Raw genomic sequence first — 144,179 nt, forward strand, 5'->3', positions numbered from 1 at the left:
AAGCCGGTCAGGTTACATCTATGCTCTTACCATCGTGGACCACTACTCAAGATTCCTGGTAGTTGTGCCTGTCAAAGCTCAAATGGCCCGGACAGCAGCCAGAGCATTCCAACAGCACTTCTGTAGACCACATGGGTATCCTGAAAGAGTGCTTACAGATCAAGGTCCAGCTTTCGAGGCAGAAGTGTTCCAAGAATTCTGTAACCTGTATGGTTGTAAGACGATCCGGACAACCCCGTACCACCCACAGACCAATGGCATGTGCGAGAACATGAACCAGGTAGTGATTGACCTTCTGAAGGCTTTGCCCTTGGAGGAGAGAAATCTGTGGCCAGAGAAGTTGCCAGATCTGGTAGACCTTTACAATCATATTCCAGTGAACTCCACCAACTGTACCCCGGCATACCTGATGAGAGCGAGGCCTGGCAAATTGCCTATAGATTTGAACATGGGAGTCCTTACACCTGAGGTGCCATCCCCAGATGCTGACTAGGATACAGAAAGACAACAGCAGTACAGAAGAGAACAAGAACGTGTGGAAAAGAGTTTGGCCCAGGCAAGACAAAAGCAGGAGAAGCTTTACAATCAGAATGCACCTGCAGTTCCCTTGTCCCCGGGAGAGCAAGTTCTCAAGAGAAAACGAAGACTGCATAAGCTGGATGATCAATGGGAAGCTGAACCTTATACCATTCTGCCCTCAAATTTTGATAATACCAAGGTATGCCTTATTAGCAAAGATGGAGGAGAAACCTCAGCAGAAATATCAAGAGATCATCTGAAGCTGTGTCCTGACTTGTTAAGGGAAAGAGTGGAAGAACCAGATAACATCCAACCCATAGAGGAAGAAGAGATGGTCAGCACAATACTTGGAGAATTCCCTGCGAATTGGACTAAAGTAAACGATGCGAAAGTGGTGCCAGTGTTGACATTTTCCCAATTGGTAGCACAGGAGACGTAACTACAGAAAACCCTGAGGATCAGGAAAATCAGGCAGCAAATGCCACACCAGCAGTGGAGCCAGAGAACCCTTGCCCTGCCAGTGGTGAACATGTTATACCCGTGGTGAGTCTAAGAGTCCATAGGAGAATGCTACCTAGTTTACCCAGTTTATCCACATCAGAGTTACGCAGGTCTACCCGCACCACACAAGGTATACCACCCATCAGCTATCGTATACAGCAAAGTGAATGTAAATGTTGAAATTGTATGTATATATATAACTATTCTCAAGATTTTTGTGCCTACAGATAACCTGTAAGACTTTCCTTTAAAAATTTTCCCGTTTTGTTTTATGGACATTGTACCACAGGACTTGTGTGGTCAAAAACTTTACTTGTATATAATTCACCATTTGCCAGGAATGGACCATGGACTATCACGCTTACCCTTATCTGCAGGAGTGTAGCGTGACCGGTCAGCGGTCCCGGTGTTGGGGAAGGAACTCAGACCACGGGGCTGTCAGAGGGAGCAGTGCAGGAGCACAGCTTGGGAGGTCGCAGGACCTGTGGAAGGGGCGGAGTGCTTGCAGAAGCACTCAGAGGCTGCAGGACCTAGCACCACGTGACATGTGATGTCAGAGGGGGCGGAGCTTATCGCAGGGACACTGAAGTGACAGGCAGAGGGCTCAGAGAGCCAGGGGTTTATACAGTAGCGATAGTCGGGCAATCCAGAAGTCATACACAGGAGAATCAATGCGGTACAGAGTCAGGCAGAGCAAGAATGGTCAGGGAAGCAGGAGGTCAGGCACGGGTCGGCTGCACGGTACAAAATCAGAAAGTCAGAGAGTAGTCTAGGGGAGCCAAAGGTCAGAACACGGGTCGAGCAGGATGGTACCAAATCAGGAAGCCTAGAGACAAAAACCAAAATCCAGACCACCAGGTCATACACACCACAAACACGGAAACAGGCGAGAGGCACTTAGCAAAGGCAGGGTCGGACACACTCAAGTATGACGTATAAACGACAGGGAAGGTTGCTCGCCTGTGGCCATAAATACCCTCCCTGAGACCAAAGAGAGGCTCCAACCATTAACCCTTCGCTTGTCAGACCAAAATTCCAGATACCATGTTAAGCCTTCGCTTGTCAGACCAAAATTCCAGATACCATGACATGGACAATGATGCTTGAACTTATCATCATAGGACCATTTTTGAAGCACTTGGCCTTTGCAACTTTTTCATTTTTAAAATCTTGTACAATTATTATTGTTTAACTGTTTGTATGTTTTCATGTTTTGTTCAGCCAAGGAGTGCAGACTTGCACTAGGGGGGAATATGGCACCCCCAGGAGTATGGCCACCACACTGGCTTTGCCTTCCTCCAAGGGAGGGTAATGCCAGGCTTGGAGGCAATGATGGGTCTCTCTCGCAGTCAATCTATGCATGCAACACAGTTCCACTCCAGGCCAGCAGGGGGGACTCTGAACCGGAATTAAGGGGAGGAGTGCTCTCTGAGGGCCAAGAGGAAGGAGGAGTCAGTTAGTCTGTGGAGGGTGAAGTGTGCAGACGTGTGGAAGGAGCACTGAGATAGAGCTGAGAGGAAGAGCTCATCTCGAGTGAGAACGCATGAACTGGAGCCTGGTCTCCACGGTTGTATGGATACTAACGGTCCTACAACAGACACCAGAGGAGTAGGGGGCTGTAAATGCCCTATTCCCATCTAAGACTTGAGGGCACAACAGCAGCTTGGATAGTGAGCCGGGACTCACGAGAAAGGAGTTCCCGAGATAGGCTACAGCTGTCTGCCGTGGAAGTAAGGTTCTTGAGAACATCTGACAGGAGGAACTTCAGTGTAACTCAGTACTGGAGATCCCTTAAGTAAGCGCTAGGAAAGGAGACTGCACAGCCCTTCTGCTGAGAGAGAAACCCTGAGTTGCTTTCAGGCTAGCCTTCTCCGTTACCATCTGTAATCAGGACCCTGGACTGCAGTTATCAAGTAAAGGTACAGAAATTGCACCCCGCTGTGTCTTGTCTGCTTCCTACCTTTCTCGCACTGCTACATCCCCGTGCCAACCACATCTACACTGCCCTGGGACTACAGCTTCACCTGTGGGGAGCTTTTACATCTTTACTGCACCATACCATCAGTCCCAGCGGATCTGCATGCAGCGTCGGCTCAACACCCCCTTGCCGAGCACCACAGGTGGCGTCATGAACTATTCATCTAACTACATTCCACTATTCAATCTCCCCTGTTACATGGGCGCCCAGGGCCAAGGACCGGGTCACCGCTGCTGTGACACATCCCGCTGACACCGGCCCGGTACAGAGTACACCACAGCCCTGGGAGGGCAACCCAGTTGCTCTTCAGGGCTCTGGCCCTGAGAGGATGTGGAAGTCATTGAAGTCGATGCGTTAGCTGCCATCCATCCGACAATGGCTTCAATTTGTTCGTCCCGGAGCAGTGGGGTACGGCGAGGTCCTACAAAGCTGCGCATAAAGGACTGTTGCCAGGTAAAACTGGGGGATGCTGAGTCACTGGTGCCCGCAGCAGGCACAGAATCCCCACGTCCTCTCCCTGCTGAATCTCCACGCCCACGACCACGTGCCATACTCCCTGCCTTCTTCATCTTGGTAGACTGATAAAGATAGGCAGAAAAGTACAAAGGGGGGGCTTAGTGTGCTTATCTCTGAACAGCTGCTAACATGTATAAGAAACACTAATCTTATAAAGTGTGTGGACTACACTTTAATATGAGCTAATGTGGCCTACACAACTGTAAAGTGGAGTGTTTGGTGAACTCTATTTACGTGTTTTTTTAAAAAAAAAAAAAACGAAAAGGATGTGACTAAAGATGTGAAAGCGATAGTATCACAAACTTTTTGGAGCTATTACAATGCAGGAAGGTAACCTACAATGCAAAAGATCAGGCTCCAAAAAATAGGCTAATACTAATCTGGCAGCGGCTGCAGGGCACAAGCCAGCAAAAAGGCTCCTCTATCTACTCCTATATAGTGTTTGCAACCAACCAATGTAGATGGATATGGATGGAAGCACACTAATAGGATAAAAAAATCAGGAAAAATGAGCTACAATAAAACAAAAAAAGGACTACGTATGAGGCAGTGACGCACGCTGAGCGGACTACAACCAGAGGTGGCTGCAGAACACACTACAACGTGAGCTGCACTCACACACAGAGACCTCACAGACAGCCGTGAACAGTGCAGAGAACTGGGCACTAGCACTGAAAGGCTGCAGAAAGGCTCCGCTGTCTACTCCTATAGGGTTTGCAACCAACGTATATGGATACGGATGGATGCACACTAATAGGAGAATTAATGAAAAATGAGCAGCAATAAAACAAAAATATGTATGAGGCAGTGATGCACGCTGAGCGGCCTACAACCAGAGATGGTGCAGTACACACTACAGCATGAGCTGCACACACACAGACCTTGCAGAAAGCTGTGAACAGCGCTGCAAGGCAAAAGAAAGCTACAGTGACTGATAATGTAGCCTGGGTAAAGCACAATATTATTTAGCAAATCGCTATTTCTAACTGTCCCTCAGAGTCTTGAACAGCAGCCTGTCCCTAACTGAATTCACAGCAGAGTGAATCCTAAATGGCAGCGGCGGCTTTTATAGTGCATCATGACATCATTTCAGCAGCCAATCACAGCCATGCCATTACTTAACATGCCTACATGCCTAACAGGATGTGCCCACACTTCTGAGGATTCCTCATTGGCTGAATCAAATCAAACTGGCTCATAGCATTATGGGAACTTCCAATTTCGGTATTCGATATGCAAAAAGTTTGGGAACTCAGTATCTGTCAGGATTCGTACCGGGGTTTAGTCTGTGTTCCACAGCAAGTCTCGCTGCCTTACTTGCTGTGCCACACAACCATTCTTAATATACAGTTTCTGTTCAACTAGTTCTTTTTCGTTCATTGTTCTTCCTCCGTTCTGGTGATTGGCTGCTTCACTGTTTCCTGTGCTTATGTCCCGCCTTTTTCCTATTTAGCACTCCACAGGGCTCTCACTCCTTGCCGGTGATTCTTCTGTGGTACGGATTCCTGTCTTCCCTACAGCGCTGTCTGGTACAACCTCTGACAGCCTCCCGTTCTCTCTTTCGTTGAGTACCTCTGGGACTCCAGCTTTCCTCTTTGGTCTTTGCTGAAATCTTAGTATTTTTTGTGTTAGCTTGGGGTTTCGTGGTTTTACCCTTCAGGTTCATTCACTCTTTAGTTTCACTCTAGGAGTCCTCCTTGCTGCTGCTTGTCTCCCTTAGGTTGTCCTGCACTCATTCCACCCTCGGTTTACCCTCACTGTAGCTCTCTGCACTTACGCTGAGGTAGGGACCGCCGCCCAGTTGTCGCCCACCGGCTAGGGTGGGACCGGCAAGTAGGTAGGGTCAGTGGTGGGTGAAGCTCATTGGCACCCTCTTCCCCTGCCGTGTGGTGGAATCATAACAGAATCACCGGCCATAAGAATCTTGAATATCTCAAAACGGCCAAACCGCTTAATCCAAGACAGGCAAGGTGGGCGTTGTTCTTTTCACGTTTTAATTTTGTGATTTCTTTCAGACCCGGCTGCAAAAACGCCAGAGCAGACGCGCTATCTAGAAGCTTCTTGCCTGAACAACCGTCAAACATCCCACCTGTTCCCATTTTACCTGATAAAGTATTTTTGGTTGCTAATTCCTCTGATTTGTTTGCTGAAGTTAAGCAATTTCAACATTTGTCTCCGTCCGGCTCTCCTGATAATAAATGGTTCGTTCCCTGTCATTTGCGTTTGAGACTGCTGAATGAACACCACAACTCTCCTCTTTCAGGTCACCCTGGTATCTCTGGTACTATGGAGTCAATCTCCAGAAATTTTTGGTGGCCGACTTTACGCCGGGATGCCACTGCCTATGTCAAGGCGTGTGACATTTGTGCCCGGTCTAAGGTTAACCGCTCACGGCCTTTGGGTGAACTATGTCCTCTACCTGTTCCCTCCAAGCCATGGACCCATCTTTCCATGGACTTTGTTACTGATTTACCTTCCTCCCTGGGAATGACTACCTTGTGGGTTGTGGTGGATCGCTTTAGTAAGATGGCGCACTTTATTCCTTTACCCAAATTGCCATCCGCCAAGCAATTGGTCCCCTTGTTTCTAAATCATGTGGTGCGGCTGCATGGAATTCCTTCTAATATTGTGTCAGATAGGGGTACCCAATTTGTCTCCAAATTCTGGAGAGCTTTCTGTAGTAAGATTGGCGTTTCCCTTGCTTTCTCATCGGCCTTTCACCCGGAGACCAATGGGCAGAGAGAACGGGCCAATCAAGCCCTTGAACAATTCTTACGTTGCTATGTGGCTGATAAGCAAGAGACCTGGGCATCTTTTATTGCCCTGGCAGAGTTTGCCATAAATAATAGGGTGAACTCTTCCACAGGGATATCTCCCTTCTTCTGCAACATGGGATTTCACCCTAAATCCAGCTCTTTCTCTGAGGACCCCTCGGACAATCCTGAGGTAGAGATTGTTTCCTCTGATCTGCGGTCAGTTTGGGAGCAAGTCCAAAGCAACATCAAAAAGGCTCATGAGTCACAATGTCACTTTGCTAATATGAAAAGGAGGAGAAGTCCTTCCTTTGAAGTTGGGCAGAAAGTGTGGCTTTCTACTAAAAATCTGAAACTAAGAGTCCCCTCTGGTAAACTGGCTCCCCGGTACATTGGTCCTTTTAAAATATCTCAGATAATCAACTCTGTTTCTGTCAAATTGGATCTCCCCCAGGCGATGAGAGTGCATAAGGTATTCCATGTCTCTCTCCTAAAACCTTATGTACCTCCAGTTTGTCCGGCTGACACACCTCCTGCTCCTGTTGTTGTACTTGGTCACCCCGAGTTTGAGGTAAAAAAGAGCTTGGATTCCAGGAAAGTTCGTGGGGTCCTGCAGTACCTGGTGGACTGGAAGGGGTATGGCCCTGAGGAGTGGTTGTGGGTGTCTCATTCTGAGGTTCATGCTCCCAGGTTATGTAAGAGGTATGGAATTCAATTTTCCTGAGAAGCCTTCCCTGTGTGAGGGTCCAGGGGCCCCTCATAAAGGAGGGGGTAATGTCAGGATTCGTACCGGGGTCTAGTCTGTGTTCCACAGCAAGTCTCGCTGCCTTACTTGCTGTGCCACACAACCATTCTTAATATACAGTTTCTGTTCAACTAGTTCTTTTTCGTTCATTGTTCTTCCTCCGTTCTGGTGATTGGCTGCTTCACTGTTTCCTGTGCTTATGTCCCGCCTTTTTCCTATTTAGCACTCCACAGGGCTCTCACTCCTTGCCGGTGATTCTTCTGTGGTACGGATTCCTGTCTTCCCTACAGCGCTGTCCGGTACAACCTCTGACAGCCTCCCGGTCTCTCTTTCGTTGAGTACCTCTGGGACTCCAGCTTTCCGCTTTGGTCTTTGCTGAAATCTTAGTATTTTTTGTGTTAGCTTGGGGTTTCGTGGTTTTACCCTTCAGGTTCATTCACTCTTTAGTTTCACTCTAGGAGTCCTCCTTGCTGCTGCTTGTCTCCCTTAGGTTGTCCTGCACTCATTCCACCCTCGGTTTACCCTCACTGTAGCTCCCTGCACTTACGCTGAGGTAGGGACCGCCGCCCAGTTGTCGCCCACCGGCTAGGGTGGGACCGGCAAGTAGGTAGGGTCAGTGGTGGGTGGAGCTCAGTGGCACCCTTTTCCCCTGCCATGTGGTGGAATCATAACAGTATCGGAATTCCGATACCGCAAATATCGGCCGATACCCGATATTTGTGGTATCGGAATGCTCAACACTATCCATAACGTGTTTCATAAATCTCTGTTGAAGAGGTTTGTTGAGCCAGTAGTTCCCATGGCGGTGCCTTCTGACCCTGTATTGGTTAAAGGCAATGTGGAATATGAAGTAGAGAAAATATTGGATTCTCGCTTGGCTAGAAGGAGACTCCAGTACTTAGTCAAATGGAGGGGATATGGCCAGGAGGATAATGCTTGTGTCTCTGCTTCTGACATTCATGCCGATAGATTGGTTCGTGCTTTTCACCGGGCCCATCCTGATCAGCCTGGTGGCGTGGATGAAGGTTTGGTGACCCCTCCTCAAAGGGGGGGTACTGTTGTGAATTCACTTTCTGGTCTACCTCTGGTTGCTGGTGAGGGTGTTGGAGCTGATTGCATTGACAGAGGAGTCGTGAGTTCTCTTTCCGGGCTCCCTCTGGTGGTTGCAGGAGGTAATGAAGCTGATCTAATTAACAGAGACCTGCCACCTGATAATGAGGACGACGATTGGACATCTGGAGTCTCTGACTGGATTTAAGACAGCCGACTCCCTCTATCCATGCTGGTGATTTTACCTGCCTCCAGAGGTCTTAGTTTCCAGTTCAGTCCCTACATTCTCAAGCTAAGTGTTTTTTGCTATTGTTCACATTTGATTTGGTTTTGTCTATTCAGTTTTGTGTGCTCAGCCAGGCCCGGCTGGGGCTGTGCTGAATTTCCATTCTTATGTTACTGTTTGTGCCAGGTTGCTTTTTGTCCCTTATTAGAGTGCTGATATAATGGGTGAAGTCTAGTGACTTCAAGGTTTTTTTGCTATTAGAGGTGTTGGACATTTTTGAAGGGTTTTTTGGCATGATTGCAGACAGCATCTTTCCTTTCCTGTCCTTTCTAGTTAGTGTGGGCCCCATAGTTTGCTCAGCCTATTTTCCTACCTGTGTTTCTGTTATCATCTTGTCTCACCGGCAATATATGTTTGGGGGCTGTCTATTCCTTTGGGGTCTGCTCTGGGGCAGTTTAAATTTCCCCTTTTCTTGCTTTGGGCTTATTTAGTCCTCCGGCTGTGTCGAGGCATCTAGAATCATCGTAGGTATGCTCCACGGCTACTGCTAGTTGTGTGGATAGGATCAGGGGTCTGCAATCCGCTTAGTTACCAACCTCTCTGGTTTTCTGTGGCTTAGCTTAGTCTTGTTTTCCTCCTCGATGACCCAATCATAACAGCCACTGCTGTAAGGACGGAGCACGCTACTCAGCCTCCGATGCGCTGCTTGTCCACGCCAAAAATCTTTGATGTCTTGCCCGATTTATCTTAAGCTGGCCCCATGCCACTAGGTCAATGGGTCTGTTTGCTGCATTTTTACACAGTGTCGGCGCTTTGGGTGCATAGTGCACTGCCCCCCTTCGTCTCCTCTTCAGCCTCCAGCTCAAAAAGGTAGCACATCAATCTCAAGCTGGCAGCACTGCCTAATCAAAGTGGGAACAGGCTGTGCTGAAGCTAATATGCTTCTGTGGAAAAAACCACAATGCTGTAAAGTTGTGGACACCTATGAAACAGCAGGCATATTTGTGGATGAGACTGGTGAAAACACAGTCAGGCATGTTTGTGTGTGACAACGGGTGGAACCTGATGGCTGCTCTTTGGCGAGGAGATCTCACACACTTGCCATGCCTGGTTCATGCGCTTAACCAAATTGGTCAATGTTTTTTGAAAAGCGACATGGAGCTGGCAGATCTGCTGGTAAAAATACAAAGCTCTAAATACCCATTTTAGAAAGTCAGCTACAGCTTCATCCGCCATTGCCGTGATTCAACAGTGCTTGCTACTTCTGGCTCACTGACTGGTGTGTGATGCCCCCAGGCCTTGGAACTCAACACTGCAGATGTAGGAAAGGATTTCTGAGCAGAAGAGGGCAGTTGGTGACTAATCTACCAGCATCAACAATGTTGTCGGTATTCTGTTCTGTCTTCACACATAGCATATGAGGTGTGGACATGGATGTCTGACATGTGTGCCATCCTCCAAAACTTTGAGAAATCCACCAAGAGGATGAGCGTCAAAGACAACATAACTAATGTCTCCATCCTGCTTTTCTGAGTTCTAATTTGAAGCTTTAAAGTTATTATAGAGCGAAAACATACTTACAGCTTAACAGTTTCAAACACAACAGTCCTAAATAACAAGGATAACAATAATCAAATAATTAAACCCAAATAAAACTACCCTGCTTATGCCAGCTTACAATCTACAGTAAGCAACAACGATGATAATAATTCAACCCAAACAAAACAATCCTGCTCGTGACAACTTACAATCTAAAATTAGGTGGGGGATCTTAAAACTACAGGGGTGTATTTACAAGAAGGTATTTACAACAATGTTTGTACTCTGATCTTACTGAGATTCGTTGTAAGTGTTGTAGGCCTGAGGACAAGGAGGAGCAGGACAGCATGATCAGTCATCCTGTTGGGGCGAGGACACGGAAGTGTTGCCTGTTAAGAGTCTGGGACTCATTGGGCTGACTTTATGTTGCGCTGCGTTTCCCTTGACCCTCGCATTATAAACATTTTCGGTGACACTCATTACTGGTTGGTGACACTACTAGATCCACGCTACAAGGAGAACTTTCAATCTCTTCTTCCAGAGGCAGAGAAGTGTACAAAAATGTTGTTGTACCAGAGGGCCCTTGTAGCGGAATTACTGAAAATATTCCCATGTGAGAACGCTGGCAGCAGACGTCAGAGTTTGTTGTACAACCAAGGAGTCCAAGCGACGGAGACAGAAGTACAATCCAGCTCAGGCAGGAGCATCGAAACATAACCTCAAATACATTGTCTTTTTTGTGGAGGTGTATTCTCATGCACCTCTTCACAACCACACATCCGCTTCATGATTTGGTCTACTTGGTGTTATCCTCCTCCTTATCCTCATTCTCATCATTCACAACCAGTAGAACACCCGGGTGAACGTATTCCGTGATGCAAAAGTCACTCAATTTTTGAGCAAGGGTGTTTGTATGATGCCCGTTACTAATTTGAAACCAAAACAAATGTTACTCCCCCAGGGGGGAACTGTCATAAAAATGAGATGTACGTTTATTCTTCCCATTTATTCTTATATTTTCCAGTTTTACTATGTCTGGACCATCCTCTAAGGACCTAGTGTATACCTCTACAATATAAAAATATTGAAATACTATTATATTATATTTTAATTTATATCCCTGTCTCTGAGCTGTTGCTAGGGACAAACATATCTCATTGGGCACATTCTGGCTTCATATCTATGAACCTGTGTTCGCCCCTCCCTTTTGTTTTTGCTTTCATAGGTGGATTCACATTTTTTATTTGTTTGATTTCAGTATGATTTATCATTATGTCTCCTCATTCTCTGCCAATAAATCACCAGGGTTAACGTGTTCTGTGCTGCTACAGGCAGTCCAATTTTTGGCAATGGTGTCTATGATGCCCATAGTATATTTTTAAAAACTGTAGCCCCCATGGGAAATGTTTGTCAGCCCAGGCACTGCATGTATATAACGAGAGTGACAGACTGGCCAAAAAAGGGAATTTAGGCCTAAAATGCCTCCATTTTTGGCCCACGGATGTTTGAGGCATGTCAGAGATAGACCCCGCTGTAAAATGTGGCCTGTTTTTTAAAATAATGCAACATAGTGCTGTATATAACTTGAGTACCAGACAGGAAATCACTGGAGCACCGGCCTAAATTCCACACATTTTTATCACACGGACGTATGAGGCGTGTCACAGATATACCACACTGTCAAATATGTTTCTTTGTTTTTTGGTGGATGCAAAGGACTGCTAGATATAACGAGAGTGACAGACTGCCAAAAAAGGGAATTTAGGTCTAAAATGCGTCAATTTTTGGCACACGGATGTATGAGGCGTGTTAGAGATAGACTGGCAAAACTTTGAGCACACACAGATATGAGCTGCCAAGGAGATACCACTACGACAAATGTATGCCCTGTTTTTTTTTTGGCCTAACTACTGCTGTATATAAGTACAGTTTCACCCAGGAAAAATAAAGAAAAGCGCCCTACACTGGCAAATTATTGAGCACGCAAAGATATGAGCTGACACAGAGATACCACTACATTAAATGTGAGGCCTGGTTTTTTTTGGCTAAATACTACTGTATTTAACCAAAAGTGACAGGCCGCCCAAAAAAAGATAACAGCCTTAACCCCTTCCTGACATCCGACGTACTATCCCGTCCATGGGACCCGGGCCCCTATGCCCATGGACGGGATAGTACGTCTACCGCGATCAGCGGCGCCCACGTGGTGAGCGCCGCTGATCGCGGCCGGGTGTCAGCTGATTATCACAGCTGACACCCGGCACAATGTGTCAGCCGCCCCCGACACGTTAACCCCTTGCACACCGCGATCAAACATGATCGCGGTGTACCGAGAGTTAAAGGGAAGAATCGGCAGGGAGGGGGCTCCCTCCGTGCTTCCCTGAGCCCCCCACGGCAGCGCAATGTGCAGCGCTGCTGCCGGGGGCTCTTTTCCTCCAGGCCCCCGAATCCAAGATGGCGATGGGGGCCTTCGGGGGTCTGGAGGAAGCTGGCTTCCTCAGTGCCTGCAAAGCGCAGGTAAGAGGAAGTCTTCTTCAATGCCTGTGACAGATTGCTGATCTGTCACAGTGATCTGTGATGTGACAGATCAGCGATCTGTCACAGGACAGTGATGTCCCACCTGGGACTATGTAATAAAGTAAAAAAAAAAAAAAAAAAGTGTAAAAATAATTTTAAAAAAATCGCCAAATAAATTAGTAAAAAAAAAAAAAATATTCCCCAATAAATTCATTTTTTGAAAATAAAAAAACCCCAAAACAATAAAAGTACACATATTAGGTATCGCCGCGCCCGTAACAACCCGCCCTATAAAACTGTCCCATTAGTTAACCCCTTTAGCGAACCCCTTAAAAAATAAAAATAAAAAACGAAGCAAAAAATAATGATTTATTATCATACCGCCAAACAAAAAGTGTACTAACACGCGATCAAAAAGACGCATATAAATATCCATGGTACTGCTGAAAACGTCATCTTGTCCCGCAAAAAACGAGCTGCCACACAGCATCATCAGCGAAAAAATAAAAAAGTTATAGCTCGCAGAATAAAGCAATGCAAAAATAATTATTTTTTATATAAAATAGTTTTCATTGCATAAAACCGCCAAAACATAAAAAAACGACCTAAATGAGGTATCGCTGTAACCGTACTGACCCGAAGAATAAAAACGCTTTATCAATTTTACCGTACGCGGAACGGTGTAAACGCACCCCCCCAAAAGAAATTCATGAAACGCTGGTTTTTGTTCATTCCCAAAAATCGGAATAAAAAGCGATCAAAAAATGTCACGTGCCCGAAAATGGTACCAATAAAAACGTCAACTCGTCCCGCAATAAATAAGACCTCACATGACTCGGTGGGTCAAAATACAGAAAAATTATAGCTCTCAATATGTGCTGATGCAAAAACTACTTTTACAATAAAAAGCGTCTTTTAGCGTGCGACAGCCGCCAAACATAAAAAACGCCATAAATAGTAAATCAAACCCCCCGTTATCACCCCCTTAGTTAGGGAAAAATAAAATTAAAAAAATGTATTTATTTCCATTTTTCCATTAGGGCTAGGGTTAGGGATAGGGCTAGGGTTAGGGCTTGGGTTAGGGCTAGGGCTAGGGCTGAGATTAGGGTTAGGGGTGTGTTGGGGTTTGGGTTGGAGTTAGAATTGGGGGTTTCCACTGTTTGGGCACAACAGGGGCTCTCCAAATGCAACATTGCGTCTGATCTCAATTCCAGCCAATTCTGAGTTGAAAAAGTCATATAGTGCTCCTTCCCTTCCAAGCTCTGCCATGCGCCCAAACAGTATTTTACCCCCACATATAGGGTATCAGCCTACTCAGGACAAATTGCAAAACAATTTTTGGGGTCCAATTTCTCCTGTTACCCTTAGGAAAATAAAAAATTGGGGGCAAAAATATCATTTTTGTGGAAAAAAATGATTTTTTTATTTTCACGTCCGAGCGTTATAAACTTCTGTGAAGCACTTGGGGGTTCAAAGTGCTCACCACACATCTAGATAAGTTCCGTGGGGGGTCTAGTGTCCAAAATGGGGTCACTTGTGGGGAGTTTCAATAGTTTAGGTACATCAGGGGCGCTCTAAACGCACATGACACCCGCAGACCATTCCATCAATGTCTGCATTCCAAAATGGCACGGCTTCCCTTCCGAGCCCCGACGTGTGTCCATACAGTAGTTTTCTCCCACATATGGGGTTTCAGCGTACTCATGACAAATTGGACAACAACTTTTGCGGTCCAATTTCTCCTGTTACCCTTGGGAAAATTAAAAAATTGGGGAATAATTGATCATGTTTGTGGAAAAAATACGATTTTTTTATTTTCATGCACAGGCATTATAAACTTATGTGAAGCCCTTGGGGGTTCAAAGTGCTCACCACACATCTAGATAAGTTCCTTAGGGGTTCTCGTTTCCAAAATGGGGTCATTTGTGGGTGTTTCCACTGTTTAGGTACATTAGGGGCTCTCCAAAGGCAACATGACACCCGCAGACCATTCCATCAAAGTCTGCATTCCAAAACGTCACTACTTCCCTTCCGAGCCCTGACGTGTGTCCATACAGTAGTTTTCTCCCACATATGGGGTGTCAGCGTACTCAGGACAAATTGGACAACAACTTTTGGGGTTCAATTTCTCCTGTTACCCTTGGGAAAATAAAAAAATTGGGGAATAATTGATCATGTTTGTGGAAAAAATACGATTTTTTTATTTTCATGCCCTGGCATTATAAATTTCTGTGAAGCCCTTGGGGGTTCAAAGTGCTCACCTCACATCTAGATAAGTTCCTTAGGGGGTCTAGTTTTCAAAATGGGGTCATTTGTGGGGGGTTTCCACTGTTTAGGTACATTAGGGGCTCTCCAAAGGCAACATGACACCCGCAGACCATTCCATCAATGTCTGCATTCCAAAACGTCACTACTTCCCTTCCGATCCCCGACATGTGCCCATACAGTAGTTTTCTCCCACATATTGGGTATCAGCATACTCAGGACAAATTGGACAACAACTTTTGGGGTCCAATTTCTCCTGTTACCCTTGGGAAAATAAAAAAAATGGTGACTAAAAGATCATGTTTGCGGAAAAAATACGAATTTTTTATTTTCACGCCCGGGCGTTATAAACTTCTGTGAAGCACTGGGGGGTTCAAAGTGCTCAACACACATCTAGATAAGTTCCTTGGGGGGTCTAGTTTACAAAATGGTGTCATTTGTGGGGGGTTTCCACTGTTTAGGTACATCAGGGGTTTTCCAATCGCGACATGGTGTCCGATCTCAATTCCAGCCAAAAACGTCAAATGGCGCTGCTTCCCTTCCGAGCTCTGCCATGCGCCCAAATAGTGGTTTACCCCCACATGTGGGGTATCAGCGTACTCAGGACAAATTGCACAATAACTTTTAGGGTGCTGTTACCCTTGGAAAAATAAGATTTGAGGGTGAAAAGATCATTTTTGTGGAAAAAAATATGATTTTTTAATTGTACGGCTTTATGTTATAAACTTCTGTGAAGCCCTTGGGGGTTCAAAGTTCTCACTACACATCTAGATAAGTTCCTTAGGGGGTCTAGCTTCCAAAATGGTGTCATTTGTGGGGGGTTTCCACTGTTTTGGTACATCAGGGGTTTTCCAATCGCGACATGATGTCCGATCTCAATTCCAGCCAAAAACGTCAAATGGCGCTGCTTCCCTTCCAAGCTCTGCCATGCGCCCAAATAGTGGTTTACCCCCACATGTGGGGTATCAGCATACTCAGGACAAATTGCACAATAACTTTTAGGGTCCTGTTACCCTTGGGAAAATAAAAATTGGGGTGAAAAGATCATTTTTGTGGAAAAAATATGATTTTTTAATTGTACCGCTGTACGTTATAAACTTCTGTAAAGCCCTTGTGGGTTCAAAGTTCTCACCACATATCTAGATAAGTTCCTTGGGGGGTCTAGTTTCCAAAATGGGGTCACTTGTAGGGGGTTTCCACTGTTTAGGTACATCAGGGACTCTCCAAACGTGACATGGCGTCCGATCTGAATTCCAGCCAATTTTGCATTGAAAAAGTCAAACGGCGCTCCTTCCATTCTGATCTCTGCCATGCGCCGAAACAGTCGTTCCCCCCCACAAATCAGGTATCAGCGTACTCAGGACAAATTGCACAATAACTTTTGCAGTCCAATTTCTCCTGTTACCCTTGGTAAAATAAAAAAAATTGAACCTGAAGTATTTTTTTTGTGAAAAAAAGTTAGATGTTCATTTTTTTTTTAAATATTCAAAAAAACTCCTGTGACGCACCTAAAGGGTTAATAAACTTCTTGAATGTGGTTTTGAGCACCTTAAGGGGTGCAGTTTTTAGAATGGTGTCACTTTTGGGTATTTTCTATCATATAGACCCCTCAAAGTGGCTTCAAATGTGATGTGGTCCTAAAAATAAAATGGTGTTGTAAAAATGAGAAATCGCTGGTCAACTTTTAACTTCCTAACAAAAAAAAATTTTGGTTCCAAAATTGTGCTGATGTAAAGTAAACATGTGGGAAATGTTAGTTATCAAGTTTTTTGTGTGCCGTATCTCTGTGATTTAAGGGCATAAAAATTCAAAGTTGGAAAATTGCGAAATTTTCAAAATTTTTGCCAAATTTCTGTTTTTTTCACAAATAAATGCAAGTTATTTGAATGAAATTTTACCACTAACATGAAGTACAATATGTCATGAGAAAACAATGTCAGAATCACCGGGATCCATGGAAGCGTTCCAGAGTTATGACCTCATAAAGGTACAGTGGTCAGAATTGTAAAAATTGGCCCGGTCATGAACGTGCAAACCACCCTTGGGGGTGAAGGGGTTAAACTGGCCAAACTTCGAGCACGCACAGATATGAGCCGGAACGGAGATGCCACAGCAAAATATGTGTGGCCTGTATTCTAATTACACCTGGGGCTAGCTATATACGGCTAAGATATCCCACAGGTAGCAGTAGGAGAACCAGAACACAGGAAGGGAATGGACCCTCTTGATATATGCAATGATCTATATACACACATAAAGTGCCTGCAGGCCTGGCAATGATGCGTATACAGCGACGTACACTACCCTGCCTGCCTAACACTGGAACCTATATTCTCCGGAATCAATTCTTAGACGGACTGTTGGTTTACCTGGATGTGATTAGTTAGGATGGTAGACCCCACACTCACTAAGAAATCCCCAATTCTGACCCTATCAAGGCAGCCGCTCTCCCTACACTCTCTCAATCCGGAGCTGAATGCGCTGAGCAAGACGGCATCCGGTCTTTTATACCCCTGATGATGCTGTGTGGCCAGCCAATCACTGCACGACCATAACAAAGATGGCTGCGGTGCTTCAATGCCTGGCAGACAATCCCTTCAGCGTGAGTGGGTCTCTAAAGTCCGTCAAAAGTGCTGGGTGGAGACCCGAGTTCCCGCCGAGTAATCCCAGAAATGCTCGGTGCTCACCGTGTAAAGTGATACTCGGGTGAATACCGAGTAGTGGCAAGCACATTCGCTCAACACTTGTTACTATATGTCCTGTACACACTTTGCTGCATTATACATGTTTTTATCACTTCCCTGGAATATGCAGCACACATTTTTCTATTAATTGATACTCGTCTATATAAGATTTTTATAATTATCAAGAGGTTGATAGTTTATATGTAGGATTATTATTCCACTATATATATATAACCATCATATTGATGTGATATGAATTACCTATTAGATTAGATTCTCACCTTCATATTGGGATACATTTTGAGTGCACCATTTTAGCTCTACATTTGGAGGCTTCATGTATGGTTATTGTATGTATGTTTATGTCTGACAATCTTTTAAATTTGATTTTGATATTTGTGTAATAAAGAAAATCTTTCCAGTCCCCTTGGCTAGTGATCCTGTATCTGTCTTTATAGGTTTTCTGTATTTAGTGGGAGAGCTCATTCCGGTGCTCAAAAAAATACCGTGTTGTATACTTTATATTATGGGGAAAAAGTTTTTTATAGTTCCAGCACACGATGTGAAAAAATTAAGAAAAGCCTTTATTTAATCCATAATTAAAAAATGCAATTCCAGTGATGATAAAAGCATGTGTAGGCTTACGCGTTTCGGATCATATTTGACCCTTAATCATAGCATAAAATACTGAATAAATGTTGCACTTATCAAGGAAAAGCAACCAGAGAAGGCTGCCTTGGGTAACACCCACCAAAATCAGCTGTGAAACTGACATCACTAATTCAAAGTTAACAATAGTACCTCACTGGTTTAACCCTATGATGCATTCATCTTATACAAACATATTACAATGTGAATTCTCACTTAATAATAATCTGATGATTAAACCAAAAACAAACAAACTTCAGCCTCCCAAGTAGCTGGGATTAAAGGCACATACCACCGCACCCGGCAAAAGAAAAAAAAAAAAAAAACCATATTAATATAGATACATCAATTCATGCTTCAAATTTAATCCTGCTGGATATCTAGTATTAAGTTTTAGTATCCATCGAGCTTCAATCATCTGGAGTAATTTAATTCTATTGCCACCACGCCGAGGAGCAGGAACAAATTCCAAAGCACTTACTCGCAGGCTATTCAATTCTCCCTTATGTTCATGCAAAAAATGTTTAGAAGCCCCCGAAAGACTACGGGTAGTAATATTATTGATGTCATAAATGTGTTCCGACAATCTTTTTCTTATGCTACGACTTGTGGATCCTACATACTGTTTTCTGCATGTCGTGCAAAAGATGATATAAACACAGTAATCAGTGGCACAATTCATAAAAGTTTTGAGCTTAAATACTTGACCCTCATTACTTATAACAGACTTATTATTATTTATCATGAATTTACATAAACCACATAACTTCTGCCCGCATCTAAATGAACCTTTAGTAGATAACCATGTACAACCTATTTTATCTGTGTTCTCACTGAGTTCACTAGGAGAGATTATATTTCCTATCGTCAAAGATTTTTTGGGGACAAATTTGCAACCATTTTTCAAAATTTCCCTAAGTGTACTATCAGTAGTTAATAATGGTAGATGTTTACGAACAACATTAATTACTTTGTAATAATTACTATGATATGTAGTAGAAAAAATCATTTCATTAGAAAAATCTTTCTTATCTGATTTTTTCGACTGGAATAAATACTGATCTCTGCTTTTTTCATTGGCTTTAGTTTCAGCTTTTTTTAACCATTTTAAGATTATAACCCCTGTGTTGTAACCTTTTTTTAATATTATCACATTCTTCCTTATACTTGCTGTCATCGGTACAACACCTACGGGCTCTGATAAATTCCCCTGTGGGAATATTCCTAATAACGTGTTGTGGATGTTGACTAAAAGCATGCAAAAAGGAAATTCCTGAAATTTTTTTACGAAAAAGCTGACAATCTACTTTTTTCTTCAGACTATTACCACCCAATTGTATGTCGAGAAAGGAAATCATATCCCTATTGGTATCTACTACGAAAGACAGATTTAGATTATTATCATTAATATAATCTTTAAAGCTGGACACTAGGTCAACTGATCCTTTCCACACTATCAAAATATCATCTATGAATCGTAAATATTGTTCTATATAATCTGAATAAGGATTAAATTCAGAATAAATAAATTTCGACTCCCACCAGTTCATGTACAGATTAGCCAGGGATGGGGAGAATTTAGCTCCCATGGAACAACCCTGACACTGCACATAGAACTGGCGGGAGAATCTAAAGTAGTTGTTTTGAAGCAAAAATAGAGTAACATCTAAAATATATTCTTTCATTACATCAGAATAATTGGAATATATATTTAGTTGATCTGTCAATGCTTGCATAGCTAAATTATGTGGAATGCAAGAATACAGTGTTTTAACATCACAAGTCATCCACATGAAATTCTCATCCCAATTCTGATTTGACATTACTGATAGCACATGTTTGCTGTCTTTCAAATAACTAGGTGACATAACTACCAATGGTTGCAATCTCTCATCTAACCAAGAACCTAGTCTTTCCAATAATGAATCCACACCTGACACTATAGGTCTGAAAGGAGGAAAAAGCCCTTTATGGGTTTTAGGTAGGGCATGAAAAATGGGAATTTTGGGATTTACTGGTAATAAGAATTCTTTTTGTTTTAAATTAAGAATGCCTAGATCAAATCCTTCTTGTAAAATTTTTTCCAATTTAATTTTTATAGTTTCCGTTGGATCTCCATCTATTTTCTTGTAAGCATGACTTTCATTTAAAATACTATTAACCTCTCTTACATATAGGGTCTTATCCAATATTACCACTGATCCCCCCCTTATCAGCATTCTTCACTACAATGTTTGGATTATTTTGTATGTTTTTTAGAGCTTTTCTTTCTCCCTTAGATAAATTATCCCCCTTGTTATTATCAGAAAATACAGATTTTAATTCCCGTTCCACAGAGAGCTGAAATTCATCGATAATGGGGACTCTTGATTGTAAGGGATAAAAATCCACATTTGGCACTCTAGAGACCACACTATTGTCACTGACAAAATTGTCCCTTTGTGAAGAATCAGATAAGGAATTAAGTTCAGTCAAGGCAAATTGTTCTCTGAAGGTAAGTCCTGCATATTCATTAACTGGTAAGAGAGGAGTGTTGATTTCAGCAGCTGATTGATCCTGATCAAAAAAATGTTTCTTGATAGTTAATCTTCTCACAAATTTGTTGACATCCAAAATTGTAGAAAAAAAATCTCCATTATTCTTAGGCACAAAATTGAGCCCTTTGCGCAGTACTTTCAATTCATTATTAGTAAGGATACATGCAGATTGATTTAGGACCGTAAACTGATTTATTTGCGATACCTCGTTCTGTAATTGTATTTTCTGTGTTTTAACTCTGTGCTTACGCCCCGCTCTTCTATAGGATTTTGATTTGGATCTATATTTGGGGTTACACCGTTTTTTGCCCCACTAGATCCTTCCCCTGAACTATAGCGATCATTTTCATCTTCTTCCATTTCTCCATCAGTCGTTTCAAGTTCAGAGGAGCTGAAAGTAACTCGTGATGTTCCTCCACCTTCTGAAATCCTATTAACTCTTTGACCTTTCAAAATAGATTTTGGTTTCTTAGAAAACCTAAAATTTCTATAAGGTCTTTGCGGGGGTCGCCAGTCATACACATGTCCGGTCTCAAAATCTTTGACATCTCTTTCATATTTTTTCTGTTTATTTTCAACAATAATGTCCTCTAAATTATCCAATCTATCCATAATGTCAGATCTCAGTTTCTTATATGTGGCATTATCAAAAGATTCTGTCAAAGAATTTTCAATTTCTTTAATTTTTAAATCAAGATCTTTCACTTTTTTTTGTTCATAATCTATAAGAAGCTCCATAAGCTTAAGGGAACATCCCGTCAAAATGTCATTCCATTCTTTTTGGAAAACTTCATCAAATCGAACAGTAGACTGTTTTTTTATTCTCAGTCCTCTGGGAATCATCAAATCTTCTACATACTTTTCAAGCATGATATGATCCCACCAGGTTCTCAGGCGTGTAGACAAGAATTTTTCCAATTGTTGCATGTTATGTCTTAAATCTGCCTGACCTTCCATATTGGGATTTCCCTTATTTTTGGAGACTATATTTGCCACTTTTTCCAATTTGGATTTGTCATTTAAACTCAGGAATAAAGTGTCCTTGAAAGTGACTTCCATTTTATCAGAAAATATATAATTCAAATGAAAGGGGAATTAGGAGAGTGCAACAAACACTTATAACTCCTATGGGCAGCTGTAACGCTGTTATTGATGAAGGATAAAAAATTCCTTCAGCGTTAATAAACCAGGGAGCACGAAAAAAGTTCAGACAGTAACAATATCAAACAATGTAGGATAGATCTTCAGCTCACCTGGTTCAGCCTGCCCAGTCCTCCTTTCCATAATCTCGGTGCACGGAGTGGATCCATCCCCATCTGGGAGAAATGCTCAATGAAAAAAAGTTTTTTATAGTTCCAGCACACAATGTGAAAAAATTAAGAAAAGCCTTTATTTAATCCATAATTAAAAAATGCAATTCCAGTGATGATAAAAGCATGTGTAGGCTTACGCGTTTCGGATCATATTTGACCCTTAATCATAGCATAAAATACTGAATAAATGTTGCTCTTATCAAGGAAAAGCAACCAGAGAAGGCTGCCTTGGGTAACACCCACCAAAATCAGCTGTGAAACTGACATCACTAATTCAAAGTTAACAATAGTACCTCACTGGTTTAACCCTATGATGCATTCATCTTATACAAACATATTACAATGTGAATTCTCACTTAATAATAATCTGATGATTAAACCAAAAACAAACAAACTTCAGCCTCCCAAGTAGCTGGGATTAAAGGCACATACCACCGCACCCGGCAAAAGAAAAATAAAAAAAAAAAAAAACTCCAAAAAAAAACAAAAAACCATATTAATATAGATACATCAATTCATGCTTCAAATTTAATCATGCTGGATATCTAGTATTAAGTTTTAGTATCCATTGAGCTTCAATCATCTGGAGTAATTTAATTCTATCGCCACCACGCCGAGGAGCAGGAACAAATTCCAAAGCACTTACTCGCAGGCTATTCAATTCTCCCTTATGTTCATGCAAAAAATGTTTAGAAGCCCCCAAAAGACTACGGGTAGTAATATTATTGATGTCATAAAAAAAAAAGGTTACAACACAGGGGTTAGGCCGGAGTCACACTGGCGAGGAAAACGGGAGAGTGAGAGGCGCAAAAAGCACGCATTAGACACGGACATATGATTTTCTATGGGGTCACTCGCACCAGGCGTATATTTCTCCTCCGTATCCTACGCTGCGTGCCACTCGCAGCATGCTGCGATTGTCAGCGTACTACGCCCGTAGTACGCCAATGCAAGTCTATGGGTGCGCAAAAAATACGCATTACACACGGAACACACGTGTGACCTGCGAGCAATACGCAGGTCTTTTGGCTGGTGAACAGGAAATGGGCCAATCCATCATCAGGAAGCCTAGACATGCAAATGAGGTCAAAAAGCGCACCAGACATCCAGGAAGTATGCCTCCACGGAGTACAGCAGCAGCATGGCGTCCACATATATTAATGTAGAGATGATAATTGTGCTGGTGCAGGAGCGTCCAGAAATATGGGACCCACGCGACGCAAACTATGCGAACCGCACAAGAAAGGAGGCGTCATGGAGGCGCATCTGTCGCCAGATGTACCATGACTTTGGTGACAGACCACGTGATGAGCAGCATAAAATTCGTAAGTGCAACCATAAAAATATAATTAACCTTAGCGCGCACTATAAAAGGAATCTACAATCAGCTCCCCCCTTCCTGTGCATGTACTTTTATTAGCCTCATGAGGCCGTTACATTAGGATGTGACACGTGGCTTCACACAGCCATAATTAGGGGTTAGGCCACAAGCTCCTCATCCTCCTAGCCACTAAAATTAGTTTCAGGGGAGCTAATGAGACCCTGGGTATCGGCACAATTACATATGCCACCATGGGTAGAACGCACACCCCAGAAGGCCCCATGCCTAGACTACTGTTTGAAAATGTGACCTCTCAAATATCTGATTTTGACAATCTTTCCTGTCACATTGCAGTGGAAGATGTGATGAAATGGTGGAGAAGCATCCGGGACCAGTACCGGCGGGAACGCCAGCAGCGGTCCAGGAGTGGGGATGCTGGCCATGTCAAGCGCAAATATATATACTATGACCGGCTGAACTTCCTCGCCCCAATTCTGGCTCTGAGACCGTAAGTACATACCTCACACCACATGACACAAAAACATTACACAAATAATTTACAGGGACAAAAATATTGATGTATTTTTGCCTCTGTTCTATTTCATAACAGAACTCAATCCAACCTTACGGATCGAGGAACGGCCTCAGAGGCAGAGCCCATTATAGATCCTGTAGGGGATGAGGTGGCTGGCCCATCTTCTCCCCCTACAAGAAGGATGGCTGAAGAGGAGGCTTCACCAGAACACTCAATGGCTGCCCTACACAACACACCACCAGGACGGTCTGCAGCTGCAACCTCACCCATCCTGGAAGAGATGGGCAACTTGAGCAGCAGCCCAACTGCCCAGATCAGGCCCTCCCCACAGGCTGCTCTAGCATCAAGGCGAATAAGAAGAAGGCGCCAGGTCACCATTCAAGAGAGCAGGACCAATGTGGACACTGGGGTGCTGAATTACTTGTCCAGAGTCACTACAGATGATGGTGAGGAGGCCTATGCACGTAGCCTCACCCTTTATCTCCGTGCCGTTACCCGTGAGGTCAGGCTCCGTATTAGGGGGTGTATTCAGATCCTGCTTGATGCAAGCACCCCCCCAATACCCCATATGAGGTGTTTGAATTTCTGGAGAGGTGGCAGCTCTCACCAAGAAATTTAATGCGCATGAGACCATCCACACAGATGCTTGCTCAAGCAGGGTCTGAGCAGCCCCTAATACGTGGGCCAACACCTCAACCCCTTCCTCCCCCTACCCATCCTTCTATTCCGCAGCCCCAAATGTCTTCATCAAGCCAACCCCACCAATATGGCCACTTGTACCCACCCAGTGTTGGAGGCTGGTCCCAACCTGGTTGGGGACGATCTGGCTATCTTGGTGGGTATGAGCCACGGGCCTACCAGAGCCAACAAGAAGCCCCTCACCATCATCATTATTACTCTGGCCAGTATCACCAACAGGCCCAGGAGGCTGGACAACAACAGCATCATGGGCAACAGTATGGCCCCACACAGGGCGATGTTGCCCACAATGTCCAGCAGCACCCACAGGCTGTTCCTCCCCGTTCCCCTTCCCCTACATATGAGGATTTATGATTCAAAATTTTGGAGATGTCCAGTAACAGGTAACTGGTGCTTCTAATCTAGACAAAAAAACAGGTGTTCTCCTTCACCAACATTTGGAACATAATTTAACACTCACATTTTTAAACAATGTTTTCCAAACATATGAAACAATCCATCATGACAGGCAACGCTACCTCACGCCTTTCACACAGATATTACATGTGTGTGTATAAAAGAGAAGATTTAAATGCGCTATACTGTTAAATGAAAGGATGAAAATACACTAATCACTTGCTATTGCATAGGAAAGGCGTGCTTGCCTTTAGTTAAGTAGTCAACTTTGTTATTAGCATTCTCTAGTAAACCAATTTGAGGCGACCAGCATTCACAATATCACGCTCTCTCTATGTCTTAACAAGTGAGTTTTGTATTTTCATCCTTTCCAGTATAGCATGCTTAAATATTGTCTGTTCTACAGACAGGTAATATCTGTGTGAAAGATGTGAGGTAGCCTTGCCTGTCATGGTGGAAGCTTTCTATGATTGGAAAACATTATGAGGAAATGTGAGTGTTATCTTATTGACTTTATTTTGGTGATGGAGCTCACCCTTTGTTGCCTAATCAAGGTTAATGTAGGCATGCAGCAATGTTGTTATTGCATAATGGTTGTTGCAGTTTTTTTCTGTAATGTTAATGTTACACCAAGTTAAAGAAGGCCCAAAGGGGCATTTTGGCCATTGCCAAATTTGTGTTATGGCAATATTATGTTTGCCTTTAAACAAAACCCAAAAAAAAAAAAAGGCAAAACTAAAAATTTGTCTACTCTAGTTAACGTCTCTGTGTGATTTCTCACTATCCCTCACAACATACTAACAGACACCAACCAATGCAATGAAACAGTCATAGAATCATAAGGGCTTGAGTAATATATATTTAGACCCACTTTGAAACAAAAAAATTATAACATAGACACAGCATTCTCTTGCCAAGAAGTTGCCCCCTCAGGTGAGATAATGTAATTCGTGAATATATCACGCACTTTGAGGCCAGAGAGCGGTCTATGTTGAGGGATGATAGGTGGTCTCACCCTGCGCACATTGTCCGGCCTACGCACAACACCATCAGAGGAGGAACAATCATGTATCCTGGTGAAGTTATGCAGAACAACACAGGCTTTGACAACTTCATTCACATTTTGCTCACTCAACTGAATGGCAGACTGGAGTACCCGCCATTTGGCACAAAGAATCCCAAAGGAACACTCCACCAGTCGCCTAGCACGTGATAGGCGCAAGTTAAAAATTCTGTGCCTGTGGTCAAGGTTGCGCCGGGGATATGGCCTCATGACATTACGTGATAACTGAAAGGCCTCATCTGCCACAAGGACATAAGGGACTGATTGTTCGGGGGAGCCTGGTAGCTGGCGTGGTGGTGGGAGATCCAACTGGTTGGTGCGTAGCCGCCGACCCATTATGGAAGTATTGAAGACTCTAGAGTCTCCCGTCCTTCCATAGGCCCCAATGTCAACAATTATAAACTTGTATTGAGGGTCTACCAGAGCCAACAATACAACAGAAAAGTATTGCTTATAATTGAAGAATTGGGAGCCTGAGTTCGGCGGCTTACGCACCCTGATATGTTTGCCATCCAGGGCCCCAATACAATTTGGAAACTGGCAGTCCTCCTCAAAGTCCCTTGAAATCCTTAACCAGTCTTCCATCCTGGGCTCGGGATACTCGTAGGATACTGAGGAGAAATATACGCCTGGTGCGAGTGACCCCATAGAAAATCATTTGTCCGTGTCTAATGCGTGCTTTTTGCGCCTCTCACTCTCCCGTATTCCTCGCCAGTGTGACTCCGGCCTTAGGGAAATTTTGAAAAATGGTTGCAAATTTGTCCCCAAAAAATCTTTGACGATAGGAAATATAATCTCTCCTAGTGAACTCAGTGAGAACACAGATAAAATAGGTTGTACATGGTTATCTACTAAAGGTTCATTTAGATGCGGGCAGAAGTTATGTGGTTTATGTAAATTCATGATAAATAATAATAAGTCTGTTATAAGTAATGAGGGTCAAGTATTTAAGCTCAAAACTTTTATGAATTGTGCCACTGATTACTGTGTTTATATCATCTTTTGCACGACATGCAGAAAACAGTATGTAGGATCCACAAGTCGTAGCATAAGAAAAAGATTGTCAGATCACATTTATGACATCAATAATATTACTACCCGTAGTCTTTCGGGGGCTTCTAAACATTTTTTGCATGAACATAAGGGAGAATTGAATAGCCTGCGAGTAAGTGCTTTGGAATTTGTTCCTGCTCCTCTGCGTGGTGGCGATAGAATTAAATTACTCCAGATGATTGAAGCTCGATGGATACTAAAACTTAATACTAGATATCCAGCAGGATTAAATTTGAAGCATGAATTGATGTATCTATATTAATATGTTTTTGTTTTTTTTTTTCTTTTGCCGGGTGCGGTGGTATGTGCCTTTAATCCCAGCTACTTGGGAGGCTGAAGTTTGTTTGTTTTTGGTTTAATCATCAGATTATTATTAAGTGAGAATTCACATTGTAATATGTTTGCATAAGATGAATGCATCATAGGGTTAAACCAGTGAGGTACTATTGTTAACTTTGAATTAGTGATGTCAGTTTCACAGCTGATTTTGGTGGGTGTTACCCAAGGCAGCCTTCTCTGGTTGCTTTTCCTTGATAAGTGCAACATTTATTCAGTATTTTATGCTATGATTAAGGGTCAAATATGATCCAAAACGCGTAAGCCTACACATGCTTTTATCATCACTGGAATTGCATTTTTTAATTATGGATTAAATAAAGGCTTTTCTTAATTTTTTCACATCGTGTGCTGGAACTATAAAAAACTTTTTTTCATTGAGCATTTCACCCAGATGGGGATGGATCCACTCCGTGCACCGAGATTATGGAAAGGAGGACTGGGCAGGCTGAACCAGGTGAGCTGAAGATCTATCCTACATTGTTTTATATTATGGGGCTATGTAGTTTGGGTTATGTGCAATAAATGAGGGTCCGTACCATATCCAGAAGTCATTTAATATGATGTTTTATTTCATTGCTGTAAATGATGGTTTGCAATGTCAAAGATGTTAAATTATAATTTCTGGCATAAATAAAGAATAAAAGAAGAAAATTAGGATAGAAGGATAAGAGTCAGTGGTCACAGGTAGCTGGTGAAGGTCCTTCTATACAACTCCAGCGCTGATGGTGGATCTGCTGGTCTTCAGGGCGCTGGATGCTTAGGTTTCCTGTCCTTTAGATGGTTCTAGGGCAACAGTAACAACAAGCAAATATGCGAGCAGCCCTGGATAATCCGCGCCGGCAGGATGCTAATGTCCGGCGGAAGATGGAACATATGAGAAGAGAAGTAAATATAATGTAAGTGATGGGACTCCATATGACATGATACTACTGTGCAGTCGCTGTAGCCGGACGGCAGAGGAATATTATCACACAGAGGTCCGGGGTCATTGTCAGCCATCATACATGTGACAATCCCATCACTGACAGATGACATCTGCTCCACACGAATGATTCTCACTGACATCACATAACATGGAGCTGATTCTCACACTTACCTCGTCTCTTTTTCCCCTTTTCTGGTTTTTCTGTATCATTACTCAGATTTGTTGCAGATTTTCTTTCTTCCTGAGCTGGAAATTCTGATCAGAAAATAAAAAAAGTCAGTAACGATTTGTCCTTATAGGATCTGCTTTGTCATAACATGGATGACATAGGAAACCTATAGTATTCTATAAAAAACATCTGGAAATATTTGAGCCTTGAAGTCAACATTCCCATTGTTGGTGCTGCAGACATGGACATACCTGACAGTGTGGACGAGGATGGCAAGATGGTAGTAACGTTGTCTCTATCAGGTTCGGGGACAGATTCTTTCTGCCTGTTTGGAAAAAGAAAAGCACGTAAATCACAGGTAAACCCAGTATAAGGGGTTGTCTCACTATAAGAACACCGACTATAAGGCCTAATAGGACATGTGACTGTCATAGTGGGGAAGGTCTAATGCTCAAAACTAACTTTTATAGAGCAGAGAGGAAAACAGCTACCAAGAATGTCTGACATGTAATACTACATCTCTCCTACAGTGTGGGGGGCAGCATGAAAAATGCATGACCGGCTACAATAATGATGGGCTGTTATCACAAGCACTTTGTAAGGGCAAAAGCACAATGACCGCTAACCATGGGGCTGTGGATGCTGCATGTGAGATTATGGTATTTCTGTCCTATATTTGGTGTTGTGCACATATATCTGCCCGGAGCTCCCAGTAATGACCCCATAATCTACTCACATTTCTGAGCTGTCGGTGTTGGATGTTTGGGTACACTCTGGAGGGGATTTGGGATCCTCATCGTTCATCGTCCCGTTAATCTCTGGAGGGGACTTGGGATCCTCATCGTTCATCGTCCCGTTACTCTCTGGAGGGGACTTGGGATCCTCATCGCTCATCGTCCCGTTACTCTCAGGAGGGGACTTGGGATCCTCATCGTTCTTCGTCCCGTTAGTGGTGGTAGAGTGCTAAATGTGGATAACAAAAAGATATTAAATATTTTTTTTCACTCTTAGAGGTCCTTTATTTTAGAGGTTTTTTTTATATATTTTGGATTTACTGATCACATACTTACTTTAGAAAGACTTTCAGAAGATGTTATTTTTAGGAAGAAAACATTCTCCTCATTCTTACTTTTGCCCTCCTCATCCTCTGTGACCAGATGGTTGCTCTTATCAGAGTGATCTACAAGACATAGGTAAGGAAGTATTGTTAGAGGTTGTCAGTATAACACAGTCGCTATTTATCTCTAGTTTCCTGGATGCTACAAAGTCATTCAAGGAAAACATAAAAAGTCCTGTACAAATTAGAGAAATAGGGATTCAGTATGGGCCCATGGTCAACACAATTGGGATCCATGAAATATAGATACCATAGGAGAACAATCGCAGAAAAACCATGTGGAAATATTTGAATCTTGAAGTCAACATTCACATTGTTGGTGCTGTAGACATGGACATACCTGATAGTGAGGACGAGGATGTCAAGATGGTAATATCATCGCCTCTATCATATGCAGAAACAGATTCTTTCTGCCTGTTTGGAAGAAGAAAAATGTGTAAATCACAAGTAAACTACGTTTTAAAAAGCAGAGCGTTAAACAACTACCAAGAATGTCTGGCATGTAATACTACATCTCTCCTACAGTGTGGGGGACAGCACTAAAAATGCTTGACTGGCCGCAATCATGGGCTGTTATCACCAGTGGCTTCTAAAGCCAAAAGCTCAATGATGCTAACAATGGGGTGGTGGATGCTGCATGTGATATTACGGTATTTATGTCCTATATTTGGTGTTGTGCACATATATCAGCCTGGAGCTCCCAGTAATGACCCCATAATCTACTCACATTTCTGAGATGTCAGTGTTGGATGTTGAGGTACACTCTGGAGGGGACTTGGGATCCTCATCATTCTTCATCCCGATATCGGTGGTAGAGAGCTAAATGAGGACAACAATAAGATATGAAATATTGTTTTCACTCTTAAATATTTTTTTACCTAACTTGGATTTATTGATCACACACTTACTTTAGCATGCCTTTCAGAAGATGACATAAAATTTAGAAAGTCAAGACTCTCATTGTCCACACTAGTGTCCTCCTCATCCTGTGAGACCAGCTGGTTGTTTATATCAGAGTTATCTACAAGACATAAGTAATGAAGTGTTATTAGAGGTTGTCAGTATAACACAGTCTCCATTTATCACTAATATTGAAGGGAACCAATGGTCACATATTAGGGAATAGGAGACAATCAGACACGTAGTCTATATGACGTCTCATTCTACTTACTGATGAAGCAGCTGGTGTCCATGTCTGATAAAAGCTGAGGAACATACTCCGGCTTCTGACTTAGGAGGTTGTCAAAGTCTAAGTCATTAAGGAATGCATGATCCTTGATCTGAAATGCTCCTCCTGGAAAATGAAAAACAAAAGTGATGCCGATATTGTCAGCCACTGCTCCATATCTGAGCAGTATATCATAATCTGACCTAATGATATAACTGAGCCGACATGAAGGAAAATGACTGAAAGTCTTAGTGCGGAGATCAAGAATTGGAAGAGCAGATAGAGAAGAGCTGATCCTCATAGACATGAGCGATATGTCCTTGGTGTAACAACAAAATATTAACTCTATTATTTCTGTTACCTGTCCCAAGTCTATGCTCAGGATTTGTTCTGAGCAGCTCAGTGATGATGTTCTGAGCATCCAGGGGAGGAGCGCCGTCACAATCCCAAACTATGTCTCCTGTTGTATGGAAAATTATAGAAAATAAAACCTCTTTAATGAACTGCAATATAAAGCAAAAGAAATAACTAAACCAATATAACCAGTCAAAAATTATTACATTATTCTACTTACCAAGAAGAACATTTTTATATAGCTTATTCAGGGAATCTTCATCAAATGGTACACATCCCAGAAGAAATTCATGAAGGATGATCCCCATTGCCCACCAGTCAACAGGTCTTCCATAGCCTTGTTTCAGGATGACCTCGGGGGCTGTGTAATATAGGGTGCCACAGACCTGGAAACCAATGGAAAAAAAGATCAGATTGATGAAACTATACTGTAGTTATTACAAGTTCTCTCCATGAAAACACAAAGAAAGAAGATAGCATCAATAGAAAAGTTCTCTAGAAATGAAGAACGTAGAGAAGAGACAGTACTGTGATGAGTTTTATAAAGAACTAGCTGAGTTCTTGTAAGTAACGCCAACCTCACGGTCCTGGAACTCTCTGCTGATGTCCTCTGCTGATTCCTTGTAGATGTTGGTGTTTGATATCATTAGACCAAATTTTGACAGCCCGAAATCGGTGATTTTTATGTGTCCAGAAGACGTTATCAGGAGGCTGTGAAAGAGAAGATGGGTTTAGTCTCACAGACTGTGAGATAATAAATGATAACTCTCCCTCTTTACTACACTACAGGTATTCACTTACTTATCCGGCTTCAGGTCTCTGTGCACCACACCGTAACTATGCAGGTATTCCACACCAAGGACCGCTTCTGCAAAGTACAAGCGGGCCAACGGGACAGATAAAGGACCTCTGGTGCTTAGAAGGGTCCCACAGTCTCCACCTATAGAAGAAAGGAAATATGACCGGTGAGGGGTTTATACAGCAGATCACCACGATGTATGATGAGAAGTGAGTAAATGCTGTGTGGGGATGTAACCGTCCACGAGGACAAGTCTTATTGATATGAGAGGTGATAAGATGTCAGCAGACTGGGCTGAATATAATACAATGTACGTGTCCTACCTCCTACATACTCCATGACCATACACAGGTGAGATTTAGTGGGGAAGGAGCAGAGCATGGAGACCACAAAGGGACAATCTGCGATTGCTAAGATGTCCCTCTCCAGATAGGCCCATTCCACTTTCTGTGGAGTATCCAGGTTCCGCTTGGCCATTTTCTTCATAGCGAAGATCTGTTGTGATTCTTTATGGCGCACTAAGTGGACGGACCTGGAGAGAAGGAGAATCCATGGTTTATAATGAACCCTTATTAACAGTCTGTATATACAAGTCATTATATGATCTTTTGCACTAATGTTTAATACCAGCAGTCCGGCCATCACTAGAAATCCATGAAATAACACTACATAGATCACCTATGGGGGTCTGCACAATGCCACGTCTGCCGGACCCTCACCCAGGTCACATTATAGATGAGAGAATCTACCGAAACTCATCTTGGGCAGATTCACTATAACCGACCAGTAGATACGATTCAGTCCAAATATACTGTAAATTGGTGTAAATTGAAAGTTCTCTATTTGCTGGAAGAAGACGCTTATTATGTTCTCCACACCCTAAGGCAGAATAAATGGGAGTGAAGGAGTCAAGTCCTCCATCCTCTGCGCCCGTCTTTGGTTGTCCTCCCTTCTGCTGCTGAGGCCAGTGATCGGACTCACATGGTCATGGTGGAGGGTGGGGGTGCAGATGTCATTGGCGTCAGTATCGTGTCACCCCTCACGTGACCGTGTGCAGCCAATCATTATTCTAAGCTTCATAATGGGAGCCAAGAAACTCAGAAGATCGGTTCGGAGGACGGGGAAGCGGTGGTGGAGGTGACAGCATTAGAGCAGATGAGGTCTAGGACCGGTGGGTGTAATGTATTATATCATCCCTTTCCTTACAGACTGATTTGTTACAGATCTGGTCGCTCAGCTGTATATAACTGAGCTGAATAGTGACATTGAGATGTGGACAGTGATGTGGACTCTGATCGTTTCCCTATGATAACACTGAATGGCAGAGCATAGAGGCAGAAGCATTGTCATAGGGAACCCTGAGAAATGGGGATTATGGGAACAGAAATCTCACCCAAAAGCTCCACTGCCGATCAGTGTAGATGTCTCATAGTCGCTCATACGCGGCTCTCGTGCCGGGATCAATGATCTGATCACGTCCTAAAAAAGAATAAGAAATTATATTAAGATATAGAAGCTGCAGGAAAACATCTCAGGATGTAAAATCTTCTCCTATATTATGTCCCAGCTGATTTACACTGATGCGATGTAGGGGACGATACAAGCCGGACGTTCCTCATGGATGTAATATAAGGGAGATCCTCTATACACCGGTATTATTGTAAAGTGCTGGATAATACGAAAGATCACACAGGCAAGAACTTAATAGAAATCTGTCAGCAGGTTTTTCTATGTAATGTAAGAGCAGCATGTTGTAGGAGTAGAGACCCTGATTCCAGCTATGTTACTTAATATGCCATGTGCTGGTATTTCAATAAAATCAGTGTTTTATCAGCAGAAGAATGTCACAAAAGGACTAGCTATATTGTGTCATGTAGTCCCATTGCTCTCTGTAACCCTGCCCCCATCAATGATTTGCAGCTTTCTGTCTATACACAGTGTACACAGAAAGCTGCCAATCAATGGTGTGTGCGGTGTTATGCAGAGATCAGCATTCAGAGCACTGCTAGATCTGCAGCATAGAAGACAGTGATTTTATCACAATTTTTGTACCCAATAAAGTAAGTGATACATCGCTGGATTCAGGGTCTCTGCCCAAAACATAATAATGCTCTTAGATTGGGTAGCAAAACCCAGGGACCGACAGGGAGTCCTGTAAAATGTAACACCAGATCTTGCCATATGTAACTGGTGATCTGTAGAAGATAGAGAGGATGATGGTGCAGTGGCGTACCAGTCCAGTGGCGTACCAGTAAATGTGGCAGACTACGCATCCTGGATTCAGATACAGTTGAAAGCAATGATGGAAGAGGGAGCTGGCAATTGACAGTGGGGGCCCTGTTTCGGGGCCCTAAAAGAGTTTACGGGGCGATACGTTGGCCATTATACTATTTAGAGGTCTATGATGAGGCCATTATACAATATGGAGGGTTATGTTGGGGCTATCATACTGTGTATTAGGGTTCTGCAGGGGCCATTATACTGTGTGGAGAGGAGTAAGGGCCATTATACTGTGCTGGGGTCACTGTGGGGTATTATACTTTGTGGAATGGGGGGTAATGTAGGGTCATCAAACTATGCGTCTGGATGTTTTTATCTTAGAAATCCCCGGGGTATCATACTGTGTTTAGAGGGCAATTTTGTCGACTTCTGCTATGGGGCCCATGATTTCTATGCATGACCCTGGATGGGTCCTTACCGGTTGATCCAATGGGCGGGTCGGACATTCTATTACAGACAGGACTTCTTCGGCCAGTTCTTTAAGAAAAGCCAAATCTCCATTTTGATATTTTATTTCAGCCTATAAAGAAGAAAAAATAAAATCCTGAGATTATGAGAAGGGACATAATGGGGGCGGCCATTGTATGTGACATCTGCTCCTCTCTGCAGATACAACGACTCCATATCTGGGGACTCGTCGTGTTTTATATTGGAGGAAAGAAGAAGCTTCTCTCCCACCATTATTCTCTGTGATTATGGAGAAGTTTTGTGCGGAGCGTCCGCCATTTACCTGGAGAAGTAATGTCCTGATGTTGTGACATAAATCCGTCAGATACTCTGACGTTAGACGACGTTGTCGGTGTTTCCTCAGGCAATCCCTTACTAGCTCCAGCACCAGCTGGTGAGTGAAGCTGAGGACGCCATCGGGTGGTAGAAGCACAATGTCCGGGCGATTATTGATAACAATCTCCCACAGTGCTTGTACCTGATGATTTTCCAAAAGTAATTCAGCCATAGTGAAAAATTGCAAATGCTCTCAGTCACTATAGAACCAAAAATGGCGCCGGTGACCCAGTGTACATTCTAGAAGTAGTGACTGAGCTGTGATGTCACAATGGCCAAGAATCACCAGTGATGTCATAATGGAATCTTGTGATAGAATCTTCGTGCTGAACTAACGCCAATGGTGAACATACCCTAATGATGCGCTGCGTCATATTATGGGAAATATTGGACATATTTTGCACCTCACGTGTTTTTTTCACCATAGATCATTTATTTCACTGTTTGCAAAGTTTACTATTAAAAACTGCTAAACCTACAGAGCGAAGAAGCAGCAAAATATCCTGTCCTAAGATATTAACGCAAATAGAAAATGACGGAAATAAAAAATGCCAGATAGGGAATACATATAAAATATTAGAAAGCGTTATTGAAAAACCATTAAAAAAAGAAATAAGAGACCCAAGCAGACAAAAAAATAAAACTAAACAGAAAGGATGGTATAGATGGCAATAATGGCTGCAGTGATCCATGAATGAGCTGCTTCTCACAAAATTAGAATATCATCAAAAAGTTCATTTATTTCAGTTCTTCAATACAAAAAGTGAAACTCCTATATTATATAGAGTCATTACACACAGAGTGATCTATTTCATGTGTTTATTTCTGTTAGTGTTGATGATTATGGCTTACAGCCAATGAAAACCCAAAAGTCATTATCTCAGTAAATTAGAATACTTTATAACACCAGCTTGAAAAATTATTTTAAAATCCAAAATGTTTGCCTACTGAAATGTATGTTCAGTAAATGCACTCAATATTTGGTCGGGGCTCCATTTGCATCAATTACTGCATCAATGTGGCGTGGCATGGAGGCGATCAGCCTGTGGCACTGCTGAGGTGTTATGGAAGCCCAGGTTGCTTTGATAGCAGTACCAATACCTGGTTTATAAACAACAGTATCACTGTCCTTGGTTGGCCAGCAAACTCGCCTGACCTTAACCCCATAGAGAATCTATGGGGTGTTATCAAGAGGAAGATGAGAGACACCAGACCCAACAATGCAGATGAGCTGAAGGCTGCTATCAAAGCAACCTGGGCTTCCATAACACCTCAGCAGTGCCACAGGCTGATCACATCCATACCACGCCACATTACTTATGACTTGTGTTTTGAAACTGTTAAACTGCAAAGCGCTGGGGAAAATGTTGGCGCTATATAAATAAAGATTATTATTGTTATTGATGCAGTAATTGATGCCACAGGAGCCCCGACCAAGTATTCAGTGCATGTAGTATACATACAGTACATTTCAGTAGGCCAACATTTTTGATTTTAAAATAATTTTTTGAAGCTGGTGTTATAAAGTATTCTAATTTCCTGAGATAATGACTTTTGGGTTTTCATTGGCCGTAAGCCATCATCATCAACATTAACAGAAATAAACACGTGAAATAGATCACTCTGCGTGTAATGACTCTATATAATATATGAGTTTCACTTTTTGTATTGAAGAACTGAAATAAATTAACTTTTTGATGATATTCTAATTTTGTGAGATGCACCTGTAAAGTAATAGATCAAGGGACATCGCCAAATTGATTTTGAATAAAGTGTATCACAAAGATCATTATACATGAAGCTCTATGGGCAGGAGCAAGTAACTTGTACATAGTTGGTAAAAGCCAAGTTAGCTGAAAGATGTGAGAAATATATAGGCAAATGGAATAAGATATCAGAAAGAAAAGGAGTCCACTGGCGCCAATACTCAAATGAATAGTGGTGTTAAGCAGCCTGCTGGGAGGACAGTAACCACCTATTGTATAGTTACAATACACGTACAGAGATCTTTGGAAATATCCCCACGCGGTAACTCAATTTGTTTGCCGATATTTGATCACAGCAGCCATGAATCTGTTTTTATTCATGATTCAATCAAAATTTCTGGATTTTATCTCCTGGAGCTGGACCTTTCTTCTCTTTTCTGGACTTCCATATACGTCTTGGCAGAGACGTGTCCGTGCTCGGAGCTTTCAATCAGTTCTCATGAACTTACTAAAGGTGAGCTGAAATTTATCCTTCACAGTACTTACGCTCTGCCAATGTGACATGGCACCCTCAAACCATTCCAGCAAAATCTGAACTCCAATATGGCGCTTCTTCCCTTCTGAGCTTTGCACTGTGCCTCAAACATAGTATTCCCCCACATTTGGGGTATGGGCGTACTCAGGAGCAATTACACAACAAATTGTATTGTGCAATCTCTCCTGTTACCCTTATGAAAATGCTAAATTTGTGGCCAAAATAACATTTTTGTGGGGAAAATGTGATTTTTTTTTTTATTTTCATGGCTCAAGGTTATCAGCTTCTGTGAAGTACCTGGTCTTCAATATGCTCACCACACAGCTAAATACATTCCCTGAGGGGTCTACTTTCCAAAATGTGGTCAATTGTGGTGGGTTTCCACTGTTTAGGCTCATCAGGGGCTTTCTAAATGAAACATGACGTCTGTTAAGGATTCCAAGAATTTTTACTTTCAAAAAGTCAAATGACGCTCCTTCCCTTCCGATCTCTGCCGTGCACGCAAAGAGTAGTTTTCTCCCTCATATGGGGTATCACCATGTTCAAGAGGAATTACACAACAAATGTTGGGGTCCAGTTTTTCCTGCTACCCTTGTAAAAATAAAAAAGTTTCAAGCAATTTTTTTGTGGAAAAAGTTAAATGTTCATTTTTTTCCACATTCCAAAAATTCCTGTGAAGCATCTGAAGGGTTAACAAACTTCTTGAATGTGGCTGTAAGCACATTGAGGTATACAGCTTTTAGAATGATGTCACTTTTGGGCATTTTCTAACGTATAGACCCCTAAAGGGACTCCAAATGTGATGTGGTCCCTAAAAAAATGGTTTTGCAAATTTTGTTGTAAAAATGAGAAATCGCTGGTCAACTTTTAACCCTTATAACTTCCTAAGATAAAAAATTTTTGGCTCCAAGATTGTGCTGATGTAAAGTAGACATGTGGGAAATGTTATCCGTTAACTATTTTGTGTGATATATCTCTGTGATCTAAGGGCATGAAAATTCAAAGTTTGAAAATTGCATTCTATAATGCTGTAGATAAGCCCCGCTCTGACCTGCAAGATAAGAAAAAAAAGTTTTATTATACTCACCGAGGGGGGGGGGGCGGTCCGATGCGGTCTGGTCTTAAGGGTGTCGCAGTCCGGGTCCGGCACCTCCCATCTTCTTGTGACGCCGCCCTCCTGCTTGATTCATAGCTCCCCGGCATTGAGCTCCAGCACAGGCGTACTTCTCTGCCCTGTTAAGGGCAGAGCAAAGTACTGCAGTGCACAGGCACCGGGAAAGGTCAGAGAGGCCCAGCGCCTGCGCACTGCAGTACTTTGCTCTGCCCTCAACAGGGCAGAGAGTTACACCTGCACAGAAGTGCGACACAAAGCAAGCAGGAGGACGACATTGCATGAAGATGGGATGTGCCGGACCTAGTCCTGCGACACCCATTAGACCGGCCTGCAACGGACCGCCTCCCCGGATGAGTATAGTAAAACTTATTTTTCTTATCTTTCAGGTCGTAGCGGGAGCTTATCTACAGCATTATAGAATACTGCAGATAAGGCTAGGTTCACATTGCGTTAGGGTACCGTTACACCTAGCGACTCACCAGCGATCCCGACCAGCGATATGACGCGGTCAGCATCGCTGGTGAATCGCTAGGTGGTCGCTAGTGAGCTGCCACACAGGCAGATCTCACCAGCGACATCGTTGGGGACGGGGATCGCTACTTACCTGTCAGACGCGGCGATCCTGCGTCCTCCCACCCGGCTCCATGCGTCGCTCGTCGGCACCACAGGAAGCGCCGCACGAAGTGACCGACGAGGAATGGTCTAGGAGCTTCTCGCGCGATCAGCGATAACCAGCGGGGGAGCCGGTCGCAGGTAAGTATCACATGCAGCGATATCGCTAGCAATATCGCTGCAACGTCACAAAATCGGTGACTTTACAGCGATATTGCTAGCGATATCGCAGTGTGTAACGGGGGCTTTAGGGCATCCATTTAACGAATCCGTTAAACTGATGCGCTAACGCTAATGTCATTTTTGGAATCTTTAGCGCCATAACGCTAACTGTATGCGTTAACACATGGTAACGCTCCGGTACCTAGCTCTACCATGCGTTAGCCCATACATTCCTATGCACAGTGAAAGGGTCCGTTCGCTGTGCGTTAATGCCAACGCACCCAAAAACGCTGCAAGCAGCGTTCGAGGGTGCGTTAGGAAATAACGCATACTTGCTAACGCATGCCGATTTCGGCATGCGTTAGTATGCGTTATTAACATTGCGGTCAATGGCTGTGCTAACAGATGCGTTAGATAGTGTTTGCGCCGCTATCTAACGGATAGCGCTAGCGGATTGACCCTAACGCAATGTGAACCCAGCCTAAGCCCTGAAAGGCGGTGGCCACATTTTTATAGAGGCAAAAAGAGGTGACAGGTTCCCTTTAATTATCAAATCATAATAATTTTGTCTAAGGAGGTAATCACTCCAAAATTAAAATGGCTGCCATCCTCTTAAACTGACAGAAACCTGTCCTAGAATGTGAGGACAGGTACCTGCGAGCATGTGCAGCAGGACGCTGCGCCCTCCTTCATGTATAGGAAGATGTGCTCCACTAATACTACTGGAGATCCCAGAGGTGCTGCGGTAAGAAAAGGCCACTAAAACTTGTGTGTGTCCTATCTATGTGATCTTACACTGGAGATACCAGGGTTCATTCAGAAAGAGGAGACTGCTCACACTGCTGTCCACCATGTCTATCTGATCTAATACTAAAGATACCGGAGTGCTAAGGTCAGAAGAGGCTGTCTATGGATTTAATAGCATAAATTGATGCCATGGGATATTCTACCAAACGGGCAGGTGACAGGCATTCATAAGGATGGGTCTGTAGGTCTTATGGTAAGATTTTATCAATACCGACCTCCAGGCCCGACCACTGTCTTCATTGACCAATTGTCTACCTGGCTTCTTCATTTTCTTTCAACTGACACCCCCACTATCATCATGGGCGACTTCAACATCCCCACTGATACCCTTCAGTCAGCAGCCTCCAAACTCCTGTCCCTTACTTCATCCTTTGGACTTACTCAGTGGTCCTCCTCAGCCACCCACACAGACGGACACACATTAGACCTGGTCTTCACCCGTCTCTGCTCTCTTTCTAACTTCACCACCTCCCCTCTCCCTCTAGCTGACCACCATCTACTCACTTTCTCATCCCTGTCCTCCTCACCAGGCACCCAGGTCCAGCAACATACGCACCCCCGCAGAAACCTTGCGCACCAAGACACCCACGTGCTCTCTGACTCTATTCTACCACTGGCAACCATATCCTCACTCCATGACACACAGTGCCACTGCTTTCTACAATGCCACTCTCGCATCAGCTATTGACGCCGTTGCCCCTCTCGTTCATGGCAGAATGCGACGTATCAACAGACAATCCTGGCACAACAACACCACTAAAAAGCTCCAGCAAGTGTCCAGGATTGCAGAGCGGTGCTGGAATAAAACAAATTCGCAAGATGACTTCACCACATTCAAACAGGCAACACTCGATTTCAAATCTGCCCTCACCTCTGCTAAACAGGCCTACTTCAGAACCCTCGTATCTTCCCTTTCTTACAAACCCAAACAGCTATTCAAAACTTTTAACTCCCTCCTCTGCCCACCACTACCTCCTCCAACCTCCCTCATCTCTGCCGAGGACTTTGCCACACACTTCAAAAACAAGATTGACCAAACAAGGCAAGTCTTCATCACTCAACCACCACAACCCCTTTGTATACCAAACCAATGCCCAAACCCCATAACCTCACTCTCCAACATCACTGAAGGGGAGCTTAGTCATCTCTTCTCCAAATCGCACCTCACAACCTGTGCACTCGACCCTATCCCATCCCACCTCCTCTCCAACCTCACCACCACACTTATCCCATCCCTAACCCACATGTGGGGGTAAACCACTATTTGGGCGCATGGCAGAGCTCAGAAGGGAAGCAGCGCCATTTGACGTTTTTGGCTGGAATTGAGATCGGACACCATGTCGCGTTTGGAAAGCCCCTGATGTACCAAAACAGTAGAAACCCCCCATAAATGACACCATTTTGGAAACTAGACCCCACAAGGAACTTATCTAGATGTGTGGTGAGCACTTTGAACCCCCCGGTGCTTCACAGAAGTTTATAACGCCCGGGCGTGAAAATAAAAAAATCGTATTTTTTCCATAAACATCATCTTTTAGTCCCCATTTTTTTTATTTTCCCAAGGGTATCAGGAGAAATTGGACCCCAAAAGTTGTTGTCCAATTTGTCCTGAGTACGCTGACACCCTATATGTGGGAGAAAACTACTGTATGGGCACACGTCGGGACTTGAAAGGGAAGGAGTGACGTTTTGGAATGCAGACTTTGATGGAATGGTCTGCAGGTGTCATGTTGCCTTTGGAGAGCCCCTAATGTACTTAAACAGTGGAAACCCCCTACAAATGACCCCATTTTGGAAACTAGACCCCCCTAAGGAACTTATCTAGGTGTGTGGTGAGCACTTCGAACCCCTAAGGGCTTCACAGAAGTTTATAATGCCCAGGCATGAAGATAAAAAAATCGTATTTTTTCCTCAAACATGATCAATTAGTCTCCAATTTTTTTATTTTCCCAAGGGTAAAAGGAGAAATTGGACCCCAAAAGTTGTTGTCCAGTTTGTCCTGAGTACCCTGATACCTCATATGTGGGAGAAAACTACTGTATGGGGACAAGTCGGGGCTCGGAAGGGAAGTAGTGGCGTTTTGGAATGCAGACTTTGATGGATTGGTCTGCACATGTCATGTGCGTTTGGAGAGCCCCTGATGTACCTAAACTATTGAAACTCCCCACAAGTGACCCCATTTTGGAAACTAGACCCCCCCACGGAACTTATCTAGATGTGTGGTGAGCACTTTGAACCCCCAAGTGCTTCACAGAAGTTTATAACGCCTGGTCGTGAAAATAAAAAAATCATTTTTTTCCGAAAAATGATATTTTTGCCCCCAATTTTTTATTTTCCTAAGGGTAACAGGAGAAATTGGACCCCAAAAGTTGTTTTGCAATTTGTCCTGAGTATGCTGATACCCTCTATGTGGGGGAAAAACACTGTTTGGGTGCATGGCAGAGCTTGGAAGGGTAGGAGCACCATTTGACTTTTTCAACGCAGAATTGGCTGGAATAGAGATCAGACGCCATGTTGTATTTTGAGAGCCCCTGATGTGCCCAAACAGTGGAAACCCCCGAATTATAACTCCAACCCTAACCCCAACACACCACTAACCCTAATCTCAGCCCTAGCCCTAACCCTAGCCCTAACCCTAACCCTAGCCCTAACCCTAGCCCTAGCCCTAACCCTAGCACTAACCCTAACCCTAATGGGAAAATGGAAATAAATACATTTCTTTTATTTTATTATTTTTCCCTAACTAAGGGGGTGATAACGGGGGGTTTGATTTACTATTTATGGTGATTTTTATGTTTGGCAGCTGTCACACGCTAAAAGACGCTTTTTATTGTAAAAATAGTTTTTGCATCACCATATATTGAGAGCTATAATTTTTCCGTATTTTGACCCACCGAGTCTTGTGAGGTCATATTCTTTGCGGGCCGAGTTGTCGTTTTTATTGGTACCATTTTCGGGCATGTGACATTTTTTGATCGCTTTTTATTCTGATTTTTGGGATGCAGAATGAACAAAAACCAACGTTTCATGAATTTCTTTTGGGGGGGTGCGTTTACACCGTTCCGCGTGCGGTAAAATTGATGAAGCAGTTTTATTCTTCGGGTCAGTACGATTACAGTGATACCTCATTTAGGTCTTTTTTCATGTTTTGGCGGTTTTATGCAATGAAAACTATTTTATATAAAAAATAATTATTTTTGCATCGCTTTATTCTGTGAGCTATAACTTTTTTATTTTTTTGCTAATGATCCTGTATGGTGACTCATTTTTTGCGGGACAAGATGACGTCTTCAGCGGTACCATGGATATTTATATGCGTCTTTTTGATCGTGCGTTATTGCACTTTTTGTTTGGCGGTATGATAATAAATCATTATTTTTTTGCTTGGTTTTTTATTTTTATTTTTTAAGGGGTTCAGTAAAGGGGTTAACTAATGGGACAGTTTTATAGGGCGGGTCGTTACGGGCGCGGCGATACCAAATATGTATGCTTTTATTGTTTTTTTTTTATTTTCAAAAAATGAATTTATTGGGGAATATTTTTTTTTTAATAATTTATTTAGCGATTTTTTTTAAAATTATTTTTACACTTTTTTTTTTTTAACTTTATTACATTGTCCCAGGTGGGACATCACTGTCGTGTGACGGATCGCTGATCTGTCACATCACAGATCACTGTGACAGATCAGCGATCTGTCACAGGCACTGCTGCAGACTTCCTCATGCCTGCGCTTTGCAGGCAGTGAGGAAGTCAGCTCCCTACAGGCCCCCGAAGGTCCCCGTCGCCATCTGATCGCGCTAGACGTACTATCCCGTCCCTGGGAATAAAGTCACAGGGCACATGAATGGGATAGTACGTCCTATGGCAGAAAGGGGTTAAAAAGCCAACCCTCGACCCAACCGCTATGTCCAGTTATCGCCCAATATCGTTGCTCCCATTCGCTTTCAAATTCCTGGAGCAGCACGTCCATGCTGAACTTTCCTCCCACCTATCATCTATCTTGCTCTTTGACAATCTACAATCTGGTTTCCGCCCCATCACTCCACTGAGACAGCCCTGACCAAAATTGCTAACGACCTACTTACAGCCAAATCAAATGGACAATACTCTATACTCCTGCTTCTAGACCTGTCCTCTGCATTCGACACAGTTGACGCACATTCAGCGTCTCCCACTCCCACACCACCTCCTCATCCCATCCTCTCTCTGTTGGAGTCCCCCAAGGCTTTGTTTTAGGACCCCTACTCTTCTCAGTCTATACACTTTTTCTGGGGCAACTCATAGAGTCCCACAGATTCCACTACCATCTTTATGCTGATGACACCCAGATCTACCTCTCTGGCCCAGACGTCACCTCTCTGCTGTCCAGAATCCCAGAGTGTCTATCAGCCATATCCTCCTTCTTCTCCTCTCGCTTCCTCAAGCTCAATGTGGACAAATCTGAACTCATCATCTTTCCTCCATCTCTCAGATCTTCCTTACCTGACCTAGCTATAAAAATTAATGACATCACACTTTCCCCAATACCAGAAGTCCGCTGCCTCGGAGTAACCTTTGACTCTGCCCTGTCCTTCAAACCGCACATCCAAGCTCTTTCTACCTCCTGTCGCCTCCAGCTTAAAAATATTTCCAGAATCCGTCCTTTCCTCAACCCTCAGTCTACTAAAATGCTTGTGCATGCCCTCATCATCTCCCTCCTCGACTACTGCAACATCCTTTTCTGTGGTCTCCCTGCTAACACCCTCGCACCTCTCCAGTCTATCCTTAACTCTGCCGCCCGACTAATTCATCTCTCTCCTCACTACTCCTCTGCTTCTCCCCTCTGCAAATCTCTTCACTGGCTACCATTCCCTCAGCGTATCCAGTTCTCTGGAATTCTTTGCCCCAACAAGTCCGACTATCAACCACATTTGGATCCTTCAGACGGAACCTGAAAACCCACCTCTTCAAGAAAGCCTACAGCCTGCAATGACCCCGCTACCTCCTTCTCTCTCACCACTACCAGTGATCTCACCTCAACCAACACCGAAACTGCTGCAACCCACCAACCTACTGTCTCCTTCCCCACCATCCTGTAGCATGTAAGCCCGAAAGGGCATGGTCCTCTGTATCAGTCTGTCATTGTTAGTTTGTTTACTGTAAGTGATATCTCTAATTTGTATGTAACCCCTTCTCATGTACAGCACCATGGAATCAATGGTGCTATATAAATAAATAATAATAATAAAAAAATAATAATAATCGATGACAACCTGTTTGACATATAACTTGTGAAGGGCCGGCTCCTTCTCATTTGAGGGGTTTTCGCAGAATGAGGGTAGAAGAATTTCTTGGTTGGTACAAAAGGCGTTCTAATTTTAGGATTATACGGTCATCCCAAATCTGAAGATATGGGTCCCGAATGGACAAGGCCTGAATCTCCCCTACATGTTTTCCTGTAGTACCAGCTACCAAAAATGCTGTTTTTACGGTATGCTGTGAAATGGACATCTTTTCCCCAGAGACATAAGGCTTCGAACATGGGGACCTAAGGACCAAATCAAGATCCCAGGAGGGAACTGACCACCTGATTGTGGGGCACAGACACTGGATTGCCCTGACAAACCTTATTACCCATGGGTGAGTGGCCAGAGAGTAGGCAAAGAAAGTGCTTAAGGTCGGGGTCAGACTTGCGAGAAACTTGCATGAGTCTCACATCTCAATATCCGGCACTGCCACCAGTATTCGGGACCGGCGCGCTCAGCTGCATGTATTTCCATGCAGCTGAGCACTCTGGTCCCACGTGCCGGTAGCAGTGCCGGGTATTGAGATGCGAGACTCGTGCGAGTTTCTCGCAAGTCTGACCCTGGCCTAACATCGCTATCTCGACTTTTAAGGTACTGGGTCTAAGCCCCTTATTAAAACCAGCCTGAAGGAAGTCCAAGACGCTTGGGATATCGGGCTTCCCCGCAATAAAGTCAGAACTGCCACTCTAAAAACAGATCTTCTTCCAGATCTTCTAATATATTGCAGAAGTAACTGGCTTCCTACTGGCCTGGATTGTGGTTATAACCTGGTCTGACAGCCTCCAAGCTCTCAGGATGTCCTGCTCAGGATCCAAGCTGAAAAATGAAGCCTTTCCGGATCCTGATGGAAGACTGGGCTCTGATGGATGAGGTCTTTACTCCATGGAAGCAGAACCAAGTCTTCTAATGCCATAGTTAGCAGCAGCAAAAACCAACTTCTTTTTGGCCAGTACGTAGTGATCAGAAGTACCTTCGCCTGATCCTCCTGTATCTTCTCGAGGATGGCTGGAATGAGTGCTATGGGGGGGGGAAAGCGTAGGACAGGGTCTGTCTCCATCTCTGACTTAATGAGCCGACAGCTTCTGGATTGTATGATGAGTTCAGCGAGTATAATCCGTCTGTCTGCATTTTTCCTGGTCACGAACAGATCTCTCTGAAGCCTTCCCCAGAGATGACAGAAGTACTGGAACACCTCATTTAGCTCCCATTTTGTTGCCAAACCTTTCGTCTGCTCAGGTAGTCCGCCACAACATTTTGAGACCCTTCGAGATGAACTGCTGTCGGACTGTCTTCTATGCCCATGAAAAAAATCTCTTTTGCCAGATCCTGGAGCATTCAATGTCTGGGACCCCCTTGGAGACACAGGAAGGACACCGCCGTCACATTGTCCGACAGAATCTTGACGTGCCGGCCCCTTAACAGTGCTCGATTAAATCTTAGGGCTTCCGACACAGCGTAGAGTTCTCTGTAGTTGGAAGACCTGGAACGCATGTCCGATGGCCATTCTACCTGGAGAATACTTCCTACCAGGTGCGCTCCGCATCGCTATTTGCTGGAGTCCGTGGTAATTACCACCCATGAAGAGGCAATCCAATGAATGCCCACTTTTAGGTTTACTGGCTGAATCCACCAAAGTAGTGACCTACTTCCTGCCGGGGATAAGGATATTCTTCTGTCAAGGGTAGACTGTCGTCGATCCCAGGCTGACAGGACCTTTCTCTGCAGGGCTCGAGTGAAACTGTGCCCAAAGAACACAGGGGATACAAGCCATCATGAGGCCCAAAACTCTCATTGCGGATCTGATGGAAACGTGACCTTTCAGGAGCTCTCTCATTCTGCTCCTCAACGATTTCTGTTTCTCTACTGGCAAGAAAGATGTTCTGTGACTGGAGTCCATTTGGAAGGTGAAGCCTTCCAAATGCCACCTCCTGAAGCCCAAGGTACAGTACCTCGGTCATGTGGTCAGTGCAGGTGTGGCACCAGATCCTGACAAGGTCACAGTCATCCGGGACTGGCCGAAGCCCAGCAGCCTCCATGAAGTACGACAATTCCTTGGACTGGTAGGTTACTACCGAAGATTCATCAAAGGCTTTACTGAAATAGCCACCCCTATGCAAAATCTCCTGGTGGGGCAGTCCAAGAAAACCAAACAGAAGAATTCCACCATTGAATGGTCGGAGGAGTTGGAGAGGTCCTTCACCAGATTGAAGATGCCTCTCACAGATGACGAAGTTCTGGCCTACCCAGATTATGACAAACCCTTTGTGCTGTACATTGATGCCAGCAATGTGGGAGTAGGAGCAGTACTGTCGCAGGTACAGAACGGAAAAGAAAGAGTGATCTCCTACGCCAGCAAGAAGCTGCGTCCCACCGAGAGGAACCCTGACAGCTACAGTTCTTTCAAGCTGGAGTTCCTTGCCATAGTCTGGGCTGTCACCGAAAGGTTCAAACATTGCCTAGCCTCCGCCAAGTTTACCATCTTCACGGACAACAACCAGTTGACACACTTGGACACTGCAAAACTAGATGCACTGGAACAGCGATGGATGGCTCGGCTATCTAACTATGAGTTTACCATCAAGTACCGGGCAGGGCACAAGAATGCCAACGCTGATGCACTGTCCAGGATTCCTAATCTGCCAGATGCAGGAGAAGACCCTGAGGCTCTAGAAGAAATAGAGCTACCTCCCTTCCACCGGCCAATTGCGGCTCAACGTACTCAAGGAGTAAGAAACAGAAGGTCTGGCTTGAAGGAGGTCACCCTGAATCCATTGCCCCATCATGACTGGGCAGAAATGCAAGATAGTGACCCTGCAGTCCACCTGGTGAAAGAGCTGCTGGCAAAAGCTGACTCACGCCCAGAGTCGGATGCCCCTGAAGAAACCCAGCAGTTGTGGAAGGAGAGAGGCCGGCTGTTCATCTATGAAGGAAAGCTGTGTCGGAGGAGTATCAATGCCTGCACTCATGAGCTGGTCTGGCAGGTGATAGTCCCAAAGAGAGAGGCATCAATGGTCCTGGAAGCATACCACAACGGAGCTGGACACTTCGGAAGGAAGAAGTTGGAAGCATTGCTCCGGGAGAGGTTCTATTGGGCTGGTATGAGGAAAGTCATTAAGAGGTGGTGCCGGGAGTGTGGACATTGCAACCTGCGCAGAAAGGATCGAAACAGCCAGAGAGCTCCTCTACAGCCAATCATCACCAAACAGCCCCTTGAGTTGGTGGCCCTGGACCATGTGAAGCTGGTTCCAAGCCAGTCGGGCTACATCTATGCTCTTACCATCGTGGACCACTACTCAAGATTCCTGGTAGTTGTGCCTGTCAAAGATCAATGGCCAGGACAGCAGCCAGAGCATTCCAACAGCACTTCTGTAGACCACATGGGTATCCTGAAAGAGTGCTTACAAATCAAGGTCCAGCTTTCGAGGCAGAAGTGTTCCAAGAATTCTGTAACCTGTATGGTTGTAAGAAGATCTGGACAACTCCGTACCACCCACAGACCAATGGCATGTGCGAGAACATGAACCAGGTAGTGATTGACCTCCTGAAGACTTTGCCCTTGGAGGAGAGAAATCTGTGGCCAGAGAAGTTGCCAGATCTGGTAGATCTTTACAATCATATTCCAGTGAACTCCACCAACTGTACCCCAGCATACCTGATGAGAGCGAGACCTGGCAAATTGCCTATAGATTTGGACATGGGAGTCCTTACGCCTGAGGTGCCATCCCCAGATGCTGAATGGGATACAGAAAGACAACAGTAGTACAGAAGAGTACAAGAATGTTTGGAAAAGAGTTTGGCCCAGGCAAGACAAAAGCAGGAGAAGTTTTACAATCAGAATGCACCTGCAGTTCCCTTGTCACCGGGAGAGCAAGTTCTCAAGAGAAAAAGAAGGCTGCATAAGCTGGATGATCAATGAGAAGCTGAACCTTATACCATTATGCCCTCAAACTTTGATAATACCAAGGTATGCCTTATTAGCAAAGATGGAGGAGAAACCTCAGCAGCAATATCAAGAGATCATCTGTAGCTGTGTCCTGACTTGTTAAGGGAAAGAGTGGAAGAACCAGATAACATCCAACCCATAGAGGGAGAAGAGAAGGTCAGCACAATACTTGGAGAATTCCCTGCGAATGCAGGTGCCAGTGTTGACATTTCCTCAATTGGCAGTACAGGAGACGTAACTCCAGAAAACCCTGAGGATCAGGAAAATAAGGCAGCAGATGCCACACCAGCAGTGGAGCCAGAGAACCCTCGCCCTGCCAGTGGTGAACCTGTTATGCCCGTGGTGAGTCTAAGAGTCCATAGGAGAATACTACCTAGTTTACCCAGTTTACCCTCATCAGAGTTACGCAGGTCTACCCACACCACACAAGGTATACCACCCATCAGATATCGTATATAGCAAAGTGAATGTAAATGTTGAAATTGTATGTATATACAGTGGGGAAAAAAAGTATTTAGTCAGTCAGCAATAGTGCAAGTTCCACCACTTAAAAAGATGAGAGGCGTCTGTAATTTACATCATAGGTAGACCTCAACTATGGGAGACTAACTGAGAATAAAAAATCCAGAAAATCACATTGTCTGTTTTTTTTTCATTTTATTTGCATATTATGGTGGAAAATAAGTATTTGGTCAGAAACAAAATTTCATCTCAATACTTTGTGATATATCCTTTGTTGTCAATGACAGAGGTCAAACGTTTTCTGTAAGTCTTCACAAGGTTGCCACACACTGTTGTTGGTATGTTGGCCCATTCCTCCATGCAGATCTCCTCTAGAGCAGTGATGTTTTTGGCTTTTCGCTTGGCAACACGGACTTTCAACTCCCTCCAAAGGTTTTCTATAGGGTTGAGATCTGGAGACTGGCTAGGCCACTCCAGGACCTTGAAATGCTTCTTACGAAGCCACTCCTTCGTTGCCCTGGCGGTGTGCTTTGGATCATTGTCATGTTGAAAGACCCAGCCACGTTTCATCATCAATGCCCTTGCTGCTGGAAGGAGGTTTGCACTCGAAATCTCACAATACATGGCCCAATTCATTCTTTCATGTACCCGGATCAGTCGTCCTGGCCCCTTTGCAGAGAAACAGCCCCAAAGCATGATATTTCCACCACCATGCTTTACAGTAGGTATGGTGTTTGATGGATGCAACTCAGTATTCTTTTTCCTCCAAACACGACAAGTTGTGTTTCTACCAAACAGTTCCAGTTTGGTTTCATCAGACCATAGGACATTCTCCCAAAACTCCTCTGGATCATCCAAATGCTCTCTAGCAAACTTCAGACGGGCCCGGACATGTACAGGCTTAAGCAGTGGGACACGTCTGGCACTGCAGGATCTGAGTCCATGGTGGCGTAGTGTGTTACTTATAGTAGGCCTTGTTACATTGGTCCCAGCTCTCTGCAGTTCATTCACTAGGTCCCCCCGCGTGGTTCTGGGATTTTTGCTCACCGTTCTTGTGATCATTCTGACCCCACGGGGTGGGATTTTGCATGGAGCACCAGATCGAGGGAGATTATCAGTGGTCTTGTATGTCTTCCATTTTCTAATTATTGCTCCCACAGTTGATTTCTTCACTCCAAGCTGGTTGGCTATTGCAGATTCAGTCTTCCCAGCCTGGTGCAGGGCTACAATTTTGTTTCTGGTGTCCTTTGACAGCTCTTTGGTCTTCACCATAGTGGAGTTTGGAGTCAGACTGTTTGAGGGTGTGCACAGGTGTCTTTTTATACTGATAACAAGTTTAAACAGGTGCCATTACTACAGGTAATGAGTGGAGGAAAGAGGAGACTCTTAAAGAAGAAGTTACAGGTCTGTGAGAGCCAGAAATCTTGATTGCTTGTTTCTGACCAAATACTTATTTTCCACCATAATATGCAAATAAAATGAAAAAAAAAACAGACAATGTGATTTTCTGGATTTTTTTTTCTCAGTTTGTCTCCCATAGTTGAGGTCTACCTATGATGTAAATTACAGACGCCTCTCATCTTTTTAAGTGGTGGAACTTGCACTATTGCTGACTGACTAAATACTTTTTTGCCCCACTGTATGTAACTATTCTCAAGTTTTTTGTGCCTACAGGTAACCTGTAAGGCTGAGTTCACACGTGGCGTTTTTTTCGCATTTCCGCAGCGGTTTTAACCGCGCGATTTTGCCGCGAAAACGCGAAAAATAAGCATCCCATGCATTCCTATGGGATTCCGCAATGCTGTACTAATGCTGCGGGTTTTACCGCGGCGGAATCGCTTCGCGGTAAAAACCGCAGCATGCTCATTAATTTGCGGAATCGCGGCGATCCCGCACCCATAGGAATGCATTGTTCCGCTTACTTCCCGCATGTGGTTGTGCACACCATGCGGAAAGTAAGCAGAACATTGGCGGATGGTACCCACGGTCCGGAGGAGAGAAGACTGTCCTCCGGGCTTTGGGTACCATATCCCTGTAAAAAAAGAATTTAAAAATAAAAAATATTGTTATTCTCACCCTCCGGTGTCCCGCGCAGTCTTCCTGCTTCTCTTCATGCTCTCGTTCCCAGTAGTCCTTTGTGAAAATGCCCGCGATGGCGTCCGTTCTCGCGGGATCGCGAAGTCTCGCGGTCATTCGCGCGACGTCATCGCGAATTACCGCGAGACGTCGCGATCTCGCGAGAACTGACGTCATCGCGGGCATTTTCGCAAAGGATTACTGGGAACGGATGTGCGGGACGTCGGAGGGTAAGAATAACACCATTTTTTATTTTTTTTTTACATTCTATCTTTTACTACTGATGCTGCATAGGCGGCCTCAGTAGTAAAAAGTTGGTCACACTTGTCAAACACTATGTTTGACGAGTGTGACCAACCTGTCAATCAGTTCTCCAAGCGATGCTACAGATCGCTTGGAGAACGCTAGCATTTTGCAAGCTAAATACGCTTGCAAAATGCTAGTTTTTCCGCGGGAAAATCGCGGGAATTTAAAATGCGATTTTCCTGCGGACTGGAATTCCGGAATTCTCGCGGTAATTTCCGCGAGAGTTCCGGTACTTGTGCACTTAGCCTAAGACTTTCCTTTAAAAATTTTCCCGTTCTGTTTTATGGACATTGTACCACAGGACTTGTGTGGTCAAAAACTTTACTTGTATATAATTCACCATTTGCCAGGAATGGACCATGGACATTGATGCTTGAACTTATCATCATAGGACCATTTTTGAAGCACTTGGTTTTTGTAACTTTTTCATTTTTTAAATCTTGTGCAATTATTATTGTTTAACTGTTTGTATGTTTTCATATTTTGTTCACTAGGGGGGAATGTGGCGCCCCCAGGAGTATGGCCGCCACACTGGCTTTGCCTTCCTCCAGGGGAGGGTAATGCCAGGCTTGGAGGCAATGACGGGTCTCTCTCACAGTCAATCTATGCATGCAACACGGTTTCACTCCAGGCCAGCAGGGTGGACTCTGAACCAGAATTAAGGGGAGGAGTGCTCTCTGAGGGCCAAGAGGAAGAAGGAGTCAGTTAGTCTGCGGAGGGTGAAGTGTGCAGACGTGTGGAAGGAGCACTGAGATAGAGCTGAGAGGAAGAGCTCATCTCGAGTGAGAGTGCATGAACTGGAGCCTGGTCTCCACGGTTGTATGGATACTAACCGTCCAGCAACAGACACCAGAGGAGTAGGAGGCTGTAAATGCCCTATTCCCATCTAAGACTTTAGGGCACAACATCAGCTTGGATAGCGAGCCGGGACACAGGAGAAAGGAGTTCCCGAGATAGGCTACAGCTGTCTGCCGTGCAAGAAAGGTTCTTGAGAACATCTGACAGGAGGAAATTCAGTGTAACTCAGTACTGGAGATCCCTTAAGTAAGGGCTAGGAAAGGAGACTGCACAGCCCTTCTGCTGAGAGAGAATCCCTGAATTGCTTCCAGGCTAGCCTGCTCCGTTACCATCTGTAATCAGGACCCTGGACTGCAGTTATCAAGTAAAAGTACAGAAATTGCACCCCTCTGTGTCTTGTCTGCTTCCTACCTTTCCGGCACCGCTACATCCCCATGCCAACCACATCTACACTGCCCTGGGACTACAGCTTCACCTGTGGGGAGCTTTTACATCTTTGCTGCACCATACCATCAGTCCCAGCGGATCTGCATGCAGCGTCGGCTCAACACCTCCCTTGCCGAGCACCACAGGTGGCATCATGAACTATTCATCTAACTACATTCCACCATTCAATCTCCCCTGTTACATGGGCGCCCAGGGCCACGGACTGGGTCACCACTGCTGTGACACATCCCACTGACACTGGCCCGGTACCGAGTACCCCACAGCCCTGGGAGGGCAACCCAGTTGCTCTTCAGTGCTCTGGCCCTGAGAGGATGTGGAAGTCATTGAAGTCGATGCGTTAGCTGCCATCCATCCGACAATGGCTTCAATTTGTTCGTCCCGCAGCAGTGGGGTACGGCGAGGTCCTACAAAGCTGCGCATAAAGGACTGTTGCCAGGTAAAACTGGGGGATGCTGAGTCACGGGTGCCCGCAGCAAGCACAGAATCCCCACGTCCTCTCCCTGCTGAAACTCCACGCCCACGATCACGTGCCTTACTCCCTGCCTTCTTCATCTTGGTAGACTGATAAAGATAGGCAGAAAAGTACAAAGGGGGGGCTTAGTGTGCTTATTCCTGAACAGCTGCTAACAGGTTTAATAAACACTAATTTTATAAAGTGTGTGGACTACACTTTAATATGAGCTAATGTGGCCTACACAACTGTAAAGTGGAGTGTTTGGTGAACTTTATTTACGTGTTTTTTTTTTCAAAAAAACAAAAAGGATGTGACCAAAGATGTGAAAGCGATAGTATCACAAACTTTTTGGAGCTATTACAATGTAGGAAGGTAACCTACAATGCAATAGATCAGGCTCCAAAAAATAGGCTAATACTAATCTGGCTGCGGCTGCAGGGCACAAGCCAGCAAAAAGGCTCCTCTATCTACTCCTATATAGTGTTTGCAACCAACCAATGTAGATGGATATGAATGGAAGCACACTAATAGGAGAAAAAAATCAGGAAAAATTAGCTGCAATAAAACAAAAAAAGGATTATGTATGAGGCAGTGACGCACGCTGAGCGGACTACAACCAGAGGTGACTGCAGAACACACTACAACGTGAGCTGCACTCACACACAGAGACCTCACAGACAGCCGTGAACAGTGCAGAGAACTGGGCACTAGCACTGAAAGGCTGCAGAAAGGCTCCGCTGTCTACTCCTAAAGTGTTTGCAACCAATGTATATGGATACGGATGGATGCACACTAATAGGAGAATTAATGAAAAATGAGCAGCAATAAAACAAAAATATGTATGAGGCAGTGACAAACCATGAGCGGCCTACAACCAGAGATGGCTGCAGGACACACTACAGCATGAGGTGCACTCACACAGACCTTGCAGACAGCTGTGAACAGCGCTGCAAGGCAAAAGAAAGCTACAGTGATTGATAATGTAGCCTGGGTAAAGCACAATATTATTTAGCAAATCGCTATTTATAACTGTCCCTCAGAGTCTTGAACAGCAGCCTGTCCCTAACTGAATTCACAGCAGAGTGAACCCTAAATGGCGGCGGCGGCTTTTATAGTGCATCATGACATCATTTCAGCAGCCAATCACAGCCATGACATTATTTAACATGCCTACATGCCTAACAGGATGTGCCCACACTTCTGAGGATTCCTCATTGGCTGAATCAAATCAAACTGGCTCATAGCATTATGGCAACTTCCGATTCCGGTATTCAATATGCAAAAAGTTTGGGAACTCAGTATCGGAATTCCGATACCGCAAATATCGGCCGATACCCGATATTTGTGGTATCGGAATGCTCAACACTATCCATAACGTTTCATAAATCTCTGTTGAAGAGGTTTGTTGAGCCAGTAGTTCCCATGGCGGCGCCTTCTGACCCTATATTGGTTAAAGGCAATGTGGAATATGAGGTAGAGAAAATAATGGATTCTTGTTTGGCTAGACGGAGACTCCAGTACTTGGTCAAATGGAGGGGATATGGCCAGGAGGATAATTCTTGTGTCTCTGCTTCTGACATTCATGCCGATAGATTGGTTCGTGCTTTTTACCGTGCCCATCCTGATCGGCCTGGTGGCGTGGATGAGGGTTTGGTGACCCCTCCTCAAAGGGGGGTACTGTTGTGAATTCACTTTCTGGTCTACCTCTGGTTGCTTGGTGAGGGTGGTGGAGCTGATTGTATTGACAGAGGAGTCGTGAGTTCTCTTTCCGGACTCCCTCTGGTGGTTGCAGGAGGTAATGAAGCTGATCTAATTAACAGAGACCAGCCACCTGATAATGAGGACGACGATTGGACATCTGGAGTCTCTGACTGGATTTAAGACAGCCGACTCCCTCTATCCATGCTGGTGATTTTACCTGCCTCCTGAGGTCTTAATTTCCAGTTCAGTCCCTGCATTCTCAAGCTAAGTATTCTTTGCTATTGTTCACATTTGATTTGGTTTTGTCTATTCAGTTTTGTGTGCTCAGCCAGGCCCGGCTGGGGCTGTGCTGAATTTCCAATCTTATGTTACTGTTTGTGCCAGGTTGCTTTTTGGCCCTTATTAGATTGGCCTCTTTTGCTCTGTTTTTAGAATATGCCAGAGTGCTGATATAGTGGGTGAAGTCTAGTGACTTCAGGGTTTTTTTGCTATCAGATGTGTTGGACATTTTTGCAGGGTTTTTTGGCATGATTGCAGACAGCATCTTTCCTTTCCTGTCCTTTCTAGTTAGTGTGGGCCTCATCGTTTGCTGAGCCTATTTTCCTACCTGTGTTTGTGTTTTCATCTTGTCTCACCGGCAATATATGTTTGGGGGCTGTCTATTCCTTTGGGGTCTGCTCTGGGGCAGTTTAAATTTCCCTTTTTCTTGCTTTAGGCTTATTTAGTCCTCCGGCTGTGTCAAGGCATCTAGAATCATTGTAGGTACGCTCCACGGCTACTGCTAGTTGTGTGGATAGGATCAGGGGTCTGCAATCCACTTAGTTACCAACTTCTCTGGTTTTCTGTGGCTTAGCTTGGTCTTGTTTTCCTCCTCAATGACCCAATCATAACAGCCACTGCTGTAAGGACGGAGCACGCTACTCAGCCTCCGATGCGCTGCTTGTCCACGCCAAAAATCTTTGATGTCTTGCCCGATTTATCTTAAGCTGGCCCCATGCCACTAGGTCAATGGGTCTGTCTGCTGCATTTTGACACAGTGTTGGCGCATTAGGTGCATAGTGCACTGCCCCCCTTCGTCTCCTCTTCAGCCTCCAGCTCAAAAAGGTAGCACATCAATCTCATGCTGGAACACTGCAGCACTGCCTAATCAAAGTGGGAACAGGCTATGCTGAAGCTAATATGCTTCTGTGGAAAACACCACAATGCTGTAAAGTTGTGGACAGCTATGAAACAGCAGGCATATTTGTGGATGAGACTGGTGAACCCACAGTCAGGCATGTTTGTGTCATGATCTCAGTGCGGGTTTGACTCGCACACGTGGGGTTAATGTTTGGAACCAGTGCTGATGACTGGCATTTCTGGGGTTAAAGGTTGTGATCCCGGTGCAGGCTTACCTGCACACCTGGGGCTATGATTGTGGCCTCTCCCTGGTTCTGGGGGAGGCTTCTTATAGCCTCAGGACGCTCCCATCCCTGTCAGTTATACTTTCGCCCTTGGCATTGTGTGGTGACCCCTGAGTGTGTTAGTGCTGTGTTCTGGTTACTTGATTCTCTGTGTATGACTCGGTCTGTTCCCTGGATATCGCTTTGGATTCTGCCTGGTACCTTATATGTCTGTTTGGTTTTGATCTCTGCTTGGCCCTGATTATCCGCTCTGTCTCCTCCCTGGTACTGTACTGTGATCCCGTGTATGACCTTTGGCTTTGTCTGACCTCCCATCTGTTTATCTCTCCTGTACCTCGCTGGTCTGTACTGTGCATAACCTCTGCTTTGCTTGGACTCTGAGTTCTCTTCCTTCTCTGTGTGCAGGACGCTAAGCCCCGCCCCCTTGCAGTCACATGACCATAGGTCCTATGCTGGCTTCCTAAACTTCAGCATCCACAGGTCCTGTGCATCGGTACTTTCTGGCTGTACCTGACCCCGGTACCCCTACATTGCGGGTGAGTCACTGCTCATCGGAGGCTGCACGCCGGCGCTGACACTCAGGACACGCGCACTGGCTCAGTGAGCAAGTACAGTGCGGTGTTCCTGACATTATAACTGACCATTTCAGTTTTTTTTTCTTCAGAAATAAAAAAAAAAAAAAAAAAAAAGGTGTGTTATCCTCATGGATCCCATACAAGCCTTGTCTGATCAGGTCAAGCACCTGACCCAAATGTTCCATAAGCTCAATGTGGAACAACGCACGATGGCCCAGACCCAGCAACAGTTGGTAGTTACTGTGCAGGAGGCTGTCGATGCAGGGGCTTCTAGTTCTGGGGGTAGGGATGTGTCATTAGCGTCCCCCGAATCTCCGGTCAAATTGCCAGACTTTTTCTCAGGGGACAAAAAGGAGTTCAGGTCTTTCAGAGAAGGATGCAAGCTTTTTTTTTCTCTAAGGCCCCGCTCCTCCGGGGATGAGTTCCAGAGGGTGGGGGTCATTATTTCCCTACTTCGGGGGGCTCCGCAAGCATGGGCTTTCTCTCTGTCTTCCTCTGCTCCTGAATGTATGTCAGTGAACGCATTCTTTGAGGCCCTCGGGCACATTTATGATGAACCTGACCGAGTGCGATTGGCAGAGGATATGTTGATGAGTGTCTGTCAGGGGAAACATTCAGCTGAGTGGTTTTGTTCTGAGTTCCGCCGCTGGGCGGCAGAGGTCTCTTGGAGCGACGCCGCACTCCAAGGACTCTTTCGCAGAGGCTTGTCCGAGCGGCTGCAGGATGCCTTGGCGTTACATCCCCCACCTAACTCTCTCGAGGACGCCATGACCCAGGCCGTCCGGATGGACCGCAGGCTGCGGGCCAGAGGGGTGATGCAGGTGGATACTCCATTATTCCCCAGTGGAAAAGAGACTGCCCCTGAGCCCATGGATGTAGGCGCCCTCTCCCTGAAGGATACGGAGAGGAAACGCCAGAAGGACAAGCAGTTATGCTTTTACTGCGGTAAAACGGGACATTGGAAAAGGGAGTGCCCGAATTGCCCGTCTTCAAACCCGGTCGGCGGGAAACGACTAGGTCTGGGTAGTCAACGGGGAGGCTGCTCAGACCCTCAGGTACCATTTTCCTCATTTTCTAAAGTATTACTGCCTGTGGAACTATTTGTGGACGGTAGTTCTTTTTCCTCTACAGCCTTCGTCGACTGCGGATCATCTATTAACCTCATTGACTCCCAATTGGTCACACACTGCAAGATAGGGACAGTTAGGCTCAAGGTTCCGATCAAGGTGATGGCCATTGACTCATCTCCCCTCACTAAGGAGGGAATTCGCTTTATGTCTGATGTGTTTTCGCTCAGAGTGGGCGCTATTCATGTGGAAAACATAAGTTGTTTTGTGCTGGACAATCTACCTGCAGGGTTGGTGTTGGGCATGCCCTGGTTACAACGCCATAACCCAGTTATTAACTGGAAAACAGGGGAGATTGTTCAATGGGGGTTTAATGATTTTGAGTTATGTGATAAATCCGCACTGCTGGTTGAACCAGTTAAATCTGTGTCTGTATCATCTGTCGAGCTGGAAGGTATTCCGGAATGCCTGAAGGACTTCGAAGATGTATTCTCCGAAAGCGAGGCCGAGACGTTACCGCCACATAGACCCTTTGACTGCGCTATTGAGCTGGTCCCGGGGGCTAAATTACCCAAAGCCCGTCTGTTTAATTTGTCTGGTCCTGAGCGCTTGGCTATGAAGGAGTACATTACTGAAAGTCTGCGCAAAGGACACATACGTCCTTCAGTCTCACCTGTAGCGGCAGGTTTCTTTTTTGTAAAGAAAAAAGATGGCGGGTTACGTCCCTGTCTCGACTTCCGGGAGCTTAATCAAATTACTGTACGGAATACGTACCCCCTTCCGTTGATTCCCGATTTATGTAACCAGCTATCAGGGGCAAAGTGGTTTTCTAAACTTGACCTTCGGGGGGCATATAATTTGATAAGGGTCCAGGAGGGGGATGAATGGAAAACCGCGTTCCTCACGACCGAGGGACTATTTGAAAATTTAGTCATGCCGTTTGGTCTTACCAACGCCCCTGCCATATTTCAGAATTTCATCAACGTGGTATTCTCGGATCTCTTTGGTCGTTTTGTCGTTATCTACTTAGATGATATTTTGATATATTCCCCCGACAAGTATTCTCATTTGGAACATGTACGAACTGTGCTCCAAAGGCTTAGAGAAAATCATTTGTATGCCAAATTGGAGAAATGTGTATTCTGTGTACAAGAGTTGTCCTTTTTGGGGTTAATTGTATCCGGTGAGGGTTTTCGCATGGACCCCAAGAAGGTGCAGGCCATTGCGGATTGGGTGCAACCCCGAGATCTTAAGGGTCTTCAGCGCTTCTTGGGGTTCGCCAATTATTACCGCAAATTTATCCGGGGGTTTTCGCAAGTGGTCAAACCTCTCACGGATCTAACATGCAAAGGTGCGGATGTGAGAAATTGGTCCTCGCTCGCAAAAGAGGCCTTTGCAACGCTGAAAAAATGTTTTATGTCTGCTCCTGTGTTAGCGCAGCCAAATCCGTCCAAACCATTCGTCGTGGAAGTGGACGCCTCTGAGGTGGGGGTGGGGGCGGTGTTGTCCCAAGGGCCTGCCACTCTAACCAACCTCAGGCCATGTGCTTTCTTTTCCAAGAAATTCTCTGCTGCGGAAAGAAATTACGACGTAGGCAATAGAGAGCTTCTTGCGGTCAAATTGGCGTTTGAAGAATGGAGGCACTTTTTGGAGGGGACCAGTCACCCGGTTACGGTGATCACGGATCACAAAAATCTGTCGTACATTGAGACTGCTAAAAGACTAACGCCCAGACAGGCCCGTTGGTCACTTTTTTTTCCTCGTTTTCAGTTTACGATTACATTTCGTCCAGGGTCTAAGAATGTCAAGGCTGACGCCTTATCACGCAGTTTTCAGCCGATGTCGCCCCCTGAGCCACCGTCCTCCATTCTTCACCCTGGGGTTGTGATAGAATCATAGAATCGTAGAGTTGGAAGGGACCTCCTGGGCCATCTGGTCCAACCCCCTGCTCAAAGCATGATTCGCTAAATCATCCCAGTCAGATGTCTGTCCAGCCTCTGTTTGAAGACTTCCATTGAAGGAGAACTCACCACTTCTCGTGGCAGCCTGTTCCACTCATTGATCACTCTAACTGTCAAAAAGTTTTTTCTAATATCTAATCTGTGTCTCCTCCCATTCAGTTTCATCCCATTGCTTCTAGTCTTTCCTTGTGCAAATGAGAATAAAGTTGATCCTTCTACAATGTGACAGCCCTTTAGATATTTGTAGACAGCTATTAAGTCTCCTCTCAGTCTTCTCTTTTGCAAACTAAACATTCCCAAATCCTGCAACCTTTCCTCATAAGACAGGGTTTGCAGACCGGTCACCATTCTGGTCGCTCTTTTCTGAACTTGCTCCAGTTTGTTGATGTCTTTTTTAAAATGTGGTGCCCAAAACTGGACACAATATTCCAGATGAGGTCTGACCAAAGAGGAGTAGAGGGAAATAATGACTTCACGTGATCTAGACTGTATGCTTCTGTTAATACATCCTAGAATTGCATTTGCCTTTTTTGCTGCTGCATCACACTGTTGACTCATATTCAGTCTGTGATCTATTAGTATACCCAAGTCTTTTTCACATGTGATGTCACTTAGCCCTATTCCTCCCATTCTATATATGCTTTTTCCATTTTTATTGCCCAGATGTAGTACTTTGCATTTCTCCCTGTTAAAAACCATTCTGTTAGTTGCTGCCCACTTCTCCAGTTTATTTAAATCTTTTTGAATCCTCTCTCTCTCTTCTCTAGTATTAGCTATCCCTCCTAGCTTTGTGTCATCAGCAAATTTAATCAGTTTACCCTCAATTCCTTCATCTAAATCGTTGATAAAGATGTTGAACAATACAGGGCCCAGGACAGAGCCCTGTGGTACCCCACTTGAGACATTCTTCCAACTGGATGTGCAGCCATTTACGACCACTCTTTGGGTCCGATCACTAAGCCAGTTATGAATCCACCTAACAGTTGCCTTGTCCATTCCATACTTAATCATTTTTTCAATAAGGATTGTATGAGAGACTTTGTCAAATGCTTTGCTGAAGTCAAGATATACTATATCTACAGCATTTCCTTGATCTACCCAATCAGTGATACCGTCATAGAAGGAAATTAAGTTAGTCTGACATGACTTATTAGTTACAAACCCATGCTGACTCTATTTAATCACTTCATTCTTATCCAGGTATTGACATACATGTTGTTTAATAATTTGTTCAAAGATCTTTCCTGGTATAGAAGTCAGACTCACCGGCCTATAGTTACCTGGGTCTACCTTCTTCCCCTTTTTGAAGATAGGAACAACATTTGCTCTTCTCCAGTCTTCTGGCACTTCTCCTGTTCTCCAAGAATTTTCAAAGATTATAGAGAGGGGTTCAAAAATTTCTTCTGCTATCTCCTTCAGTACTCTGGGGTGTAATTCATCTGGACCTGGAGACTTGAATTCATTTAGGTTAGCTAAGTGTTTCCTCACTATCTTTCTGTTTATAGATATCCTGGATTCTTCTATTCCCTTAATAGGACAGTGAATAACAGTTGATGTTACATTTCCTTTCTGAGAGAAAACAGATGCAAAATAGGAATTTAAAAGTTCAGCCTTCTCAACATCCTGACTTACTATTTCATCATTTTCATCCTGTAAAAATCCTATAGCATCTTTGACTTTTCTTTTACTTTTGACATATCCCCAAAATCCTTTATTATTGCTTTTGACATCTCTTGCAAGCCTCAATTCATTTTTAGCTTTAGCTAATCTGATTTGTGCCCTGCAGGTTCTGCAGACAGCATTATATTCTTCTTTAGATATGCCTCCCTCTTTCCATTTTATAAACATTTTTTTCTTCCTTTTTAGCATGTGCTTAAGTTCTGTGTTCATCCATCCTGGTTTCCTTAACTGCTTCCTATTCTTCCCTCTTTTCGGAATTGTTAACAACTGTGCTTTGAGAATTTCATTTTTCAAGATTTCCCATCCTTCCTGGACATTTTTGTCTTTAAGGATATCCAGCCATTGGATCCCTCCAATTCTCTTTCTGAATCCCTTAAAATCTGCCTTTCTGAAATCTAACCTTGACGTCTGAGTCTTCACAGGTCTTCCGCCTCTAGTTATCCAAAATTCTAAAATAGCATGGTCGCTACCTCCTAGGGTCCCAGCCACTTTTACCTCCTCAACCATTTCCTCCCTGTTTATAAGGATTAGATCCAAGGTAGCAGTTCCCCTTGTTTTCTCCCTTACCTTTTGGAAGATAAAGTTGTCAGCAAGAGAGGATAAGAATTTCCTTGACCTGTTAGTTTTGCCTGAGAGAGATTCCCAACAAATGTCTGGATAGTTGAAATCTCCCATGACAACTATGTCATATTTTTTGGAGAACTTGGCCATTTGATGCATAAAGAGTTCATCCATAGCTTCAGCTTGCACAGGCGGCCTGTAGTAAATGCCTACAATGGTGTCCTTTCCGTTGTTCTGTCCTTGTATTCTTACCCAAACAGTTTCCACAGAACTCCCAGTCTCTGAAGCTTCAATCTCTGTGCAGATATACGCGTTTCTAACATACAATGCGACACCCCCTCCTCGTTTATCAAGTCTGTTTCTTGCAAATAAGTTGTATCCTTCTAGTCTTGTATTCCAATCATGTGTATTGTCCCACCAAGTTTCAGTGATTCCAATGACATCATATTTCTTTTCCTGTGTTAGTAGTTCCAATTCTCCTTGTTTGTTGCCCATGCTTTGTGCATTAGTATAGAAACATTTTAGTTTGTGATTGGTTTCTCTTTCTCCAATATTTTTATTAATTATATTCTTTCGTCTTTGTTCTTCCTTTCCACTTCTAATAGCAGAGTTCTCAATAGCATTTGTCAGGTGTATGGCTTTTTCTGGTCTTTTGCTTCCCTTCCCATGTTGTTCTAGTTTAAAGCTCTCCTTACAAGTGTAGCAAGGCGACTTCCAAATACATGCTTACCAGTCTTCGTAAGGTGCACCCCATCTCTAGCAAGTAGTCCATCGTATAAGTAGTTCACTCCGTGATCCAGAAATCCAAATAGCAGAGGTCTCATCTGAATTGGAACGGGAGATTCTGGGGGACCAGTCGCAGGCCTCGGCGGCCAAGCCGGAGGGGAAGTTGTTTGTCCCAGAGCGACTTCGCCTGAAACTCTTGCAGGAGTTCCATGAATCCAAGCTGAGTGCTCACCCTGGTATTTCAGCCACACGTCTGGCGGTGGCTAGGATCTTTTGGTGGCCTACCCTTGGTTCGGACATAAAAAAATTCATTGCTGGTTGTGGGGTCTGCGCTCGTTCTAAAAGCTCTCATAGCCGGCCGGCAGGGGAGCTGATACCCTTGGCAGTGCCCGAAAGGCCATGGACTCATTTATCCATGGATTTTGTTACCAATCTCCCTCCATCTAAGGGTAATACAGTGGTATGGGTAGTGGTGGACAGGTTTTCTAAGCAGGCTCATTTCGTACCCCTGTCCGCACTACCGTCAGCTGAGACGTTGTCCAGGTTGTTTGTGCAGCATGTGATCCGGTTGCATGGGGTACCCCTGAATGTGGTGTCTGATCGTGGTGTGCAGTTTGTGGCTAAGTTTTGGCGTGCTTTCTGCAAAAAATTAGGTATGTCTCTGTCCTTTTCGTCTGCATACCATCCTGAGAGCAATGGGAAGACGGAGTGCACTAACCAGTCCCTGGAACAGATCCTCAGGTGTCTAACCTCTGCTAGACAGAATGACTGGTGCGATGCACTGCCGTTGGCTGAATTTGCCTTCAATAGTCGGGTGAGTCAATCCACTGGTAGGTCCCCTTTCTTGATTAACTATGGGTTCAGTCCTCATTTTGGTGAGTTTTCTCGTCTGGATTCGGGGTGTCCCGGGGCTGAGGATTCTGTTCAGCGGTTAAAAGATACATGGGCAGAAGTCCAGCGGCGTATATCTAGGTCTCAAGGCAGGTATAAGTTTTTCGCGGACAGGAAACGAACACCTGGTCCCATGTTTCGGGTGGGAGAGAAAGTTTGGCTCTCCACGCGAAACATTAAGTTAAAGATTCCGTCAGCCAAGTTGGGACCCAAATTCATTGGCTCGTACAAGATTGTGGAAAAAATCAATCCAGTGGCGTATAGGCTGTGCCTTCCACCCTCTTTCAAGATCCCTAACGTCTTCCACAAATCTCTACTGAAACCTTTTGAAGCAGTACGGGGAGACTCCGAGTCTGCTGCTCCTCCGGTTTTGGTCGAGGGGCAGGTGGAGTACGAGGTTGGTCATATCGTAGATTCCAGGTTGGTACGGCGGTCGGTACAGTACCTGGTTCATTGGAAGGGGTATGGACCGGAGGACAGGTCCTGGGTACCAGCCCGGTTGATGCATGCTGATCGCCTGGTGCGGGCTTTCCATGCTAAGTACCCGGGCAAGCCTGGGGGTCCAGAGGCCCCCCGTTGAGAGGGGGGTACTGTCATGATCTCAGTGCGGGTTTGACTCGCACACGTGGGGTTAATGTTTGGAACCAGTGCTGATGACTGGCATTTCTGGGGTTAAAGGTTGTGATCCCGGTGCAGGCTTACCTGCACACCTGGGGCTATGATTGTGGCCTCTCCCTGGTTCTGGGGGAGGCTTCTTATAGCCTCAGGACGCTCCTATCCCTGTCAGTTATACTTTCACCCTTGGCATTGTGTGGTGACCCCTGAGTGTGTTAGTGCTGTGTTCTGGTTACTTGATTCTCTGTGTATGACTCGGTCTGTTCCCTGGATATCGCTTTGGATTCTGCCTGGTACCTTATATGTCTGTTTGGTTTTGATCTCTGCTTGGCCCTGATTATCCGCTCTGTCTCCTCCCTGGTACTGTACTGTGATCCCGTGTATGACCTTTGGCTTTGTCTGACCTCCCATCTGTTTATCTCTCCTGTACCTCGCTGGTCTGTACTGTGCATAACCTCTGCTTTGCTTGGACTCTGAGTTCTCTTCCTTCTCTGTGTGCAGGACGCTAAGCCCCGCCCCCTTGCAGTCACATGACCATTCACATGACCATAGGTCCTATGCTGGCTTCCTAAACTTCAGCATCCACAGGTCCTGTGCATTGGTACTTTCTGGCTGTACCTGACCCCGGTACCCCTACATTGCGGGTGAGTCACTGCTCAGCGGAGGCTGCACGCCGGCGCTGACACTCAGGACACGTGCACTGGCTCAGTGAGCAAGTACAGTGCGGTGTTCCTGACAGTTTGTGTGTGACAATGGGTGGAACCTGGTGGCTGGTCTTTGGCGAGGCGAGCTCACACACTTGCCATGCCTGGTTCATGCACTTAACCAAATTGGTCAATGTTTTTTGAAAAGCGACATGGAGCTGGCAGATCTGCTGGTAAAAATACAACGCTCTAAATACCCATTTTAGAAAGTCAGCTACAGCTTCATCCGCCATTGCCGTGATTTCATCAGCGCTTGCTACTTCTGGCTCACTGACTGGTGTGTGATGACCCCAGGTCTTGGAACTCAACACTGCAGATGTAGGAAAGGATTTCTGAGCAGAAAAGGGCAGTTGGTGACTAATCTACCAGCATCAATAAGGTTGTCGGTATTCTATTCTGTCTTCACACATAATATATGAGGTGTGGACATGGATGTCTGACATGTGTGCCATCCTCCAAAACTTTGAGAAATCCACCAAGATGGTGAGCTTCAAAGACAACATGACTAATGTCTCCATCCTGCTTTTCTGTGTTCTAATTTGAATCTTGAAAGTTATTATAGAGCGAAAACATACTTACAGCTTAACAGTTTCAAACACAACAGTCCTAAATAACAAGGATAACAATAATCAAATAATTAAACCCAAATAAAACTACCCTGCTTATGACAGCTTACAAGCTACAGTAAGCAACAACGATGATAATAATTCAACCCAAACAGAACAATCCTGCTCGTGACAAATTACAATCTAAAATTAGGTGGGGGGATCTTAAAACTACAGTGGTGTATTTACAAGAAGGTATTTACAGCAATGTTTGTACTCTGATCTTACTGAGGTTCGTTGTAAGTGTTGTAGGCCTGAGGACAAGGAGGAGGAGGACAGCATGATCAGTCATTCTGTTGGGGCGAGGACACGGAAGTGTTGCCTGTTAAGAGTCTGGGACTCATTGGGCTGACTTTATGTTGCGCTGCGTTTCCCTTGACCCTCGCATTATAAACATTTTCGGTGACACTCATTACTGGTTGGTGACACTACTAGATCCACGCTACAAGGAGAACTTTCAATCTCTTCTTCCAGAGGCGGAGAAGTGTACAAAAATGTTGCTGTACCAGAGGGCCCTTGTAGCAGAATTACTGAAAATATTCTCATGTGAGAACGCTGGCAGCAGACGTCAGAGTTTGTTGTACAACCAAGGAGTCCAAGCGACAGAGACAGAAGTACTATTAAGCTCAGGCAGGGGAACAATGGCAAAGTTCTGGGCCACTTTTCTCAGACCCTCCCATCGTGGCGGCACAGAGGCAAGGGGTGCTGGCACAAGAAGTGCAATGTTTGGGAAGATGCTGAGGGAGGACCTTGCAGATTGTACAAACATCCTCCGAGGTTCCTCTGTGCCTTTTAATTATTGGGTATCCAAGCTGAACATGTGGCATGAACAGGCTCTTTACGCCTTAGAGGTCCTGGCCTGCCCTGCTGCTAGCGTTCTGTCAGAGGGGTTTTTAGTGCCGCTGGTGGAATTATAACAGATAAGCTCATCCGCCTGTCAACTGACTATGCTGACAGGCTGACTTTTATAAAAATGAGCAAGGCCTGGATTGGGAAAGACTTCTGTACACCACCGAATGAAAACAGCGAAACATAACCTCAAATACATTGTCTTTTTTGTGGAGGTGTATTCTCATGCACCTCTTCACAACCACACATCCGCTTCATGATTTGGTCTCCTTGGTGTTATCCTCCTCCTTATCCTCATTCTCATCATTCACAACCAGTAGAACACCCGGGTGAACGTATTCCGTGATGCAAAAGTCACTCAATTTTTGAGCAAGGGTGTTTGTATGATGCCCGTTACTAATTTGAAACCAAAAAAAATGTTACTCCCCCAGGGGGGACTGTCATAAAAATGAGATGTACGTTTATTCTTCCCACTTATTCTTATATTTTCCAGTTTTACTATGTCTGGACCATCCTCTAAGGACCTAGTGTATACCTCTACAATATAAAAATATTGAAATACTATTCTATTATATTTTAATTTATATCCCTGTCTCTGAGCTGTTGCTAGGGACAAACATACCTCATTGGGCACATTCTGGCTTCATATCTATGAACCTGTGTTCGCCCCTCCCTTTTGTTTTTGCTTTCATAGGTGGATTCACATTTTTTATTTGTTTGATTTCAGTATGATTTATCATTATGTCTCCTCATTCTCTGCCACTAAATCACCAGGGTTAACGTGCTCTGTGCTGCTACAGGCAGTCCAATTTTTGGCAATGGTGTCTATGATGCCCATAGTATATTTTTAAAAACTGTAGCCCCCATGGGGAAATGTTTGTCAGCCCAGGCACTGCATGTATATAATGAGAGTGACAGACTGGCCAAAAAAGGGAATTTAGGCCTAAAATGCCTCAATTTTTGGCCCACTGATGTTTGAGGCATGTCAGAGATAGACCCCGCTGTAAAATGTGGCCTGTTTTTCAAAATAATGCAACATAGTGCTGTATATAAGTTGAGTACCAGACAGGAAATCACTGGAGCACCGGCCTAAATTCCACAAATTTTTATCACACGGACGTATGAGGCGTGTCACAGATATACCACACTGTCAAATATGTTTCTTTGTTTTTTGGTGGATTTAAAAGACTGCTAGATATAACGAGAGTGACAGACTGCCAAAAAAGGGAATTTAGGTCTAAAATGCCTCAATTTTTGGCACACGGATGTATGAGGCGTGTCAGAGATAGACTGGCAAAACTTTGAGCACACACAGATATGAGCTGCCAAGGAGATACCACTATGACAAATGTATGCCCTGTTTTTTTTTTTACCTAACTACTGCTGTATATAAGTACAGCTTAACCCAGGAAAAATAAAGAAAAGCGCCCTACACTGGCAAATTATTGAGCACGCAAATATATGAGCTGACACGGAGATACCACTACATTAAATGTGAGGCCTGGTTTTTTTTGGGCTAAATACTGCTGTATTTAACCAAAAGTGACAGGCAGCCCATAAAAAGATAACAGCCTTAAACTGGCCACACTTCGAGCACGCACAGATATGAGCCGGAACGGAGATGCCACACCAAAATATGTGTGGTCTGTATTCTAATTACACCTGGGGCTAGCTATATACGGCTAAGATATCCCACAGGTAGCAGTAGCAGAACCAGAACACAGGAAGGGAATGGACCCTCTTGATATATGCAATGCTCTATATACACACATAAAGTGCCTGCAGGCCTGGCACTGATGCGTATACAGCGACGTACACTACCCTGCCTGCCTAACACTGGAACCTATATTCTCCGGAATCAATTCTTAGAAGGACTGTTGGTTTACCTGGATGTGATTATTTAGGATGGTAGACCCCACACTCACTAAGAAATCCCCAATTCTGACCCTATCAAGGCAGCCGCTCTCCCTACACTCTCTCAATCCGGAGCTGAATGCGCTGAGCAAGACGGCATCCGGTCTTTTATAACCCCTGATGATGCTGTGTGGCCAGCCAATCACTGCACGACCATAACAAAGATGGCTGCGGCACTTCATTGCCTGGCAGACAATCCCTTCAGCGTGATTGGGTCTCTAAAGTCCGCCAAAAGTGCTGGGTGGAGACCCGAGTTCCCGCCGAGTAATCCCAGAAATGCTCGGTGCTCACCGTGTAAAGTGATACTCGGGCGAATACCGAGTAGTGGCAAGCACATTCGCTCAACACTTGTTACTATATGTCCTGTACACACTTTGCTGCATTATACATGTTTTTATCACTTCCCTGGAATATGCAGCACACATTCTTCTATTGATTGATACTCGTCTATATAAGATTTGATAATTATCAAGAGGTTGATAGTTTATATGTAGGATTATTATTCCACTATATATATATATAACCATCATATTGATGTGATATGAATTACCTATTAGATTAGATTCTCACCTTCATATTGGGATACATTTTGAGTGCACCATTTTAGCTCTACATTTGGAGGCTTCATGTATGGTTATTGTATGTATGTTTATGTCTGACAATCTTTTAAATTTGATTTTGATATTTGTGTAATAAAGAAAATCTTTCCAGTCCCCTTGGCTAGTGATCCTGTATCTATCTTTATAGGTTTTCTGTATTTAGTGGGAGAGCTCATTCCGGTGCTTAAAAAAATACCGTATTGTATACTTTATATTATTGGGCTATGTAGTTTGGGTTATGTGCTAATAAATGAGGGTCCGTGCCATATCCAGAAGTCATTTAATATGATGTTTTATTTCATTGCTGTAAATGATGGTTTGCAATGTCAAAGATGTTAAATTATAATTTCTGGCATAAATAAAGAATAAAAGAAGAAAATTAGGATAGAAGGATGAGAGTCAGTGGTCACAGGTAGCTGGTGAAGGTCCTTCTATACAACTCCATCGCTGATGGTGGATCTGCTGGTCTTCAGGGCGCTGGATGCTTAGGTTTCCTGTCCTTTAGATGGTTCTAGGGCAACAGTAACAACAAGCAAATATGCGAGCAGCCCTGGATAATCCGCGCCGGCAGGATGCTAATGTCCGGCGGAAGATGGAACCTATGAGAAGAGAAGTAAATATAATGTAAGTGATGGGACTCCATATGACATGATACTATTGTGCGGTCACTGGGGCCGGACGGCAGAGGAATATTATCACATAGAGGTCAGGGATCATTGTCAGCCATCATACATGTGATAATCCCATCACTGACAGATGACATCTGCTTCACACGAATGATTCTCACAGACATCACATAACATGGAGCTGATTCTCACACTTACCTCGTCTCTTTTTCCCCTTTTCTGGTTTTTCTGTATCATTACTCAGATTTGTTGCAGATTTTCTTTCTTCCTGAGCTGGAAATTCTGATCAGAAAATAAAAAAAGTCAGTAACGATTTGTCCTTATAGGATCTGCTTTGTCATAACATGGATGACATAGGAAACCTATAGTATTCTATAAAAACCATCTGGAAATATTTGAGCCTTGAAGTCAACATTCCCATTGTTGGTGCTGCAGACATGGACATACCTGACAGTGTGGACGAGGATGGCAAGATGGTAGTAACGTTGTCTCTATCAGGTTCGGGGACAGATTCTTTCTGCCTGTTTGGAAGAAGAAAAGCATGTAAATCACAGGTAAACCCAGTATAAGGGGTTGTCTCACTATAAGAACACCGACTATAAGGCCTAGTAGGACATATGACTGTCATAGTGGGGAAGGTCTAATGCTCAAAACTAACTTTTATAGAGCAGAGAGGAAAACAGCTACCAAGAATGTCTGACATGTAATACTACATCTCTCCTACAGTGTGGGGGGCAGCACAAAAAATGCATGACCGGCTACAATAATGATGGGCTGTTATCACAAGCACTTTGTAAGGGCAAAAGCACAATGACCGCTAACCATGGGGCTGTGGATGCTGCATGTGAGATTATGGTATTTCTGTCCTATATTTGGTGTTGTGCACATATATCTGCCCGGAGCTCCCAGTAATGACCCCATAATCTACTCACATTTCTGAGCTGTCGGTGTTGGATGTTTGGGTACACTCTGGAGGGGATTTGGGATCCTCATCGTTCATCGTCCCGTTACTCTCTGGAGGGGACTTGGGATCCTCATCGTTCTTCGTCCCGTTAGTGGTGGTAGAGTGCTAAATGTGGATAACAAAAAGATATTAAATATTTTTTTTCACTCTTAGAGGTCCTTTATTTTAGAGGTTTTTTTTTATATATTTTGGATTTACTGATCACATACTTACTTTAGAAAGACTTTCAGAAGATGTTATTTTTAGGAAGAAAATATTCTCCTCATTCTTACTTTTGCCCTCCTCATCCTCTGTGACCAGATGGTTGCTCTTATCAGAGTGATCTACAAGACATAGGTAAGGAAGTATTGTTAGAGGTTGTCAGTATAACACAGTCGCTATTTATCTCTAGGTTCCTGGATGCTACAAAGTCATTCAAGGAAAACATAAAAAGTCCTGTACAAATTAGAGAAATAGGGATTCAGTATGGGCCCATGGTCAACACAATTGGGATCCATGAAATATAGATACCATAGGAGAACAATCGCAGAAAAACCATGTGGAAATATTTGAATCTTGAAGTCAACATTCACATTGTTGGTTCTGCAGACATGGACATACCTGATAGTGAGGACGAGGATGTCAAGATGGTAATATCATCGCCTCTATCATATACAGAAACAGATTCTTTCTGCCTGTTTGGAAGAAGAAAAATGTGTAAATCACAAGTAAACTACGTTTTATAAAGCAGAGCGTTAAACAACTACCAAGAATGTCTGGCATGTAATACTACATCTCTCCTACAGTGTGGGGGACAGCACTAAAAATGCTTGACTGGCCGCAATCATGGGCTGTTATCACCAGTGGCTTCTAAAGCCAAAAGCTCAATGATGCTAACAATGGGGCTGTGGATGCTGCATGTGATATTACGGTATTTATGTCCTATATTTGGTGTTGTGCACATATATCAGCCTGGAGTTCCCAGTAATGACCCCATAATCTACTCACATTTCTGAGATGTCAGTGTTGGATGTTGAGGTACACTCTGGAGGGGACTTGGGATCCTCATCATTCTTCATCCCGATATCGGTGGTAGAGAGCTAAATGAGGACAACAATAAGATATGAAATATTGTTTTTACTCTTAAATATTTTTTTACCTAACTTGGATTTATTGATCACACACTTACTTTAGCATGCCTTTCAGAAGATGACATAAAATTTAGAAAGTCAAGACTCTCATTGTCCACACTAGTGTCCTCCTCATCCTGTGAGACCAGCTGGTTGTTTATATCAGAGTTATCTACAAGACATAAGTAATGAAGTGTTATTAGAGGTTGTCAGTATAACACAGTCTCCATTTATCACTAATATTGAAGGGAACCAATGGTCACATATTAGGGAATAGGAGACAATCAGACACGTAGTCTATATGACGTCTCATTCTACTTACTGATGAAGCAGCTGGTGTCCATGTCTGATAAAAGCTGAGGGACATACTCCGGCTTCTGACTTAGGAGGTTGTCAAAGTCTAAGTCATTAAGGAATGGATGATCCTTGATCTGAAATGCTCCTCCTGGAAAATGAAAAACAAAAGTGATGCCGATATTGTCAGCCACTGCTCCATATCTGAGCAGTATATCATAATCTGACCTAATGATATAACTGAGCCGACATGAAGGAAAATGACTGAAAGTCTTAGTGCGGAGATCAAGAATTGGAAGAGCAGATAGAGAAGAGCTGATCCTCATAGACATGAGCGATATGTCCTTGGTGTAACAACTAAATATTAACTCTATTATTTCTGTTACCTGTCCCAAGTCTATGCTCAGGATTGGTTCTGAGCAGCTCAGTGATGATGTTCTGAGCATCCAGGGGAGGAGCGCCGTCACAATCCCAAACTATGTCTCCTGTTGTATGGAAAGTTATAGAAAATAAAACCTCTTTAATGAACTGCAATATAAAGCAAAAGAAATAACTAAACCAATATAAACAGTCAAAAATTATTACATTATTCTACTTACCAAGAAGAACATTTTTATATAGCTTATTCAGGGAATCTTCATCAAATGGTACACATCCCAGAAGAAATTCATGAAGGATGATCCCCATTGCCCACCAGTCAACAGGTCTTCCATAGCCTTGTTTCAGGATGACCTCTGGGGCTGTGTAATATAGGGTGCCACAGACCTGGAAACCAACGGAAAAAAAGATCAGATTGATGAAACTATACTGTAGTTATTACAAGTTCTCTCCATGAAAACACAAAGAAAGAAGATAGCATCAATGGAAAAGTTCTCTAGAAATGAAGAACGTAGAGAAGAGACAGTACTGTGATGAGATTTATAAAGAACTAGCTGAGTTCTTGTAAGTAACGCCAACCTCACGGTCCTGGAACTCTCTGCTGATGTCCTCTGCTGATTCCTTGTAGATGTTGGTGTTTGATATCATTAGACCAAATTTTGACAGCCCGAAATCGGTGATTTTTATGTGTCCGGAAGACGTTATCAGGAGGCTGTGAAAGAGAAGATGGGTTTAGTCTCACAGACTGTGAGATAATAAATGATAACTCTCCCTCTTTACTACACTACAGGTATTCACTTACTTATCCGGCTTCAGGTCTCTGTGCACCACACCGTAACTATGCAGGTATTCCACACCAAGGACCGCTTCTGCAAAGTACAAGCGGGCCAACGGGACAGATAAAGGACCTCTGGTGCTTAGAAGGGTCCCACAGTCTCCACCTATAGAAGAAAGGAAATATGACCGGTGAGGGGTTTCTACAGCAGATCACCATGATGTGTGATGAGAAGTGAGTAAATGCTGTGTGGGGATGTAACCGTCCACGAGGACAAGTCTTAATGATATGAGAGGTGATAAGATGTCAGCAGACTGGGCTGAATATAATACAATGTACGTGTCCTACCTCCTACATACTCCATGACCATACACAGGTGAGATTTAGTGGGGAAGGAGCAGAGCATGGAGACCACGAAGGGACAATCTGCGATTGCTAAGATGTCCCTCTCCAGATAGGCCCATTCCACTTTCTGTGGAGTATCCAGGTTCAGCTTGGCCATTTTCTTCATAGCGAAGATCTGTTGTGATTCTTTATGGCGCACTAAGTGGACGGACCTGGAGAGAAGGAGAATCCATGGTTTATAATGAACCCTTATTAACAGTCTGTATATACAAGTCATTATATGATCTTTTGTACTAATGTTTAATACCAGCAGTCCGGCCATCACTAGAAATCCATGAAATAACACTACATAGATCACCTATGGGGGTCTGCACAATGCCACGTCTGCCGGACCCTCACCCAGGTCACATTATAGATGAGAGAATCTACTGAAACTCATCTTGGGCAGATTCACTATAACCGACCAGTAGATACGATTCAATCCAAATATACTGTAAATTGGTGTAAATTGAAAGTTCTCTATTTGCTGGAAGAAGACGCTTATTATGTTCTCCACACCCTAAGGCAGAATAAATGGGAGTGAAGGAGTCAAGTCCTCCGTCCTCTGTGCCAGTCTTTGGTTGTCCTCCCTTCTGCTGCTGAGGTCAGTGATCGGACTCACATGGTCATGGTGGAGGGTGAGGGTGCAGATGTCATTGGCGTCAGTATCGTGTCACCCCTCACGTGACCCTGTGCAGCCAATCATTATTCTAAGCTTCATAATGGGAGCCAAGAAACTCAGAAGATCGGTGCGGAGGACGGGGAAGCTGAGGTGGAGGCGGCAGCATTAGAGCAGATGAGGTCTAGGACCGGTGGGTGTAATGTATTATATCATCCCTTTCCTTACAGACTGATTTGTTACAGATCTGGTCGCTCAGCTGTATATAACTGAGCTGAATAGTGACATTGAGATGTGGACAGTGATGTGGACTCTGATCGTTTCCCTATGATAACACTGAATGGCAGAGCACAGAGGCAGCAGCATTGTCATAGGGAACCCTGAGAAATGGGGATTATGGGAACAGAAATCTCACCCAAAAGCTCCACTGCCGATCAGTGTAGATGTCTCATAGTCGCTCATACGCGGCTCTCCTGCCGGGATCAATGATCTGATCACGTCCTAAAAAATAATAAGAAATTATATTAAGATATAGAAGCTGCAGGAAAACATCTCAGGATGTAAAATCTTCTCCTATATTATGTCCCAGCCGATTTACACTGATGCGATGTAGGGGACGATACAAGCCGGACGTTCCTCATGGATGTAATATAAGGGAGATCCTCTATACACCGGTATTATTGTAAAGTGCTGGATAATACGAAAGATCACACAGGCAAGAACTTAATAGAAATCTGTCAGCAGGTTTTTCTATGTAATGTAAGAGCAGCATGTTGTAGGAGTAGAGACCCTGATTCCAGCTGCGTTACTTAATATGCCATGTGCTGGTATTTCAATAAAATCAGTGTTTTATCAGCAGAAGAATGTCACAAAAGGACTAGCTATATTGTGTCATGTAGTCCCATTGTTCTCTGTAACCCTGCCCCATCAATGATTTGCAGCTTTCTGTCTATACACAGTGTACACAGAAAGCTGCCAATCAGTGGTATGTGCGGTGTTATGCAGAGATCAGCATTCAGAGCACTGCTAGATCTGCAGCATAGAAGACTCACAATTTTTGCACCCAATAAAGTAAGTGATACATCGCTGGAATCAGGGTCTCTGCCCCAATACATACGAATGCTCTTAGATTGGGTAGAAAAGCCCAGGGACTGACAGGGAGTCCTGTAAAATGTAACACCAGATCTTGCCATATGTAACTGGTGATCCGTAGAAGATAGAGAGGATGAAGGTGCAGTGGCGTACCAGTCCAGTGGCGTACCAGTAAATGTGGCAGACTACGCATCCTGGATTCGGATACAGTTGAAAGCAATGATGGAAGTGGGAGCTGTCAATTGACAGTTGGGGCCCTGTTTCGGGGCCCTAAAAGAGTTTACGGGGCGATACGTTGGCCATTATACTATTTAGAGGTCTATGATGAGGCCATTATACAATATGGAGGGTTATGTTGGGGCTATCATACTGTGTATTAGGGTTCTGCAGGGGCCATTATACTGTGTGGAGAGGAGTAAGGGCCATTATACTGTGCTGGGGTCACTGTGGGGTATTATACTTTGTGGAATGGGGGGTAATGTAGGGTCATCAAACTATGCGTCTGGATGTTGGTATCTTAGAAATCCCCGGGATATCATACTGTGCTTAGAGGGCAACTTTGTCGACTTCTGCTATGGGGCCCATGATTTCTATGCATGACCCTGGATGGGTCCTTACCGGTTGATCCAATGGGCGGGTCGGACATTCTATTACACACAGGACTTCTTCGGCCAGTTCTTTAAGAAAAGCCAAATCTCCATTTTGATATTTTATTTCAGCCTATAAAGAAGAAAAAATAAAATCCTGAGATTATGAGAAGGGACATAATGGGGGCGGCCATTGTATGTGACATCTGCTCCTCTCTGCAGATACAAAGACTCCATATCTGGGGACTCGTCGTGTTTTATATTGGAGGAAAGAAGAAGCTTCTCTCCCACCATTATTCTCTGTGATTATGGAGAAGTTTTGTGCGGAGCGTCCGCCATTTACCTGGAGAAGTAATGTCCTGATGTTGTGACATAAATCCGTCAGATACTCTGACGTTAGACGACGTTGTCGGTGTTTCCTCAGGCAATCCCTTACTAGCTCCAGCACCAGCTGGTGAGTGAAGCTGAGGACGCCATCGGGTGGTAGAAGCACAATGTCCGGGCGATTATTGATAACAATCTCCCACAGTGCTTGTACCTGATGATTTTCCAAAAGTAATTCAGCCATAGTGAAAAATTGCAAATGCTCTCAGTCACTATAGAACCAAAAATGGCGCCGGTGACCCAGTGTACATTCTAGAAGTAGTGACTGAGCTGTGATGTCACAATGGCCAAGAATCACCAGTGATGTCATAATGGAATCTTGTGATAGAATCTTCGTGCTGAACTAACGCCAATGGTGAACATACCCTAATGATGCGCTACGTCATATTATGGGAAATATTGGACATATTTTGCACCTCACGTGTTTTTTTCACCATAGATCATTTATTTCACTGTTTGCAAAGTTTACTATTAAAAACTGCTAAACCTACAGAGCGAAGAAGCAGCAAAATATCCTGTCCTAAGATATTAACGCAAATAGAAAATGAAGGAAATAAAAAATGCCAGATAGGGAATACATATAAAATATTAGAAAGCTTTATTGAAAAACCATTAAAAAAAGGAATAAGAGACCCAAGCAGACAAAAAAATAAAACTAAACAGAAAGGATGGTATAGATGGCAATAATGGCTGCAGTGATCCATGACTGCATATACAGGAGCTTCTCACAAAATTAGAATATCATCAAAAAGTTAATTTATTTCAGTTCTTCAATACAAAAAGTGAAACTCCTATATTATATAGAGTCATTACAGAGTGATCTATTTCATGTGTTTATTTCTGTTAGTGTTGATGATTATGGCTTACAGCCAATGAAAACCCAAAAGTCATTATCTCAGAAAATTAGAATACTTTATAACACCAGCTTGAAAAATTATTTTAAAATCAAAAATGTTGGCCTACTGAAATGTATGTTCAGTAAATGCACTCAATACTTGGTCGGGGCTCCTTTTGCATCAATTACTGCATCAATGCGGCGTGGCATGGAAGCGATCAGCCTGTGGCACCGCTGAGGGGTTATGGAAGCCCAGGTTGCTTTGATAGCAGTACCAATACCTGGTTTATAAACAACAGTATCACTGTGCTTGGTTGGCCAGCAAACTCGCCTGACCTATGGGGTATTATCAAGAGGAAGATGAGAGACACCAGACCCAACAATGCAGATGAGCTGAAGGCTGCTATCAAAGCAACCTGGGCTTCCATAACACCTCAGCAGTGCCACAGGCTGATCACATCCATACCACGCCGCATTATTTATGACTTGTGTTTTGAAACTGTTAAGCTGCAAAGCGCTGCGGAATATGTTGGCGCTATATAAATAAAGATTATTATTGTTATTGATGCAGTAATTGATGCCACAGGAGCCCCGACCAAGTATTCAGTGCATGTAGTATACATACAGTACATTTCAGTAGGCCAACATTTTGGATTTTAAAATAATTTTTTGAAGCTGGTGTTATAAAGTATTCTAATTTACTGAGATAATGACTTTTGGGTTTTCATTGGCTGAAAGCCATCATCATCAACATTAACAGAAATAAACACGTGAAATAGATCACTCTGCGTGTAATGACTCTATATAATATATGAGTTTCACTTTTTGTATTGAAGAACTGAAATAAATTAACTTTTTGATGATATTCTAATTTTGTGAGATGCACCTGTAAAGTAATAGATCAAGGGACATCGCCAAATTGATTTTGAATAAAGTGTATCACAAAGATCATTATACATGAAGCTCTATGGGCAGGAGCAAGTAACTTGTACATAGTTGGTAAAAGCCAAGTTAGCTGAAAGATGTGAGAAATATATAGGCAAATGGAATAAGATATCAGAAAGAAAAGGAGTCCACTGGCGCCAATACTCAAATGAATAGTGGTGTTAAGCAGCCTGCTGGGAGGACAGTAACCACCTATTGTGTAGTTACAATACACGTACAGAAATCTTTGGAAATATCCCCACGCGGTAACTCAATTTGTTTGCCGATATTTGATCACAGCAGCCATGAATCTGTTTTTATTCATGATTCAATCAAAATTTCTGGATTTTATCTCCTGGAGCTGGACCTTTCTTTTCTTTTCTGGACTTCCATATACGTCTTGGCAGAGACGTGTCCGTGCTCGGAGCTTTCAATCAGTTCTCATGAACTTACTAAAGGTGAGCTGAAATTTATCCTTCACAGTACTTACGCTCTGCCAATGTGACATGGCACCCTCAAACCATTCCAGCAAAATCTGAACTCCAATATGGCGCTTCTTCCCTTCTGAGCTTTGCACTGTGCCTCAAACATAGTATTCCCCCACATTTGGGGTACGGGCGTACTCAGGAGCAATTACACAACAAATTGTATGGTGCAATCTCTCCTGTTACCCTTATGAAAATGCTAAATTTGTGGCCAAAATAACATTTTTGTGGGGAAAATGTGATTTTTTTTATTTTCATGGCTCAAGGTTATTAGCTTCTGTGAAGTACCTGGTCTTCAATATGCTCACCACACAGCTAAATACATTCCTTGAGGGGTCTACTTTCCAAAATGTGGTCAATTGTGGGGGGTTTCCACTGTTTAGGCACATCAGGGGCTTTCTAAATGAAACATGATGTCTGTTAAGGATTCCAAGAAATTTTCAAAAAGTCAAATGACGCTCCTTCCCTTCCGATCTCTGCCATGCACGCAGAGAGTAGTTTTCTCCCTCATATGGGGTATCAGCATGTTCAGGAGGAATTACACAACAAATTTTGGGGTCCAGTTTTTCCTGCTACCCTTGTAAAAATAAAAAAGTTTCAAGCAATTTTTTTGTGAAAAAAGTTAAATGTTCATTTTTTTCCCACAATCCACAAATTCCTGTGAAGCATCTGAAGGGTTAATAAACTTCTTGAATGTGGCTTTAAGCACATTGAGGTATACAGTTTTTAGAATTATGTCACTTTTGGGTATCTTCTATCGTATAGACCCCTAAAGGGACTTCAAATCAGATATGGTCCCTAAAAAAATGGTTTTGCAAATTTTGCTGTAAAAATGAGAAATCGCTGGTCAACTTTTAACCCTTATAACTTCTTAAGATAAAATTTTTTTAGCTCCAATATTGTGCTGATGTAAAGTAGACATGTGGGAAATGTTATCCGTTAACTATTTTGTGTGATATATCTCTGTGATCTAAGGGCATTAAAATTCAAAGTTTGAAAATTGCATTCTATAATGCTGTAGATAAGCCCCCGGTCCGACCTGCAAGATAAGAAAAATAAGTTTTATTATACTTACAGTGGGTCTGTCCGATGCGGTCTGGTCTTATGGGTGTCGCAGTCCGGGTCCGGCGCCTCCCATCTTCTTGTGACGCCGCCCTCCTGCTTGATTCTTAGCTCCCCGGCATTGAGCTCCAGCACAGGCGTACTTCTCTGCCCTGCTAAGGGCAGAGCAAAGTACTGCAGTGCACAGGCACCGGGAAAGGTCAGAGAGGCCCAGCGCCTGCGCACTGCAGTACTTTGCTCTGCCCTCAACAGGGCAGAGAGTTACACCTGCGCAGGAGTGCGACACAAAGCAAGCAGGAGGACGACATCGCATGAAGATGGGAGGTGCCGGACCTAGACCTGCGACACCCATTAGACCGGCCTGCAATGGACCGCCTCCCCGGATGAGTATAGTAAAACTTATTTTTCTTATCTTTCAGGTCGGACCGAGAGCTTATCTACAGCATTATAGAATACTGCAGATAAGGCTAGGTTCACATTGTGTTAGGGCATCCGTTTAACAAATCCGTTAAAAGGATGCGCTAATGCTTATGTCATTTTTGGAATCTTTAGCGCCATAGCGCTAACTGTATGCATTAACGCATGGTAACGCTCCGGTACCTAGCGCTACCATGCGTTAGCCCATACATTCCTATGCACAGTGAAAGGGTCCATTCGCTGTGTGTTAATGCCAACGCACCCAAAAACGCTGCAAGCAGCGTTCGAGGGTGCGTTAGGAAATAACGCATACTTGCTAATGCATGCCGATTTCGGCATGCGTTAGTATGCGTTATTAACATTGCGGTCAATGGCTGTGCTAACGGATGCGTTAGATAGTGTTTGCGCCGCTATCTAACGGAAAGCGCTAGCGGATTGACCCTAACGCAATGTGAACCCAGCCTAAGCCCTGAACGGCGGTGGCCACATTTTTATAGAGGCAAAAAGAGGTGACAGGTTCCCTTTAATTATCAAATCATAATAATTTTGTCTAAGGAGGTAATCACTACAAAATTAAAATGGCTGCCATCCTCTTAAACTGACAGAAACCTGTCCTAGAATGTGAGGACAGGTACCTGCGAGCATGTGCAGCAGGACGCTGCGCCCTCCTTCATGTATAGGAAGATGTGCTCCACTAATACTACTGGAGATCCCAGAGGTGCTGCGGTAAGAAAAGGCCACTAAAACTTGTGTGTGTCCTATCTATGTGATCTTACACTGGAGATACCAGGGTTCATTCAGAAAGAGGAGACTGCTCACACTGCTGTCCACCATGTCTATCTGATCTAATACTAGAGATACCGGAGTGCTAAGGTCAGAAGAGGCTGTCTATGGATTTAAATTTGACACAATCCAACATATCAATGAACATAATACTTTTTCTATCTAGAAAAAAGAACGTTCAAGAATGGCTAAATAAGGAGGCAACTCCCATGGAAGTATATGAACCTATATAGAAATGGAGTGTAACACCAAAAAATTCAACAAGGCAGTTATATTATAGTATCAAAAATATTAACTCTTTATTAGTACAATAGCAAAACAAGTACATTAAAAAGTACAATCAAAAATGATCAGGGAAAGTGAATGACACAGAGGAATGGAATCGCCGCACATATATGGTGAGTACAATGGTACAAAGAATTGTCCAAAAACTGCCTAAAGACCCATGCCCATGCCGCAAAGTCTCACATATGGCCATCTATTAAAGCAAAGTTACTACCAAAAGGCATAGGGAATTCATACAGAGGCTTCCATCAACATGCTGTGTGCAAGGAAAATGGACAGAGAAAAAGTTAGTCACCAAACTTACCCATAAGGGAGGTATGTGTGCGGGGTGTCCAGTCCCCAGAGCCCCTACGCACGTTTCGCACTGGGCTTCATCGGGGGGCATATGTGGTGCTGTTGCGTGTGTGGGGGATAAAATATGTATGGCACAGGTGTCCGGAATTAGCATCGCCGCGGGAGGATGTGAGCGCATGAGAGGCCGGCCCCAATCGCGGAACGTCACTTCCGGCCGTCATAATCTGTGGGAGGGACAAGGAGAGGTGCCACTCTCCTGACGTCATTGTCCCAGCCCAGATATACTGACGCCTTCCGGGACGCCCGCTCAAGACAGGACAAGCCGCGCATGCGCAACCCCGCGGCGGCCATCTCTGATATTGGCAGAGGGAAGGGCAGAATAGAATAACACGGCCTACAAGGAGGCACAAAAGGGAAAAGGAAGGGAAACAGGAGAGAGGGAAGGAAGGAAAAAAGGAGGAGAGTTCAACACTGATACCAATGGCCATACAAAACCACAATCTTCCACAAACAAAATTAACGTGATTCACCAAACCCACATAAAATATGTTTAACAGCCATTGTGATTTACGAAAGAAAAAAACAACAAAACAATATTAAACATATGACAGAAAAGTCTAGATATATGCAATTATAACTATTAATATAAAAAGCACCATACATTGATATCCAAATGTGACCAAAGCACATATTTACTCATAAATAGTATAACATCAATTAGGGCATAGCCCATAATCAATTTCATTACTGATCTTTATATCAAAAGAGTGCAACATGTCATCTCATCTAATCAAGATACCATTTAATATGCTATATATCCAAACATTAAATTAAAACACAAAAAATAATAAAGAACACACAAATGGCTCTGCAAGGTCTGCATGGAAAAAGGTCAGTATAAAACCTGAGAGAACTTTCTTCCCTCTTCTTAAACTCCATATCCAGCATACAAAAGGGTTCCACATAAGAGTTTCTCCACCCTCCACTCCACGATTCCGATTCGTGCACCCAGGATAAACCCCGCAATAGATACAAGGATTCATATTAATTGTACACTAAAAAAATTAAAATAAAAACAGCAATTAAAAACAAGAACGAAAAACACCTTATATATACATATATAAAAAGCCAGAAAGACATATTAACACTACAAAAAGGGGGCAAAGGATAATTTCTCATTGAGTCCATGAGGTGTCATGGACCCTAAAGTGACTATCCACCGACACTCCAGCTGGGCTAAGATCTTCTTATAATCTCCACCCCTAGTCCCAAGATGTACTTTGTCAATCCCTTTCACTTTAAATGTCCGTGGATCGCAATTATGGACTTGCTTAAAGTGCCGAGGGATAGTCTTCAATATTGCAATATCTGAGATCTCCTTTGCCACCCTTATGTCCCTTACATGCTCCCTAACCCTCATGCGAAGCTCCCTAGAGGTGAGTCCCACATAGATCAAGTCACATGCACATGTGGCATAATATACCACATGTGTGGTACTGCAAGAGATATAATTTGTGATATGGTATTCCATACCACCATCGGCCGCCTTAAAGGTGGTTGCCCTAACAATATTTTGGCAGGCCAGACATGAGCCACATGGATAACATCCCCACCTCTGGGGCCTGGCACAAAAAGGGTTAGTGGATTTAGCCACATAGTGACTTCTCACGAGATGGTCTTTTAAATTTCTTCCCCTTCTAGAAGTCAAAAGGGGTCTATCAGGTAGGATTCCCTTTAGTGTAATGGATTTAATAGCATAAATTGATCCCATGGGATATTCTACCAAACGGGCAGGTGACAGGCATTCATAAGGATGGGTCTGTAGGTCTTATGGTAAGATTTTATCAATAGTATTTTTTCCATTTGAATAGTGACAGTATATCTAAAAAAAACTTTCTGATAACTATATGTTTATGTAAATTGTAGTTAAAATTAATTTGTATTAAAACTAATAATTTCTTAAATGAATCTTACAATCTCGACCATATAAAAAATATGTGTATAAAACGTTCCCAGAGGGGCAGATTTGCACCAAGTCAGCGACCCCAATACAGTAGTGTTCAAAATAATAGCAGTGTGTTCAAAAACATGAGTTATGCACAAAATCTTGATACTAGTTTTTATTTCCAGCATTGGGAATATTGGACACTGTTTTCTAATTTAAAACATGAAGAGAAATGTAGATAATTTTAACAACTTTACTGAAAATAGCAAAAAAATGAACATTGTGCTGTTCTAAAAAATAGCAGCGTCTGCAATTGTCTTTACAAAGTCACAATATGTATTGTTTTTGTGGATTTAGCATTCCTGTGAATCAGTAACCTAATATTTAGTTGTATACTCACACTTTTATACACCTGCTTCACATCTATGTTGCATAGAGTCAACCAACTTCTGGCCCCTGACAGCTGTTATTCCAGCCCAGGATGCTTGGACTACGTCCCACAATTTTTTGGTATTTGTTGGCTTTGCCTCAGAAACGGCATTTTTGATGTCACCCCACAAATGTTCTATCAGATTAAGGTCTGGGAATTGGGCTGGCCGCTCGAAAACCTCAATTTTGTTGGACTGGAACCAAGATTTTGCTTGTTTACTGGTGTGTTTACCGTCGTTGTCCTGGAAACATAATTGCCGGTAGGTCTAATACCTATTTTCCAGGACGTCCCTCCTGACAGCACCATGGAGAATACCAAAGTACCTCCTCAGGGTGGGATTACTGCCTGGAGAACTTTTCTCCCAAAAGCAGTCTGTTAGCTAGATAACATGTCTAATTTGTAATGACTGCAAAATGTATTAAGCCTAGCCCAGGTTGAAGCCTTAAAAATTTGGTCTACTGATGCCCCCAACCCTCTTGGCCCAGGAGGTTGATACCACTCTAGCCGAGTGGGCTCTTAAAGGGAACCTGTCACCCCCCCAGGCGTTTTTAAGTAAAAGAGCCACCTTGTGCAGCACTAATGCTGCATTATGTCAAGGTGGCTCTTTTATTTAGCGTCCCTTCCACCGCCAAAATAAGAGTTTTTAAAATTAGTCAGACATACCAGAATTTTGACCAGGGGGCAGGTCTTTCCCCCTCTGACACCGATGCCTCGCATCCATCATTCATTTCCTCCTTATGTCTTTGCTCCGCCTCCTCTGTGTTAAATTCAAATGCTGGCGCCTGCGCTGTAATATATTTTCTTGGGCATGCGCAGTTAGCGCTGCCTGTTCTCTCACATCACTTCATGGCCTGGCTATCGCACCTGAGGTGGACGTGCTGCCAGAGATCCCGCCCCACAGTCGCTTATGATTTATTCACACTGCGGGGCTGAGTATCTTGGGCATGGGAGCTGCAGAGAACTACTGCACATGCCCAGTTTTTCTTCTCTCTATTCTTTCCCCCAAACAAGAGGAACAAGTTATAGTCCTGCCTCCAACTACAAGTGGCTTCTATGTAATCCTTTCATTTAATGGTACAATCTCTGCTCCTGCTACATTCCCTGTTTGCTGTCATCTAGTGCAACCTTTCATTTAATGGTATCTAACAGTGCCTACTGAATGTTTGCTAAATTCATTTGTTGCATTGAACTCAATACTTACTGCTGTCCAGCCATGTTGGGGCCAGTAGAGATGTTATCAGGTGTAAGGTGTTACTAGCATATGGATGTAGTCAGGCCCTGTGCCTTTGATTCTCACTCTCACCTGATCCTCTACTCAGTCCTATATATTCAGATGCCGCCTAGGGGGGCATGTGTGCGGGTCAGGCATGTGTGTCTCCCTGGAGCATAAGTATCTGAACATGCAGTTATTACTACGGCAGCTATTCTCGGCAGGAGTCAGGACCCCACACTACCTGTCCCTTTTGGGTATGTCTGCTGAGTAAGCCCTTCTTATTACTTGGACTTAGCTTTTCTTAACCTATCTTATTTCATCACCATGTTTACATATGCCCTCACATTGTTTGCTCCTTTAATCCTCACTCTCCTTCACTATCCCCAAACCCCAGCACCCTCTAACCAAATAATCATCTCCCCTTCCCTCTTCCCTCCCCACCTGACCTCCTCTGCTGAACTGCTACTCAATCTCAAATCTGTCTGAATGAAACATAAAACAAGCTGCCCACTCTCCTTCTCCCATCTGCTCTCCCTTTCTCTGCTTCTCCTCACTGCTGGTGACATATCTCCCAATCCTGGACCCCCACAGCTCATACCCCCCATTACTACCCCTTCCTATCACTCCCTATCTAATAAGAACTAACGCAATCTTTCCAACTTAAAACCTGTGCCATTGACACTCAACCCCCTGCTCCCTCTCTCGGGAGCACTTTGGAATGCCCGCTCCATCTGCAATAAGCTCCATGTGATTCATGACTTCTTTCTCTCTTGCAATCTTGCCTTCCTCGGCCTCACAGAAACATGGCTGACATCCTCTGACACCGCCTCTGCTGCTGCGCTGTGTTACGGCGGCCTCCACTTCACCCACACTCCTCGCCCTGCCAACAGACACGGTGGAGGAGTGGGTCTTCTCCTTTCTTCCAACTGCACCTTCAACCCAATCCCACCTCTTCCCTCCCTAATCCTCCCCTCTTTTGAAGTCCACTCTGTCCGCATCTACTCTCCCTCCAACCTCCAAGTGACTGTCATATACCGACCTCCAGGCCCGACCACTGCCTTCATTGACCAATTCTCTACCTGGCTTCTTCATTTTCTTTCAACTGACACCCACACTATCATCATGGGTGACTTCAACATCCCCACTGATACCCTTCAGTCAGCAGCCTCCAAACTCCTGTCCCTTACTTCATCCTTTGGACTTACTAAGTGGTCCTTCTCAGCCACCCACACAGACGGACACACATTAGACCTGGTCTTCACCCATCTCTGCTCTCTTTCTAACTTCACCACCTCCCCTCTCCCTCTATCTGACCACCATCTACTCACTTTCTCATCCCTGTCCTCCTCACCAGGCACCTAGGTCCAGCAACATGCGCACCCCCGCTGAAACCTTGCGCACCTAGATACCCACATGCTGACTCTATTCTACCACTGGCATCTATATCCTCACTCCATGACACACAGTGCCACTGCTTTCTACAATGCCACTCTCGCATCAGCTATTGACGCGGTTGCCCCTCTCGTTCATGGCAGAATGCGACGTATCAACAGACAACCCTGGCATAACAACACCACTAAAAAGCTCCGGCAAGTGTCCAGGATTGCAGAGCGGCGCCGGAAGAAAACAAATTCGCAAGATGACTTCACCACATTCAAACAGGCAACACTCGATTTCAAATTTGCCCTCACCTCTGCTAAACAGGCCTACTTCACAACCCTCGTATCTTCCCTATCTTACAACCGCAAACAGCTATTCAAAACTTTTAACTCCCTCCTCCGCCCACCACTACCTCCTCCAACCTCCCTCATCTCTGCCGAGGACTTTGCCACACACTTCAAAAACAAGATTGACCAAACAAGGCAAGTCTTCATCACTCAACCACCACAACACCTTTGTATACCAGACCAATGCCCAAACCCCATAACCTCACTCTCCAACATCACTGAACGGGAGCTTAGTCGTCTCTTCTCCAAATCGCACCTCACAACCTGTGCACTCGACCCCATCCCATCCCACCTCCTCTCCAACCTCACCACCACACTTATCCCATCCCTAACCCACCTCTTCAACCTATCACTAACGTCCGGTACCTTCCCTTCTGCTTTCAAACATGCCACAATCACGCATATCCTTAAAAAGCCAACCCTCGACCCAACCGCTATGTCCAGCTATCGCCCAATATCGTTGCTCCCATTCGCTTCCAAACTCCTGGAACAGCACGTCCATGCTGAACTTTCCTCCTACCTATCATCTAACTTGCTCTTTGACAATCTACAATCTGGTTTCCGCCCCCATCACTTCACTGAGACAGCCCTGACCAAAATTACTAACGAACTACTTACAGCCAAATCAAATGGACAATACTCTATACTCCTGCTTCTAGACCTGTCCTCTGCATTCGACACAGTTGACCACTGCCTCCTACTACAGATCCTCTCCTCCTTTGGCATCAAAGGCCTTTCCCTAAATCTGAACTCATCATCTTTCCTCCATCTCTCAGATCTTCCTTACCCGACCTAGCAATAAAAATTAATGACACCACACTTTCCCCAGTACCGGAAGTCCGCTGCCTCGGAGTAACCTTTGACTCTGCCCTGTCCTTCAAACCGCACATCCAAGCTCTTTCTACCTCCTGTCGCCTCCAGCTCAAAAATATTTCCAGAACCCGTCCTTTCCTCAACCCTCAGTCTACTAAAATGCTTGTGCATGTCCTCATCATCTCCCGCCTCGACTACTGCAACATCCTTTTCTGCGGTCTCCCTGCTAACACCCTCGCACCTCTCCAGTCTATCCTTAACTCTGCCGCCCGACTAATTCATCTCTCTCCTCACTACTCCTCCGCTTCTCCCCTCTGCAAATCTCTTCACTGGCTCCCATTCCCTCAGCGTATACAGTTCAAATTACTAATACTGACCTACAAGGCCATCTATAACATGTCTCTGAACTAATCTCCCAATACCTTCCCTCATGTAATCTCCTCTCCTCCACAGTTATTCGCTCCTCACCCAACTGCCTCCAAGACTTCTCCCGAATAGCCCCTATTCTCTGGAATTCTTTGCCCCAACAAATCCGACTATCAACCACATTTGGATCCTTCAGACGGAACCTGAAAACCCACCTCTTCAAGAAAGCCTACAGCCTTCAATGACCCCGCTACCTCCTTCTCTCTCACCACTACCGGTGATCTCACCTCAACCAACAAAGAAACTGCTGCAACCCACCAACCTACTGTCTCCTTCCCCACCATCCTGTAGCATGTAAGCCCAAAAGGGCAGGGTCCTCTGTATCAGTCTGTCTTTGTTAGTTTGTTTACTGTAAATGATATCTGTAATTTGTATGTAACCCCTTCTCGTGTACAGCACCATGGAATCAATGGTGCTATATAAATAAATAATAATAATAAAAAAAAAATAATAATGACAACCTGTTTGACATATAACTTGTGAAGGGCCGCTCCTTCTCATTTGAGGGGTTTTTGCAGAACGAGGGTAGAACAATTTCTTGGTTGGTACAAAAGGCGTTCTAATTTTAGGATTATATGGTCATCCCAAATCTGAAGATATGGGTCCCGAATGGACAAGGCCTGAATCTCCCGTACATGTTTTCCTGTAGTACCAGCTACCAAAAATGCTGTTTTTACGGTACACTGTGAAATGGACATCTTTTCCCCAGGGACATAAGGATTCGAACATGGGGACCTAAGGACCAAATTAAGATCCCAGGAGGGAACTGACCACCTGATTGTGGGGCACAGACGCTGGATTGCCCTGACAAACCTTATTACCCATGGGAGAGTGGCCAGAGAGTAGGCAAAGAAAGTGCTTAAGGTCGGGGTCAGACTTGCGAGAAACTTGCATGAGTCTCACATCTCAATATCCGGCACTGCCACCAGTACTCGGGACCGGAGCGCTCAGCTGCATGTATTTCCAGCTGAGCACTCTGGTCCCACGTGCCGATAGCAGTGCCGGGTATTGAGATGCGAGACTCGTGCGAGTTTCTCGCAAGTCTGACCCCGGCCTAACTTCGCTATCTGGACTTTTAAGGTACTGGGTCTAAGCCCCTTATTAAAACCAGCCTGAAGGAAGTCTAAGACTCTTGGGATATCGGGCTTCCCCGCAATAAAATCAGAACTGCCACTCTAAAAACAGATCTTCCAGATCTTATAATATATTGCAGAAGTAACTGGCTTCCTACTGGCCTGGATTGTGGTTATAACCTGGTCTGACAGCCTCCAAGCTCTCAGGATGTCCTGCTCAGGATCCAAGCTGAAAAATGTAGCCTTTCCGGATCCAGATGGAAGACTGGGCTCTGATGGATGAGGTCTTTACTCCATGGAAGCAGAACCAAGTCTTCTAATGCCATAGTTAGCAGCAGCAAAGACCAACTTCCTTTTGGCCAGAACGTGGTGATCAGAAGTACCTTTGCCTGATCCTCCTGTATCTTCCTGAGGATGGCTGGAATGAGTGCTATGGGGGGGATGCGTAGGACAGGGACCGTCATCATCTCTGACTTAATGCGTCGACGGCTTCTGGATTGGATGACAGAAGTACTGGAACACCTTGTTTAGCTCCCATTTCGTTGTCAGACCTTTCGTCTGCTCAGGTAGTCCGCCACAACATTTTGAGACCCCTCGAGATGAACTGCTGTCGGACTGTCTTCTATGCCCATGAAAACAATCTCTTTTGCCAGATCCTGGAGCATTCAATGTCTGGGACCCCCCTGGAGACACAGGAAGGACACCGTCGTCACATTGTCCGACAGAATCTTGACGTGCTGGCCCCTTAACAGTGCTCGATTAAATCTTAGGGCTTCCGACACAGCGTAGAGTTCTCTCTAGTTGGAAGACATGGAACGCATGTCCGATGGCCATTCTACCTGGAGAATACTTCCTACCAGGTGCGCTCCGCATCGCTACTTGCCGGAGTCCGTGGTTATTACCACCCATGAAGAGGCAATCAAATTAATGCCCACTTTTAGGTTTCCTGGCTGAATCCACCAAAGTAGTGACCTCCTTTCTGCTGGGGATAAGGATATTCTTCTGTCAAGGGTAGACTGTCGTCGATCCCAGGCTGACAGGACCTCTCACTGCAGGGCTCGAGTGAAACTGTGCCCAATGAACACAGGGGATACAAGCCATCATGAGGCCCAAAACTCTCATTGTGGATCTGATGGAAATGTGACCTTTCAGGAGCTCTCTCATTCTGCTCCTCACCGATTTCTGTTTCTCTACTGGCAAGAAAGATGTTCTGTGACTGGAGTCCATTTGGAAGGTGAAGTCTTCCAAATGCCACCTCCTGAAGCCCAAGGTACAGTACCTCGGTCATGTGGTCAGTGCAGAAGGTGTGGCACCAGATCCTGACAAGGTCACAGTCATCCAGGACTGGCCGAAGCCCAGCAGCCTCCATGAAGTACGCCAATTCCTTGGACTGGTAGGTTACTACCGAAGATTCATCAAAGGCTTTACTGAAATAGCCACCCCTATGCAAAATCTCCTGGTGGGGCAGTCCAAGAAAACCAAACAGAAGAATTCCACCTTTGAATGGTCGGAGGAGTTGGAGAGGTCCTTCACCAGATTGAAGATGGCTCTCACAGGTGACGAAGTTCTGGCCTACCCAGATTATGACAAACCCTTTTTGCTGTACATTGATGCCAGCAATGTGGGACTAGGAGCAGTACTGTCGCAGGTACAGAACGGAAAAGAAAGAGTAATCTCTTACACCAGCAGGAAGCTGCGAACCCTGATAACTACAGTTCTTTCAAGCTGGAGTTCCATGCCATAGTTTGGGCTGTCACCGAAAGGTTCAAACATTACCCAACCTCCGCCAAGTTTACCATCTTCACGGACAACAACCCGTCGACACACTTGGACACTGCAAAACTAGGTGCACTGGAACAGTGATGGATGGCTCGGCTATCTAACTATGAGTTTACCATCATGTACTGGGCAGGGCACAAGAATGCCAACCCTGATGCGCTGTCCAGGATGCCTAATCTGCCAGATGCAGGAGAAGACCCTGAGGCTCTTGAAGAAATAGAGCTACCTCCCTTCCACCAGCCAATTGCGGCCCAACGTGCTCAAGGAGTAAGAAACGGGCGGTCTGGCTTGAAGCAGGTCACCCTGAATCCATTGCCCCATCATGACTGGGCAGAAATGCAAGATAGTGACCCTGAAGTCCACCTGGTGAAAGAGTTGCTGGCACAAGCTGACTCACGCCCAGAGTCGGATGCCCCTAAAGAAACCCAGCAGTTGTGGAAGGAGAGAGGCCGGCTGTTCATCTATGAAGGAAAGCTGTGTCAGAGGAGTATCAATACCCACACTCATGAGCTGGTCTGGCAGGTGATAGTCCCAAAGAGAGAGGCATCAATGGTCCTGGAAGCATACCACAATGGAGCTGGACACTTTGGATGGAAGAAGTTGGAAGCATTGCTCCGGGAGAGGTTCTATTGGGCTGGTATGAGGAAAGTCATTGAGAGGTGGTGCCGGGAGTGTGGACATTGCAACCTGCGCAGAAAGGATCGAAACAGCCAGAGAGCTCCTCTACAGCCAATCATCACCAAACAGCCCCTTGAGGTGGTGGCCCTGGACCATGTGAAGCTGGTTCCAAGCCGGTCAGGCTACATCTATGCTCTTACCATCGTGGACCACTACTCAAGATTCCTGGTAGTTGTGCCTGTCAAAGCTCAAACGGCCCGGACAGCAGCCAGAGCATTCCAACAGCACTTCTGTAGACCACATGGGTATCCTGAAAGAGTGCTTACAGATCAAGGTCCAGCTTTCGAGGCAGAAGTGTTCCAAGAATTCTGTAACCTGTATGGTTGTAAGACGATCCGGACAACCCCGTACCACCCACAGACCAATGGCATGTGCGAGAACATGAACCAGGTAGTGATTGACCTTCTGAAGGCTTTGCCCTTGGAGGAGAGAAATCTGTGGCCAGAGAAGTTGCCAGATCTGGTAGACCTTTACAATCATATTCCAGTGAACTCCACCAACTGTACCCCAGCATACCTGATGAGAGCGAGGCCTGGCAAATTGCCTATAGATTTGAACATGGGAGTCCTTACACCTGAGGTGCCATCCCCAGATGCTGACTAGGATACAGAAAGACAACAGCAGTACAGAAGAGAACAAGAACGTGTGGAAAAGAGTTTGGCCCAGGCAAGACAAAAGCAGGAGAAGCTTTACAATCAGAATGCACCTGCAGTTCCCTTGTCACCGGGAGAGCAAGTTCTCAAGAGAAAACGAAGACTGCATAAGCTGGATGATCAATGGGAAGCTGAACCTTATACCATTCTGCCCTCAAATTTTGATAATACCAAGGTATGCCTTATTAGCAAAGATGGAGGAGAAACCTCAGCAGAAATATCAAGAGATCATCTGAAGCTGTGTCCTGACTTGTTAAGGGTAAGAGTGGAAGAACCAGATAACATCCAACCCATAGAGGAAGAAGAGAAGGTCAGCACAATACTTGGAGAATTCCCTGCGAATTGGACTAAAGTAAACGATGCGAAAGTGGTGCCAGTGTTGACATTTTCCCAATTGGTAGCACAGGAGACATAACTACAGAAAACCCTGAGGATCAGGAAAATCAGGCAGCAAATGCCACACCAGCAGTGGAGCCAGAGAACCCTTGCCCTGCCAGTGGTGAACATGTTATACCCGTGGTGAGTCTAAGAGTCCATAGGAGAATGCTACCTAGTTTACCCAGTTTATCCACATCAGAGTTACGCAGGTCTACCCGCACCACACAAGGTATACCACCCATCAGCTATCGTATACAGCAAAGTGAATGTAAATGTTGAAATTGTATGTATATATATAACTATTCTCAAGATTTTTGTGCCTACAGGTAACCTGTAAGACTTTCCTTTAAAAATTTTCCCGTTTTGTTTTATGGACATTGTACCACAGGACTTGTGTGGTCAAAAACTTTACTTGTATATAATTCACCATTTGCCAGGAATGGACCATGGACTATCACGCTTACCCTTATCTGCAGGAGTGTAGCGTGACCAGTCAGCGGTCCCGGTGTTGGGGAAGGAACTCAGACCACGGGGCTGTCAGAGGGAGCAGTGCAGGAGCACAGCTTGGGAGGTCGCAGGACCTGTGGAAGGGGCGGAGTGCTTGCAGAAGCACTCAGAGGCTGCAGGACCTAGCACCACGTGACATGTGATGTCAGAGGGGGCGGAGCTTATCGCAGGGACACTGAAGTGACAGGCAGAGGGCTCAGAGAGCCAGGGGTTTATACAGTAGCGATAGTCGGGCAATCCAGAAGCCATACACAGGAGAATCAATGCGGTACAGAGTCAGGCAGAGCAAGAATGGTCAGGGAAGCAGGAGGTCAGGCACGGGTCGGCTGCACGGTACAAAATCAGAAAGTCAGAGAGTAGTCTAGGGGAGCCAAAGGTCAGAACACGGGTCGAGCAGGATGGTACCAAATCAGGAAGCCAAGAGACAAAAACCAAAATCCAGACCACCAGGTCATACACACCACAAACACGGAAACAGGCGAGAGGCACTTAGCAAAGGCAGGGTCGGACACACTCAAGTATGACGTATAAACGACAGGGAAGGTTGCTCGCCTGTGGCCATAAATACCCTCCCTGAGACCAAAGAGAGGCTCCAACCATTAACCCTTCGCTTGTCAGACCAAAATTCCAGATACCATATTAAGCCTTCGCTTGTCAGACCAAAATTCCAGATACCATGACATGGACAATGATGCTTGAGCTTATCATCATAGGACCATTTTTGAAGCAATTGGCCTTTGCAACTTTTTCATTTTTTAAATCTTGTACAATTATTATTGTTTAACTGTTTGTATGTTTTCATGTTTTGTTCAGCCAAGGAGTGCAGACTTGCACTAGGGGGGAATATGGCACCCCCAGGAGTATGGCCACCACACTGGCTTTGCCTTCCTCCAAGGGAGGGTAATGCCAGGCTTGGAGGCAATGATGGGTCTCTCTTGCAGTCAATCTATGCATGCAACACAGTTCCACTCCAGGCCAGCAGGGGGGATTCTGAACCGGAATTAAGGGGAGGAGTGCTCTCTGAGGGCCAAGAGGAAGGAGGAGTCAGTTAGTCTGTGGAGGGTGAAGTGTGCAGACGTGTGGAAGGAGCGCTGAGATAGAGCTGAGAGGAAGAGCTCATCTCGAGTGAGAACGCATGAACTGGAGCCTGGTCTCCACGGTTGTATGGATACTAACGGTCCTACAACAGACACCAGAGGAGTAGGGGGCTGTAAATGCCCTATTCCCATCTAAGACTTGAGGGCACAACAGCAGCTTGGATAGTGAGCCGGGACTCACGAGAAAGGAGTTCCCGAGATAGGCTACAGCTGTCTGCCGTGCAAGTAAGGTTCTTGAGAACATCTGACAGGAGGAACTTCAGTGTAACTCAGTACTGGAGATCCCTTAAGTAAGCGCTAGGAAAGGAGACTGCACAGCCCTTCTGCTGAGAGAGAAACCCTGAGTTGCTTTCAGGCTAGCCTTCTCCGTTACCATCTGTAATCAGGACCCTGGACTGCAGTTATCAAGTAAAGGTACAGAAATTGCACCCCGCTGTGTCTTGTCTGCTTCCTACCTTTCTCGCACTGCTACATCCCCGTGCCAACCACATCTACACTGCCCTGGGACTACAGCTTCACCTGTGGGGAGCTTTTACATCTTTACTGCACCATACCATCAGTCCCAGCGGATCTGCATGCAGCGTCGGCTCAACACCCCCTTGCCGAGCACCACAGGTGGCGTCATGAATAGAGTTGAGCGATACCGTCCGATACTTCAAAGTATCGGATCGGAATGGATCGGCCGATCTTTAAAAAAAGTATCGGTATCGCCGATTCCGATACCGGAAGTCCCATTCAAGTGTATGGGACTTCCGGTATCGGAATAAGAAAAACCCTGTTTTTGCCTTGTACAGCCTCTCTGGGGTCTGTACGGGCCTTTCGGGGGGCTGTGCCGGCCTGCCAGGGGGTCTGTGCAGGCTCCGGTGGTCTGTGCCGGCCTGCCGGGGGGCTGTGCCGGCCTGCCGGTGGTCTGTGCAGGCTCCGGTGGGCTGTGCCGGCCTGCCGGGGGGCTGTGCCGGCCTGCCGGGGGGCTGTGCAGGCTCCGGGGGGGCTGTGCCGGCCTGCCGGGGGGCTGTGCCGGCCTGCCGGGGGGCTGTGCCGGCCTGCCGGTGGTCTGTGCAGGCTCCGGGGGGCTGTGCCGGCCTGCCGGGGGGCTGTGCCGGCCTGCCGGTGGTCTGTGCAGGCTTCGGGGGTCTGTGCAGGCATCGTCCGATGGGACTACAAGTCCCATCGGGCGATGCCTGCTACCATGACAGTGATTGACACATTAGCCAATGATGGGACAGTAGTAGTCCCATCATCCGGCTAATGTGTTGAATGTAAAAAAAAAATAAAATAAAAAATTACATGCTACATACATGCTACATACATACAACATGCATACTACATACATGCTACATTCATACTACATACTACATACATGCTACATTCATACTACATAAATACTACATGCAACATACATACTACATATATACTACATACATACTACATATATACTACATGCATGCTACATACATACTGCATGCTACATACATACTACATGCTACATACATACCACATATATACTACATACATACTACATGCATGCTACATACATACTACATACATACTACATATATACTACATGCATGCTACATGCATGCTACATGCTACATACATAACACATATATACTACATGCATGCTACATACATACTACATGCTACATACATACCACATACATACTACATGCATGCTACATACATACTACATGCATGCTACATACATACTACATGCTACATACTACATATATACTACATGCATGCTACATACATACTACATGCTACATACATACTACATATATACTACATGCATGCTACATACATACTACATGCTACATACATACTACATATATACTACATGCATGCTACATGCTACATACATACTACATATATACTACATGCATGCTACATACATACTACATGCTACATACATACTACATATATACTACATGCATGCTACATACATACTACATGCTACATACATACTACATATATACTACATGCATGCTACATACTACATGCTACATACATACTACATATATACTACATGCATGCTACATACATACTACATACATACTACATGCATGCTACATACATACTACATGCTACATACATACCACATACATACTACATATATACTACATGCATGCTACATACATACTGCATGCTACATGCATGCTACATACATGCTACATACATACTACATGCTACATACATACCACATATATACTACATACATACAATACATTCATACAATACATACATAGACATACAGTACATATAACATAGAGTAACATACTTACCAATACTTGTCACATTGTTCCCCGAAGCCATTGTCTTTTCCGGAATAAATATTAACATAACAAACCACAAAAATACTCACCCACGATCCGAAGCAGTCCACGAGTGTGTCCCACGACGATCTTGGGTAGAGAACTGCAGCATCAGCTGATGCTGCCGTTCTCTACGGGCTGCAGGAATCCAATGACGGAAGGTAGGTATCCTTCCGCACTGTATTCCTCCGCCACTTAAAAAAAAAAAAGTCCCTAGTCTTACTTTATGCCATTGCTGTGTGGGAATTTCCCACGCAGCAATGGCATAAAGTGAGACTAGGGACTTTTTTTTTTTTAAGTGGCGGAGGAATACAGTGCGGAAGGATACCTACCTTCCGTCATTGGATTCCTGCAGCCCGTAGAGAACGGCAGCATCATCTGATGCTGCAGTTCTCTACCCAAGATCGTCGTGGGACACACTCGTGGACTGCTTCGGATCGTGGGTGAGTATTTTTGTGGTTTGTTATGTTAATATTTATTCCGGAAAAGACAATGGCTTCGGGGAACAATGTGACAAGTATTGGTAAGTATGTTACTCTATGTTATATGTACTGTATGTCTATGTATGTATTGTATGAATGTATTGTATGTATGTAGTATATATGTGGTATGTATGTAGCATGTAGTATGTATGTAGTATGTATGTAGCATGCATGTAGCATGCAGTATGTATGTAGCATGCATGTAGTATATATGTAGTATGTATGTAGCATGCATGTAGTATATATGTAGTATGTATGTAGCATGTAGCATGTATGTAGTATGTATGTGGTATGTATGTAGCATGTAGTATGTATGTAGCATGCATGTAGTATATATGTAGTATGTATGTAGCATGTAGTATGTATGTACTATGTATGTAGTATGTATGTGGTATGTATGTAGCATGTAGTATGTATGTAGCATGCATGTAGCATGTATGTAGCATGTATGTAGTATGTATGTAGTATGTATGTAGCATGCATGTAGTATGTATGTAGCATGCATGTAGTATGTATGTAGTATGTATGTAGCATGCAGTATGTATGTATGTAGCATGTATGTAGCATGTATGTAGTATGTATGTAGTATATATGTAGTATGTATGTAGCATGTAGTATGTATGTAGCATGTAGTATGTATGTAGCATGTAGTATATATGTAGTATGTATGTAGCATGTAGTATGTATGTAGCATGCATGTAGTATATATGTAGTATGTATGTAGCATGTAGTATGTATGTAGCATGTAGTATGTATGTAGCATGCATGTAGTATGTATGTAGTATGTATGTAGTATTTTTTTTTTTTTTTTTTTTTTAACATTTAACACATTAGCCGGATGATGGGACTACTACTGTCCCATCATTGGCTAATGTGTCAATCACTGTCATGGTAGCAGGCATCGCCAGATGGGACTTGTAGTCCCATCGGACGATGCTTGCACAGACCCCCGGACATCAGCACAGCCCCCCGGCAGGCCGGCACAGCCCCCCGGCAGGCCGGTGCAGACCCCCACAGGGTGCACAGACCACCGGCAGGCCGGCACAGCCCCCCGGCAGGCCGGTACAGACCCCCACAGGGTGCACAGACCACCGGCAGGCCGGCACAGCCCCCCGGCAGGCCGGTACAGACCCCCACAGGGTGCACAGACCACCGGCAGGCCGGCACAGCCCCCCGGCAAGCCGGTACAGACCCCGGGCACTCCACACAGCCCCCCGGCAGGCCGGCAGAGACCCCCGGAAGGCCCGAAATGACGGCGCATCATGATGCGCACACACCGCGCATCATGATGACGTCAGGCTGTCAATCAACTTTGAACTTCCGATTCCGATGCCGAATTCCGATATTGAAAAAATATCGGAAGTCGGTATCGGAATTCCGATACAGCAAGTATCGGCCGATACCCGATACTTGCAGTATCGGAATGCTCAACACTAGTCATGAACTATTCATCTAACTACATTCCACTATTCAATCTCCCCTGTTACATGGGCGCCCAGGGCCAAGGACCGGGTCACCGCTGCTGTGACACATCCCGCTGACACCGGCCCGGTACAGAGTACACCACAGCCCTGGGAGGGCAACCCAGTTGCTCTTCAGGGCTCTGGCCCTGAGAGGATGTGGAAGTCATTGAAGTCGATGCGTTAGCTGCCATCCATCCGACAATGGCTTCAATTTGTTTGTCCCGGAGCAGTGGGGTACGGCGAGGTCCTACAAAGCTGCGCATAAAGGACTGTTGCCAGGTAAAACTGGGGGATGCTGAGTCACTGGTGCCCGCAGCAGGCACAGAAACCCCACGTCCTCTCCCTGCTGAATCTCCACGCCCACGACCACGTTCCATACTCCCTGCCTTCTTCATCTTGGTAGACTGATAAACATAGGCAGAAAAGTACAAAGGGGGGGCTTAGTGTGCTTATTTCTGAACAGCTGCTAACATGTATAAGAAACACTAATCTTATAAAGTGTGTGGACTACACTTTAATATGAGCTAATGTGGCCTACACAACTGTCAAGTGGAGTGTTTGGTGAACTCTATTTACGTGTTTTTTTTAAAAAAAAAAACGAAAAGGATGTGACTAAAGATGTGAAAGCGATAGTATCACAAACTTTTTGGAGCTATTACAATGCAGGAAGGTAACCTACAATGCAAAAGATCAGGCTCCAAAAAATAGGCTAATACTAATCTGGCAGCGGCTGCAGGGCACAAGCCAGCAAAAAGGCTCCTCTATCTACTCCTATATAGTGTTTGCAACCAACCAATGTAGATGGATATGGATGGAAGCACACTAATAGGATAAAAAAATCAGGAAAAATGAGCTACAATAAAACAAAAAAAGGACTACGTATGAGGCAGTGACGCACGCTGAGCGGACTACAACCAGAGGTGGCTGCAGAACACACTACAACGTGAGCTGCACTCACACACAGAGACCTCACAGACAGCCGTGAACAGTGCAGAGAACTGGGCACTAGCACTGAAAGGCTGCAGAAAGGCTCCGCTGTCTACTCCTATAGGGTTTGCAACCAACGTATATGGATACGGATGGATGCACACTAATAGGAGAATTAATGAAAAATGAGCAGCAATAAAACAAAAATATGTATGAGGCAGTGATGCATGCTGAGCGGCCTACAACCAGAGATGGTGCAGTACACAATACAGCATGAGCTGCACACACACAGACCTTGCAGAAAGCTGTGAACAGCGCTGCAAGGCAAAAGAAAGCTACAGTGACTGATAATGTAGCCTGGGTAAAGCACAATATTATTTAGCAAATCGCTATTTCTAACTGTCCCTCAGAGTCTTGAACAGCAGCCTGTCCCTAACTGAATTCACAGCAGAGTGAATCCTAAATGGCAGCGGCGGCTTTTATAGTGCATCATGACATCATTTCAGCAGCCAATCACAGCCATGCCATTACTTAACATGCCTACATGCCTAACAGGATGTGCCCACACTTCTGAGGATTCCTCATTGGCTGAATCAAATCAAACTGGCTCATAGCATTATGGGAACTTCCAATTTCGGTATTCGATATGCAAAAAGTTTGGGAACTCAGTATCTGTCAGGATTCGTACCGGGGTTTAGTCTGTGTTCCACAGCAAGTCTCGCTGCCTTACTTGCTGTGCCACACAACCATTCTTAATATACAGTTTCTGTTCAACTAGTTCTTTTTCGTTCATTGTTCTTCCTCCGTTCTGGTGATTGGCTGCTTCACTGTTTCCTGTGCTTATGTCCCGCCTTTTTCCTATTTAGCACTCCACAGGGCTCTCACTCCTTGCCGGTGATTCTTCTGTGGTACGGATTCCTGTCTTCCCTACAGCGCTGTCCGGTACAACCTCTGACAGCCTCCCGGTCTCTCTTTCATTGAGTACCTCTGGGACTCCAGCTTTCCTCTTTGGTCTTTGCTGAAATCTTAGTATTTTTTGTGTTAGCTTGGGGTTTCGTGGTTTTACCCTTCAGGTTCATTCACTCTTTAGTTTCACTCTAGGAGTCCTCCTTGCTGCTGCTTGTCTCCCTTAGGTTGTCCTGCACTCATTCCACCCTCAGTTTACCCTCACTGTAGCTCTCTGCACTTACGCTGAGGTAGGGACCGCCGCCCAGTTGTCGCCCACCGGCTAGGGTGGGACCGGCAAGTAGGTAGGGTCAGTGGTGGGTGAAGCTCAGTGGCACCCTCTTCCCCTGCCGTGTGGTGGAATCATAACAGAATCACCGGCCATAAGAATCTTGAATATCTCAAAACGGCCAAACGGCTTAATCCAAGACAGGCAAGGTGGGCGTTGTTCTTTTCACGTTTTAATTTTGTGATTTCTTTCAGACCTGGCTGCAAAAACGCCAGAGCAGACGCGCTATCTAGAAGCTTCTTGCCTGAACAACCGTCAAACATCCCACCTGTTCCCATTTTACCTGATAAAGTATTTTTGGTTGCTAATTCCTCTGATTTGTTTGCTGAAGTTAAGCAATTTCAACATTTGTCTCCGTCCGGCTCTCCTGATAATAAATGGTTCGTTCCCTGTCATTTGCGTTTGAGACTGCTGAATGAACACCACAACTCTCCTCTTTCAGGTCACCCTGGTATCTCTGGTACTATGGAGTCAATCTCCAGAAATTTTTGGTGGCCGACTTTACGCCGGGATGCCACTGCCTATGTCAAGGCGTGTGACATTTGTGCCCGGTCTAAGGTTAACCGCTCACGGCCTTTGGGTGAACTATGTCCTCTACCTGTTACCTCCAAGCCATGGACCCATCTTTCCATGGACTTTGTTACTGATTTACCTTCCTCCCTGGGAATGACTACCTTGTGGGTTGTGTTGGATCGCTTTAGTAAGATGGCGCACTTTATTCCTTTACCCAAATTGCCATCCGCCAAGCAATTGGTCCCCTTGTTTCTAAATCATGTGGTGCGGCTGCATGGAATTCCTTCTAATATTGTGTCAGATAGGGGTACCCAATTTGTCTCCAAATTCTGGAGAGCTTTCTGTAGTAAGATTGGCGTTTCCCTTGCTTTCTCATCGGCCTTTCACCCGGAGACCAATGGGCAGACAGAACGGGCCAATCAAGCCCTTGAACAATTCTTACGTTGCTATGTGGCTGATAAGCAAGAGACCTGGGCATCTTTTATTGCCCTGGCAGAGTTTGCCATAAATAATAGGGTGAACTCTTCCACAGGGATATCTCCCTTCTTCTGCAACATGGGATTTCACCCTAAATCCAGCTCTTTCTCTGAGGACCCCTCGGACAATCCTGAGGTAGAGATTGTTTCCTCTGATCTGCGGTCAGTTTGGGAGCAAGTCCAAAGCAACATCAAAAAGGCTCATGAGTCACAATGCCACTTTGCTAATATGAAAAGGAGGAGAAGTCCTTCCTTTGAAGTTGGGCAGAAAGTGTGGCTTTCTACTAAAAATCTGAAACTAAGAGTCCCCTCTGGTAAACTGGCTCCCCGGTACATTGGTCCTTTTAAAATATCTCAGATAATCAACTCTGTTTCTGTCAAATTGGATCTCCCCCAGGCGATGAGAGTGCATAAGGTATTCCATGTCTCTCTCCTAAAACCTTATGTACCTCCAGTTTGTCCGGCTGACACACCTCCTGCTCCTGTTGTTGTACTTGGTCACCCTGAGTTTGAGGTAAAAAAGATCTTGGATTCCAGGAAAGTTCGTGGGGTCCTGCAGTACCTGGTGGACTGGAAGGGGTATGGCCCTGAGGAGAGGTTGTGGGTGTCTCATTCTGAGGTTCATGCTCCCAGGTTATGTAAGAGGTTCCATATCAATTTTCCTGAGAAGCCTTCCCTGTGTGAGGGTCCAGGGGCCCCTCATAAAGGAGGGGGTAATGTCAGGATTCGTACCGGGGTCTAGTCTGTGTTCCACAGCAAGTCTCGCTGCCTTACTTGCTGTGCCACACAACCATTCTCAATATACAGTTTCTGTTCAACTAGTTCTTTTTCGTTCATTGTTCTTCCTCCGTTCTGGTGATTGGCTGCTTCACTGTTTCCTGTGCTTATGTCCCGCCTTTTTCCTATTTAGCACTCCACAGGGCTCTCACTCCTTGCCGGTGATTCTTCTGTGGTACGGATTCCTATCTTCTCTACAGCGCTGTCCGGTACAACCTCTGACAGCCTCCCGGTCTCTCTTTCGTTGAGTACCTCTGGGACTCCAGCTTTCCGCTTTGGTCTTTGCTGAAATCTTAGTATTTTTTGTGTTAGCTTGGGGTTTCGTGGTTTTACCCTTCAGGTTCATTCACTCTTTAGTTTCACTCTAGGATTCCTCCTTGCTGCTTGTCTCCCTTAGGTTGTCCTGCACTCATTCCACCCTCGGTTTACCCTCACTGTAGCTCCCTGCACTTACACAGAGGTAGGGACCGCCGCCCAGTTGTCGCCCACCGGCTAGGGTGGGACCGGCAAGTAGGTAGGGTCAGTGGTGGGTGGAGCTCAGTGGCACCCTCTTCCCCTGCCGTGTGGTGGAATCATAACAGTATCGGAATTCCGATACCGCAAATATCGGCCGATACCCGATATTTGTGGTATCGGAATGCTCAACACTATCCATAACGTGTTTCATAAATCTCTGTTGAAGAGGTTTGTTGAGCCAGTAGTTCCCATGGCGGTGCCTTCTGACCCTGTATTGGTTAAAGGCAATGTGGAATATGAAGTATAGAAAATATTGGATTCTCGCTTGGCTAGAAGGAGACTCCAGTACTTGGTCAAATGGAGGGGATATGGCCAGGAGGATAATGCTTGTGTCTCTGCTTCTGACATTCATGCCGATAGATTGGTTCGTGCTTTTCACCGGGCCCATCCTGATCGGCCTGGTGGCGTTGATGAAGGTTTGGTGACCCCTCCTCAAAGGGGGGGTACTGTTATGAATTCACTTTCTGGTCTACCTCTGGTTGCTGGTGAGGGTGTTGGAGCTGATTGTATTGACAGAGGAGTCGTGAGTTCTCTTTCCGGGCTCCCTCTGGTGGTTGCAGGAGGTAATGAAGCTGATCTAATTAACAGAGACCTGCCACCTGATAATGAGGATGACGATTGGACATCTGGAGTCTCTGACTGGATTTAAGACAGCCGACTCCCTCTATCCATGCTGGTGATTTTACCTGCCTCCAGAGGTCTTAGTTTCCAGTTCAGTCCCTACATTCTCAAGCTAAGTGTTTTTTGCTATTGTTCACATTTGATTTGGTTTTGTCTATTCAGTTTTGTGTGCTCAGCCAGGCCCGGCTGGGGCTGTGCTGAATTTCCATTCTTATGTTACTGTTTGTGCCAGGTTGCTTTTTGTCCCTTATTAGAGTGCTGATATAATGGGTGAAGTCTAGTGACTTCAAGGTTTTTTTTGCTATTAGAGGTGTTGGACATTTTTGAAGGGTTTTTTGGCATGATTGCAGACAGCATCTTTCCTTTCCTGTCCTTTCTAGTTAGTGTGGGCCCCATAGTTTGCTCAGCCTATTTTCCTACCTGTGTTTCTGTTATCATCTTGTCTCACCGGCAATATATGTTTGGGGGCTGTCTATTCCTTTGGGGTCTGCTCTGGGGCAGTTTAAATTTCCCCTTTTCTTGTTTTGGGCTTATTTAGTCCTCCGGCTGTGTCGAGGCATCTAGAATCATCGTAGGTATGCTCCACGGCTACTGCTAGTTGTGTGGATAGGATCAGGGGTCTGCAATCCGCTTAGTTACCAACCTCTCTGGTTTTCTGTGGCTTAGCTTAGTCTTGTTTTCCTCCTCGATGACCCAATCATAACAGCCACTGCTGTAAGGACGGAGCACGCTACTCAGCCTCCGATGCGCTGCTTGTCCACGCCAAAAATCTTTGATGTCTTGCCCGATTTATCTTAAGCTGGCCCCATGCCACTAGGTCAATGGGTCTGTTTGCTGCATTTTGACACAGTGTCGGCGCTTTGGGTGCATAGTGCACTGCCCCCCTTCGTCTCCTCTTCAGCCTCCAGCTCAAAAAGGTAGCACATCAATCTCAAGCTGGCAGCACTGCCTAATCAAAGTGGGAACAGGCTGTGCTGAAGCTAATATGCTTCTGTGGAAAAAACCACAATGCTGTAAAGTTGTGGACACCTATGAAACAGCAGGCATATTTGTGGATGAGACTGGTGAAAACACAGTCAGGCATGTTTGTGTGTGACAACGGGTGGAACCTGATGGCTGCTCTTTGGCGAGGAGATCTCACACACTTGCCATGTCTGGTTCATGCGCTTAACCAAATTGGTCAATGTTTTTTGAAAAGCGACATGGAGCTGGCAGATCTGCTGGTAAAAATACAAAGCTCTAAATACCCATTTTAGAAAGTCAGCTACAGCTTCATCCGCCATTGCCGTGATTCAACAGTGCTTGCTACTTCTGGCTCACTGACTGGTGTGTGATGCCCCCAGGCCTTGGAACTCAACACTGCAGATGTAGGAAAGGATTTCTGAGCAGAAGAGGGCAGTTGGTGACTAATCTACCAGCATCAACAATGTTGTCAGTATACTGTTCTGTCTTCACACATAGCATATGAGGTGTGGACATGGATGTCTGACATGTGTGCCATCCTCCAAAACTTTGAGAAATCCACCAAGAGGGTGAGCGTCAAAGACAACATAACTAATGTCTCCATCCTGCTTTTCTGAGTTCTAATTTGAAGCTTTAAAGTTATTATAGAGCGAAAACATACTTACAGCTTAACAGTTTCAAACACAACAGTCCTAAATAACAAGGATAACAATAATCAAATAATTAAACCCAAATAAAACTACCCTGCTTATGTCAGCTTACAATCTACAGTAAGCAACAACGATGATAATAATTCAACCCAAACAAAACAATCCTGCTCGTGACAACGTACAATCTAAAATTAGGTGGGGGATCTTAAAACTACAGGGGTGTATTTACAAGAAGGTATTTACAACAATGTTTGTACTCTGATCTTACTGAGGTTCGTTGTAAGTGTTGTAGGCCTGAGGACAAGGAGGAGGAGGACAGCATGATCAGTCATCCTGTTGGGGCGAGGACACGGAAGTGTTGCCTGTTAAGAGTCTGGGACTCATTGGGCTGACTTTATGTTGCGCTGCGTTTCCCTTGACCCTCGCATTATAAACATTTTCGGTGACACTCCTTACTGGTTGGTGACACTACTAGATCCACGATACAAGGAGAACTTTCAATCTCTTCTTCCAGAGGCAGAGAAGTGTACAAAAATGTTGTACCAGAGGGCCCTTGTAGCGGAATTACTGAAAATATTCCCATGTGAGAACGCTGGCAGCAGACGTCAGAGTTTGTTGTACAACCAAGGAGTCCAAGCGACGGAGACAGAAGTACAATCCAGCTCAGGCAGGGGAACAATGGCAAAGTTCTGGGCCACTTTTCTCAGACCCTCCCATCGTGGCGGCACAGAGGCAAGGGGTGCTGGCACAAGAAGTGCAATGTTTGGGAAGATGCTGAGGGAGTACCTTGCAGATCGTACAAACATCCTCCGAGATTCCTCTGTGCCTTTTATTTATTGGGTATCCAAGCTGAACATGTGGCATGAACAGGCTCTTTACGCCTTGGAGGTCCTGGCCTGCCCTGCTGCTAGCGTTCTGTCAGAGGGGTTTTTAGTGCCACTGGTGGAATTATAACAGATAAGCCCATCCGCCTGTCAACTGACAATGCTGACAGGCTGACTTTTATAAAAATGAGCAAAGCCTGGATTGGGAAAGACTTCTGTACACCACCGAAAGAAAACATCGAAACATAACCTCAAATACATTGTCTTTTTTGTGGAGGTGTATTCTCATGCACCTCTTCACAACCACACATCCGCTTCATGATTTGGTCTACTTGGTGTTATCCTCCTCCTTATCCTCATTCTCATCATTCACAACCAGTAGAACACCCGGGTGAACGTATTCCGTGATGCAAAAGTCACTCAATTTTTGAGCAAGGGTGTTTGTATGATGCCCGTTACTAATTTGAAACCAAAACAAATGTTACTCCCCCAGGGGGGAACTGTCATAAAAATGAGATGTACGTTTATTCTTCCCATTTATTCTTATATTTTCCAGTTTTACTATGTCTGGACCATCCTCTAAGGACCTAGTGTATACCTCTACAATATAAAAATATTGAAATACTATTCTATTATATTTTAATTTATATCCCTGTCTCTGAGCTGTTGCTAGGGACAAACATATCTCATTGGGCACATTCTGGCTTCATATCTATGAACCTGTGTTCGCCCCTCCCTTTTGTTTTTGCTTTCATAGGTGGATTCACATTTTTTATTTGTTTGATTTCAGTATGATTTATCATTATGTCTCCTCATTCTCTGCCACTAAATCACCAGGGTTAACGTGTTCTGTGCTGCTACAGGCAGTCCAATTTTTGGCAATGGTGTCTATGATGCCCATAGTATATTTTTAAAAACTGTAGCCCCCATGGGAAATGTTTGTCAGCCCAGGCACTGCATGTATATAACGAGAGTGACAGACTGGCCAAAAAAGGGAATTTAGGCCTAAAATGCCTCCATTTTTGGCCCACTGATGTTTGAGGCATGTCAGAGATAGACCCTGCTGTAAAATGTGGCCTGTTTTTTAAAATAATGCAACATAGTGCTGTATATAACTTGAGTACCAGACAGGAAATCACTGGAGCACCGACCTAAATTCCACACATTTTTATCACACGGACGTATGAGGCGTGTCACAGATATACCACACTGTCAAATATGTTTCTTTGTTTTTTGGTGGATGCAAAGGACTGCTAGATATAACGAGAGTGACAGACTGCCAAAAAAGAGAATTTAGGTCTAAAATGCGTCAATTTTTGGCACACGGATGTATGAGGCGTGTTAGAGATAGACTGGAAAAACTTTGAGCACACACAGATAAGAGCTGCCAAGGAGATACCACTACGACAAATGTATGCCCTGTTTTTTTTTTGGCCTAACTAGTGCTGTATATAAGTACAGTTTCACCCAGGAAAAATAAAGAAAAGCGCCCTACACTGGCAAAACTTTGAGCACGCAAAGATATGAGCTGACACAGAGATACCACTACATTAAATTTGAGGCCTGGTTTTTTTTGGCTAAATACTGCTGTATTTAACCAAAAGTGACAGGCCGCCCAAAAAAAGATAACAGCCTTAACCCCTTCCTGACATCCGACGTACTATCCCGTCCATGGGACCCGGGCCCCTATGCCCATGGACGGGATAGTACGTCTACCGCGATCAGCGGCGCCCACGTGGTGAGCGCCGCTGATCGCGGCCGGGTGTCAGCTGATTATCACAGCTGACACCCGGCACAATGTGTCAGCCGCCCCCGACACGTTAACCCCTTGCACACCGCGATCAAACATGATCGCGGTGTACCAGGAGTTAAAGGGAAGAATCGGCAGGGAGGGGGCTCCCTCCGTGCTTCCCTGAGCCCCCCACGGCAGCGCAATGTGCAGCGCTGCTGCCGGGGGCTCTTTTCCTCCAGGCCCCCGAATCCAAGATGGCGATGGGGGCCTTCGGGGGTCTGGAGGAAGCTGGCTTCCTCAGTGCCTGCAAAGCGCAGGCAAGAGGAAGTCTTCTTCAATGCCTGTGACAGATTGCTGATCTGTCACAGTGATCTGTGATGTGACAGATCAGCGATCTGTCACAGGACAGTGATGTCCCACCTGGGACTATGTAATAAAGTAAAAAAAAAATAAAAAAAAAGTGTAAAAATAATTTTAAAAAAATCGCCAAATAAATTAGTAGAAAAAAAAAAAATATTCCCCAATAAATTCATTTTTTGAAAATAAAAAAAAAACAAAACAATAAAAGTACACATATTAAGTATCGCCGCGTCCATAACGACCCGCCCTATAAAACTGTCCCATTAGTTAACCCCTTTAGCCAACCCCTTAAAAAATAAAAATAAAAAACGAAGCAAAAAATAATGATTTATTATCATACCGCCAAACAAAAAGTGTACTAACACGCGATCAAAAAGACGCATATAAATATCCATGGTACTGCTGAAAACGTCATCTTGTCCCGCAAAAAACGAGCTGCCACACAGCATCATCAGCGAAAAAATAAAAAAGTTATAGCTCGCAAAATAAAGCAATGCAAAAATAATTAGTTTTTATATAAAATAGTTTTCATTGCATAAAACCGACAAAACATAAAAAAACGACCTAAATGAGGTATCGCTGTAACCGTACTGACCCGAAGAATAAAAACGCTTTATCAATTTTACCGTACGCGGAACGGTGTAAACGCACCCCCCCAAAAGAAATTCATGAAACGCTGGTTTTTGTTCATTCCCAAAAATCGGAATAAAAAGCGATCAAAAAATGTCACGTGCCCGAAAATGGTACCAATAAAAACGTCAACTCGTCCCGCAATAAATAAGACCTCACATGACTCGGTGGGTCAAAATACAGAAAAATTATAGCTCTCAATATGTGCTGATGCAAAAACTACTTTTACAATAAATAGCGTCTTTTAGCGTGCGACAGCCGCCAAACATAAAAACCACCATAAATAGTAAATCAAACCCCCCGTTATCACGCCCTTAGTTAGGGAAAAATAAAATTAAAAAAATGTATTTATTTCCATTTTTCCATTAGGGCTAGGGTTAGGGATAGGGCTAGGGTTAGGGCTTGGGCTAGGGCTTGGGTTAGGGCTTGGGTTAGGGCTAGGGCTAGGGCTGAGATTAGGGTTAGGGGTGTGTTGGGGTTTGGGTTGGAGTTAGAATTGGGGGTTTCCACTGTTTGGGCACATCAGGGGCTCTCCAAATGCAACATTGCGTCTGATCTCAATTCCAGCCAATTCTGAGTTGAAAAAGTCATATAGTGCTCCTTCCCTTCCAAGCTCTGCCATGCGCCCAAACAGTATTTTACCCCCACATATAGGGTATCAGCCTACTCAGGACAAATTGCAAAACAATTTTTGGGGTCCAATTTCTCCTGTTACCCTTAGGAAAATAAAAAATTGGGGGCAAAAATATCATTTTTGTGGAAAAAACTGATTTTTTTATTTTCACGTCCGAGCGTTATAAACTTCTGTGAAGCACTTGGGGGTTCAAAGTGCTCACCACACATCTAGATAAGTTCCGTGGGGGGTCTAGTGTCCAAAATGGGGTCACTTGTGGGGAGTTTCAATAGTTTAGGTACATCAGGGGCTCTCTAAACGCACATGACACCCGCAGACCATTCCATCAATGTCTGCATTCCAAAATGGCACGGCTTCCCTTCCGAGCCCCGACGTGTGTCCATACAGTAGTTTTCTCCCACATATGGGGTTTCAGCGTACTCATGACAAATTGGACAACAACGTTTGCGGTCCAATTTCTCCTGTTACCCTTGGGAAAATAAAAAAATTGGGGAATAATTGATCATGTTTGTGGAAAAAATACGATTTTTTTATTTTCATGCCCGGGCATTATAAACTTCTGTGAAGCCCTTGGGGGTTCAAAGTGCTCACCTCACATCTAGATAAGTTCCTTAGGGGGTCTAGTTTTCAAAATGGGGTCATTTGTGGGGGGTTTCCACTGTTTAGGTACATTAGGGGCTCTCCAAAGGCAACATGACACCCGCAGACCATTCCATCAATGTCTGCATTCCAAAACGTCACTACTTCCCTTCCGATCCCCGACATGTGCCCATACAGTAGTTTTCTCCCACATATTGGGTATCAGCATACTCAGGACAAATTGGACAACAACTTTTGGGGTCCAATTTCTCCTGTTACCCTTGGGAAAATAAAAAAAATGGTGACTAAAAGATCATGTTTGTGGAAAAAATACGAATTTTTTATTTTCACGCCCGGGCGTTATAAACTTCTGTGAAGCACTGGGGGGTTCAAAGTGCTCAACACACATCTAGATAAGTTCCTTGGGGGGCTAGTTTACAAAATGGTGTCATTTGTGGGGGGTTTCCACTGTTTAGGTACATCAGGGGTTTTCCAATCGCGACATGGTGTCCGATCTCAATTCCAGCCAAAAACGTCAAATGGCGCTGCTTCCCTTCCGAGCTCTGCCATGCGCCCAAATAGTGGTTTACCCCCACATGTGGGGTATCAGCGTACTCAGGACAAATTGCACAATAACTTTTAGGGTGCTGTTACCCTTGGAAAAATAAGATTTGAGGGTGAAAAGATCATTTTTGTGGAAAAAAATATGATTTTTTAATTGTACGGCTTTATGTTATAAACTTCTGTGAAGCCCTTGGGGGTTCAAAGTTCTCACTACACATCTAGATAAGTTCCTTAGGGGGTCTAGTTTCCAAAATGGTGTCATTTGTGGGGGGTTTCCACTGTTTTGGTACATCGGGGTTTTCCAATCGCGACATGATGTCCGATCTCAATTCCAGCCAAAAACGTCAAATGGCGCTGCTTCCCTTCCAAGCTCTGCCATGCGCCCAAATAGTGGTTTACCCCCACATGTGGGGTATCAGCATACTCAGGACAAATTGAACAATAACTTTTAGGGTCCTGTTACCCTTGGGAAAATAAAAATTGGGGTGAAAAGATCATTTTTGTGGAAAAAATATGATTTTTTAATTGTACCGCTGTACGTTATAAACTTCTGTAAAGCCCTTGTGGGTTCAAAGTTCTCACCACATATCTAGATAAGTTCCTTGGGGGGTCTAGTTTCCAAAATGGGGTCACTTGTAGGGGGTTTCCACTGTTTAGGTACATCAGGGACTCTCCAAACGTGACATGGCGTCCGATCTGAATTCCAGCCAATTTTGCATTGAAAAAGTCAAACGGCGCTCCTTCCATTCTGAGCTCTGCCATGCACCGAAACAGTCGTTCCCCCCCACAAATCAGGTATCAGCGTACTCAGGACAAATTGCACAATAACTTTTGCAGTCCAATTTCTCCTGTTACCCTTGGTAAAATAAAAAAAATTGAACCTGAAGTATTTTTTTTGTGAAAAAAAGTTAGATGTTCATTTTTTTTTAAATATTCAAAAAAACTCCTGTGACGCACCTAAAGGGTTAATAAACTTCTTGAATGTGGTTTTGAGCACCTTAAGGGGTGCAGTTTTTAGAATGGTGTCACTTTTGGGTATTTTCTATCATATAGACCCCTCAAAGTGGCTTCAAATGTGATGTGGTCCTAAAAATAAAATGGTGTTGTAAAAATGAGAAATTGCTGGTCAACTTTTAACCCTTATAACTTCCTAACAAAAAAAAATTTTGGTTCCAAAATTGTGCTGATGTAAAGTAAACATGTGGGAAATGTTAGTTATCTAGTTTTTTGTGTGCCGTATCTCTGTGATTTAAGGGCATAAAAATTCAAAGTTGGAAAATTGCGAAATTTTCAAAATTTTTGCCAAATTTCTGTTTTTTTCACACATAAACGCAAGTTATTTGAATGAAATTTTACCACTAACATGAAGTACAATATGTCATGAGAAAACCATGTCAGAATCACCGGGATCCATGGAAGCGTTCCAGAGTTATGACCTCATAAAGGTACAGTGGTCAGAATTGTAAAAATTGGCCCGGTCATGAACGTGCAAACCACCCTTGGGGGTGAAGGGGTTAAACTGGCCAAACTTCGAGCACGCACAGATATGAGCCGGAACGGAGATGCCACAGCAAAATATGGGTGGCCTGTATTCTAATTACACCTGGGGCTAGCTATATACGGCTAAGATATCCCACAGGTAGCAGTAGCAGAACCAGAACACAGGAAGGGAATGGACCCTCTTGATATATGCAATGATCTATATACACACATAAAGTGCCTGCAGGCCTGGCACTGATGCGTATACAGCGACGTACACTACCCTGCCTGCCTAACACTGGAACCTATATTCTCCGGAATCAATTCTTAGACGGACTGTTGGTTTACCTGGATGTGATTAGTTAGGATGGTAGACCCCACACTCACTAAGAAATCCCCAATTCTGACCCTATCAAGGCAGCCGCTCTCCCTACACTCTCTCAATCTGGAGCTGAATGCGCTGAGCAAGACGGCATCCGGTCTTTTATACCCCTGATGATGCTGTGTGGCCAGCCAATCACTGCACGACCATAACAAAGATGGCTGCGGCGCTTCAATGCCTGGCAGACAATCCCTTCAGCGTGAGTGGGTCTCTAAAGTCCGTCAAAAGTGCTGGGTGGAGACCCGAGTTCCCGCCGAGTAATCCCAGAAATGCTCGGTGCTCACCGTGTAAAGTGATACTCGAGTGAATACCGAGTAGTGGCAAGCACATTCGCTCAACACTTGTTACTATATGTCCTGTACACACTTTGCTGCATTATACATGTTTTTATCACTTCCCTGGTATATGCAGCACACATTTTTCTATTAATTGATACTCGTCTATATAAGATTTTTATAATTATCAAGAGGTTGATAGTTTATATGTAGGATTATTATTCCACTATATATATATAACCATCATATTGATGTGATATGAATTACCTATTAGATTAGATTCTCACCTTCATATTGGGATACATTTTGAGTGCACCATTTTAGCTCTACATTTGGAGGCTTCATGTATGGTTATTGTATGTATGTTTATGTCTGACAATCTTTTAAATTTGATTTTGATATTTGTGTAATAAAGAAAATCTTTCCAGTCCCCTTGGCTAGTGATCCTGTATCTGTCTTTATAGGTTTTCTGTATTTAGTGGGAGAGCTCATTCCGGTGCTCAAAAAAATACCGTGTTGTATACTTTATATTATGGGGAAAAAGTTTTTTATAGTTCCAGCACACGATGTGAAAAAATTAAGAAAAGCCTTTATTTAATCCATAATTAAAAAATGCAATTCCAGTGATGATAAAAGCATGTGTAGGCTTACGCGTTTCGGATCATATTTGACCCTTAATCATAGCATAAAATACTGAATAAATGTTGCACTTATCAAGGAAAAGCAACCAGAGAAGGCTGCCTTGGGTAACACCCACCAAAATCAGCTGTGAAACTGACATCACTAATTCAAAGTTAACAATAGTACCTCACTGGTTTAACCCTATGATGCATTCATCTTATACAAACATATTACAATGTGAATTCTCACTTAATAATAATCTGATGATTAAACCAAAAACAAACAAACTTCAGCCTCCCAAGTAGCTGGGATTAAAGGCACATACCACCGCACCCGGCAAAAGAAAAAAAAAAAAAAAACCATATTAATATAGATACATCAATTCATGCTTCAAATTTAATCCTGCTGGATATCTAGTATTAAGTTTTAGTATCCATCGAGCTTCAATCATCTGGAGTAATTTAATTCTATTGCCACCACGCCGAGGAGCAGGAACAAATTCCAAAGCACTTACTCGCAGGCTATTCAATTCTCCCTTATGTTCATGCAAAAAATGTTTAGAAGCCCCCGAAAGACTACGGGTAGTAATATTATTGATGTCATAAATGTGTTCCGACAATCTTTTTCTTATGCTACGATTTGTGGATCCTACATACTGTTTTCTGCATGTCGTGCAAAAGATGATATAAACACAGTAATCAGTGGCACAATTCATAAAAGTTTTGAGCTTAAATACTTGACCCTCATTACTTATAACAGACTTATTATTATTTATCATGAATTTACATAAACCACATAACTTCTGCCCGCATCTAAATGAACCTTTAGTAGATAACCATGTACAACCTATTTTATCTGTGTTCTCACTGAGTTCACTAGGAGAGATTATATTTCCTATCGTCAAAGATTTTTTGGGGACAAATTTGCAACCATTTTTCAAAATTTCCCTAAGTGTACTATCAGTAGTTAATAATGGTAGATGTTTACGAACAACATTAATTACTTTGTAATAATTACTATGATATGTAGTAGAAAAAATCATTTCATTAGAAAAATCTTTCTTATCTGATTTTTTCGACTGGAATAAATACTGATCTCTGCTTTTTTCATTGGCTTTAGTTTCAGCTTTTTTTAACCATTTTAAGATTATAACCCTTGTGTTGTAACCTTTTTTTAATATTATCACATTCTTCCTTATACTTGCTGTCATCGGTACAACACCTACGGGCTCTGATAAATTCCCCTGTGGGGATATTCCTAATCACGTGTTGTGGATGTTGACTAAAAGCATGCAAAATGGAATTTCCTGAAATTTTTTTACGAAAAAGCTGACAATCTACTTTTTTCTTCAGACTATCACCACCCAATTGTATGTCGAGAAAGGAAATCATATCCCTATTGGTATCTACTATGAAAGACAGATTTAGATTATTATCATTAATATAATCTTTAAAGCTGGACACTAGGTCAACTGATCCTTTCCACACTATCAAAATATCATCTATGAATCGTAAATATTGTTCTATATAATCTGAATAAGGATTAAATTCAGAATAAATAAATTTCGACTCCCACCAGTTCATGTACAGATTAGCCAGGGATGGGGAGAATTTAGCTCCCATGGAACAACCCTGACACTGCACATAGAACTGGCGGGAGAATCTAAAGTAGTTGTTTTGAAGCAAAAATAGAGTAACATCTAAAATATATTCTTTCATTACATCAGAATAATTGGAATATATATTTAGTTGATCTGTCAATGCTTGCATAGCTAAATTATGTGGAATTCAAGAATACAGTGTTTTAACATCACAAGTCATCCACATGAAATTCTCATCCCAATTCTGATTTGACATTACTGATAGCACATGTTTGCTGTCTTTCAAATAACTAGGTGACATAACTACCAATGGTTGCAATCTCTCATCTAACCAAGAACCTAGTCTTTCCAATAATGAATCCACACCTGACACTATAGGTCTGAAAGGAGGAAAAAGCCCTTTATGGGTTTTAGGTAGGGCATGAAAAATGGGAATTTTGGGATTTACTGGTAATAAGAATTCTTTTTGTTTTAAATTAAGAATGCCTAGATCAAATCCTTCTTGTAAAATTTTTTCCAATTTAATTTTTATAGTTTCCGTTGGATCTCCATCTATTTTCTTGTAAGCATGACTTTCATTTAAAATACTATTAACCTCTCTTACATATAGGGTCTTATCCAATATTACCACTGATCCCCCCCTTATCAGCATTCTTCACTACAATGTTTGGATTATTTTGTATGTTTTTTAGAGCTTTTCTTTCTCCCTTAGATAAATTATCCCCCTTGTTATTATCAGAAAATACAGATTTTAATTCCCGTTCCACAGAGAGCTGAAATTCATCGATAATGGGGACTCTTGATTGTAAGGGATAAAAATCCACATTTGGCACTCTAGAGACCACACTATTGTCACTGACAAAATTGTCCCTTTGTGAAGAATCAGATAAGGAATTAAGTTCAGTCAAGGCAAATTGTTCTCTGAAGGTAAGTCCTGCATATTCATTAACTGGTAAGAGAGGAGTGTTGATTTCAGCAGCTGATTGATCCTGATCAAAAAATGTTTCTTGATAGTTAATCTTCTCACAAATTTGTTGACATCCAAAATTGTAGAAAAAAAATCTCCATTATTCTTAGGCACAAAATTGAGCCCTTTGCGCAGTACTTTCAATTCATTATTAGTAAGGATACATGCAGATTGATTTAGGACAGTAAACTGATTTATTTGCGATACCTCGTTCTGTAATTGTATTTTCTGTGTTTTAACTCTGTGCTTACGCCCCGCTCTTCTATAGGATTTTGATTTGGATCTATATTTGGGGTTACACCGTTTTTTGCCCCACTAGATCCTTCCCCTGAACTATAGCGATCATTTTCATCTTCTTCCATTTCTCCATCAGTCGTTTCAAGTTCAGAGGAGCTGAAAGTAACTCGTGATGTTCCTCCACCTTCTGAAATCCTATTAACTCTTTGACCTTTCAAAATAGATTTTGGTTTCTTAGAAAACCTAAAATTTCTATAAGGTCTTTGCGGGGGTCGCCAGTCATACACATGTCCGGTCTCAAAATCTTTGACATCTCTTTCATATTTTTTCTGTTTATTTTCAACAATAATGTCCTCTAATTTATCCAATCTATCCATAATGTCAGATCTCAGTTTCTTATATGTGGCATTATCAAAAGATTCTGTCAAAGAATTTTCAATTTCTTTAATTTTTAAATCAAGATCTTTCACTTTTTTTTGTTCATAATCTATAAGAAGCTCCATAAGCTTAAGGGAACATCCCGTCAAAATGTCATTCCCTTCTTTTTGGAAAACTTCATCAAATCGAACAGTAGACTGTTTTTTTATTCTCAGTCCTCTGGGAATCATCAAATTTTCTACATACTTTTCAAGCATGATATGATCCCACCAGGTTCTCAGGCGTGTAGACAAGAATTTTTCCAATTGTTGCATGTTATGTCTTAAATCTGCCTGACCTTCCATATTGGGATTTCCCTTATTTTTGGAGACTATAGTTGCCACTTTTTCCAATTTGGATTTGTCATTTAAACTCAGGAATAAAGTGTCCTTGAAAGTGACTTCCATTTTATCAGAAAATATATAATTCAAATGAAAGGGGAATTAGGAGAGTGCAACAAACACTTATAACTCCTATGGGCAGCTGTAACGCTGTTATTGATGAAGGATAAAAAATTCCTTCAGCGTTAATAAACCAGGGAGCACGAAAAAAGTTCAGACAGTAACAATATCAAACAATGTAGGATAGATCTTCAGCTCACCTGGTTCAGCCTGCCCAGTCCTCCTTTCCATAATCTCGGTGCACGGAGTGGATCCATCCCCATCTGGGAGAAATGCTCAATGAAAAAAAGTTTTTTATAGTTCCAGCACACGATGTGAAAAAATTAAGAAAAGCCTTTATTTAATCCATAATTAAAAAATGCAATTCCAGTGATGATAAAAGCATGTGTAGGCTTACGCGTTTCGGATCATATTTGACCCTTAATCATAGCATAAAATACTGAATAAATGTTGCACTTATCAAGGAAAAGCAACCAGAGAAGGCTGCCTTGGGTAACACCCACCAAAATCAGCTGTGAAACTGACATCACTAATTCAAAGTTAACAATAGTACCTCACTGGTTTAACCCTATGATGCATTCATCTTATACAAACATATTACAATGTGAATTCTCACTTAATAATAATCTGATGATTAAACCAAAAACAAACAAACTTCAGCCTCCCAAGTAGCTGGGATTAAAGGCACATACCACCGCACCCGGCAAAAGAAAAAAAAACAAAAAAAAAACTCCAAAAAAACCCCAAAAAAACATATTAATATAGATACATCAATTCATGCTTCAAATTTAATCATGCTGGATATCTAGTATTAAGTTTTAGTATCCATTGAGCTTCAATCATCTGGAGTAATTTAATTCTATCGCCACCACGCCGAGGAGCAGGAACAAATTCCAAAGCACTTACTCGCAGGCTATTCAATTCTCCCTTATGTTCATGCAAAAAATGTTTAGAAGCCCCCGAAAGACTACGGGTAGTAATATTATTGATGTCATAAAAAAAAAAAAGGTTACAACACAGGGGTTAAGCCGGAGTCACACTGGCGAGGAATACGGGAGAGTGAGAGGCGCAAAAAGCACGCATTAGACACGGACAAATGATTTTCTATGGGGTCACTCGCACCAGGCGTATATTTCTCCTCCGTATCCTACGCTGCGTGCCACTCGCAGCATGCTGCGATTGTCAGCGTACTACGCCCGTAGTACGCCAATGCAAGTCTATGGGTGCGCAAAAAATACGCATTACACACGGAACACACGTGTGACCTGCGAGCAATACGCAGGTCTTTTGGCTGGTGAACAGGAAATGGGCCAATCCATCATCAGGAAGCCTAGACATGCAAATGAGGTCAAAAAGCGCTCCAGACATCCAGGAAGTACGCCTCCACGGAGTACAGCAGCAGCATGGCGTCCACATATATTAATGTAGAGATGCTAATTGTGCTGATGCAGGAGCGTCCAGAAATATGGGACCCACTCGACGCAAACTATGCGAACCGCACAAGAAAGGAGGCGTCATGGAGGCGCATCTGTCGCCAGATGTACCATGACTTTGGTGACAGACCACGTGATGAGCAGCATAAAATTCGTAAGTGCAACCATAAAAATATAATTAACCTTAGCGCGCACTATAAAAGGAATCTACAATCAGCTCCCACCTTCCTGTGCATGTACTTTTATTAGCCTCATGAGGCCGTTACATTAGGATGTGACACGTGGCTTCACACAGCCATAATTAGGGGTTAGGCCACAAGCTCCTCATCCTCCTAGCCACTAAAATTAGTTTCAGGGGAGCTAATGAGACCCTGGGTATCGGCACAATTACATATGCCACCATGGGTAGAACGCACACCCCAGAAGGCCCCATGACTAGACTACTGTTTGAAAATGTGACCTCTCAAATATCTGATTTTGACAATCTTTCCTGTCACATTGCAGTGGAAGATGTGATGAAACGGTGGAGAAGCATCCGGGACCAGTACCGGCGGGAACGCCAGCAGCGGTCCAGGAGTGGGGATGCTGGCCATGTCAAGCGCAAATATATATACTATGACCGGCTGAACTTCCTCACCCCAATTCTGGCTCTGAGACCGTAAGTACATACCTCACACCACATGACACAAAAAACATTACACAAATACTTTACAGGGACAAAAATATTGATGTATTTTTGCCTCTGTTCTATTTCATAACAGAACTCAATCCAACCTTACGGATCGAGGAACGGCCTCAGAGGCAGAGCCCATTATAGATCCTGTAGGGGATGAGGTGGCTGGCCCATCTTCTCCCCCTACAAGAAGGATGGCTGAAGAGGAGGCTTCACCAGAACACACAATGGCTGCCCTACACAACACACCACCAGGACGGACTGCAGCTGCAACCTCACCCATCCTGGAAGAGATGGGCAACTTGAGCAGCAGCCCAACTGCCCAGATCAGGCCCTCCCCACAGGCTGCTCTAGCATCAAGGCGAATAAGAAGAAGGCGCCAGGTCACCATTCAAGAGAGCAGGACCAATGTGGACACTGGGGTGCTGAATTACTTGTCCAGAGTCACTACAGATGATGGTGAGGAGGCCTATGCACGTAGCCTCACCCTTTATCTCCGTGCCGTTACCCGTGAGGTCAGGCTCCGTATTAGGGGGTGTATTCAGATCCTGCTTGATGCAAGCACCCCCCCAATACCCCATATGAGGTGTTTGAATTTCTGGAGAGGTGGCAGCTCTCACCAAGAAATTTAATGCGCATGAGACCATCCACACAGATGCTTGCTCAAGCAGGGTCTGAGCAGCCCCTAATACGTGGGCCAACACCTCAACCCCTTCCTCCCCCTACCCATCCTTCTATTCCGCAGCCCCAAATGTCTTCATCAAGCCAACCCCACCAATATGGCCACTTGTACCCACCCAGTGTTGGAGGCTGGTCCCAACCTGGTTGGGGACGATCTGGCTATCTTGGTGGGTATGAGCCACGGGCCTACCAGAGCCAACAAGAAGCCCCTCACCATCATCATACTCTGGCCAGTATCACCAACAGGCCCAGGAGGCTGGACAACAACAGCATCATGGGCAACAGTATGGCCCCACACAGGGCGATGTTGCCCACAATGTCCAGCAGCACCCACAGGCTGTTCCTCCCCGTTCCCCTTCCCCTACATATGAGGATTTATGATTCAAAATTTTGGAGATGTCCAGTAACAGGTAACTGGTGCTTCTAATCTAGACAAAAAAACAGGTGTTCTCCTTCACCAACATTTAGAACATAATTTAACACTCACATTTTTAAACAATGTTTTCCAAACATATGAAACAATCCATCATGACAGGCAACGCTACCTCACGCCTTTCACACAGATATTACATGTGTGTATAAAAGAGAAGATTTAAATGCGCTATACTGTTACCTGAAAGGATGAAAATACACTAATCACTTGCTATTGCATAGGAAAGGCGTGCTTGCCTTTAGTTAAGTAGTCAACTTTGTTATTAGCATTCTCTAGTAAACCAATTTGAGGCGACCAGCATTCACAATATCACGCTCTCTCTATGTCTTAACAAGTGAGTTTTGTATTTTCATCCTTTCCAGTATAGCATGCTTAAATATTGTCTGTTCTACAGACAGGTAATATCTGTGTGAAAGATGTGAGGTAGCCTTGCCTGTCATGGTGAAAGCTTTCTATGATTGGAAAACATTATGAGGAAATGTGAGTGTTATCTTATTGACTTTATTTTGGTGATGGAGCTCACCCTTTGTTGCCTAATCAAGGTTAATGTAGGCATGCAGCAATGTTGTTATTGCATAATGGTTGTTGCAGTTTTTTTCTGTAATGTTAATGTTACACCAAGTTAAAGAAGGCCCAAAGGGGCATTTTGGCCATTGCCAAATTTGTGTTATGGCAATATTATGTTTGCCTTTAAACAAAACCCAAAAAAAAAAAAGGCAAAACTAAAAATTTGTCTACTCTAGTTAACGTCTCTGTGTGATTTCTCACTATCCCTCACAACATACTAACAGACACCAACCAATGCAATGAAACAGTCATAGAATCATAAGGGCTTGAGTAATATATATTTAGACCCACTTTGAAACAAAAAAATTATAACATAGACACAGCATTCTCTTGCCAAGAAGTTGCCCCCTCAGGTGAGATAATGTAATTCGTGAATATATCACGCACTTTGAGGCCAGAGAGTGGTCTATGTTGAGGGATGATAGGTGGTCTCACCCTGCGCACATTGTCCGGCCTACGCACAACACCATCAGAGGAGGAACAATCATGTATCCTGGTGAAGTTATGCAGAACAACACAGGCTTTGACAACTTCATTCACATTTTGCTCACTCAACTGAATGGCAGACTGGAGTACCCGCCATTTGGCACAAAGAATCCCAAAGGAACACTCCACCAGTCGCCTAGCACGTGATAGGCGCAAGTTAAAAATTCTGCGCCTGTGGTCAAGGTTGCGCCGGGGATATGGCCTCATGACATTACGTGATAACTGAAAGGCCTCATCTGCCACAAGGACATAAGGGACTGATTGTTCGGGGGAGCCTGGTAGCTGGCGTGGTGGTGGGAGATCCAACTGGTTGGTGCGTAGCCGCCGACCCATTATGGAAGTATTGAAGACTCTAGAGTCTCCCGTCCTTCCATAGGCCCCAATGTCAACAATTATAAACTTGTATTGAGGGTCTACCAGAGCCAACAATACAACAGAAAAGTATTGCTTATAATTGAAGAATTGGGAGCCTGAGTTCGGCGGCTTACGCACCCTGATATGTTTGCCATCCAGGACCCCAATACAATTTGGAAACTGGCAGTCCTCCTCAAAGTCCCTTGAAATCCTTAACCAGTCTTCCATCCTGGGCTCGGGCATGACCACTTGATGGAGTCTTATCCAGATTTCAGTACATGTAGACCTCACTATGCCTGAAATGGTTGACTTTCCAATGAGAAACTCATGGTGGAGGGCGGCATAAGACAGGCCAGTGGACAGGAAGCTGTCGAACAACAGAAATAGTACAGGATAGAATGGGTAAAGTAAAAAAAAATCAGTTACATGCCGACCAAACTTGGTAGGGAATGATAGAGAAGAACACACACATATTTGGTGGCACAATGACTAAGTGATATGCAGTACATATTAGATGTAACATTCTGCTGTGTCAGGTGAAACATATTTTGAGGAAGATGAGGGTATTAAACTTTGTCCAAGAAGGCCAAAAAACATAAATTAACACACACATTATGAACATAGAGAATGTGGTCGTGGAGTACATACCGTATTGTGAGTAGAAGTCGCTCCTCTGCAGATATGGCTTTGCGCATCCTAGTGTCCTGAAAGGTGATCCCAGGGCGCACTGTCTCCAAGAGTCGATCAAATGTGGAAATGCTCATTCGACAGTACTGGTAAAATTTCTCCGGATGCTCCCGCAGAGACGAATAGAGGCGGTGAAAATGACCTCTTGTGAGTCGTTGCCTCAAAAGTGGATGTACCCACATGCGTCTCCTCCTCCGCGGATCCACTATCACAGGATATGGTTGGCCAAAGCGCCGTGACAAAAGCCAGGTAAAGAGAACCTGCTCGGTTGTATTGAATGTACAGAATGTAGGCAGCAACCTGTTTCTGAGTGTCTAAATAGGGTGCAGGCTAATGATTTAAATTGTTTGCAGGCCTCAAAACCGTTAAATGTCCATTTTGCAAGGCTGCGAGAAAATCTCGCCATACGGATTGCATACGGATGCCACACGGATTACATACCGATGCACACATGCGCAAAAAACGCGACCACACCTTGATTACGGATGACATACGGAGCACTATTTAGGGGTCTGTCATCCGTATTACGCATGTAAAATACTGACTGTATTTTGCGCAGGTTAGTGTGACTCCAGCCTAAGGCTGGGGTCACACTAACCGACGCAAAATACACATCGTATTTTACATGCGTAATACGGATGAATGACCCCTAAATAGTGCTCCGTATGTCATCCGTAATCAAGGTGTGGTCGCGTATTTTGCGCATGTCAGCATCCGTATGTAATCCGTATGCCATCCGTATGGCGAGATTTTCTCGCAGGCTTGCAAAATGGACATATAATGGAGCCCTATGACAGGGTTTCTAAAAGACACCTGAAAAATATTCAGGATTGAGAGTCCTCAGTAGTTGATACCTTTTAATGGCTAACTGAAAAGATGGTAATACATTGCAAGCTTTCGAGACTACTCAGGTCTCTTCATCAGGCTAGACTAATACAAAATCTGAAGTCACATATTTATGCACAATACAGCCTAGAAAAAATGCAATAGATAAGACAAGTGACGTGAAGCAGAACTATCAATATGGGAGAGGGAGAAACATAAATATAAACATTGGACATTTATATTTATGTTTCTCCCTCTCCCATATTGATAGTTCTGCTTCACGTCACTTGTCTTATCTATTGCATTTTTTCTAGGCTGTATTGTGCATAAATATGTGACTTCAGATTTTGTATTAGTCTAGCCTGATGAAGAGACCTGAGTAGTCTCGAAAGCTTGCAATGTATTACCATCTTTTCAGTTAGCCATTAAAAGGTATCAACTACTGAGGACTCTCAATCCTGAATATTTTTCTATCTACTGGCTAACACGGTACAAAGATATACATCTTTCCTGTATCTAAAAGACACCTGGTGCGTATTTCTCGCAAGTCACATGTGTGGTCCGTGTGTAATCCGTATTTTTTGCGCACCCATAGACTTGCATTGGCGTACTCCGGGCGTAGTACGCTGACAATCGCAGCATGCTGCGAGTGGCACGGAGCGTAGGATACTGAGGAGAAATCTACGCCTGGTGCGAGTGACCCCATAGAAAATCATTTGTCCGTGTCTAATGCGTGCTTTTTGCGCCTCTCACTCTCCCGTATTCCTCGCCAGTGTGACTCCGGCCTTAGGGAAATTTTGAAAAATGGTTGCAAATTTGTCCCCAAAAAATCTTTGACGATAGGAAATATCTCTCCTAGTGAACTCAGTGAGAACACAGATAAAATAGGTTGTACATGGTTATCTACTAAAGGTTCATTTAGATGCGGGCAGAAGTTATGTGGTTTATGTAAATTCATGATAAATAATAATAAGTCTGTTATAAGTAATGAGGGTCAAGTATTTAAGCTCAAAACTTTAATGAATTGTGCCACTGATTACTGTGTTTATATCATCTTTTGCACGACATGCAGAAAACAGTATGTAGGATCCACAAGTCGTAGCATAAGAAAAAGATTGTCAGAACACATTTATGACATCAATAATATTACTACCCGTAGTCTTTCGGGGGCTTCTAAACATTTTTTGCATGAACATAAGGGAGAATTGAATAGCCTGCGAGTAAGTGCTTTGGAATTTGTTCCTGCTCCTCGGCGTGGTGGCGATAGAATTAAATTACTCCAGATGATTGAAGCTCGATGGATACTAAAACTTAATACTAGATATCCAGCAGGATTAAATTTGAAGCATGAATTGATGTATCTATATTAATATGTTTTTTTTTTTTTTTTTTCTTTTGCCGGGTGCGGTGGTATGTGCCTTTAATCCCAGCTACTTGGGAGGCTGAAGTTTGTTTGTTTTTGGTTTAATCATCAGATTATTATTAAGTGAGAATTCACATTGTGATATGTTTGTATAAGATGAATGCATCATAGGGTTAAACCAGTGAGGTACTATTGTTAACTTTGAATTAGTGATGTCAGTTTCACAGCTGATTTTGGTGGGTGTTACCCAAGGCAGCCTTCTCTGGTTGCTTTTCCTTGATAAGTGCAACATTTATTCAGTATTTTATGCTATGATTAAGGGTCAAATATGATCCGAAACGCGTAAGCCTACACATGCTTTTATCATCACTGGAATTGCATTTTTTAATTATGGATTAAATAAAGGCTTTTCTTAATTTTTTCACATCGTGTGCTGGAACTATAAAAAACTTTTTTTCATTGAGCATTTCTCCCAGATGGGGATGGATACACTCCGTGCACCGAGATTATGGAAAGGAGGACTGGGCAGGCTGAACCAGGTGAGCTGAAGATCTATCCTACATTGTTTTATATTATGGGGCTATGTAGTTTGGGTTATGTGCAATAAATGAGGGTCCGTACCATATCCAGAAGTCATTTAATATGATGTTTTATTTCATTGCTGTAAATGATGGTTTGCAATGTCAAAGATGTTAAATTATAATTTCTGGCATAAATAAAGAATAAAAGAAGAAAATTAGGATAGAAGGATGAGAGTCAGTGGTCACAGGTAGCTGGTGAAGGTCCTTCTATACAACTCCAGCGCTGATGGTGGATCTGCTGGTCTTCAGGGCGCTGGATGCTTAGGTTTCCTGTCCTTTAGATGGTTCTAGGGCAACAGTAACAACAAGCAAATATGCGAGCAGCCCTGGATAATCCGCGCCGGCAGGATGCTAATGTCCGGCGGAAGATGGAACCTATGAGAAGAAAAGTAAATATAATGTAAGTGATGGGACTCCATATGACATGATACTACTGTGCGGTCACTGGGGCCGGATGGCAGAGGAATATTATCACACAGAGGTCAGGGGTCATTGTCAGCCATCATACATGTGACAATCCCATCACTGACAGATGACATCTGCTCCACACGAATGATTCTCACTGACATCACATAACATGGAGCTGATTCTCACACTTACCTCGTCTCTTTTTCCCCTTTTCTGGTTTTTCTGTATCATTACTCAGATTTGTTGCAGATTTTCTTTCTTCCTGAGCTGGAAATTCTGATCAGAAAATAAAAAAAGTCAGTAACGATTTGTCCTTATAGGATCTGCTTTGTCATAACATGGATGACATAGGAAACCTATAGTATTCTATAAAAAACATCTGGAAATATTTGAGCCTTGAAGTCAACATTCCCATTGTTGGTGCTGCAGACATGGACATACCTGACAGTGTGGACGAGGATGGCAAGATGGTAGTAACGTTGTCTCTATCAGGTTCGGGGACAGATTCTTTCTGCCTGTTTGGAAAAAGAAAAGCACGTAAATCACAGGTAAACCCAGTATAAGGGGTTGTCTCACTATAAGAACACCGACTATAAGGCCTAATAGGACATGTGACTGTCATAGTGGGGAAGGTCTAATGCTCAAAACTAACTTTTATAGAGCAGAGAGGAAAACAGCTACCAAGAATGTCTGACATGTAATACTACATCTCTCCTACAGTGTGGGGGGCAGCACGAAAAATGCATGACCGGCTACAATAATGATGGGCTGTTATCACAAGCACTTTGTAAGGGCAAAAGCACAATGACCGCTAACCATGGGGCTGTGGATGCTGCATGTGAGATTATGGTATTTCTGTCCTATATTTGGTGTTGTGCACATATATCTGCCCGGAGCTCCCAGTAATGACCCCATAATCTACTCACATTTCTGAGCTGTCGGTGTTGGATGTTTGGGTACACTCTGGAGGGGACTTGGGATCCTCATCGTTCATCGTCCCGTTACTCTCTGGAGGGGACTTGGGATCCTCATCGCTCATCGTCCCGTTACTCTCTGGAGGGGACTTGGGATCCCCATCGTTCTTCGTCCCGTTACACTCTGGAGGGGACTTGGGATCCTCATCGCTCATCGTCCCGTTACACTCTGGAGGGGACTTGGGATCCTCATCGTTCTTCGTCCCGTTAGTGGTGGTAGAGTGCTAAATGTGGATAACAAAAAGATATTAAATATTTTTTTTCACTCTTAGAGGTCCTTTATTTTAGAGGTTTTTTTTTATATATTTTGGATTTACTGATCACATACTTACTTTAGAAAGACTTTCAGAAGATGTTATTTTTAGGAAGAAAACATTCTCCTCATTCTTACTTTTGCCCTCCTCATCCTCTGTGACCAGATGGTTACTCTTATCAGAGTGATCTACAAGACATAGGTAAGGAAGTATTGTTAGAGGTTGTCAGTATAACACAGTCGCTATTTATCTCTAGTTTCCTGGATGCTACAAAGTCATTCAAGGAAAACATAAAAAGTCCTGTACAAATTAGAGAAATAGGGATTCAGTATGGGCCCATGGTCAACACAATTGGGATCCATGAAATATAGATACCATAGGAGAACAATCGCAGAAAAACCATGTGGAAATATTTGAATCTTGAAGTCAACATTCACATTGTTGGTGCTGCAGACATGGACATACCTGATAGTGAGGACGAGGATGGCAAGATGGTAATATCATCGCCTCTATCATATACAGAAACAGATTCTTTCTGCCTGTTTGGAAGAAGAAAAATGTGTAAATCACAAGTAAACTACGTTTTAAAAAGCAGAGCGTTAAACAACTACCAAGAATGTCTGGCATGTAATACTACATCTCTCCTACAGTGTGGGGGACAGCACTAAAAATGCTTGACTGGCCGCAATCATGGGCTGTTATCACCAGTGGCTTCTAAAGCCAAAAGCTCAATGATGCTAACAATGGGGCTGTGGATGCTGCATGTGATATTACGTTATTTATGTCCTATATTTGGTGTTGTGCACATATATCAGCCTGGAGCTCTCATTAATGACCCCATAATCTACTCACATTTCTGAGATGTCAGTGTTGGATGTTGAGGTACACTCTGGAGGGGACTTGGGATCCTCATCATTCTTCATCCCGATATCGGTGGTAGAGAGCTAAATGAGGACAACAATAAGATATGAAATATTGTTTTCACTCTTAAATATTTTTTTACCTAACTTGGATTTATTGATCACACACTTACTTTAGCATGCCTTTCAGAAGATGACATAAAATTTAGAAAGTCAAGACTCTCATTGTCCACACTAGTGTCCTCCTCATCCTGTGAGACCAGCTGGTTGTTTATATCAGAGTTATCTACAAGACATAAGTAATGAAGTGTTATTAGAGGTTGTCAGTATAACACAGTCTCCATTTATCACTAATATTGAAGGGAACCAATGGTCACATATTAGGGAATAGGAGACAATCAGACACGTAGTCTATATGACGTCTCATTCTACTTACTGATGAAGCAGCTGGTGTCCATGCCTGATAAAAGCTGAGGGACATACTCCGGCTTCTGACTTAGGAGGTTGTCAAAGTCTAAGTCATTAAGGAATGGATGATCCTTGATCTGAAATGCTCCTCCTGGAAAATGAAAAACAAAAGTGATGCCGATATTGTCAGCCACTGCTCCATATCTGAGCAGTATATCATAATCTGAACTAATGATATAACAGAGCCGACATGAAGGAAAATGACTGAAAGTCTTAGTGTGGAGATCAAGAATTGGAAGAGCAGATAGAGAAGAGCTGATCCTCATAGACATGAGCGATATGTCCTTGGTGTAACAACTAAATATTAACTCTATTATTTCTGTTACCTGTCCCAAGTCTATGCTCAGGATTTGTTCTGAGCAGCTCAGTGATGATGTTCTGAGCATCCAGGGGAGGAGCGCCGTCACAATCCCAAACTATGTCTCCTGTTGTATGGAAAATTATAGAAAATAAAACCTCTTTAATGAACTGCAATATAAAGCAAAAGAAATAACTAAACCAATATAACCAGTCAAAAATTATTACATTATTCTACTTACCAAGAAGACCATTTTTATATAGTTTATTCAGGGAATCTTCATCAAATGGTACACATCCCAGAAGAAATTCATGAAGGATGATCCCCATTGCCCACCAGTCAACAGGTCTTCCATAGCCTTGTTTCAGGATGACCTCGGGGGCTGTGTAATATAGGGTGCCACAGACCTGGAAACCAACAGAAAAAAAGATCAGATTGATGAAACTATACTGTAGTTATTACAAGTTCTCTCCATGAAAACACAAAGAAAGAAGATAGCATCAATGGAAAAGTTCTCTAGAAATGAAGAACGTAGAGAAGAGACAGTACTGTGATGAGTTTTATAAAGAACTAGCTGAGTTCTTGTAAGTAACGCCAACCTCACGGTCCTGGAACTCTCTGCTGATGTCCTCTGCTGATTCCTTGTAGATGTTGGTGTTTGATATCATTAGACCAAATTTTGACAGCCCGAAATCGGTGATTTTTATGTGTCCAGAAGACGTTATCAGGAGGCTGTGAAAGAGAAGATGGGTTTAGTCTCACAGACTATGAGATAATAAATGATAACTCTCCCTCTTTACTACACTACAGGTGTTCACTTACTTATCCGGCTTCAGGTCTCTGTGCACCACACCGTAACTATGCAGGTATTCCACACCAAGGACCGCTTCTGCAAAGTACAAGCGGGCCAACGGGACAGATAAAGGACCTCTGGTGCTTAGAAGGGTCCCACAGTCTCCACCTATAGAAGAAAGGAAATATGACCGGTGAGGGGTTTCTACAGCAGATCACCATGATGTGTGATGAGAAGTGAGTAAATGCTGTGTGGGGATGTAACCGTCCACGAGGACAAGTCTTAATGATATGAGAGGTGATAAGATGTCAGCAGACTGGGCTGAATATAATACAATGTACGTGTCCTACCTCCTACATACTCCATGACCATACACAGGTGAGATTTAGTGGGGAAGGAGCAGAGCATGGAGACCACGAAGGGACAATCTGCGATTGCTAAGATGTCCCTCTCCAGATAGGCCCATTCCACTTTCTGTGGAGTATTCAGGTTCCTCTTGGCCATTTTCTTCATAGCGAAGATCTGTTGTGATTCTTTATGGCGCACTAAGTGGACGGACCTGGAGAGAAGGAGAATCCATGGTTTATAATGAACCCTTATTAACAGTCTGTATATACAAGTCATTATATGATCTTTTGCACTAATGTTTAATACCAGCAGTCCGGCCATCACTAGAAATCCATGAAATAACACTACATAGATCACCTATGGGGGTCTGCACAATTCCACGTCTGCCGGACCCTCACCCAGGTCACATTATAGATGAGAGAATCTACCGAAACTCATCTTGGGCAGATTCACTATAACCGACCAGTAGATACGATTCAGTCAAAATATACTGTAAATTGGTGTAAATTGAAAGTTCTCTATTTGCTGGAAGAAGACGCTTATTATGTTCTCCACACCCTAAGGCAGAATAAATGGGAGTGAAGGAGTCAAGTCCTCCATCCTCTGCGCCCGTCTTTGGTTGTCCTCCCTTCTGCTGCTGAGGCCAGTGATCGGACTCACATGGTCATGGTGGAGGGTGGGGGTGCAGATGTCATTGGCGTCAGTATCGTGTCACCCCTCACGTGACCGTGTGCAGCCAATCATTATTCTAAGCTTCATAATGGGACCCAAAAAACTCAGAAGATCGGTGCGGAGGATGGGGAAGCTGAGGTGGAGGTGGCAGCATTAGAGCAGATGAGGTCTAGGACCGGTGGGTGTAATGTATTGTATCATCCCTTTCCTTACAGGCTGATTTGTTACAGATCTGGTCGCTCAGCTGTATATAACTGAGCTGAATAGTGACATTGAGATGTGGACAGTGATGTGGACTCTGATCGTTTCCCTATGATAACACTGAATGGCAGAGCACAGAGGCAGCAACATTGTCATAGGGAACCCTGAGAAATGGGGATTATGGGAACAGAAATCTCACCCAAAAGCTCCACTGCCGATCAGTGTAGATGTCTCATAGTCGCTCATACGCGGCTCTCCTGCCGGGATCAATGATCTGATCACGTCCTAAAAAGGAATAAGAAATTATATTAAGATATAGAAGCATCTCAGGAAAACATCTCAGGATGTAAAATCTTCTCCTATATTATGTCCCAGCTGATTTACACTGATGCGATGTAGGGGACGATACAAGCCGGACGTTCCTCATGGATGTAATATAAGGGAGATCCTCTATACACCGGTATTACTGTAAAGTGCTGGATAATACGAAAGATCACACAGGCAAGAACTTAATAGAAATCTGTCAGCAGGTTTTTCTATGTAATGTAAGAGCAGCATGTTGTAGGAGTAGAGACCCTGATTCCAGCTATGTTACTTAATATGCCATGTGCTGGTATTTCAATAAAATCAGTGTTTTATCAGCAGAAGAATGTCACAAAAGGACTAGCTATATTGTGTCATGTAGTCCCATTGTTCTCTGTAACCCTGCCCCCATCAATGATTTGCAGCTTTCTGTCTATACACAGTGTACACAGAAAGCTGCCAATCAATAGTGTGTGCGGTGTTATGCAGAGATCAGCATTCAGAGCACTGCTAGATCTGCAGCATAGAAGACAGTGATTTTATCACAATTTTTGTACCCAATAAAGTAAGTGATACATCGCTGGATTCAGGGTCTCTGCCCAAAACATAATAATGCTCTTAGATTGGGTAGCAAAACCCAGGGACTGACAGGGAGTCCTGTAAAATGTAACACCAGATCTTGCCATATGTAACTGGTGATCTGTAGAAGATAGAGAGGATGAAGGTGCAGTGGCGTACCAGTCCAGTGGCGTACCAGTAAATGTGGCAGACTACGCATCCTGGATTCAGATACAGTTGAAAGCAATGATGGAAGAGGGAGCTGGCAATTGCCAGTGGGGGCCCTGTTTCGGGGCCCTAAAAGAGTTTACGGGGCGATACGTTGGCCATTATACTGTTTAGAGGTCTATGATGAGGTCATTATACAATATGGAGGGTTATGTTGGGGCTATCATACTGTGTATTAGGGTTCTGCAGGGGCAATTATACTGTGTGGAGAGGAGTAAGGGCCATTATACTGTGCTGGGGTCACTGTGGGGTATTATACTTTGCGGAATGGGGGGTAATGTAGGGTCATCAAACTATGCGTCTGGATGTTGGTATCTTAGAAATCCCCGGGGTATCATACTGTGCTTAGAGGGCAATTTTGTCGACTTCTGCTATGGGGCCCATGATTTCTATGCATGACCCTGGATGGGTCCTTACCGGTTGATCCAATGGGCGGGTCGGACATTCTATTACACACAGGACTTCTTCGGCCAGTTCTTTAAGAAAAGCCAAATCTCCATTTTGATATTTTATTTCAGCCTATAAAGAAGAAAAAATAAAATCCTGAGATTATGAGAAGGGACATAATGGGGGCGGCCATTGTATGTGACATCTGCTCCTCTCTGCAGATACAACGACTCCATATCTGGGGACTCGTCGTGTTTTATATTGGAGGAAAGAAGAAGCTTCTCTCCCACCATTATTCTCTGTGATTATGGAGAAGTTTTGTGCGGAGCGTCCGCCATTTACCTGGAGAAGTAATGTCCTGATGTTGTGACATAAATCCGTCAGATACTCTGACGTTAGACGACGTTGTCGGTGTTTCCTCAGGCAATCCCTTACTAGCTCCAGCACCAGCTGGTGAGTGAAGCTGAGGACGCCATCGGGTGGTAGAAGCAAAATGTCCGGGCGATTATTGATAACAATCTCCCACAGTGCTTGTACCTGATGATTTTCCAAAAGTAATTCAGCCATAGTGAAAAATTGCAAATGCTCTCAGTCACTATAGAACCAAAAATGGCGCCGGTGACCCAGTGTACATTCTAGAAGTAGTGACTGAGCTGTGATGTCACAATGGCCAAGAATCACCAGTGATGTCATAATGGAATCTTGTGATAGAATCTTCGTGCTGAACTAACGCCAATGGTGAACATACCCTAATGATGCGCTGCGTCATATTATGGGAAATATTGGACATATTTTGCACCTCACGTGTTTTTTTCACCATAGATCATTTATTTCACTGTTTGCAAAGTTTACTATTAAAAACTGCTAAACCTACACAGCGAAGAAGCAGCAAAATATCCTGTCCTAAGATATTAACGCAAAAAGAAAATGACGGAAATAAAAAATGCCAGATAGGGAATACATATAAAATATTAGAAAGCGTTATTGAAAAACCATTAAAAAAAGAAATAAGAGACCCAAGCAGACAAAAAAATAAAACTAAACAGAAAGGATGGTATAGATGGCAATAATGGCTGCAGTGATCCATGAATGAGCTGCTTCTCACAAATTTAAAATATCATCAAAAAGTTCATTTATTTCAGTTCTTCAATACAAAAAGTGAAACTCCTATATTATATAGAGTCATTACACACAGAGTGATCTATTTCATGTGTTTATTTCTGTTAGTGTTGATGATTATGGCTTACAGCCAATGAAAACCCAAAAGTCATTATCTCAGTAAATTAGAATACTTTATAACACCAGCTTGAAAAATTATTTTAAAATCCAAAATGTTTGCCTACTGAAATGTATGTTCAGTAAATGCACTCAATATTTGGTCGGGGCTCCATTTGCATCAATTACTGCATCAATGTGGCGTGGCATGGAGGCGATCAGCCTGTGGCACTGCTGAGGTGTTATGGAAGCCCAGGTTGCTTTGATAGCAGTACCAATACCTGGTTTATAAACAACAGTATCACTGTCCTTGGTTGGCCAGCAAACTCACCTGACCTTAACCCCATAGAGAATCTATGGGGTGTTATCAAGAGGAAGATGAGAGACACCAGACCCAACAATGCAGATGAGCTGAAGGCTGCTATCAAAGCAACCTGGGCTTCCATAACACCTCAGCAGTGCCACAGGCTGATCACATCCATACCACGCCACATTACTTATGACTTGTGTTTTGAAACTGTTAAACTGCAAAGCGCTGGGGAAAATGTTGGCGCTATATAAATAAAGATTATTATTGTTATTGATGCAGTAATTGATGCCACAGGAGCCCCGACCAAGTATTCAGTGCATGTAGTATACATACAGTACACTTCAGTAGGCCAACATTTTTGATTTTAAAATAATTTTTTGAAGCTGGTGTTATAAAGTATTCTAATTTCCTGAGATAATGACTTTTGGGTTTTCATTGGCTGTAAGCCATCATCATCAACATTAACAGAAATAAACACGTGAAATAGATCACTCTGCGTGTAATGACTCTATATAATATATGAGTTTCACTTTTTGTATTGAAGAACTGAAATAAATTAACTTTTTGATGATATTCTAATTTTGTGAGATGCACCTGTAAAGTAATAGATCAAGGGACATCGCCAAATTGATTTTGAATAAAGTGTATCACAAAGATCATTATACATGAAGCTCTATGGGCAGGAGCAAGTAACTTGTACATAGTTGGTAAAAGCCAAGTTAGCTGAAAGATGTGAGAAATATATAGGCAAATGGAATAAGATATCAGAAAGAAAAGGAGTCCACTGGCGCCAATACTCAAATGAATAGTGGTGTTAAGCAGCCTGCTGGGAGGACAGTAACCACCTATTGTATAGTTACAGTACACGTACAGAGATCTTTGGAAATATCCCCACGAGGTAACTCAATTTGTTTGCCGATATTTGATCACAGCAGCCATGAATCTGTTTTTATTCATGATTCAATCAAAATTTCTGGATTTTATCTCCTGGAGCTGGACCTTTCTTCTCTTTTCTGGACTTCCATATACGTCTTGGCAGAGACGTGTCCGTGCTCGGAGCTTTCAATCAGTTCTCATGAACTTACTAAAGGTGAGCTGAAATTTATCCTTCACAGTACTTACGCTCTGCCAATGTGACATGGCACCCTCAAACCATTCCAGCAAAATCTGAACTCCAATATGGCGCTTCTTCCCTTCTGAGCTTTGCACTGTGCCTCAAACATAGTATTCCCCCACATTTGGGGTACGGGCGTACTCAGGAGCAATTACACAACAAATTGTATGGTGCAATCTCTCCTGTTACCCTTATGAAAATGCTAAATTTGTGGCCAAAATAACATTTTTGTGGGGAAAATGTGATTTTTTTTTTTATTTTCATGGCTCAAGGTTATAAGCTTCTGTGAAGTACCTGGTCTTCAATATGCTCACCACACAGCTAAATACATTCCCTGAGGGGTCTACTTTCCAAAATGTGGTCAATTGTGGGGGGTTTCCACTGTTTAGGCTCATCAGGGGCTTTCTAAATGAAACATGACGTCTGTTAAGGATTCCAAGAATTTTTACTTTCAAAAAGTCAAATGACGCTCCTTCCCTTCCGATCTCTGCCGTGCACGCAAAGAGTAGTTTTCTCCCCCATATGGGGTATCACCATGTTCAAGAGGAATTACACAACAAATGTTGGGGTCCAGTTTTTCCTGCTACCCTTGTAAAAATAAAAAAGTTTCAAGCAATTTTTTTGTGGAAAAAGTTAAATGTTCATTTTTTTCCACATTCCAAAAATTCCTGTGAAGCATCTGAAGGGTTAACAAACTTCTTGAATGTGGCTGTAAGCACATTGAGGTATACAGTTTTTAGAATGATGTCACTTTTGGGCATTTTCTAACGTATAGACCCCTAAAGGGACTCCAAATGTGATGTGGTCCCTAAAAAAATGGTTTTGCAAATTTTGTTGTAAAAATGAGAAATCGCTGGTCAACTTTTAACCCTTATAACTTCCTAAGATAAAAAATTTTTGGCTCCAAGATTGTGCTGATGTAAAGTAGACATGTGGGAAATGTTATCCGTTAACTATTTTGTGTGATATATCTCTGTGATCTAAGGGCATGAAAATTCAAAGTTTGAAAATTGCATTCTATAATGCTGTAGATAAGCCCCGCTCTGACCTGCAAGATAAGAAAAAAAAGTTTTATTATACTCACCGAGGGGGGGGGGCGGTCCGATGCGGTCTGGTCTTATGGGTGTCGCAGTCCGGGTCCGGCGCCTCCCATCTTCTTGTGACGCCGCCCTCCTGCTTGATTCTTAGCTCCCCGGCATTGAGCTCCAGCACAGGCGTACTTCTCTGCCCTGCTAAGGGCAGAGCAAAGTACTGCAGTGCACAGGCACCGGGAAAGGTCAGAGAGGCCCTGCGCCTGCGCACTGCAGTACTTTGCTCTGCCCTCAACAGGGCAGAGAGTTACACCTGCGCAGGAGTGCGACACAAAGCAAGCAGGAGGACGACATCGCATGAAGATGGGAGGTGCCGGACCTAGACCTGCGACACCCATTAGACCGGCCTGCAACGGACCGCCTCCCCGGATGAGTATAGTAAAACTTATTTTTCTTATCTTTCAGGTCGGACCGGGAGCTTATCTACAGCATTATAGAATACTGTAGATAAGGCTAGGTTCACATTGCGTTAGGGCATCCGTTTAACAAATCCGTTAAACGGATGCGCTAACGCTTATGTCATTTTTGGAATCTTTAGCGCCATAGCGCTAACTGTATGCATTAACGCATGGTAGCGCTCCGGTACCTAGCGCTACCATGCGTTAGCCCATACATTCCTATGCACAGTGAAAGGGTCCATTCGCTGTGTGTTAATGCCAACGCACCCAAAAACGCTGCAAGCAGCGTTCGAGGGTGCGTTAGGAAATAACGCATACTTGCTAATGCATGCCGATTTCGGCATGCGTTAGTATGCGTTATTAACATTGCGGTCAATGGCTGTGCTAACGGATGCGCTAGATAGTGTTTGCGACGCTAAAGGAAAGCGCTAGCGGATTGACCCTAACGCAATGTGAACCCAGCCTAAGCCCTGAATGGCGGTGGCCACATTTTTATAGAGGCAAAAAGAGGTGACAGGTTCCCTTTAATTATCAAATCATAATAATTTTGTCTAAGGAGGTAATCACTACAAAATTAAAATGGCTGCCATCCTCTTAAACTGACAGAAACCTGTCCTAGAATGTGAGGACAGGTACCTGCGAGCATGTGCAGCAGGACGCTGCGCCCTCCTTCATGTATAGGAAGATGTGCTCCACTAATACTACTGGAGATCCCAGAGGTGCTGCGGTAAGAAAAGGCCACTAAAACTTGTGTGTGTCCTATCTATGTGATCTTACACTGGAGATACCAGGGTTCATTCAGAAAGAGGAGACTGCTCACACTGCTGTCCACCATGTCTATCTGATCTAATACTAGAGATACCGGAGTGCTAAGGTCAGAAGAGGCTGTCTATGGATTTAAATTTGACACAATCCAACATATCAATGAACATAATACTTTTTCTATCTAGAAAAAAGAACGTTCAAGAATGGCTAAATAAGGAGGCAACTCCCATGGAAGTATATGAACCTATATAGAAATGGAGTGTAACGCCAAAAAATTCAACAAGGCAGTTATATTATAGTATCAAAAATATTAACTCTTTATTAGTACAATAGCAAAACAAGTACATTAAAAAGTACAATCAAAAATGATCAGGGAAAGTGAATGACACGGAGGAATGGAATCGCCGCACATATATGGTGAGTACAATGGTACAAAGAATTGTCCAAAAACTGCCTAAAGACCCATGCCCATGCCGCAAAGTCTCACATATGGCCATCTATTAAAGCAAAGTTACTACCAAAAGGCATAGGGAATTCATACAGAGGCTTCCATCAACATGCTGTGTGCAAGGAAAATGGACAGAGAAAAAGTTAGTCACCAAACTTACCCATAAGGGAGGTATGTGTGCGGGGTGTCCAGTCCCCAGAGCCCCTACGCACGTTTCGCACTGGGCTTCATCGGGGGGCATATGTGGTGCTGTTGCGTGTGCGGGGGATAAAATATGTATGGCACAGGTGTCCGGAATTAGCATCGCCGCGGGAGGATGTGAGCGCATGAGAGGCCGGCCCCAATCGCGGAACGTCACTTCCGGCCGTCATAATCTGTGGGAGGGACAAGGAGAGGTGCCACTCTCCTGACGTCATTGTCCCAGCCCAGATATACTGACGCCTTCCGGGACGCCCGCTCAAGACAGGACAAGCCGCGCATGCGCAACCCCGCGGCGGCCATCTCTGATATTGGCAGAGGGAAGGGCAGAATAGAATAACACGGCCTACAAGGAGGCACAAAAGGGAAAAGGAAGGGAAACAGGAGAGAGGGAAGGAAGGAAAAAAGGAGGAGAGTTCAACACTGATACCAATGGCCATACAAAACCACAATCTTCCACAAACAAAATTAACGTGATTCACCAAACCCACGTAAAATATGTTTAACAGCCATTGTGATTTATGAAAGAAAAAAACAACAAAACAATATTAAACATATGACAGAAAAGTCTAGATATATGCAATTATAACTATTAATATAAAAAGCACCATACATTGATATCCAAATGTGACCAAAGCACATATTTACTCATAAATAGTATAACATCAATTAGGGCATAGCCCATAATCAATTTCATTACTGATCTTTATATCAAAAGGGTGCAACATGTCATCTCATCTAATCAAGATACCATTTAATATGCTATATATCCAAACATTAAATTAAAACACAAAAAATAATAAAGAACACACAAATGGCTCTGCAAGGTCTGCATGGAAAAAGGTCAGTATAAAACCTGAGAGAACTTTCTTCCCTCTTCTTAAACTCCATATCCAGCATACAAAAGGGTTCCACATAAGAGTTTCTCCACCCTCCACTCCACGATTCCGATTCGTGCACCCAGGATAAACCCCGCAATACATACAAGGATTCATATTAATTGTACACTAAAAAAATTAAAATAAAAACAGCAATTAAAAACAAGAACGAAAAACACCTTATATATACATATATAAAAAGCCAGAAAGACATATTAACACTACAAAAAGGGGGCAAAGGATAATTTCTCATTGAGTCCATGAGGTGTCATGGACCCTAAAGTGACTATCCACCGACACTCCAGCTGGGCTAAGATCTTCTTATAATCTCCACCCCTAGTCCCAAGATGTACTTTGTCAATCCCTTTCACTTTAAATGTCCGTGGATCGCAATTATGGACTTGCTTAAAGTGCTGAGGGATAGTCTTCAATATTGCAATATCTGAGATCTCCTTTGCCACCCATATGTCCCTTACATGCTCCCTAACCCTCATGCGAAGCTCCCTAGAGGTGAGTCCCACATAGATCAAGTCACATGCACATGTGGCATAATATACCACATGTGTGGTACTGCAAGAGATATAATTTGTGATATGGTATTCCATACCACCATCGGCCGCCTTAAAGGTGGTTGCCCTAACAATATTTTGGCAGGCCAGACATGAGCCACATGGATAACATCCCCACCTCTGGGGCCTGGCACAAAAAGGGTTAGTGGATTTAGCCACATAGTGACTTCTCACGAGATGGTCTTTTAAATTTCTTCCCCTTCTAGAAGTCAAAAGGGGTCTATCAGGTAGGATTCCCTTTAGTGTAATGGATTTAATAGCATAAATTGATCCCATGGGATATTCTACCAAACGGGCAGGTGACAGGCATTCATAAGGATGGGTCTGTAGGTCTTATGGTAAGATTTTATCAATAGTATTTTTTCCATTTGAATAGTGACAGTATATCTAAAAAAAACTTTCTGATAACTATATGTTTATGTAAATTGTAGTTAAAATTAATTTGTATTAAAACTAATAATTTCTTAAATGAATCTTACAATCTCGACCATATAAAAAATATGTGTATAAAACGTTCCCAGAGGGGCAGATTTGCACCAAGTCAGCGACCCCAATACAGTAGTGTTCAAAATAATAGCAGTGTGTTCAAAAACATGAGTTATGCACAAAATCTTCATACTAGTTTTTATTTCCAGCATAGGGAATATTGCACACTGTTTTCGAATTTAAAACATGAAGAGAAATGTAGATAATTTTAACAACTTTACTGAAAATAGCAAACAAATGAACATTGTGCTGTTCTAAAAAATAGCAGCGTCTGCAATTGTCTTTACAAAGTCACAATATGTATTGTTTTTGTGGATTTAGCATTCCTGTGAATCAGTAACCTAATATTTAGTTGTATACTCACACTTTTATACACCTGCTTCACATCTATGTTGCATAGAGTCAACCAACTTCTGGCCCCTGACAGCTGTTATTCCAGCCCAGGATGCTTGGACTACGTCCCACAATTTTTTGGTATTTGTTGGCTTTGCCTCAGAAACGGCATTTTTGATGTCGCCCCACAAATGTTCTATCAGATTAAGGTCTGGGAATTGGGCTGGCCCAAGATTTTGCTTGTTTACTGGTGTGTTTACCGTCGTTGTCCTGGAAACATAATTGCCGGTAGGTCTAATACCTATTTTCCAGGACGTCCCTCCTGACAGCACCATGGAGAATACCAAAGTACCTCCTCAGGGTGGGATTACTGCCTGGAGAACTTTTCTCCCAAAAGCAGTCTGTTAGCTAGATAACATGTCTAATTTGTAATGACTGCAAAATGTATTAAGCCTAGCCCAGGTTGAAGCCTTAAAAATTTGGTCTACTGATGCCCCCAACCCTCTTGGCCCAGGAGGTTGATACCACTCTAGCCGAGTGGGCTCTTAAAGAGAACCTGTCACCCCCCCAGGCGTTTTTAAGTAAAAGAGCCACCTTGTGCAGCACTAATGCTGCATTATGTCAAGGTGGCTCTTTTATTTAGCGTCCCTTCCACCGCCAAAATAAGAGTTTTTAAAATTAGTCAGACATACCAGAATTTTGACCAGGGGGCAGGTCTTTCCCCCTCTGACACCGATGCCTCGCATCCATCATTCATTTCCTCCTTATGTCTTTGCTCCGCCTCCTCTGTGTTAAATTCAAATGCTGGCGCCTGCGCTGTAATATATTTTCTTGGCCATGCGCAGTTAGCGCTGCCTGTTCTCTCACATCACTTCATGGCCTGGCTATCGCACCTGAGGTGGACGTGCTGCCAGAGATCCCGCCCCACAGTCGCTTATGATTTATTCACACTGCGGGGCTGAGTATCTTGGGCATGGGAGCCGCAGAGAACTACTGCACATGCCCAGTTTTTCTTCTCTCTATTCTTTCCCCCAAACAAGAGGAACAAGTTATAGTCCTGCCTCCAACTACAAGTAGCTTCTATGTAATCCTTTCATTTAATGGTACAATCTCTGCTCCTGCTACATTCCCTGTTTGCTGTCATCTAGTGCAACCTTTCATTTAATGGTATCTAACAGTGCCTACTGAATGTTTGCTAAATTCATTTGTTGCATTGAACTCAATACTTACTGCTGTCCAGCCATGTTGGGGCCAGTAGAGATGTTATCAGGTGTAAGGTGTTACTAGCATATGGATGTAGCCAGGCCCTGTGCCTTTGATTCTCACTCTCCCACCTGATCCTCTACTCAGTCCTATATATTCAGATGCCGCCTAGGGGGGCATGTGTGCGGGTCAGGCATGTGTGTCTCCCTGGAGCATAAGTATCTGAACATGCAGTTATTACTACGGCAGCTATTCTCGGCAGGAGTCAGGACCCCACACTACCTGTCCCTTTTGGGTATGTCTGCTGAGTAAGCCCTTCTTATTACTTGGACTTAGCTTTTCTTAACCTATCTTATTTCATCACCATGTTTACATATGCCCTCACATTGTTTGCTCCTTTAATCCTCACTCTCCTTCACTATCCCCAAACCCCAGCACCCTCTAACCAAATAATCATCTCCCCTTCCCTCTTCCCTCCCCACCTGACCTCCTCTGCTGAACTGCTACTCAATCTCAAATCTGTCTGAATGAAACATAAAACAAGCTGCCCACTCTCCTTCTCCCATCTGCTCTCCCTTTCTCTGCCTCTCCTCACTGCTGGTGACATATCTCCCAATCCTGGACCCCCACAGCTCATACCCCCCCATTACTACCCCTTCCTATCACTCCCTATCTAATAAGAACTAACGCAATCTTTCCAACTTAAAACCTGTGCCATTGACACTCAACCCCCTGCTCCCTCTCTCGAGAGCACTTTGGAATGCCCGCTCCATCTGCAATAAGCTCCATGTGATTCATGACTTCTTTCTCTCTTGCAATCTTGCCTTCCTCGGCCTCACAGAAACATGGCTGACATCCTCTGACACCGCCTCCGCTGCTGCGCTGTGTTACGGCGGCCTCCACTTCACCCACACTCCTCGCCCTGCCAACAGACACGATGGAGGAGTGGGTCTTCTCCTTTCTTCCAACTGCACCTTCAACCCAATCCCACCTCTTCCCTCCCTAATCCTCCCCTCTTTTGAAGTCCACTCTGTCCGCATCTACTCTCCCTCCAACCTCCAAGTGACTGTCATATACCGACCTCCAGGCCCGACCACTGCCTTCATTGACCAATTCTCTACCTGGCTTCTTCATTTTCTTTCAACTGACACCCACACTATCATCATGGGTGACTTCAACATCCCCACTGATACCCTTCAGTCAGCAGCCTCCAAACTCCTGTCCCTTACTTCATCCTTTGGACTTACTAAGTGGTCCTTCTCAGCCACCCACACAGACGGACACACATTAGACCTGGTCTTCACCCATCTCTGCTCTCTTTCTAACTTCACCACCTCCCCTCTCCCTCTATCTGACCACCATCTACTCACTTTCTCATCCCTGTCCTCCTCACCAGGCACCTAGGTCCAGCAACATGCGCACCCCCGCTGAAACCTTGCGCACCTAGATACCCACGTGCTGACTCTATTCTACCACTGGCATCTATATCCTCACTCCATGACACACAGTGCCACTGCTTTCTACAATGCCACTCTCGCATCAGCTATTGACGTGGTTGCCCCTCTCGTTCATGGCAGAATGCGACGTATCAACAGACAACCATGGCATAACAACACCACTAAAAAGCTCCGGCAAGTGTCCAGGATTGCAGAGCGGCGCCGGAAGAAAACAAATTCGCAAGATGACTTCACCACATTCAAACAGGCAACACTCGATTTCAAATTTGCCCTCACCTCTGCTAAACAGGCCTACTTCACAACCCTCGTATCTTCCCTATCTTACAACTGCAAACAGCTATTCAAAACTTTTAACTCCCTCCTCCGCCCACCACTACCTCCTCCAACCTCCCTCATCTCTGCCGAGGACTTTGCCACACACTTCAAAAACAAGATTGACCAAACAAGGCAAGTCTTCATCACTCAACCACCACAACCCCTTTGTATACCAGACCAATGCCCAAACCCCATAACCTCACTCTCCAACATCACTGAACGGGAGCTTAGTCGTCTCTTCTCCAAATCGCACCTCACAACCTGTGCACTCGACCCCATCCCATCCCACCTCCTCTCCAACCTCACCACCACACTTATCCCATCCCTAACCCACCTCTTCAACCTATCACTAACGTCCGGTACCTTCCCTTCTGCTTTCAAACATGCCACAATCACGCATATCCTTAAAAAGCCAACCCTCGACCCAACCGCTATGTCCAGCTATCGCCCAATATCGTTGCTCCCATTCGCTTCCAAACTCCTGGAACAGCACGTCCATGCTGAACTTTCCTCCTACCTATCATCTAACTTGCTCTTTGACAATCTACAATCTGGTTTCCGCCCCCATCACTTCACTGAGACAGCCCTGACCAAAATTACTAACGAACTACTTACAGCCAAATCAAATGGACAATACTCTATACTCCTGCTTCTAGACCTGTCCTCTGCATTCGACACAGTTGACCACTGCCTCCTACTACAGATCCTCTCCTCCTTTGGCATCAAAGGCCTTTCCCTAAATCTGAACTCATCATCTTTCCTCCATCTCTCAGATCTTCCTTACCCGACCTAGCAATAAAAATTAATGACACCACACTTTCCCCAGTACCAGAAGTCCGCTGCCTCGGAGTAACCTTTGACTCTGCCCTGTCCTTCAAACCACACATCCAAGCTCTTTCTACCTCCTGTCGCCTCCAGCTCAAAAATATTTCCAGAATCTGTCCTTTCCTCAACCCTCAGTCTACTAAAATGCTTGTGCATGCCCTCATCATCTCCCTCCTCGACTACTGCAACATCCTTTTCTGTGGTCTCCCTGCTAACACCCTCGCACCTCTCCAGTCCATCCTTACCTCTGCCGCCCGACTAATTCATCTCTCTCCTCGCTACTCCTCCACTTCTCCCCTCTGCAAATCTCTTCACTGGCTCCCATTCCCTCAGCGTATCCAGTTCAAATTACGTATACTGACCTACAAGGCCATCTATAACCTGTCTCCCCCATATGTCTCTGAACTAATCTCCCAATACCTTCCCTCATGTAATCTCCGGTCCTCCAAAGACCTCCTTCTCTCCTCCACAGTTATTCGCTCCTCACCCAACTGCCTCCAAGACTTCTCCCGAATAGCCCCTATTTTCTGGAATTCTTTGCCCCAACAAATCCGACTATCAACCATATTTGGATCCTTCAGATGGAACCTGAAAACCCACCTTTTCAAGAAAGCCTACAGCCTGCATTGACCCCGCACCTCCTTCTCTCTCACCACTACCGGTGATCTCACCTCAACCAACACCGAAACTGCTGCAATCCACCAACCTACTGTCTCCTTCCCCACCATCCTGTAGCA

Source organism: Dendrobates tinctorius, unplaced genomic scaffold, assembly GCF_039654945.1.
Source record: "Dendrobates tinctorius isolate UK_male_01 unplaced genomic scaffold, ASM3965494v1 ptg000347l, whole genome shotgun sequence".
Taxonomy (NCBI): Eukaryota; Metazoa; Chordata; class Amphibia; order Anura; family Dendrobatidae; genus Dendrobates; species Dendrobates tinctorius.